Source organism: Hakea prostrata, chromosome 6 (genome assembly GCF_041222555.1).
Source record: "Hakea prostrata isolate BN-2017 chromosome 6, UWA_Hpros_2, whole genome shotgun sequence".
NCBI classification, from domain to species: domain Eukaryota; kingdom Viridiplantae; phylum Streptophyta; class Magnoliopsida; order Proteales; family Proteaceae; genus Hakea; species Hakea prostrata.
In genome coordinates, this window is record NC_142605.1 from 24243096 (window position 1) to 24347778 (window position 104683).

At 37.9% G+C, this 104683-nt stretch overlaps 4 protein-coding genes and 1 pseudogene across 6 annotated transcripts; 2 read left to right on the top strand and 3 right to left on the bottom strand.

The window, feature by feature from the left end:
* The first annotated feature begins 1249 nt into the window (after positions 1–1249).
* LOC149012777 (Peptidoglycan-binding LysM domain-containing protein) lies at positions 1250–6805 on the top strand. Its single transcript, XM_089159851.1, has 3 exons — positions 1250–1896; positions 2592–2734; positions 5029–6805. The coding sequence occupies exons 1-3, from the start codon at positions 1753–1755 to the stop codon at positions 5801–5803; spliced, it is 1062 nt and encodes a 353-aa protein (XP_089015977.1). The 5' UTR covers positions 1250–1752; the 3' UTR covers positions 5804–6805.
* Positions 6806–24994: 18189 nt separating this feature from the next.
* Positions 24995–56561, bottom strand: HUA2 (Tudor/PWWP/MBT domain-containing protein). 2 transcript variants are annotated; one of them, XM_089159566.1, is made up of 12 exons: positions 56100–56561; positions 55741–55817; positions 42254–44299; positions 41654–42167; positions 39358–39466; positions 34366–34478; positions 34019–34206; positions 32891–33638; positions 32304–32811; positions 28616–28708; positions 28395–28501; positions 24995–28178 (listed from the first exon to the last, which is right to left on the bottom strand). In XM_089159566.1, the coding sequence occupies exons 1-11, from the start codon at positions 56208–56210 to the stop codon at positions 28434–28436; spliced, it is 4575 nt and encodes a 1524-aa protein (XP_089015692.1). In that variant the 5' UTR covers positions 56211–56561; the 3' UTR covers positions 24995–28178; positions 28395–28433. The 2 variants fall into 2 exon arrangements, with proteins under 2 accessions (XP_089015692.1, XP_089015691.1); XM_089159565.1 differs by having other exon boundaries at positions 28395–28510.
* Positions 56562–64481: 7920 nt separating this feature from the next.
* On the top strand, positions 64482–66056 carry LOC149012779 (pentatricopeptide repeat-containing protein At2g22410, mitochondrial pseudogene; annotated as a pseudogene).
* Positions 66057–68025: 1969 nt separating this feature from the next.
* On the bottom strand, positions 68026–84856 carry STT3B (staurosporin and temperature sensitive 3-like b). The gene is made up of 6 exons (XM_089160248.1): positions 83613–84856; positions 77991–78527; positions 74639–75096; positions 73777–73899; positions 70156–70215; positions 68026–68532 (listed from the first exon to the last, which is right to left on the bottom strand). The coding sequence occupies exons 1-6, from the start codon at positions 84540–84542 to the stop codon at positions 68403–68405; spliced, it is 2238 nt and encodes a 745-aa protein (XP_089016374.1). The 5' UTR covers positions 84543–84856; the 3' UTR covers positions 68026–68402.
* Positions 84857–89911: 5055 nt separating this feature from the next.
* Positions 89912–98786, bottom strand: NCLPP7 (nuclear-encoded CLP protease P7). Of its 2 annotated transcripts, none has more exons than XM_089160249.1 (2): positions 97819–98786; positions 89912–90174 (listed from the first exon to the last, which is right to left on the bottom strand). In XM_089160249.1, the coding sequence occupies exon 1, from the start codon at positions 98603–98605 to the stop codon at positions 97868–97870; it is 738 nt and encodes a 245-aa protein (XP_089016375.1). In that variant the 5' UTR covers positions 98606–98786; the 3' UTR covers positions 89912–90174; positions 97819–97867. The 2 variants fall into 2 exon arrangements, with proteins under 2 accessions (XP_089016375.1, XP_089016376.1); XM_089160250.1 differs by lacking the exon at positions 89912–90174 and adding an exon at positions 90198–90812.
* Between the last annotated feature and the right edge of the window lie 5897 nt (positions 98787–104683).

Here is a 104683-nt window from a genome sequence, read left to right on the forward strand (position 1 = left end):
TATTTGTCTATCCTTCGCATTCACCTCATCGTTCTACCAGAAAAGGGGGCAGTTGCCATTTTAAGAAACATTCTAGGGTGTCTTTGCCAACTTGAAATACTTTTGAGGTGTATGTGATTTTTTTTTTTTTAATATTTTGGGGTGTTTATGAATTTCTCCTATTTTTATTAATACTAGCCTAAAACCAAGTTATAACGCAACACACTGGATACAAACAAATAATTGAAATTTCCCACTTGTCATGAATTAAATAAAAAAGCTCTAATACCATGTAAAGCAGTAAAGATGAAGAATTAAGTTGATGGGAAACAATAAAAAATTGTTATAAAGATATAATCTGAATAATTGAAAATCCCACTTGTCATGCCTTATTCTAGGCATAATCTATTAGATGAAGCAGAGGAAGAAATAAAAGAAAAAAAAATAAAGAAAAACATTATTATAGTAAAATTATAACAAGAAGCTCTAATACCACTTACAAATGAAGAATGAAATTAAAGGAAAAAAATAAATAAAATGTTATAAATATATAATAAATAACAAATACAAAGATAAAAAAACTACAATAGACACCCTAACCTTTTTCTTGGAGTTATGAAGGGATATATAACCTTATATTGAAAATGGAGAAAATTTATAACTCTTCATCATGCTTAAATCTTTATTTACTCTTTATTCTCAAGACGATAAAAATAAAAAAAATAAAAAAAAGAGAGTAAATTATTACTTCTCTTTCCCAAATATAAAAATCACAATTCTTAAAAGATTAAAATTAAAGCTATCCAAAAAATAAATCAATGATTTCCAGGCAGAATTCCAATTTTCATGGAAAAAATAAAAAAAAAAACCAAATTTCTATTTCTGTTTTGTTAAAATAAAGTCAAATTATGAAATATAATAATTTGTGAAATTGAAATCAATGTAAGAAGTAAAATATTTTTTAAAAACTATTAAACTATTAAATCTGAATTATTCATCATAAACGGTTCAGATTTAATGGTAAAATTTATTTATCTAGTGGTGCAGCTATATTTATGTCTTAAAATAAATATTTTATTAATTCTTCTGACGTTTGGTATTACCGTAGCCAATTTTGACTCTACCACGTGTCATTTTAAAGGATATTACTTTTAATTATTATTATTATTATTTATTAATTAAAGACAAACGGAGTTTTAACTTAATTAAGGACCAAATATATATATATATTTTTTATTAATTACCATTTCTGCATTTTTCTCTATTTCCATCTGAAAAAAAAGTAAGAACAGGAGAGCATCGTCAAAGCGAAATTCTAATAGAATAAGTCTCAGATCCTAATCAGTTAACGCTGCTTGTAGATTTGCAAGAGGAACCATTTCGCTCCATGTCTGACCTTTTTTTTCTGTGGGTTTTCCATTCTTTAACAAAAAAATTGTCTTAATGATTAGTCGTGCCAAGCGCTACAAATAACTGCGAATTCGGCTTTTCCTGCGACGTCCACCGCTGGGATTTTTCGTCAATTCTGTTAAGGCATTGCCTGATCTGTTGCAAAACGAAGGCAAATTTTGTGGGTATTTTGATTTTCTATGGTTTTACCCAGGATTACAGGTGAAGGCACGACGAGACTTCTTCTAAGCTGGAAAAATTTAGGGTTTTCTTGTGTTGAGGAAATTTATTAGTGATGTAGTTCGGTACAACTACGGGCACTGGTATGGTATGACCAGTTTGCGTTAGATCTCGAGGTTGGGAAAGCAGGGAGAAGGATCAGCAATGTCCGATAATATGCTTTTGTTCCCAGTGTCATCTTCTTCTCCGTTGACGTCTTCGGTCTCTGTAGATGGCGTTAATTATATTGAGCATCAGGTGTCTAAATACGATACTCTTGCAGGAGTGGCGATCAAGTATGGCGTCGAGGTAAAAAGACAAAAACTTGACTGGAAACCTAATTGATGATGCTTTTTGATTGCTAAATATCATTTGGTTTTCTGGTTTCTTATTCATATAGCTCATATGAGCTTTTTCCTAACAACTCTGTAATAAATAGAGGAAGCAAAAGCAATTGGTATATCGATCAAACTGGTCGACTTGTTTCTCGATTTTATGTCCTGCTCATTTGGTTTACCGTTGTTGTTGTTGTTTTTTTTTTTTTAATCCAAATAATGAAGAAAAAGCAATTATAAGAATTCATCAGGACTTATATGCGAGATGTTTATTAGAATACCAGTCACTGACAGCCCAAAGATGGATATATATTTTGGAACAAAATTTCTATAAAAATAATAGGATAATCTGAAAAGGTAGCACGAGGAAGAGTATAATCTTAGGCATCGGTTTAAGTTTTAATTCTTACTTAAGTTTTAATCCAGTTAAGTATATGTTACGAAGTGTTCATATAATGAAACTGGTTAATGAGTCCATGCATTGATTGCTAAGGCAGCACATCTCGTGTTTGTCATTATAAACACATTGGTTAAGGCTACTCGTTTGTACAATTTCATGCATCTTCTTTTGCATTTGTTTAAGTTAGAAGTTTAAATATGGATTCTATTAAGATGGTTTGATGGTATGATTCTCATTTCTTTCAATATAACTGGTTTGTGGCATGTTAGGTGGCGGACATCAAAAGAATGAATAACTTGGTTACAGATCTTCAAATGTTTGCTCTCAAGTCTATACAAATACCCTTACCTGGAAGGCATCCACCATCTTCAGGTCTAGTAAATGGTTCATCAAATGGTTCAGCTACCCCAGGGTATTACCATGCTCTTGTTTTCCTCCTATTATATGCGTCATGATTTGGCATTACTAATCATATCTATCATATCTTGAGGAATGTTGCCTAGAAATTTTGATTTTATGACGCTTTTCTGTGGACTTGATTATTTCCTGCTACGCCTCCATATGCTAATATGTATATACATTCGATGCCTTTCCTTCTGTGGAATGCAAACGTTTCTGACTTGCTAATGCATGAATTGTTACAAATAGTTTCAGGAGTAAAGTTTATCCCCTTCCTCCTTCCTGATCCCCTTCCCCAAATGTAGCTGTGCACCATAGTTATTTGCATTTTCTGTGACACTGGAATTTCCCAGCCATACTTTTAAGGAAAAGGGCCTCTTTTTGAATTTTCAAAGACCCGTTGTGACACCCATGTCGTGTTCCTTGCTTTCTTAGTGAGAAGCTTCAGTTTGACCATCTTGAATAAAATAATATAAAATTTCCCCCAAGAACTCTTAAGATACGCCAAAAATGTTTTTACACAAAAAAGAGCGAACCCAGTGCTGAAGGCTTCTGCAAAAGTAGACCCAGGGGGGCAGTTTTTCTTACGCAGCCTTACCCAAACAATGTTTGCTGAGAGGCTGTTTCCACATTATTGAAAATAAATATTATTGTGCATTTGCCATGAGACAGTTTCTAGATCTTAGCTGTGACGACATCACCTCAATGTCTAAGCATCCAATCAAGCTCCTGAATCACCCCCCCCCGGCCGGGGATGGGGGTAGTTGGTGTTCCTATCTTTCCACCAGATTGTCGTGGTTCTGCATTGAGGCAGAATCCAGAATAACAAAAAGCCTGTAACAAACATTAATCACCAAGGTCCCACTGAAGAAATTTGAGTAATTTGACAAAAAGGCATAAATAGATACAATTTTGATGTATAAGCCAGTTTCTAACAAATGAGCAGAAGCACCTATGGGTCTGTATTTGACAGTAAATTATATGAAATTTTGGAAATTGGGAAAAAGAAAACGACAGTAAGCAGGAATTGCTTGGGTCTGTTGATAATTTCCAGTGCAAAAAATAATATTTCAAGAGATAAAAGAAAAAGATGCAGTGGGTTGGTTGTTACCAACCAAAAAAAATGTAAGTTCGTGAATTGACTTATATAGTGAAGATGAAACTGGAAACTAAGATCAGAATCAAGGGGGAATGTTTAACAGAAGTGTAACATCCAACTTATAACTACTAGAAAACGCTCATATGCATGAGAGAAACAAGCTGAAACTTGACAAGAAAACAAGGTGTCTGCCTGTTGTGGAATAAGAAGAGGTACAAAGTAAGAAGAACAAATGGAAGGCAAATAGAATAATGATAAGGGAAAGGTCACACCTGAGAAGAATATCAGAATAAGCCAGGACTTGAATACCAATCCGTTGTGCACAAATAATTATCTCTCGAACCCCTAAGAAGACTTGGAGTTGTTGTCCAATTAGGTTTTTTTTCCCCAGTTTTCTTTTCCTGTTATTTATTATTATTAATTTTTTTTTTGTTGGGGGGGGGGGGGTGTTGCTGTGGGGAGGGGTAAGCTTTTATTGGGACAAACTTGAGTTGTTCTTGTGTATATATAAACTTTCTAAATTCTTAATTCAACCCACAAAAAAGTTCCTCTTCACACTATGACCGTTGACTTAATAGGATCAAAGTACAACTCTAGCTAGCTAATTTTTTTGTTGGGATGCTTTTTTTTGGGGGGCGAGGGTGGGAATGGATATGAACTTGATGGATACAAGGTATGCCTAGAATAGAAGATAATTTTGAAGTACAACTGCCATCTGAAAGAGAGTTTCTCCTCTATTCCATTGGAATAGTAGTCACACTAGCGAGTCCGGTTTCAATTAGTCATCAGATCATGGTTGGGTCTATTGCTAATCAACCACTTGTTTCCTCTGCTGCTTCATGGTTGACCTTCTTGTTGCACCTCCATCTGAAAGAGAAAGTTTCTCCTCTAGTCCACTGGAATAGTAGTAACACTAGTGAATTAGGTTTCAATTTGTCGTCAGATCATGGTAGGGTCTATGCTTATCAGCCACTTGTTTCCTTTTCTGCTTCATGGCTTACCTTCTTGTTCTCTAAATTGCTTTTCTTCAGTTCTTGGTTTGTCTTATAAACTGAAGATGTCTTCACAACCCTTGGTTTACCTTCTCGTTCTCTAAAGAACAAGCTTTTTTAAATGTTATTGTTTCCTTATATCTTTGCTGCTGGAATTTAACTCTGAATTGGATTATTATGAAGGCTTCATAGTGGCTTATTGTTCACCATTTGCAGACAGAAAAATGCTCGACAAGCTCCAACTAGGCGGCATTCTGATGTGTTGGAACTTATCCAGTCGCTAAGCTTGAAACCTTCTCAACAGGAGGTCTCTCCAGCTATGAGCACATTACAGGGCTATTATGGACTTAAACATTCAAGTAATAATGGCATAGCAGAAACAGAGATGACAAGTTACAGAACAGACAGAGCTGCCTACTCGGAAGATGAACTGCCAATATCATCTCCATTTTCTAATCCATTTCCAGGACTCCATCGGCACTCAAGGAGCTTAGCTAACTGTTTCATGCCCGAGGATGGAATGTTGGATGTGCCTGCTCTTGAAGCTGGGGATAAGTATGTCCGCAGGCGGCAAAAAGCTGAAAATAGCTCTTCTTCTAGCACCCCAGAAAAATTATTGAAGGAGGATACTACTGGCGGCAGTGACTACTCGACATCATCTGGAAGGCGTCTTGCATTGAGGCCAAAATCTGTAAGCCGAACATCACTTGTAGCTGATGCTGAATCAGGTTGGTTGAGCCCAGTTCCTGTCAGTCTGGGTGACTCTTTCATAGCTGATGGGTTTTCTGGAGTACGAAAATCATCAAGCACACCCAGCTTCCAGAACCAGGACAAGGACACAAATAATAACTCCTCATCCATTTGGTCAACTTCGAAGTGGAATTTGAAGTCAGAATTACAGGCTTTCTCAGCAGCTGCCATGGCTAGACCAATATTTGATGGTTTGCCAAAACCACTTACTGGTAGAAGAAACAAAGCTGCTCTTGATTAGCAGTACGCCCACGTTGCATAGTCATGAAATCTGATTCATTGTTTACTCATTGAATGATACAGCCAAAACCCTGAGCCTGGCCTTGCATCAGGCAATGAAGAGCATAAAGCAGTATACATATAGCTCCAGAATTGGATACGAGCAAGGTAAGATATCTTGAGGGATGCAGGAGATGAAGAGGAGGTTTCCAGTGATTAAACCATTGTTTGGTGAAAAGCTCAAATCTAGATGGATTTTTGTCCATGAAGACTGTTGTATTATAAGCTAAAACTTGCCAGCGCGCTGATCAACGCACGAGACCGCGCGAGACCAGCTAGAACTAACAAGTCTAGAGATTGGGAATTTCATTGGGCATGATGTATCATACTAAATTTCCAGCTCTCTCTCATTTCATTGTATTGCATTATTTATTCATTTTGTACACAAAATTTTATATTCAACTTGTCGCTCTATTTTCTTGTTTGGACTCTGTTTTTCATAAAAGAGGCAACACTGCCAGTGAATTGACCTTGCAAACAAGGTATTGAACAGTAACTTTCTATACCAAGTAGTTCATCTTGTAAAATCTACTTTGATCTCTCTAGTTTAGGAACGCAAACACTGATGTGGTCGGTGAGATCCCATCATCAATCCCTCGCGTTGCAATGCAAACTTGGTGCAGTTTATCCCTTTGGAGGCGTGCTCGTCTCCAGAAATGATTCGATATATATAATCTTTTGGTTTTAAGAAAATGCAACATAATCTCTAGATTTGTTTGGAACTTCTATTAGCTAATACGGTCAAAAGTAATACGTCCCATTAATTTTGCCATACCTTAATCCAGGAAATTTCCTACCTCAGTGCTGTGTTTTAGCGAAAAATTTACCTTTGTATGAAAACAAATTGTTAAATTCTTTTATTTACTTGCTCCCTATTTTAAAGTTCAGGTTTGATTCCTCCCACCTTTAAGGTACATCACTAATTTGAATGGTAAGGTTTGTCGATTTTGCAGCATGCAGATCATATGGATAATCATCAACTCTTTCTGATCTAAAATAATAATATTTTCAGGCATCGAAGCAGGTAAGATTGGACAGTTCTTGGACAAAAAACTGAAACCGAACAAATATCAAACCCAAAAGCGTAGAAGTTAAATAGCCAACCCAACATCCAAACCGACCGAAATCAAATCTCACCTTACTTGCTACCATTAAGTAGTGCAAATCTGGTCATTTGACACCTAAACTCCTCACCACTTGTTCTAAATTTCCCCCAGAAACCTCGCCCTTGACGCCCAATCACCAGTAAGATTCTAACGAGGCTTCTTTTCTCAGAAAACCTTAATATCCTCTAGGTATTTTATCCAATTATTTTCCTTTCCCCCAATCAATTTTATGGATAATTTTAAGCATGGATTAAGTCTATAACATGTGAACTTTCATGATTGAAATGTTTCACGTACATTCACACTTACTCATTTCTGAGTTATATAACACTGGTAGTCTTCGTCCATCAATTTTCAACTTAGCTGGACTGATTTTTTTCTCTTTACAATTGTACTGAAACAAGAACTCAGCTTGTAAATATTATTTTAGACTATCTCTTTAACCTTTTCTTACATCTACTACTTGCTGTTTTGAACTAGCAGAATGCTTACATGATTGCTCGTGGAAAAAAAAACAAAAAAGGGAAAAGATGGGTGGGTGGGGGAGAAGAAAAGAAAATACTGCAACCACAGAGAATCCTGTACAACCTGTGCCAAGATGCAGTCCCAGGCAGAGGACCACAGCCCCTATGAGAAAGCTGAAATTCGACCCAATTAATGCTTTCTGTGAAGTCTTATTGGCTCACATGACAATTCAGGACCGACATGACTGGTTAGTGTTCTGTAGCCCTTCCATGATTCATTGGGTTTGGCAGAGGATTGCTCTAGCAGCTATGTAGATTTTGGAGGAATAGGTGAAAAAGCCCTGAAAAGGCTGGCAAGGGAAGAGAGAAAACAGATGCTATGATTACAGAATTGTATTACGGATTATTAGAAGGCTTTCAAAGGCAATCAACACGGTAACTTGAGCCATTTCTGAGTAAATATACCTTCCAACAAGGTCTGTCTCGGCCAACCAGGTTTATATTGAACAACCATCTTATTCCTCAATGCACCCAGATCCAGAGATAAAAGAGAAGTACCTGGAATATGGCGACTGCATGCCCATGTGGTAATTCTAAATAGCAAAGCACGTATTGATTTGGAACTGTGAACAGTAAAAAGTAGATTTTCAGTGTATGACCAGATAGTAATAAAGCACAGATTTCTTGAAGCCTAAGAACGCAATAGGACTTTCAAGGAAAAGCTTCATAACCAGATCAAACAATCCCATATCCACCAAAGAGTTTTTGAAACAAGTCCTAGAAGATCACTAGAATGAAGAGTCACAGCAGCAGAGTTGTTACCTCCTATTATGGCCAATTGCTCAACAAGGCCCGACAAGAATCAATTACCATGAAGAATAAGAATTAGTAATGTATTTTCAACTCCCAACCAGCAAATAGCAGTCTTTGTGCATTGGGATGCTTTTTGGTAACAGTTACGCAAACAATCCAAACACAATATTTCAAAATGTCAAAAGGACCACACAATAAGACACTATATAAAGAAATACAGCTGACTCAAAGAACTAAAGAACTTCAGCTCAGCGACCAACTCAACAGATGTCAACATAATATTTTTAAAGCTGGACCAGAAATGAACTAAACATGAAATCTTCAATCAACAGAACTAAGCAGCAAACAAAAGCACAACATAATGAAGAACCACAATACTAATCAAAACTGCATCATTGCTAGTCAAAATTTATCTTTGTTTTTAATAGGCTTCCAACCTCATGTTGGAGCCTCCCCTCCCAATGATATGGATAAAGACTCTTAGGAGTACTAAAGCTACCGATCTCATGTCTCAAATTTCTCAAAAAAACTTACTACATCAAAGGAAATATAGGTAAGTGCACTACATATCCATGTCTACAGTAAATATACTTTACACCACTATGTTACATACCGGTAATGCTAACAAGAAGTACCAACGATTAAATGCAAACGACCTAACAATTTCTGGTGACAGAATGCTGAACTAGAGAGGAGAAAGCTTCCAGCGCATGAGAGCCCCTCCAACGGAAAGCTATGAACTAAGCTCAGTACTCAAGAACTCAATCCTTTATGATAATCAAGAATGGCATATTTTATAGGAAATATCCAAAATCAAACCACTCTCTCTATGATTCCTTAATATTTAATAATTTTTAATAAGGCAAATAAAACTCAATAAAGCATTGCAATGCCAATCCCAACTATGGCCAACAATGCGTTTGACTAGTAAACTGCACAACAATGACTTATTCCATGATGTAGCTTTTGTTTCAAAAGATTGTTTCCATTAGTAATTTCAAAAGTTTGAGGACATGGCTGCAGTGGAAGAAGGTAGTTCAGGTTGGTTAAACCCAACACGAGGGAGGTTAACATTAATACTCACAGATGTGGAATTTCAGGCAATTAAGAAGCATCGTATACTCTTAGTTTAGATGATGGATGATATTGAGAGCCTGAGATGGATCTGTGGCAAAACTAGAAAGGAAGAGGTTAAGGATGATTGAACTTGGGAGTAACACTGGTACATCATAAGCTGCAAGAAAATCATTGATTATTTTCAACAGAGGTGTTTGTTTGGCCCAGTATGGAAGAGTGGTTTGACTAAAATTTCAAATATGAGCAGCTAAAAGAACCAGAGACAGACAATCTAAAATACAGGTGGGAGTACTTAGAAATAGATAGGCATAGATAAGGCCTTGTTTCACATATGAACTCAAATAAAGCTGATAGGAACATGTGAGAAAACTAAAATGTCCAGAACCTATGAAGAAGAGGACTAAGGAATGGACGTAGACATGGACAAGAGAGAAAAACTCAAGATACATTCAGTGCGCCTATACTCTGGTAACAAATAATCTCCAATCTCTCTCGCTCATTATAACCAAGAAAAATACCAAGTATTCCAGATGCAAACAAATCCCAGAAAACAGCAACAACAATAAGCAATTCATGCAAAGTTAAAAAGATATGCTCATAGTGAAGTCCCTATGGTTACCCAAGGGACTTTTGGTAAATAAAGGAGAAAAAGACAAATGGGGTACCAAGCCTATTCGCCAACAAATCTGAGACTAACAAAATCAGGACATGTAGAAGAGAAGAAGATAAGTAGAGAGACCGAGCAGGAAGGCTTGTACTATAGATCATAGTTAATCTCCAGCCAGCCGGCAACTTTATTTATATCTACTGAGATTACGAAATAGAACAAATAAATTAAATATTCTTAGGCGCCATCTAATCCTAAACACATTAGGTATCTGAAACATCATAAACAATACCAATTATCATAGATTCATAGGTAAACCACCTAATAACAGTAACAAACACATTCAACAAACAAAGACACTAATGCGTAAAGATCCTTATGCCTCTATGAAACTTACTTATCCTGGCGCCTAGGTGATCCAAGTGTTGGAGGACATCTGGACATCAATGCCTAAAATCCCATTCAGTCATCCAGAAAGGGATGCCTTCAGGCTTGCTTCTCCTCGGCCTAGGCTTCCAGATTGGTTCATGACATGGAAAGAGAACTCACGAGATCTGATATCTTGCTTTTCCCATTTAGCGAGACAAGATGATGTGCAAGCCAAGAGGATGTGCTTAGCGCATAGGGTCTCGAGTTGCAACTTTGATAATTGGATTATCATTTGAACTTTGAAAGTTGAAAGTTGAACTACGTGTGTAATGTATTAAACTTGTTTGAATTTTGATGTTTTCAATAGGCCATTTTAAGGTTTCACTTTAACATAGTAGTTTCCAATTTGGGGTTGGAAGTGGAACTCATTATTGCCCTATTCGTTCCATAAATCTGAGGTCACCAGCTTGTTCACAAATGCTGAAATAGGCTAAGTAACAAATTCAGCCCCAATAGACCCTTAATATCACTTGATTGACCTGAGTTGGGGAAAAAGAATTCCATCAACTTGGAAAGCCAATTTACATTTTTGAGTTGGCGACATGGGCCTCGAGATCAAGAGCTTGAATCAAATTCATGCCTATCCAACCAAGAAAGTGATATTACAACAACAACAAACCTTGTCGCAACTAAATGGGGTCAACTACATGGATTCTTGTTTTCCATCAGCTGTTGTTTGAGGCCATGCTAGATACAAGGCCTAAGCTATGTATATTCCTTCTCACCACTTCTCTTAAGGTTATCTTCAGTCTGCCCCCTCTGCCCCTAGCTCTTCTAATTCATTCAATCTGGATTATATCACTTCTCAGAAAATCAAGGTTCAAGAACTCGGCTTTCAAGCTGTAGCTAATCAGGATATGCTTGAAATTGGTCGAAATCTGGTTGAAACAGTGGATAATTCACCAGCTATCTCAAGTTGGCGGCTTCAAGGCCCAAAAATGGTTTTTCTTTTATCTGGTTCTTGTATACAGCCTATCCTATACATTCCACACATGGACACAACAAACCCACCTACACATGCAAACTCAAAATGGTACTAGTGGTTCCAACAGTAGCTTGAGAGTGTTATTGTTAATAAACATGGGCTAGAAACTGAGGACATTTATGCATAACATCAGTTAAGTGAATGATTTTGTTTACTTAAGACATTACTTTAAAAAAAAAAGCATATACCCCTTATGAATTCAATAAAAAAAATAAAAAGATAAAATTTCTAAAAGTAAAAAAAAAATGAACCCCCCACTTCAAGAACAAAAGCGAAAATTATGGCAGTGGGTATAATTTACAACTTTCTAATGCTACAGATTTCTCAAATCTAAAAATCCAATGAATCTTAATATGCCAAAACATTGCTAAAAACCAAAAGTGAGGTAAACTATTCATCTGGTTTAATTTGTAAAATCATATTTTAATTCACAGCAACTTGGATGCCTTGCACTCTTATTGGTGGACTCTTGTTCTCTGTGTTCTATTTGGCTCTTCTTCTTGTTTGTCATTGTTAAGCTTTCTAGGTCTGGAACTGTCACAGATGCACTTAGTACTTTTCCTGTTATTTGACAGAAAACAATATATATGCACTAAATTTAATGAAGAAAACAACAACTAAAAATACAATCAGTAATAACATGCATATTGACAGACGGTGTATCAGTTTTCTCTAAACCAACTTTCTATGACATGGCACATGGCAATGTCTTGTTGTCATTTTAACCATTGAACAGATGGAAATTTACCACCAGGCTACATGTTAAATTGGTGGTTCAACTCAATCATGTAGTTGAGAAATACAAGGGGTTTTCCTTGTTTTGCAATAGTAGGTTCTTCAAACATATGTGACTCTCTTAATTGATCAAAAGAGCACTGTTTTGATGTGGCAATGTCAGAATGAGCTGCAAGTCAATGTCCAATCCATGAGATTGAACTGACACCACAATATTTATGCAAGATAGACAGTATGGTATAAATAACATCGATGTAGGAAATAATCCCATGCCAAAGGTGCCAAGAAACAGAAACAGCAACCATTGGATAATAAATCACATCCAGTATTCATATTCCAAACCTGCACGTTAGGCTGTCATATGCATGTACAAAACCCAATCCCACAAGTTCAGTTTGTAAATACTGAGAACGGAGCAATACAAACTGATACATGTGGAATTACATCATAGAGGTTCGAATTTCAGGTTTCAGGAACCATATTAAGAATTTGTTAACATTTCACTTGCTATCTAAGCTTAGGTTTCTATTTTTGGGTACTTGGTTGACAGGGATTCATTGCACTGCAACTCGCTTCAATTATGGTGAGGCAAGCTACTCCCTTATGCTGCCATTTGGAACATGTCAGTCTGTCCTTCAATCTTCGTAGGTCTAGAATCATGGCCAGGCTTAATCCATCATCATGAAATATGTGTTCATTTCTTTGAAAAGGAAATAAAACCTCTCAATTCCTCCACCCCATCAGCTGGACTACAATTTACTTTCCCAAATCAGTGGGAGGTCTCAGTTTGCATAAAATTAAAGAAGTAAATACAGCAGGCGCTTCAAAATTGACGTAGAAGTTTGTAGTCATGAAGGATAATATTCAAGTTAAATGCATACAACCTTCTTTTCTTTTCTTTTCTGGGGGTCACAAGCAAACTCCTAGGATTCTCTTCTCTTGTTTTACCTCTCTAAGGAAAAGTCATATTGTCGTCTCACGGGGCCTTCATTTTGTTCCCATCAAACCACTTGTCCCCCCCCCCCTTTTTGTTTGTAGTTATTTCTTTGAGAATGAAATAAAACCTCTCAAATCCTCCACCACATCAGCTGCACTACTGTTTACTTTCCCAAATCAGTCGGAGGTTTTAGTTTGCATAAAATTAAAGAAGTCCATACAGCAGGCACTTTAAAACTGATGGAGAAGTTTGAAGTCAAGAAGGATAATATTCAGGTTAAATGGATACACCCTTCTTTTCTTTTGTGGGGGGCTACAAAAATTCCTAGGACCCTCTCCTCTTGTTTGACCTCTCTAAGGATAAGTCATATTGTTGTCTCACAGGACCTTCATTTTGTTCCTCCTTAAACCACTCTTCCCCCCCCCCCACCCCTCCCTGCCAGAAAAAAAAAAAACCCCACACTTTGTTGTTTGTAGTTATTTCCTTTGCCCCCAAGAGGGGCTATTCTGTCATTTTCTTCTCCCTCCTGATGATAATGAAATTATATTCACCTTAATTTAAAAAAAATAAAAAATAAAAAAAGCTTCTTCACAAAGTAGTTGATGAGGATCTGACAGTATACCAACATCCCCTACCACGAGTCAGAAAGCTGTATACATACACAGAGACCAGTAAAATCCAAAAAAAATAAAAAATAAAACAGATGAATTTAATGTGACAAGAAAAGAACCGAAAACAACTAAGCCTCACCCCAAGTGGGTCATTCAAGGTCATAATTACAAGCCTTAAGGCATGCACATCTTTCTTCACCACTTATCCTAAGGTCATTTTTGGTCTGCCCTGAATCCTTTAGTTCTTTCAATCTGAATCAAGTTACTCCTCCACCTTGGAAAATCCAGGTGCCTCTATTAACCATTAGCTCTAATACAATCAGTCCTAGACATTATTTCCTAGTTTTGCCACTCAACCATCTCAATATCCCCATTTCGACTACACTCATTATGTCTGCAACTTCTTCTTAACTGCCCACTCTACACCATATATTATAGGTGGTCATATCACCGTTCTATAAAAGTTTACTTGGAAGGTTTAAACAAATATGCCAATCTCACGACACAATGGACAGCTTTCTCCACTTGCATGCATCATATTTTAGTTGTTTGTGAAACATCATCATCCTTGTCACCGTCTTTATTTATGATTGAGCCATGATACATAAAACAATCACTTTTCATAATCTAGCTCCAGTTTTGACCACCTATCCATCCTAGTGTAACCAAAATTATACATCATACAGTCCTTTCCACTTACCTTAAAGCCTTCGATTGAACTTTCAAAACTACACCTTGTAGACTCCATCTTCTTTCTATTTACCTTGAAAACTTTTGATTTCAAGATCGACCTTCATAACTCTAACTTAGAGTAGATCCCTGCTTTTATCTCATCCATCAAAACAATAACATCAATAGAAAAGCATAGACCAACAGACCTCATCATAAATGTCTTTGGTTAAATCATCCATGATAAGCAAACAAATAATGGCTTAAAAACAGTCCTTGATGTGATCTAATGTATTAGGGAATTCAATGCCTTGCCACCTCACCTATAGCTTTATACTTGTCACTGGACATATCCTTAATTATGTACATTCATACTTTAAACTCATTTCTATTCTCTATTACTTGCTAGATTAACTCTCTAGAGATTCATAAATAAGCAAATGCCACCATAAAACTGATCCTTGATGTGAACTAATGTAACAGGGAATCCATTGCCTTCCCATCTCACCTATAGTTTCTATACTTGTCACTGGACCATCATAGATATCTTTAATTATGCCAGCCTTTATACTTGAAACATTTATATTCTCTCTCACTTCTAAACAAATACCCCAGGGACTCATAAATAAGCAAAATATCCACACCCTGTTTTAATCCAACAAAAATAGTTAAACCTAGAGTTTGTAGCAACAAATGAAATTTTCAACTTTCAAATGCTGGAATTTTTCTCAAACCTAAAAATCCATATACCTTAACATGGTAAAAGTATTGCTAAAAAGTAAAACCCAAAAAATGTGGTAAAAAATTCATTTCCTATGCTATAAAAAAATTTAATTCAGAACAATTTTTGACAACATTCACACACGTCAATAAAGGTTTACCTGAACATAACTCAGATGTAATTTCATTTAAGCTTTCTTGTTGGAAACCTGGTTTTATGCTTTACCTGCTACATAAAATTTCATACAAATAAAATCATTTGACCTATCATACCTCTCAGTTCTCAGGGAAAAGAAACATTTCTCTTAGTGCCTTTTTGAGGAGCAAAAGGTAATTCATGAAGAGTTTTACCAGTTGGAAAAGTAGGGCCTGGAGCGGCAATAGATGATTGGATGCTGTAGGTGCTAACAATGAATGCAGCTGCCACTAATGAGTGCTGCCCCACCGAAAAGCTTTTAATGTTAGAATCATCAACTCTCCTATAAAACATGTCGAATGATTTTCTGAACGGGACAGGAGAGAGCTTGATGTAGGGGTAATCTAAAGCACTAATGGTCCTACAAGGGCTGGTTAGGCATACTAAGTAGGGGCAAAGTCCTAAGGGAGAACACGGAACATAGAGAGGGAGGGGGAGGGGCAGCAGCATATACCTGACAAACATGCATAGCAGACATGATAAACAAAGTAGTCATCAAGACAACCCAAGCTAATATGCAAGAAGTAGACAAAATTGAAATTGGAAAATATGGCGCCCCGGGGAGGGGGGGCGTCATGACATCACAAAACTTTAACTGAATGCAAATTTATTCAGAATTCTGAAAATTCTACATGCTATGTTAATTCCTTAAGGTTGCAGCCCACTTATGGAGAACAATAAAGTATTGAATGAAAGAAAATTCTTCAAACAGAAATTAAAACCATATCAGGGAAAGGGGAAAAAAAGTCTTGAACTCAGTGGGGATGGAGATGACAGTCAATACAGAGAAGAGGAAAAACTGAATCATTAAAGAATATATAGAAGGAAACAAAGCCAAGAAAAGTATTCATTAAAGACGTTAGCTTCCCAGTTTCTGTAAGACAGTAACAACAGGAAACAAGAAGAAAAGGAACAGAAAAAAAATTACAACAGGAAACCAGAAGAAAAGGAACAGAAAAAAAATTATCAGCTAACTGCAAGGCAGCAGGAGAAAGAAATAACCAGTAGAAAAAAGAGGAGAGGAATAAAAAGAGCATGAGAGAATAAGAGAATAACTCTTACCTACACCGCTGAAATAGAGAAAGAGGAAAAGAAAACCCACCGTCAGCTGGGAACCTGTTTCATGCAAGAGAGGAGATGAAGAGAGGGGGCCTTTTCACACCAAGAGGGAGAGAACGAATCCACAAAATCTTTCTTCTTCTTCTTCTTCTCCTCCTCCTTGTCCTCTATCTCTTTTTCTCTTAACTCATATTAATTCGCCTTTAATCATGTGATACAAGCCCTTTCATAAGAAGAGCCAAAAGACAAAGAACATTCCTACTAAAATACTAAGAACTAAGGCTTAATCAATAAATTCAAAATGTACACTTAGGTGAAAACTATCCATGGTCTGATTATGATCCATGGACTAAATTAAAAACCCAATTAAAATCAAATAAACCCAGTAGGCTACACTAAATAAAGCCCTCCAGACATGCACTCCATCAATCCATGCAAGAACTACACATGAACTCCATTGATCCGTGCAGAAATACATTGACCCAGTAAGCAAAATAAGCTAGGAAAAGATTGTAATAGGGGTTGTACTCATCAAAGGATATGCTCCAGCTGAACCAAAGGACCCCCCATCGAATGGATAACCTCTAAACTTGTTGTTCATCTGTATCAGAACTATAATAGGCTGATCCACGGTCTGAGATCCTGATCTCATGGGTCTCAGTCCCTCAAAAAACTGAGATCATGCGAGATCTCGGATGACATATGGTAAATCTTACCAGCTCAACTAGAGCCAACTCAGTGGGTTTCAGGACTCAGCTTGGGCCGAAATTTGGTATTTCTTAGGCCTTCTAAACACAGTGTCAGCCTTAGATTTGAGAGAAAACATGTATATGTGAGTACCAACATCACCCAACCTTTGAAACCGATATGTTGAATGAGTGAACACGTAGACTTATAAACATGAAATACACAACTATTACAAAACATATAATACAAATACTTACAAAAGATAAGCGTTTTTCATGGTATTTTAATTTTAGTTTCTTAAAAATATATTTTTTTAATTCAGAAAATAAAAAATAATAATAATAATATAACAGAAAAATAATATTGTTTCCATGAAAGTGTAGATCAAGCTGACATGTTTAACATATATTTAATCCACATCCAAACAACTGGTGTAGAACATAGTTTTTTTTTTTTTTTTTTGGGGGGGGGGGGGGGGGGGAAGTTTGGGAAGCAGACTCACCTTGCTTCAAGATTTGCTTCAAAGTCAGTAAATCTTTGCTATAGATGAGCTAAAATCCCCATTGATGGAGCCTAGGTTGAGATCCAACCAAGTTTCAGACGAAAATCCGGCAAAATAACCAAAAGTAAGAAGTAATGTCGAGACAGATCAAGATCAAGATATCTCAATTCATCTCGACCGAAATAAGCCATATTTAAAGGGTGAGCTGAACCAAGATGCTGAACTTTTGAGCTTCACAGGCTATCTCGTCTCAAAGTCTCAAAAAAAGAGATCTCAGCAAGATCCCAAACCATGGGCTGATCTCTACACCAGCACCTATGATTTACACGAACGAAACTATCATGAAAATGAAGCAATATCCTCACCAGAGCTCCCATTGGTTGGAACTTAAGTGTGCTTCCCTTGAATTGCAATTTCAATATCATTTTATAGCCGGAGGAATAGGAGTATACTCACTATGGAAATGCTGTAAAGGAGAGTTTTTGGTCAACACATCTTCACTAACACTCCGCCATGAAGAGATAGGAATTATTAATATGAAAGATGAACATATAAAACACCAATCAAACCATGGTATGCTGTGTAGGGGGGTTAATTTTGATGGCGAAATAACCTACACGAATAGACTCCTCAAAGGTCAAGCTTTCCACGAGCAAGGTTGTCAAGGTGACAATGCGACCAAAGCGGTTGGGGCACCCTTAAGTGCCTAGGTGGCAATAAGGATGCCAAAGCAGTTAGGGCACATTTTTTTTTAAAAACTATCTTATGTCGCACAAATAATATACCAAAAACTAATATAGTTTTACTATAGGCTAAACAAATTTTAAGAATCATAAGTTCATTTCATCAGAATATAAATATACAGTTGCAATTAACAACATAATGTAGTAACATTATACCATATGATTATGAACTATAAAATTTACAATTATGAAACTAAAAGATGGGGGAAAATATGTTTGGTTGTAAGTGGAAAAAATATGGCATGATGTGGCCTACAGTATTTACAATTGTTAGCTTGTTGTTCAACTTAAACACCTGAAAATTTTCACCCGATTGTTTTAAGTGAATGAATAGTTCTCAAATCCATATCAGAATTTAATTTGTCCACTTCTTTTACCACTTTTAACTAAACCAATAAATTAATAGATCACATTATTCTGAATAATTCTCCATCTAATGATTCACAAATACGAAATGAATAACTATCAGACTTGAGGTCAGCATCTCCCCAATATTTAGGGGGGACCATGGACAACCTAATACTGGTGTCCTCCAGAAGACAAAGAGGAGAGAAGAGGGGGAAAAGTACTCTTGTATAATTGAGAAGACAAAGCCACAAAAGGCACAAACAACCACTGTACAAAATTCAATTGAAACAGAACTTCGAAACAAAACTTTGGGTAACTGGAAGAAAATAAAACGAAACTTTGGGTAACCAAAAAAAAATAAAAATTCCCAAATTTCATGGAAACCGGGGAATTTTTCCTGCAAGTTCCATAGTTTCCCCAAATTTTCGATCTATTTTGTTTCTTTCATGTTTTCCCAAATACCACGACAAACACCTCCTCCATCAGAACTTCCCTATCCAAAGTGTGTATTCCCTCAGACTGGTTATCTTAGGCATGTTGATGACCAGACTTATGAAGTTGCAGTTGTCGATTACATTGACAACCATAGGCACAAAAAGTCATGCGATGTCTATGTTTGTTGGTTGGAGGAGAGGACGTCAAAGGCACAATACTACTCAGCTAACAGGATGGATCCATTGAGGCACTCGTCTTGGCACTGAGTTGCATTTTCCTTTAATTGTCAATTACTTTGTATTTCATGTTTTGAACTTAGAAGTTATATATTGAATGTTATGTACTCAAGTAATTAAGTTTATAGTGTACTCTCGGACAACTCTACATTGATGTTATTTTCATTGAATGACATATCTAAATTGATTTTTTAGCAAAATGCATGTGCCAATGTGTTCTTTATACTCTATTTAGCTTAGATGTAGAGTCCCACCCTAAAATACTCCATAAAACCTATCAAAACTTTATGTCGAAACTTGCATGAAAAAGTCCCAAGTTTCCTCAAAATTTCTCAGTTTCCCACTAAGGTTTCCCATCTTCACCTGGTTGAAACTTGAGTGTTCCTCGAATTTTTTCTATGCAAACAACCATCATCAAGCATGCACAAATTAACAAGCACTTAACCACATCCAATCACCTTCCGTATTATACCAACAGAAGCCTTGTCCCAACTAAACGGGGTCATACATGGATCCTTGCCTTCCCAAATAGCTCTATTTGAGGACATACCAAATACAAGGACTAGACCACTTCTCCTATGGTTATCTTAGGTCTGCCTCTAGTTCTTCTAATTCCGTCGATCTGGATTAAATATTCTCCATTTTAGGGGCATTAAAGACCACCGTTGAACGTGGTCATGCCACTTCAATCAACGTAGCTTCTCATTTATTGGAGCTTCTCCCAAACCAGTCCAGCTCTAATATAATAATTCCTTACCTCATTCTTCTTAGTTTTGCCACTTATCCATCCTAGCATCCTCATTTCTACTACACTGATTTTATCTATATGATGCTTCTTAACAGCCCAACACCCTGCGCCACACATTATAGTTGGTCATATAATGGTCCTATAGAATTTTTCCTTGAGCTCTGAAGGAATATGTCGATCACACAAGACCCCAAAACCACATTCCCTATTACTCGATCTTAAAAAAAATTCATGAGTGGGAGAGAAAGTTACTTTACAATAAAATCCTTAGACTACTAGTAGATAGGAGGTAAGTAGTGAAAATAAGGAATATGCAAACTAGAAGATACATTGATGGAAGGAGAATAACCAGTGGATACTTTTCAAAAACCATATAAGAGAGAAACATTAACAACTTGAAATTTGTCCTTGCCAAGTGTAGGAAAAACTATTAAAAGAAAGACCACAAGATCTTGTTATGGGATCAATACCGCCAAAATCGATTATCCATGGACTAGACAGTAGATAGAGACAACTGATGCACAAAGATGAAAAAACAAAAAAAAAAATATAAGTAGGGAAATTTTCAAAAAGATGGAATAGAAGAAGTGGCATGTGCTGGTGTAGTAAAAGCAATAGAAGCTTGAATCATATGCCTATATTCATGTAATTCCTCCAAAGAAAGACTAAATTCAAAAGTCAAAGTTGTAGCAATTAACCTTGGTTTGGTATGGCTTCTCGAAATGCTCATATGATTAATAAAAAAAAAAAACGACGAATAGCCCACAGATCTCCATCAGTAACAGGTTTACGGTTGGAACCTACTTGTAGGGCAAATCGTCGACCAACAAGGGTATGCGGCACAGCAGACCAATGCGTTTCTACAATGTGGCAATGCATAGGCTTGTGCTCGCTTGGGAAAAAGAGATCAGCTAAGAATGTGCACTCAGATGGGATCACACTTGATGTTAAGACCATCCGTGAAATCATCCACACAATTATGAATTATCCACATTTTTGCAGTTTGTAGCAATATCAATTGCAGTAATACACTGAAAATCAGAGTGATGATCTAATTACCATCATGGACCTTGAAGAGTAGCATAGTATTTTGAGAGAGTCACTCCAACCAGGTAGTTGTATCATGCATGAGCCATTTTGCCTTCATATCACATGCTAAGCATCATTCCCCACCCTGCCATATGGTGTAGCCTCATGCAAGTGAGGGTCAGTTCTTCTAGGATCTTAACAAAATCAACGTTTAGCTTGAGGATGAAATTAGGGCTTCAAGGTTTTTTTGCCAGAACTGATCCAAGTCTCAGTTTAGAGTCAAACTAAGTTATAAATGAGGTCTGATTTAAAAGAGATTAGGACCCCTGTTTGAATGTTTTAGGTACCCAGTAGCTGGTTTGTTCCCTCCTGGATGCTGGAATTAGGGTTAGGTATCAAGGGTCTTGAACTAGGGTCTGAATAGGTATGGGATTATGGTTGTAGAGGTCTCAGGTTAGGGTGTAAGTGGTCTACGTTGGATTACCAATTTAGGATTAGGGTTTTATAGTTTTAGAGTTAAGGTTCTAAGATAATAGGGTTAGGGTTTCACAGTCTTAGGATTAGGATTTTAAGATTGGGAATTTAGGGCAGCAAAGAATTAGCATTTTAGGATCAAAGGTTTGGGAGTTTAGGTCAGCAAAGAAATTTAGGATAGGGTTTGGGAATGTGGGTACTCAAGATTTGTAGAGAAAAAGAAGAGCTGAATGGGGGTAGGGTTGCAAAACAGCAACTAAAGAATTTTGGTAGTCTACGGTTTATGGAGAAAAAGAAAAAGAGCTGAATGGGGGTAAGCCCGGTAGGGTTTGCAAAAACAGCAACTGAAGTATAGAAGGTGAATGGAATTAAGTGCTGACTTGTAGTTTGACTGTAAGCAAGTCTATAATGGCAGAGAAGACGATAGAGTAGTGAAGGCAGGTTCCAAGAACCACTGAAGGAGTATCCTTCAAATAAAAGCCCTAGGTAACTTACTCGATCACAAGGAGGTCCCTTACCACTGATGAGAAGCTCTACTAACACCTTGCTCTTAGGCAGCAACACCCTCTTTATTAATTGTGTTCTGAATTTCTCCACTCTGTTACATGTGGGGTCTTCTATTTATAGCCTTAAAATGATTATCCTAGTTGCACTAATATACTAATCCAAATTCAAATACGATTATAACTAAACTTCAAAAGACTCACTTGTCATATCCTAGACTGATATAGTCTTAAAACTAAAATAAAACATGAGAAAAAGACTATTCTGCCCTTATAACTAAAGTTGCACAGAATTTTTTTACATAATTAGAAGAACTTACACTAAAATAAAAACCTATTTTCCTACTTGACCTAAACGCAAAACTTATGGGCCCATAGAGTAGGCTCACGACCACATAAACTTGTTGAACATAGGCCCAACAACACCCATATCTATCAACCTTAAGTTGATTTCAAAGGGAAATTAGCCAACTTGGCGCCGGACCTGCATCACCATAGGATTGGCTTGTGGCTGTCCATATTGAAAGCAGTGTCCAACAGTAAGTAATCACCAGATATAAAGTTGCATAGAGTGTAGCAGAAACAGCACTACCATACGTCATTAGAGACCTGACTGAAGAACCACTGATGATTCTGAAGAGATGTGAAGAAAATGTCCTATGAGATAATGACCAGCAACAGTTAAATAACAAACCTGAACCACACAAAATAAATGGTTCCATCATCTTTAATAGCAATAGCAAGCGAAAGAGTCTTTTCTTGTCTGTACCTTAATTCCAGATGTAGCAGATGACACATACACATTTATATGCCATGATGTGAGATACGATCAGCAAAACCAATGAGACCAACATAAATTTCCTGTTGAAATCAACCAGCAAGGGAAACCACAAGAGAATGCCAATCAATGTAGGATAAATTGATCATGGATGGGAGAACCTTTATAATTCCTTCAAAAAAAAATTCTTCTATACATGTTGTCAAAATTGGGATCAATCCTCAGTAGGAAATAGGAAGATTGTCCTCAAAAACCAGCAGCTCCTGATAAGGAGAATATTAGAATTGATTAGTGTCAGGGTTGAACTAAGAAAAAGGGATGGGAAAATTTCTCACTCCCTAACACTTATCTGCTACTAGATCTCACTCCACTAATTTGTTCCCCTAATTATTCAGTCTTATGTAGCCCTAGATTAAATAGGATCAACTAGCGGCCAATCTTCCAGGATCTTAGAAAAGGTTAAGGTTTTAATGTTTTAGGGTAGCTTCTTGAGGTACACAAGAACATATGTAATAGCAGTTCAATGGGGATGACGTTGGAGAGAAGTTAGGTAGCATAGTAGTGAGATACGGTGATGATCGCTGAAGTTCGAGACGGTTCTAACAACTAGACTCGTGTATATCTAAGTTTGAACTTTGGGACTATGAAACTCCATTAAAGGGGAAGGGGGTGGAGTTAAAACCTTAGATTTTGGGTAGAATACTCTTGATTGGAAGAAGGGGATGAGGGATGATGTATGCAGGCTGTGGGGTGCATTTCCCATGGATTCTAATGGCTAGTTTGGGCTAGAGAAAGATTTTAATAAAGAAAAAGGGTAATTGGGGATCAGGACTTAGAGGACTAAAAGATGACGAACTCACTGTGATAGAAGAAAACCCTCAGAATGCTTGAATTAATCCTTAACTTGCAGAATTTTCAACAATCTCAAAGTTTCTCCAATGGAGACACTTTCTTTTTTTCTTTTCTTTGGGGGGGGGGGGGGTAACTCAGAACAAAAATGCTCAAAATGAAGTTTCACTAATCAAATTGTAAGCTTACTGAGCAATTACATCAGTATGCATAGCCACATTGGTTGACATAAGATAGTATACGTCATGAACTGTTCACATGACATATATAGTCAGTAGGACTAAAACAGAAACAAGGACACAATCAGGACTAGAGTTACTATTCATGGTTACTGTTCACGTCAATAGTAACTTCAGCTTTCCTATAGGAATTACAACTTCAAATAAGACTTAAATAGAATAGGTATTAGGCTAACTAAAATATATTAAACCCTTAAACCTAGACCCATGATTTTAGTTTCTAGTAAGGGGGTCCCCTAACCTGATACACCTAATAGTACTGGTGTAGGGAGGAACCGTATACCTAACGCTGTTTTTAGACAGCCAAACTGCATCACACTCCCTCCCTAGATTAAAATACTCAAATTACTCTCCCACGATTCACATTTATTTAATTATGCTATGTATTTTTTTAATTCTTGTTACTAAAACGGGGACCCCTATCTTTTTCTTCCCCTCCATGCGCATCTTGACCCGACTGCTGCATTAATCGCGCCGCCTCAATAAGGATATTCATGACCTTATTTTCTTCAACCACCAGACCTCCTCCACCCCCTTCAGAATGCACTCCCCCCCCCCCCTTTTCATAAAAAAAACTTTTGAAGTGCTTTTCTCTTTTTAGTTTCGAAGGGCCTCATGGGCATTTGGATTGTAAAACAAAAAGAGAGATGAGAGTCTAGATGGTTTGGCCGGCCAGGATTCAATGTAGTTCCGAATTTGGATCGAAGGTCAGGGCTGCAAAGGGACTATGGGGCCAAAGTTGATGAATCTTGTATGCTGGTTCCGGTACAGGAAAAAGAAAAAGAAAAATTATGCGAGAGTAAGAGAAGGGGAATGGTGTCGCTGGTTGCCAGAGACAGGGATTTTTTTTTAGGGGGGAAGGGGGTGGGGGGGCAGAGGGGGAACATGTATAATGCCATGGATGTGCTGGAATGGCCGTGCAGGTAAAATCATCAACCTGAGGATCTCGGCTTGTCTTCACCAAGAACCTTCTCACTAACACCTTGAAGACACCTAATTAAAGCTGTAATACTATACATGGTTGTCAAGGTGAGGCAAGGCGATAGAGGGCAATGCAAACCAAAGCGACACCAAGCAAGGTGACAAGGCGTCACCTTGACCCAAAGATGGGCCCAGGTGGAAGCTTTGACAACCATTATTACTATAATAACAAAGAAAAACAAAGAGACTCAGAGAATATGCAGCAAAGCTGGAGAAAATTTCAACATAATCAAGAGTCTTGTCCAATTGATTGGGTGCCGTGGGCTATTCCTATATATACCATATGGATCCTAGTAAATTTTGGACTTTAAACTAGGGCAGACTATATTTTCACAGTTGGACTTGACTTGGGTCTCATAAATTAACCAGTCATGGGATTCCCAACAATAGGCTGCATTTATTACCCCCAACTTGAAATAAAAGACTGATTTAAACAAATAAAAGGACTAAACTGTCCCTGCTCAAAAGTTGGGCAGAATTACAAAAGTGCCCTTTCCCTTAGCTAACCGAACTTTATTTGGCTTTGGGGGGAAAAACTGTGAACTACTAATATACAACTACAGTACCGTTGGGAAGCAAAACTAGGGGTTTCTTTGGACCTTGGGCTTTCACTTGTTTAGTTCTTGGGACCTACATCATCCAATCTAAAACTCAACAAATACTTTGACAAGATTCCTTTAGGCTCCTCTGAGACATGTAATCCATGCATTCAGGATATCTAAGCTGACTTTAGCAACACTAGAAAGTCAGTGAACTTCATTTCTCTCCCCCAATATGGCTTGTCTAAGCATTGCGAAACAAACTACCACCTCTTCCAACATCTGCAACATTCATCAGCCAAGAATTTTATGGAGAAAACAAACAAGCAGAGGCACATATCAAATGGCTGTCAAGCTTGTCACGATCAAAATAAAGATGTTTCTGACTGGGAATCCTCCACATCAAACACAAAATTAAATGTGAACCACAGTTTCATGCATCTATTCAAGACACAACTCTTGTCAATCCCGCTGATGGAACTAATCAAATTGAGGCCAGATACAAATCTTCTGGTTTTCTTAAATAGTTAAATTGCTTCAGGTAGGTTTAAAGCAAAAGAATTGAAAATTCAATTGCTTCAGGTAGCTTTAAAGCACAAGAACTGAAATCCACCAGGTGCTACATTGAATTAGAAAAGCCTTTGGTTGTTTTCACTAGATTGGACGAAGCAGTATCTTTTGAATAAACAAGACAGAACTTCAGGATAGACCATAAAGGTCTAAAGGTCTCAACACGTAAAAGAGACAGCCGGCCTCTATTTGTGCTTCCAAAACAAAAAAAGGTGTACTGGGTGCACGAATCACCCGACATTACAGGGTATGGGGAAGGTTAGGGTATCTTACCAATGGTGGAATGGTTGTTCCCAGTCTCGAACCCACAACTCGGTTGTAACATAGCAACGTTACAACCTCTGCAACTGCACTTGACATAGAATTTCATGATGGCAGTGTCACTCTTATTACCATAATATGATACCTCTGAGTCATATGGAATTTTTATTGGTGCCAAGATCATTCAGAAAGTATCTCAACAGTGCAACTTTTACCACTGTTGCAACCATGGCTTTACATTCGACTCTGTTAAATATAAACCATTGTTAACTTTCACTCTCTTCTATTATTTGAGGCTATACTTCCCTTTCCCATCCCACAGCCTCACCGTCCAACAACAATGATAACAACAACCCCACAAAAAAAATGTTACCATTGAGCCAATATTCGTTGACCTAACAAAACAACAGATTGAATTCTCAGTTCTACTCTATCATACATTTATACTAGTTGACTAATATTCAATGCTGGTCTACACATTTTTAAGAAGTCCCCATCCTTGTGACCTGCCAACCTGCACAAAAAAGATAAACCTACAGGAGCACAGATCATGCAATAAACCAAGATGGACAAGAGTTGCATACATTTCAAGGACTCACAGACAAGGCTAAAGATTTAAATTTAGGTTTGGGAAGGTCTACAAACACAACTCACAACATACACACAGAAAATCAAATTAAAAAGGAACCACAAATGATGAACATTCAAAATATAAGTGTAGACAATTCATTTTAGAGGTTCAAGGAAACTCAATACAATATACATGATAGACAGTACCTCTCTCTGCTGGCCCATGACTTAGAATGTTGTGCTTTGGTCCAAAGTCACCACAAAACTCCAAAAATCTATCCTTAGTGCTTCCTTGATGTTCATTGATGAAACACCACTACTTTTGAAGCTACTATTTAAGGCACAAGTGGGAAAACTGAGAGACCAGTGGAAAAGAAATAGGAAGACGATAGTAGCCTAAGAGAGAAGGGAAAGAGAAGAGAAAGAAGTTTGGCTTCACACCAACTTTGGTTTGTCCCAGGTGTAGCAGGGAACCACTTGTGCTGCAGGAAATGGTGAAAAAGAATAAGAAGAAGAAGAAGAATGAAAAAAAAGAAGAGGAAGGACAGAGTATGGGAAATAACCTTTTAACAACTGCTTTTCTAGCCATAACCTTTTCAACAGCAGTAGTAAACAAAAAATTTGGCACTAAATTAAAAAATATATAAAAAAATGAAAAAGCCAACAACACATTACATATAAGTAAATAGAATTATGCATCTAAACAAGTCAAAAGATGCACGTCTAGCCACTGTGAGGTGAAATGTCGCAGTGTACATTGATTTCTCCTCTTCTACATCATTAATCCTCCTCCGATGTCCTCATCAATATCAGTTATTAACAACTTGCTGGCACTGGGTATTTATAACATAAGAGGTGGCAATGAGCAAACACATTTCATTGTTCATGTTGAGAGGAATAGGCGCATCATGAATTCTTCGAATGCATGGCCCTTTAAGAGTGTGGGCATGCTTCCTATATTAGTTTGTTCTCCAATCACATGATAGGGACCCAAAAACGTCATACATATCTTAAACTCTTAAATATTTGAACAATGAGCACTTATGTAGTTGAAAGTTGAAACAAACAGCCATGAGAAAAATGACCCTTTTAGGAAGACAAACACCACAAAGAAACCATCAGTCACCAAAATTTGTTTATCTTTAAAAAAATTCTTTATGTTGTATGAACAGTATAATTACAGACGAACTGGTTTTGCTCAATTGAGTCAAAAACAAGAGCCTACACAGTTACACTTAGCAGCAACTGTCTAAAGCATGAAGTTGTCAGGGACAAAGTTACAATATACAGTCTTGCCAAGAATTTAGCCAGATCTCAACACCATTCTGCAGTGGTGCCTCACTGTTGGGAAGTTGAAGAAGGCATCTGGGAGCATATATCTTCCTCTGAAGCAGCACAAAGTGCAAATCTCCTTTCCAGTGCAGGACTCCAGGTTCTCTGAACATATTCACACAACAAAGGACATTAATTCATTACATTGAAGAAAACCAAGACAAACAATAAACTTCATTTGTGCACATGGGCAAAAAAATCTTCCTTGACAGATGCAAGGCTTTTTCTCATGACTATTTACTTTGTTAAGGAAAAAAGAAAGAAAAGAAAAATCTAATCTTCAAGCAACTCATTAGCTACTAGTTAAGGAAAACTACTTACTCAGGTTCCAAATAATTAGGTGAGAATGTGAGACGACCCTTAACCCGGCCTCCAACAATTTACTGCAGCGATATCTGGTCTACCCGGCATCTGAGCAACACTGTTACCTGGACGGACTACAAACACCAAATTGTTCATAGCTCATACTAGGTTTTCAAGCACTAGAAACAATTTTCTGGACATAGCGATGCATCCTTTCCCCACTCAAAAGTCAAGATCACCTGGTATTGGAGGTCCTGATGGCATAGGATTGTGAACAGGATGCTGGAAACCCATATTATTTGTAGGCACTTCAACATGTGGACGAAAATAGCCTGTCATGATATGCTTCAACATAAGTATTTTGGGTTACTGACATAACATATAAACTTGGATAACAGAAAATAATATCGTAAACCTTGTGATGATCCAAGACCTACATGGCTACATCCACAAGTCCCAACTACTCAACTAGTACTACCAAGTACCGATAGTAGTACTTCATTATATATTTTCAGTGTTTTAATTGAACGATTAAGTTAATCAACCCTTTATACCACCTCATGCATGGGAGAGTGATGAGGTCCCGATGTTGTTTATGAAAAGATAATTAGACTATCTAATTTATTAGTCAAGTTTGGTTAGTTAAGCTGATTCCAAGTCTTTTAAAGTCTGGTTTTGTATTTATAGTCCTACTTTTAAGTCTTAGTCAAGTCCTATTTGTCCAAGGACTTCTCTATTGCTTAGCCCATATAAAAGATTACAATCAGTTCGGCTTAGGTTATTTTGCTTGAGCAAAATCTTGTGTGATCCCTATTGCATGAAGAAGCCAACAGTGTTTAAAGTCCAGTTTCCCTGGCTCAAAGTCCAAGAGTAAGCTCATGGTGCTAGGCGTTTGGAACCCTAGAGATGTTCCTCTTACTAATTGAGGAATCAGTATACGACAAGACCTGCCATTTCGAGACTGCTGCTTGGAAAGCATGCCACCTTAGCAAGGAGATCCTGACCTCATCCCCCTTTTTATGTTTATTTTGAATCTACCCTCTTCAAGTCACCTCACCCTTGATACACATCTCAGATATGCCCAGCCATTGAAGCTCCTAAAACTCCTCAAGCCTATAACCCTAAAACTTAGTAAGTAGTTTATCTCTTTCCCACCACCAAAATTAGCTGAACATTGGTACAAGTCTTCCACTCCATCCCCCTACAACTTGATCCTAGTTGCAGCCCATAACTTTCATCTATCACAAAGTTACATCAAGCCATAGAGACATAAGAGTTCCCCTGAACGCTAAATGCAGAACCTATATTCTTATCTTCTGTTTAGACCCAAACTTGAGCTGAAACTTCAACTCATTACGGCATATGCTTGAACCAGATTACCCCTCATTCCCACCTTTAACCCTAACATGTTAGCAAACCCTAGTTCTCAATATCGAGTTGGTTTTGTTCTAATTTTCCTGGCAGCATTGGCCCTTAGCTGAACCAAATGAAAGGCTACATCACATCGTCCACCCAGTACCTACATATAAAATAATCTAGCATGCCAGCAAAGATAAAACCATTTCAGAAATCTCAGGTTCCCTGTTCTAAGTCAGACCATGACACACCAACAGAGCAGTTGAGCTGTCAACCGGTTAAAGCAGAATCCACATCATACTTAATGTTCACGGGAGATTGTAAAGGCATGAAATTATTCTAACAGGCACCGCTTGCTTTTGGCTAGAAAAATAATCATGTGTAAAATATAAACGTTATATCCATCAATACCACAACAAAGAATTAATCAATTGTTAACTATAATAGAAGATCTATGGATTCTTCTATATGAAGACTTACCAAAGAGCATAACAGATCCTCTATTAATCATAAAAATCTCCCGCTCTATGGAATCAGACCATGAACACCTTATCCAGGTGGTCTTAGGTCTTAGCTCATGTTTAGAAATTAAGCAGTCTATCAAAATCCACTCATCTCTTCTTTCTCCACATTAGAAAGGGTATTCAAAATTCTGATTAGCAAAAATGTTTGGTGATAAGCATGGATATTCAGAAAATCAATCATTGATCCAGTGAGTTGTACGACTCCAAAAAAAGAGTTCAGAGATGTAAATACATTGACCCCAAGTCCAGAGATAGCCTAATAAAGTAAATCACCTAAAGGGCTTATTTAATGGAAGTGAGCCTTGGGTTGGGTTATGAAGGCGTTGGCCTGAAAAGAAAGACCCAATTACATTCTATCAAATGCCAAGGCAGGGGGAGATCCGCGAGAACGCCGAGACTCACGAGAATCTCACTATGACAAGCGAGACGAGATGAGAGGCGAGATCTGCGAGATGGGAGATCTCACCACATCTCGCCGAGATCTCGCCATATCTCGCCAAGATCTCGCCATATCTCGCCGAGATCTCGCCATATCTCGCCGAGATCTCGCTGCAACCATAAAAAATTGCCAAAAACTTGATTTTTTGTCGGAATTTGTTGGGGATTCAACTCTAAACATCTTAAGACATCTACAACATCAAATATCATCATCAAGCCTATTTCAACTAGACTACAACAAAGGTAAGATTTTCCCCAAATTGAATTTCTCAAATAGAATATTCTACAATGGGTGTGTGAGTTTAGTGTAAAATATGTTGATCCACAAGCTTTGATCTAACTCATGGAAACCAATTAATGTGACAGTAAACCATATGTGACATACTATAGTGATGAGTTGACTTGGGAGTTATATGTGGCCACCGTCGAATCGTGATGCGATCGAGTGATATTCTTGCTTGTCTTGTAATCTTATTACCACAACCTTGTGATTGTGATTGTGAACTATGGATTATGATTTATGACACAAAAGTCTAAAACTTCTATGGTTGTAAAATTTGAAGCCATTAAGTTCTTTGATAGTTTGATGTGTAATGTATTAATACTTTATAGTTGATAACATGAATTACGATATCTCTACATTCGGTTCACAAGGGTTGACAGAAGACGAGTTAGGGTATTTCCACAATCTAAGGCCACCAAGTGTCAAAAGGCCTTAAATAGACTAAATACCAAATTTCAGCCCAACGGGCCCAAAACCCACCGAGATGGGCACCGAGATTACGCCAAAATTTTGGTAGATCTCGACCGAGATCTCGCCATCTCGGTCGAGATCTCTCTATTTTGGAGTGGCGAGATCTTGCTCGAGAGCGAGATCTCCCACCATGCTCATAGGCTAGTCACATGCCAAGTTGCCAACTTACATTGAACAACAAACAAAGAAATCACTTTACCAAAGCCAAAACAACTAAAATAGAGGAGAGGCTTCAATGGAGTAAGATTCACTTATGAGAAAAGTGGAAGTCATCATGTGGATCTCCCTTCTGTTATGCATCAATGACTGCACTGGGGACCTGACCCTTACTAACCTTGGAAGAGTAAACATTAACATATCCATTCCACTTCATTGATTATAAAAACTTATAGACTATGAGATCTGACGGAATTTATACATCAACTATTTGTCAAGAAGAGTCCAAACCAAAATGCAGTCTCTGTTGGTACCAATTTTAACATCAAAACTTTAATATGAGAAGGGGCATGTGATGACACTTCCTCAGACCATCAACAACCAGAAAAACAACATACACAATATAGAAATGGCTTCAACAACGCAACTAAATTGATGGACCCAAAGCCACTGTGTGATCTAGGTGTTGTGACTGATAAAATGTAGCTGCTTTATCAAATAAAGCTAAAGTTTATTCATTTCTTCCATCAATAACACGAACACCAAGTGAAATCCAAGAAAATAGCAACACAAACAAATAATACTTTCCTCTGCAGAGAAAGCTAATATTTGTTCATTTCTTCCATTATTTGTCACCTTTTCTTTAATAAAAAATCACAATTGCACATTTCCAAAAAACCTACAGAATGCCACACATACCTTCTTGAGCAAAGGGTGGCCCGGAATTTGGAGCTCTCCCTCCACCCATCCACACGCCATGATGATTATCAGGATTGAATTCATTTGAAGGCATTCTCCGCTGCTCATCAGGAACATATTGCCTTTGTCCATTGGGAAGGGATTGTACAGAGTAAGGATGGGAGTATCCAGGCTGTATGCGTTGATGAATTGGCTTTGTATAATGTATATGGTTGGACGAGATTTGTGCAGGGGGGGCCACGGTCGGAGCAGGATGGTAAGGCCTCTGGGCAAAAGGTCCATTGGGTGGTTGAAACTGCTGTGTTGGTTGAGTTTGGGGGTTTAGTTGCATATCATTATGCCCAAATTCAAATGGTCTAGAGGAATTAAATCCAGATGGTTCGCGTGCATTACAAACTCCTGTCGGCACGATACAAGGTAACTGCTGAGGAAACATTTCATTCCGTTTCGCAGCATTACCATGGCTAGGATGAGAAGCACTTCCTGCAATTTGTAGTAGCTGGCTTCCCTGCATTGAAAACTGGAAGTTAAAATACAGTTCATCAATAATAAGGAAGGAACATGAAACACTAATCAAAGAAACTTACGCTTTGGGTCCTGCAATAATCTTGAGGTACAGATTGCTGATATACCAGTTGTGATGAAGGCGGTGGTAGTGATGGTTGAGGTGGTGGTTGAGGGGGAACCGACTGTGGTGGCATGGATTGTTGGGATAGCATCGATGGTTGGGCTGGCAATAAATGTGGCTGTGGCAGTGGCGGTGGCGGTGGTTGTAATGATAGTGGAGGACCCGGAGGCAACTGCGATGGAGGAGGTGGCTGCGATGGCGGAGGTGGCTGCCATGGAGGTGGTGGCTGCGACGGCAGTGGGGGTGGTGGTGGAGGTGGCGATGGAGATGAAAGTGGGGGAGGAGGAGGAGGAAGAGGAGGAGGTGAAGGAGGTAAGGGTGGAGGTGGAGGCGGAGATTCTAAGGGCAATGGTGGTGAACCCAGAGGCAAAGGGGGCAACTCGGGAATTTTATGAGAAACTGATTCTGAAGCCCTATCAGAACTGTTTTGCTGTGAGCCCAATTCAAACGAATCATTCCCATTAAAGAGTCGCCCATCCTTGGGAGATCCTGTAACATCTTCCATTTCAAGCTCACCATCCACATCCTCTAAAATATGGTGACGCTTGTCACTAGGAGTAACTGCATTGGTTTCTGGATCTTCAATGGAATGCGTCACTTCTACAGGTGATTTCTCACCAGCATCCTCACATAAATTGTTAGGAATGTCATCTTCATCCTCGAAGACACTTGAAGGTAAAAAGCCAGGCAACTGAAATGTTGCATTGCTGACAAAAAAACAAATGCATGACAAGAAAACAAAGAAAAGAACATCAGACAGGCAGAGTACAACCCTCACTTTCGTGCAGCAAGGGCTAGTAAAAATTGGAAGACAGAACCATATATTCAGAAGTGAATACAGAAATAAAATTCTGATTGAAGAATATGGAAGAAGCATCACAAAAGCTCACTCCCACAACATGGAGATTAATACACTTAAATCATTAAAAAATAAAGGAAAAAACACAAAAGAAGGCTTAATAGGGGACAAAAATAGCAAGGAATTCAGATACAAAGACGGGTCATGGAGATTATAAGTTATAACATTCAAACTATTAACAGCACCCAATACAGAAGGGGGGAGCAAATACAATAAGTAGACAAATACCTCCCATACTCATCAACAAGCATCCCTTCCATTTCTCTGATCGGATCATCAATAGCACGCTCAGATCGAGACGGACGTCTCAGAAAAAATCCACCAGTCATATCATCATTTGAGACTCCGATATCATCCATGTACCGCCGAAGAATTGATTCAGGTAGAATTTTCCGCTCGAGCCATAACCGCAGAACCTGGGGGAAAGAAAAGGAGAGTTTGTTAGGTACCTAGTTTCCAGTTTAGGTGATCCTTCAAGCACATAGATTTACTAAAAAGTTTTTAAATCAGCACAAGAACCACCACCCACCCCTCAAAAATAATTCTTTTCAATATTAAAGTAATGTCATGATTACCTTAAGACATTGACGACGATTTTCACGAGCAGCTGATCCAGCTGGAGCAGCAGCCCCTAAAAGACGAGGCAGGGCTGCTTGTACTGTTGGAATGTATGATGCTGAAGCAATTCCTGAATAAATAGCGAAACAAGCAGCGAGCCACTTACATACATAATAACTCATGTATCACAATAACATCAAGTGACTGACAAATATATACTGTCTGGTGTATCAATTGTATAAAACCTTAAGCTAGAAAATATAAAGGATAATGTAATATAGACCAGTTCCAAGTGATAACCAATCCACAATAAGATTGTAAACTTAATGTACAACAACAGTAAATATTTCAATTAGCTTTAAAATTAGAAGGAATTTCAGAATAATAAAATAAAGGAGAACCAAGTCTCTCATCAACAAACTGTCAGTATATTTCTCACCATAATCTCTCATAAAGCAAGGTAAAAGCTATGTCCCACCACCTCCCTCTCCCCCCCCAAAAAAAAAAATCTGATTAACTCGATTATGCAGTAGAAATAGGCCAAAGCACAGTTCACATACCTTAAGTTGACTTTGTGAGAATGACACTAGAAGAGCTAGACAAGACCATGGGTATATTTTCATAAGGGTCAATTTTGTTTGTCAGGAAGTTAGGAATTTATTTGTTTCTATTTTTATTGCCTCTTAGCTGCTGTTAAATTTGTTTCTATTTTTTAGTGATAACAATCAGTTTTATTCCCAGTAATATATATTCTATTTTAGGATTAGTATGTTCTATTTTTCCTTGTAACTTCTAGAGCAACTACCACACTCCCCTCCCCTCGCTCCTCCCCCCACACACACACCCCCCCCCCCCGAAAAAGAAGACAAGGGTTCAGCATTGATCAATGAAGGCAAGAATCCATGTAGCCAACCCCATTTAGTTGGGGCAAGGCTTGATGATGATGATGATGAATTGATCTGAAGCTTCACTTTGAGTATGTTATTCTCTTGCCCAATTTGAATGATAAGGAAAGGTCAAACACCTACGGTCTAGTGAATCTTGTTTTTGACTGTTAAATCCTAGGACTGAAGAAGCCTCGCTGAGAAGGCTCATTCCACTTATCCTTGCTTCATCTTCTCATGTTTATAGCATAGCTGATGAGGCACTAGGCGATCTAAAGTGCTTGAGCTACTGCTTAAGTGCTTCAGCATAGCCTAAGCAGTGCTTAAGCAGAATCAATCGCATTCAAATTTAATTTTTCTAAATTCTAATATCAGTTAATATTTATTAGTAGTACTCAGATAGCTAACAATTGCAACATAATGCCATATAAAACAAATTTATGACCATAAACCATAAAAGGGGGAAAAACAGGCTGCTAAAATCCTAAATCACAGATTTCCAATCTACAACATGACGGACGACATGTAAACCAGAATTCTGAATATAAAGAGGGAAAAAAGACAGTTAAAGACTTAAACCACAGATCTACAATTCACAAGATGATGACGTATAAAACAGAATTGATGAATGAAAAGTCTGTTATATGATGACGTATAAAACAGAAGGGAAAGGCTGTTAAAGACTTGAACCAAAATCTGGGAACAAAACCTTCTTTATTCAATTCAATCCATTTGACTCAAATTGACTCATTTAGGTTTAACAAATAAAAAGGTATGATCCCATGTTCAGAGTGTAAAAATTTCACATAAGTTTATGAATGAAAAGTTGGTAAATAGAATACATAGAAATAAAAGGTTAAAAAAACAAATTCTATAAATTAAGAAATCAACTTCCCCAAAATAAAAAACAAAAAAAATATACTGCATTGGTTTAAGTGTTGCTCAGGATGCCAAAGCAACGCTTTACTGACAAAAATGACACATTTTGGCTTAACAGGTGTATGATCACTTTTGCCCTTAAAAAACCGCCTAAGCAGCGCTAGGCACCGTCTAGGCAACACTTTGGCAACTATGGTTTGAATTCTGCTATTACTGCCCTTTGTTGAACTGCTGCTGCTGCTCCTCCACTTGAATCAGATCAATGACTAGAATTTAGTGAATCGAATCCTCCTTTCTCCTTTCCATCTCACAAACCACACTAGGTCTACTAGCCCTTACTCCATCTCATGTCCCCCCTCTATTCGGTTAATCATTCATCCATCCACTTCATTCCACCATTCAATGAGAAGTTTCTATTTTTCGTCCACCCTAAAAAGTGGATCTGATGTGAACACAAGGAACCCCTCCCCACCCCCCACTCCGGGAAAATAATTGGATTCCAAAATCCAGATCCAAATGGCCAATCCAAGTTGGTCGAATGCCACCAAGGGTATTTTGGTCATTTTCAGCCCCTTTTAAAGGCTCAATATGGATCTGAATAGATTCCCCTCAATCCAAGGGTCATGGATCTACTTTTGTTTCCAAGTCCTTTAAAAGTTAGTTGTGGATAAGATAAATTTATTTATCCAAAGGGGGGTTTTATCTTATATAGTTTGTTTTTATTTGGAAGTGCTAACGAGTCCCAAGTCAAGTGTCTTTACAAGATTCCAATCCGAGGGTTTTATTCTTGTAGTAATTTGATTCCTTTTTGAATGTGGTACTCTAGAGTTGGAAACCTTATCTCCCAGTCAGTGTCTTTTATTTTCAGGCTATAAATAGCATGTTCTAGCAATGTAAAATTCAGTTTGATGACTAATAATTTGATTGAGTTGCGGACTGGGGTCTCCTTGTTGGGTCGGCCTTGGTTGAGTGCTTCAACCCAGCAGAGCACAAGTAATCATCAAAGCCATCACAGCATCCAAATTCAGCAGTCAAGTAAGTTCAGCACCATCCCCCCACCCTTCCCTGCCTCCCCTCCCTTGTCTGCAGCCCTAGATTCCCCAAACCCTATGACCACCCTAAGCCCTGCCCCTAAGCCCCACAACTCCCGTACCCCCTTCTCTAGTAATAGTAATCACAGCCTCCCCTTCCCCCCCCTCTTCCCAGCGATACAGCAACCTGTCCAATAGGAAATCCCAATTCCCAGCTCCATTCACCCCCAACTGGACCACAAAAAGCCCTAGGTTCAAGCCCTAACATTATTCTTTACAAATCAGTCCTATTTACCTTAGTTAGGAAAACCTATCACTTCCTCCTTGAGATTCTGCAAATAATTTAAAATTCAAGAAATCTGATTTTATCAAGTTCTATCAATAAAATCGCATTCTGGTTGACAGGATAGCAACAGAAAGTCAGCTCTGTTCAGCAGAAGCAGCAAGGAGTAGCCTTCTACCACCCTAGCCGAAACCCTAATTTGGCCTTTGAATTCAAAATTCAAATATGGAATTCTGATTACAATGGGATTCAGATATGGAATTCAGTTTCAGCAGGCTCTAAATTACCTTAGAAACCCTAAAAACTTCCCCTTTTGCTGGATTTCCCGGGCAAACCCTAAGTCTAGGGAAACTACCAAATTCCCCCTAGCCCTAAACCTGGTTAACATCAAGACCCAACCATCAAAATCAAGCAATAACAAAAACTTGCAGCAATGCATCACTTGATTAAGTTTCGAGCCAATCAGTAGGCTGGTTTGCTCTACAGTGCTGAAGTTTAATAAGTTTCTATTCTGGAGACCAAGGCCATATCCCTCAATCCAACCACCAGAATTGAGTTAATCTTGCAGCAATGCTCTCTCTACTACTATCTTGTCTATATCCATTCAAGCCAAGGCTAATCTTTTGATGGCTGGGTTTGTTTCGGACCTTAAGTTACTAATTTCTATCTTTATTTCTAATTTACTGATTTGTGGGTTAAATAGGCTTAGCATGCTCACCCACACTTCACATTACTCAAATTTGTATACAAGGTAGCCCCCAGGAAAATTACACAAGAGACTTGTACACTAAAAAGAGGTGGTCTAACAAAATCCCTAACTAATAATGTGACATCAATTGCTAGTGGAACTAAAATAATGAAGGAAACTGACACAAAGAGGCCTCTAAAGGTCTCTATGGCAACCTTCCAACAAGTCATTTCTGGTGCTATTCTGGGTTGTGGGGCAAGAAATGGATAGATCTATTGTCTTCCTGGTTCATTTTGTGTTTTTTTTCCCTTTTTTCCCCCTTTCTCGAGAACAGACCAGATAATAGAAATGGTTCTGCTACAGTTATGAGAAAGAGCAAAAGGAAGCTCTGGGAAGGAAAAAAGGGGTGGGGAGACCAAAAACTGAAAGCAATAATGTACACAATACAGACTCAATATTCACGAATCACCACCATCACCACAAAATAGAAGAAATTATTCTCTTTACATGCAATGGTTGTGTATTACCTTTTTTTTTCCTGGTACAAAAAAACAAATTTCTTTTCCAGTTTTACCATATAGCATTTGTTGATACAGACACCCCAACACTAAGACACAGAAATCTGTTTCTGACTCAGGAACAGTGTAAAAGAAACATTGCCATACAAAACCCAACTAAGCAGGTGAAATAAATCTTGTTTTCCTAGCTTCTACACATTAAAGTGGCTAATTACAAAGAAAATTCATGGGATGAAAGGCCCAACACCAACATAAGCAACCCAAGGCTTATTCCAAAAATAAAGCCCTTCATGCAAGTCATATGCATCGTATCTCTCTCCCTCCCCACAACAGGTACACATCAATCAATGTATAAGCACAGCAACAAAGAGAATTATGAGAAGGATCAAAACAAAGAGAAGTAAAAGCAACATTAGCATTATATAGCTTAGGAGATACCTTCCACATGAATTAAAAATATAATAACATTAGGAGAATGCATCCATTAAAAAGGAGAGAAGTAACTAAAATCTTTACCTAGGGGGTGAAGATGATTATTTAGAAGTTGGAAGTAATCAGAGTACATTACAAACAAAAATCCATTGCTCACTATGTTATCCACAAGAATGGTGTTACAATATAGACACAACCAACATATCATGCCCTTGACATAATACCAAAAATAGACGGCATTAGAAAACTGTATCACATTGTTAACTCCACATATATAATTATCCCAGACCCTACCTTTCTGACTATGAGAACATTGTGTGATGGAGTCCACAAGAAAGAACAGGTCCACTTTGCGATGGCAACTTGGCTCACTCTCCAACTTTTGGATGAGCAGTTCCACAACCTGCATTCAGCAAAGGATTTAAAATTTAACTCACCACACAAGCATGCCACACCTACTCAGAACAGCTTCAGCTTATTGATCTTCCTAATCATGGTGGGAGATCTTGCAAGATATCTCACTTTTTCAAAGAAGCGAGAGGAGATGGAGATCGAGAGCAGAGAGTTGGGATATCTCACTCGAGATCTCGCTAGAACTCTAAATTTTCACCCTTTTTTTGCGGATTTTGGCTGGATTTTCACTTGCAACTACTGTTAGCACATCTACAACGTCAAAGGAAGATCAATCATTCTCTGCTTGTCTTATGAACTTATGATTTTATTACTTATATAGAACTTCTAATGGTTGTATAATTTGATTATTTTATTCTTGAATATTGAGATTGTGATACTCATATGGATAGAATTTTGATGCCATTTAGGTTATGTGATGCATTTGATAAACTTGTTTTTCATTTATATGCCTTAAAGGTTCTATATTACATGTTGTATAATCTTGCATTCCCTAGTCCTACAATATTTCGGTTTCACACTATAGGTAAACTTAGAAATCATACTTAGGGTTGTTTTTTGACAAATCCAAGATCACCCATGCGTTCAAAGGCCTTAAATAGGCTAAATACCAAGCTTCAGCCCGATTGGGACCCTAAACCCCACCGAGATGGGCCACTTAGTTGATGCCAAAAATTTGCATATCTCGACCGAGATCTCGATTTTTCGAGGTGGTGAGATCTTCCACCATGTTCCTAATGATGACAAAAAGAGCAAAGATTGCATTCAAAATCTTTCATATTACAATCTTAGCAACTGGTGTTGCAGTTTGAAATAAGAGGTAACTTTTGTTGGGTGGGATAATTCACAAGCATGTAGAAAAATTGTAAGTACAGAGAACATACTTTTCAGGTGGAGAATGCTAATTTTTCTAAGGTTGGATCTTGTTGGGTGGGATAAGTGAAAAGTTAGGACTAGAGTCACTATAGAACAGGATCATGGAAGAATGATTCCACAACTAGGAGAAGCAGTCCGGAAAGACTGAAATTTCCTGTAGGAAATGGAGAATAAGACTTCATGGAACACACTCGTAGAAGAATAATTCCACAATTGAACAAGGTTACATAGCCTGGCCATTCAGAGGAGTGTTGCGATTAAAATGTTTCTGTTGACGAACTGATTTCCCCTTGTGACCCAAAAGTCTCTTAACTATACTTGAAGGGTTGCTTACTGTGGTTTTCTTTTGCTGCCAATTCTTCCCTCGTACTCCCTATTCTCTCGACAAATTTGGGTAGCTGCACCCCAGAAAGCCTACTGCTTCACTCTTGTAATTAGGTTTGATCTCAGAAACAAAGTTTCTAACAACTGCTTTTTACCAAGAGAACTCAATAAGAGAATCAGATGGCAAAGGATGATGTGATTGTCAACGCAAGGAACCCCCCACCCCCAAAAACAAAAGAAGAAGAAGAAAGAAGGAACGAAAAGGATAGTCTACTGTCTACCACTACTATGGCAGTGCATTAATAATAAGAATGAAAAAATGAAAAACGGAATATAGAAGATACCAGAGCACAGCAGTACAAAACCAAGCTGCTCAGAAGGTGAATAGATATTGGACACTTGGGCTAGATACTGGATCTGTTATTTGAAGAATTTAAAGGGATGAAGTTCACTAACTTCAAAGGACATAAAAATGATAGGCAGCAAGGCATCATTGCACCAAAAGAATCATATTATACAGGCTGCTTGGCTTTTTTTCGCTGTACGTAATCATGCATAAAATGTGAGATATACATGTTTACATAACATAGAGTGGAGACAAAACAAAAGCTGAATCTCTAAAATATATATTATGTGCAGCTGTAGAGCATAACGAAGGAAGAATCAAGTCAAAGAACCATCAAAGCAGCCATCTTACATCTTCAATGACCCATCAGCTGGAACAGGTGAGGGAAGATTTACCCAGCAAAATACTTTTTCCAACACAGAAACATAAATGTATTTAAAAATAGCTTCCTGGTATGAAGCCAATTCTCAGAAAATATATGTTATATCAGATGCTTTAACCTGATACAATTGTGAGTGTGATGATAATCGGGTACAAATTGTTAACCATTTTATCGGACAATAAGTCTACATAAAAGTTGAAACAAGCATTGAATAACATAAAAGACAAGAAAATATAGTCAGTACTACCAACCTCATTGGCGATTCCATACTTTGCACAATCAATTGCTAGACGGGTTGCACGGCCAATACTTTCCTTTGTCCTTGACAATGTCTCTATCATTCCTTCAAAAGCATCTCGTGCAACAACTGCCTCAGTACCACCACTTAATGACCCTCCAGGTGCCCTTTGTCCTGAATTGACTCTTCCTTCTTCAGGATCTTCATGCTCTAGTTGATTATGCAAAGCAACTTGACGAGAATGAGGAGATGGAGACGCCAGGGATGAGTGCCCATAGACTCCCTTTACATCATGCTGCATAGAATGGCTAGTGCCAGACAAGAAGGGCTGAACTGCAGAAGCAGGACTTGGGCTTCTTTCCTGAATCACTGTACTGGTGGAAACAAATGTTGGGATAGAATGATCATGAGAAAGAGATTGTGAATGGGCAAGTTTTCTTTTTGCTTGCGCAACTGCAATAAGATGCTTCATTGACATGGAGTCTGTCAACGAAGCGGTAGCTCTATCGTCACCAACGGCACTGGATCTGGAAAGGAGAAAGCACATAAAATAAACATGAGAAGTTCCAAATTGCCAAAAGTAAATCAAGGCAATAGCAAAGGTGATGCATACCGTTCGCCTAACTGAGAATCATTGAGGGTAGAGAACTCCACAGCAGCAGAATCATTCATCTGTGAACTAGTCTTTACATTCATCTTCACTTTTTCTGCAGTCAAGGCTGGCTTGCTCTTCTGGATTGTTCCTTGATTGGAAGAATGGCTTAAGCCATCAGAACTCAGACCAGAACCTTTTGCAGTCCCAGCCTGAGACTTTTTAGAAGTGGAACTGGATGCTTTAGTCTGAAGCTTGATGACTTTGTGCTCCACTTGCTTCACAGCAGTAGCCAATCCATCCTTCGGAGAAAGTAAGGTTGGCTTACCCTCCTTGGTGGATGATTTCTGTGCTTCCGAATTACCAGGGCTATGAGAAGCCTGTGCTGCCATTGGCTTTCTCAGTTTTTTCTCTCCGTTTTGCTTTAATTTGGGTGTCAAAGGTTTATGAGGAAGTTTGGCAGAGGATATTCCATCCTTTGAAGGGCTCTCAACTGGTCCAGCAGAACCTACATGATCATCCATGCCATCTCTAATATTCGGCTGAGCATCATTGAGATTCTCATGATGTGCATTCTGAGAAGAAGCTGACAACTTTGAGGGTAAATCCTTAGACAAGCTGGCTGGTCCCACATGAACAGGAGTTTTAAGACTTTCTTGTTCATCATGATCATCCAACCGACAAACCCCTCTCCGTCTTGACTGGAATTTAACAGGAGACTCATCAGAATCTGTGCTCAAAACATTATTCTTATGGATGTCAGAACTCCTCTGTGTTTTACCCCCAGAAGCCTCTGTGGCACAATTAGACATTGCCTCCAATGTCCAGCGACGGCGCTTCATCAGTGGCAAAACTGCTTCATTTTTACTCTCCATAGGTTTATTACTTTTGTTGTCAACACCACCTGGACTAAGAGAATCATCCCTTGAATTTTTAGTGACAGATTTCTGGGTGGTATCCTCACCAATGCATATTCGCTTTGGCTTTTTGGCAGGACGTGAGTCTTCATTTGCTGCCAACTTATTCACTTTATGCCCAGGTTGGGTCTTCTTCTTAGAAAATGATTGCTCATCCTTGCCCCCCTCCTTGGTATTGTCTATACCATCCTTGCCAACATCACATTGTTCAAGTGAATCAGCTCTCCTTTTCTTTTTAGCTTTTACCATGTTTTTTACCTTTTTTTCATTGTTGACACCCAAATCTGATCCCAATTCATGTTCATGTGAAATCCTAATGGTATCACATGGAGCAATTTCATTTTGTCCTCGATCTTGTAGATGTGCTCCAGAGTCAAGATGACCAACAGAGCCTTCTGAATCAAAGCCATCATGTTTCAATGACAGCCTTGAAGTTTTCTTTTTTACTACTTCAACTGCAGCCTCCTGCTCCCTTTTCAATACTGTAACTGTCTTTTTTGCCTTCTGTCCTCCACCAGAGTGCTTCTGAGAGACAGACAAAGCTAAAGCTGGGGTACCATCAGTTTCACCATCAATTGGACCACAAGGAGAACTTCCTTCAGCATCAGGGTGAACATCCTCACCGTCTCTATCCTTATCACCAGAGATTTCCTGGAGTGGAGAAGGAACATTCTGTTTAGATACATGGGTTGCCTCTTTCTTAGGCAAATTTGTGCCATTATTGGATGATTTGTTCCTCTTCTTAATGGATAAAACTGGAGATGGATTCTGCTCTGTATTTTGTGAGGCACTAGGCATTGTATCCACCTCATCAGTCTCACACTGCCTATTGGAACAGCGTTCCAACCCATACCCAGCATCACCTGATGCCTCATTACTTGGACTTTCCTTCTGTTCAAGTGTCTCTATCTGACCCTGACCATTCACTTCTGCATCTACACCATCCACTGAAAGTGAGGAGCCAAGAGCTGTCTTATCAATATCATCTTTACAAGCACCCAACTTCTCCTGTTGTAATTCCTCAAAAGCCTCACAGATCTCCTTCACTGCACGAGCAAAATCTCTGACAGTCTTACCTTGACACTTAGCAGATAATTTATTCCTTGCTTCACTTGTAAATACCTGAATATCAGTAGGGGCAACAAAAGCACTGCAGAGAAAAAAGAAAGGTACCAATAATGAAGCCAGAAGTAGTAACCATTCTTCCAAGAAGATGAGAAAGAATTGCAAAGACAACAGATAAACCAGATGCACTGGAAGCATGGAACAAAAAATCAATGAAAATCAGGTCCCATTCGTTTTTGCCTGGATATGCGTCAAGAATTTGTGAAAATATGGGACACCAATAAAATGAAGCAGTTTTTGTCCAGCAAAACTACTTTCTATGCATATGGAAATCAGCTCAATTCCTTCATAGTAATAACAAATTTAATCACCATATATAACATATATCAGAATATTTAAGAATACAAAATTCATCTTTTTGCTTTCTAGATTCAATATTTTGAATAGATGCATTAAATGTTAAATACAGATGCATCATATCTTGTAAATCAGTTCTCTTTTGTCAATTGATCTGCTATCTTCAAATCTCCTAAACACCATATGAAACACAAACATAAATTCTCCAGGAATCCACAAGATCTCGTACCACGAAGGGAAGGGTAATTAACAATTGGGGGGAGCAAACTAAATGATGACAAAAGTCCTAGATGGCACATCCAGAACAAGAAATAAGTTCCTGCAATGCTCTCAGTCGATAAGCAACAATCTATGATTTCATCCATAGCACCAAATCTTGCTCTCGAGGGCAATCTCGCCCTTGAGAAAAAGCAAGATCTCACTCAAGATCTGGTACTTTCTCCGGCCAATTCGAATGAACTTGAGGGCCCATCTCAGGGGGGTTCAAGGGTCAGGTTGGGGCTCAAAGTTCGTATTTAGCCTATTTTAAGCCTTTTGAACACACTGGTGCTCTTAGATTTGTGAGAAAACAACCCTACATATGAGTTCTACCTCAACCCTAAGTTTGAAACCGACATGCTGCAGGAATGAACATGCAAGGGTATAAAACATGAAATGTAGAACCATTAGGACATATAAATGAAAAGCAAGTGATAAGACACATCAAATAACTTAAATAGCAAGAGAATTCCATCCATATAAGTACAATAGAACATCACAATCTCGACTCCCGAGAATACAATAATACAACCACCATATATTAATCATAAGTTCAAACCAGAAGTGTTGGGCTCATGCTTCACATTCTGTTGCCAACGACCTTCCCCCAACACACACAAGGGTCCTGCCCCTAGGCCTGTAGAAGCTTTATTTCACTTTGGGCCTCAGATTTCCTTTGCAATTCAGGCTTGGGCCCATGAATAGTTGTTGTGGCTTAGGAAAGCTATTGGCAAGAGGAGACAAAAATCCCCACAAAAAAATGAACTTGGGAAGTTGTCAGTGAGTCAAGAGGGTCACGCTCGAAATGGGGAACTTAAACAGGCTAGGTGGACCGAGATCTCAGTCAAACCAAGTTATTGCATTTCAAGGGTCTTGCCAAAGATCTCGTCTCAAGATCTCAAAAAACCATGATCTTGAGCAGATCTATTAGATCTCATTCCATAATTTCATCACTAAAAGGAAACCTAATAGTTTTACCCAACATACCCAGATTCCAGTCAAATGCCAGGTGTTATAGGTCGTATCCATTAACCTGCAACAAGGGCTTTGTACGGACTCACAATGCTTATGTAAGAAGGGGGGGTCGGAATCTAGTGATAATTATGTCCACTAAAAGAACTTATGATAACTGGAAAGAAAAAGACATGGCCAACACAGAGGAATTCAAAACCAAAGTTTTGAGGGCATTAGAATAATAAGAAGAAAACAAGCACAAGGGCTCAAGAACCAGAGTTCAACCCCAAAAAAGAAAAAGATGAAGGAAAATTACATCTGAATGAATAAGAACAATACAAAGAATAGGAAAGAAGAAAAATTACCTAAGTTCTGTTTTGTTGGCTCAAGCCAATTTCTCACCCTCAAGGACCAATTCCTTTTGGCCTTTATTTTTATTTTTTTTAAACCTTCCTCTTGTCTAGAGTCAAATGTAATCTTAATCACATAAGTGATTCTAGGTGCCTCTGCTTTAGAAGAAGTAAATTCCACATCACTATAGTTGCTTCTGTTTGAATCCAAGTAGAAACTTAGGAGTCAAACAACTAATGTCAGCCACTAAATTCACATCTGTCCTATATTCTTATCCTATGTGAATGAGTATGCAATCCCCCCTCCCCATAAACCTACCACCTGCTCACTGACACAATTGGCGAGAGCTATTGATAGAACAGCTACCATACCATCGGAAGAGGGCTCCCAAAACAAAAGAAATTGTACTTTATTTTCACATCCAGAATTGACCCATTAGACCTTGACATACACTACATATGTCAGTGTGTACAATTTACATTTGTTATGAACAAGCGGCTATATGGAACACTTCCTTTAATATCACTCAAACTCATTCAGAATTGTATTCAAGCTTTTGGATCACCTAGTTCTTTAACCACTACAACTGGAAGTTTGTTACAAAGTTGTCCTTCCCTCTAATGTGAAAAGTGAAAAAAAATAAAAATAAGGCCAGTTTTGGTATGATTAGAATTTTAATTAATGCTTGATTTCATGAAATATAAATAATAATTTTTAGTCGATAAATTAAAATTGTTTTGGTTGCATCAACCTGAAATACTTCACATATAACTAGAAATCATTCATACGATAATATAAGGTGGTAAAGAAATACACTTTCACCCATTTTCTTCTGCTTCTACCAAATAATCAAGGAACATAATATATTACCAGACATATCTGCCCCAACCCCCAGGGTTTGCAGGTTCAGGAGAACCACTTAAAAGCATCTCTTGGCCACAAGCTGTCAGCCTGTACACAGCAGTCCCAGCCCTTGCCACACGAGAACAGAAGCACAAGGGATGAGGATTGGGCCTGTGGAAAAAAGCAGAGGGGCTACACATGTTGCAGCCTGAAGGGGCATTGGTCCTTCAATATTCAAAAAAAAAAAAAAAAAAAAAAAAAAAAAAAAAAGGACGCGAACAGAAGGAGCATCTGAAAACAAGATGGAGAATCCGTAGATCAGGTTGAGTAAAAGACGTCAAAGTAACAAGTAATACTCTACAATGGATATCAGTTCCTAGTTCTGCATCATACTAAGACAATGATAATTGATAGAATACTAACACTGATTGTAGGCTATATCAATGGCTATATCATCTAAGTATAAATACTTCCTAGAATTTACGGATTGGTCTTTAAGTGAATCACAGGTATCGCACAACTTAAATAATTAGCTTGTCACTAATTCAATCATTATGATACACTTAAGGGAAAACCAAAGCTGCCCAGTTATGTCGTCCCCCACGTAAAAGCAGAAGAGCCTAATCTACCATCAAACAACCAATCTATGCTGATGTCGCCAAACATGGCAATCAATTCCAGTATTTCAACAATTAAAACATTTTCAAGGGAAATCAAGTTCCGCCAGGTCATGTGGTTGGCGCATCTAAACAAGGACCATTGCAGGGCACAATTTGCCCTAAAATCTGAGCTTTTATACCTAATATTCCTATGAATCTCTTATCTGTTAGTAAACTTTCCCGTGATTTCAATTGCATTATTATTTTTAATCAAGCTTTTTGTGAGTTTCAAGACAACAGGACAGGGAGAACGATTGGTTTAGGACATTAACAGGATGGCCTTTATTACCTGGAATCATCTGCCTTAGCTTCCACTGTTGTTAATTCTGTTACAGAATTGAGTGCATTACAATGGCATAGGCATTTAGGTCACCTTTCTTTATCAATACTTAGAATTGTGGTTCCCTCTTGCAAGAATGTTACATTTCTTGAATTAGAAGCTTGTGAGTTAGGTAAACACCATAAAACGCCTTTTCTTTTGTCTGATTCTATTAGTCTAGAAACATTTGGTTTATTGCATTCAGACCTATCGAGTCCTTGTAAGGTTTCAAACCAATTCAATTATGAGTACTTCGTGACTTTTGTCGATAAACATACTCGAATGACATGGGTATACTCATTAAAATTCAGAACTGAGTTTATGACAATTTTTCAACAATTTTTTACTGAAATTCAAACACAATTTGGCAAAACAATTAAAGTGTTTCGGTCAAACAATGCCCTAGAGTATACAAAAAATGAGATTTCGGTATTTTGTGCTTCAAAAGGGACCGTCCATCAAACAAGCTGCTCTAATATCCACAACAAAATGGAGTCGCAAAAAGAAAAAATAGACATCTCCTAAAGGTCACATGGTCACTTTTGTTGTACATGAACGTTCTTAAAAAGGTTTTGGTGTGATGTTGTTTTAACTGCATGTACCCTGATTAATCACATGCCCTCATCAGTTCTTCAAAATAAAATTTCCTTTCAAGTTGTTTATCTGGATCATCCCTTGTTAATCTCTCTCCAAGGATTTTTGGGTGTATTTGTTTCAGTCATGTTTTTCATCCATCTGATAAATTGAGTCCTCGAGCCGTTAAATGTATATTTTCGGGCTACTCTAAAACCCAAAAAGGTTATAAGTGTTTTGACCCCATTAACCATCGCCATCATGTTACTGCAGATGTCAATTTTTTTGAAAATAACCCATACTATGCTTCTAAACCTGATTCTGAAAATTTTGATCCTCCTCTTCCTATAATACCTATACATGATGATCCACCTATAGAAGCACCTCCAGTTCCCCTATGAACTTATCAAAGAAGGAAGAAAATGGCAAATGATCCCAGGTAGGACCCTGCATGATTCTACACCAATTCATGTTGCTAAAAACTCTGAGGACCTACCGATTGCTCTACGGAAACCTAAAAGATTTTGCACTCAGAAAAATACTGCCAATGTAGCCTGCCCAATAACCAACTTTTTGACTACTTCCCATTTACCTTCGGCCTATCAAGTTATTGAAAAATCTCTTACTGATCACCCCATACCTTACTTCTCTGACCGAAGCCCTACATGATCCCGCCTAATAGGTTGGAATGGACACTGAGATGAATGTGATGCATTCTCATAACACTTGGACATTAGTGGACTTACCTCCCAGAAAAGAATTGTGGGGTATCGATGGGTATATGTGGTTAAATACCATGCGGATGGGACAGCTGAGTGGTTAAGAGTGTGTCTTGTGGCCAAAGGATATACCCAAACATATGGACTAGATTATTTTAGACCTTCTCTCTAGTGGCTAGATTAAATTCAGTATGGATTCTTCCTTCCCTAGTTGCCAATCTAAATTGGCCCTTGTACCAGTTAGATGTCAAAACTGCATTCCTCCATGGTGATCTTACAAAAGAAGTGTACATGGAGCAACCCCCTAAGTATGTTGCTCAAGGGGGAAATTCTACTACGGTATGTAAACTTCATCGCTCCATTTACAATTTAAAACAGTCATCGAGAGAGTGGTATGATAAGTTTGCTTTTATGGTTTCAAAAGGTGGTTTCCAGACATGCTACTTAGATCATTTAGTGATAGTAAAGAAGGAAGGCGATAAAAATGTGGTTTTGGTTTTCTATATAGACAACATCATTGTATCTGGAAATGATGAGGAAGGCATTAATAAAGTCAACAAATATTTACAGCAACAATTTCAGATTACTTATTTGGGCCACCTAACCTACTTTCTAAGAATTGAGGTGGTGAAAAGCCAAAAGGAATAAGCCTCTCCCAAAGGAAATATGTCCTTGACTTACTGGTCGAAATTGGCAAACTTGAATGTAAACCAGTTAAAACCCCAATGGATGGAAAATTTAGCCTTGATGATGACAATGAGGAAGACTATGAAGACCCCCACAGATATCAATAACTTATAGGAAAGTTGATTTATTTAACAGTCACACGACCAGACATTTCATATGTAGTTAAGAGTAGTGAGTAGGTATATGCAAACACCTAAGAAGAAGCATTGCAGAGCCGTATACAAGATTTTGAGTTAATAAAGGGTGCTCCAGGAAAAGGGTTGATTTACAAACCTAATACTAGTGTTGTAGTACAGGCATATCCAGATGTTGACTGAGCAAGTTCAGAAAATGATCAGAAATCTACCACATGCTATTGTACTTTCCTTAGGAAAAATCCTATTACTTGGTAGAGCAAGAAACAAACAATTGTGGATATATCTAGTGCAAAAGCTAAATACAAAGCAATAGCCCATACAGTGTTAGAACTACTATAGATTAATGGACTTATGTAGGAACTTGGGTTTCGAATGAAAGAGCCTATGTAAGTTTCTATGACAACCAACCAGCAACTTATATGGCAAGTAATCCCATCTTTAAGAAGCGTACGAAGCACATTGAGGTGGAACTCCACTTTGTTCGAGATGAGGTATTAAAAGGCACCATTCTTACTCCTCTGGTTCGATCAGATGATCAATTGGCAGACCTACTCACTAAAGTTGTACATAGACCCTCTTTTTCAAGTTTGGATGTGTTAAACTCGGTCTTGATAATGTATATACACTGACTTAAGGGGGGTTCGAATTAGCTTGGGCAGCAAGTTACTTAGTGCACAAGTCAGAGCTAGAGTGTGAAGATCATGATTTATTTGTTATGTTATTTTTTGTTGTAATCCTCATCAATATTTACTTTCCAAAATAGTATAGGGCTATAACTTACATTATAAATAAAGCATTATAGGGGAAGGAGAGAATACACACAATTTCTCTCTTCTTCATCCTCTCTTTTCTCTCTCTCGTCTCTGGTAGAATTTCAAATTCTAGCTGTTTAAGGCGCTGAAGGATCTAAGAGAACTCATCTTTAGTGGCCGAATTACCCAAATTAGAGTTTGAAGGTGCTTCAGCAATGCTTGCAGCTTCAAACCGACACTGATTATTAAGATTATCTGCCCAATCTGGTCTACCATGCTTTGCCCAACATGTTTCTTCAGTATGATTATGTATATCGCAATGACTACATATTGTTGAAGCTTTTTCAGAACATATTGAACTTCTTCCTCTACCTCGTCCCAAGACCGAGGCTCTCAAGCTCCTCTACCTTGAGATGGAAGCCCTCGCCCACAGCCAGCCACCATGGCTGAGTTCCCTTTAGGTGGGGCAACAATATTTCCTGCAAGAGTCATGCGCAGTAATCAAAGGAAGCTTTCAGATAGAGATGGTACCTTTTCGCTTGTCAGTATTGGGTTTCGAATAGGCTGATAATCAGAGTTTAAGACCAGCGAGAAATTTTGACAATTGTATTTCGGCCCTTTGTTCTCGTAGTTTTTTAGCATTTGTAGTAAAGGGTAGATAAACAGCCAATTCTTCCAAAATCCATTTATATGCACTATAGTAATCAACCATAGATTGATCCCTTGTGTAATATTAAACCACTTTTCATAGATATGGTAGATAAAAGAGATACTTTTCTTAACATAATGTGTAAACTTCACCCCTACATTGTAATGTTATAATCTAGGCCTGTTAACACCCCACCAGTCCCTCCCCTCAAACAAAAAAAACAAAAAAAGAAAAAAGAATCCTCATTTTTCAGTCTCAACCAGATCTGTTGGTAACTAAACCATATTCAAACTGAAATCCTATATGATCGGCCACAAGATTCTAGCAACCTGGGAGGTGCTCATTAGATCAAACAGAGCACAAGCTCGGCCCTGGCTACATCCGAAACTGAAAGAATATACCTCAGTTTACATCAGCTATAAAGGCCACATAAATGGGAGAGTAATTGGTACAGACCAAGGATGATTTATTGAGACAAAAGTGAAAATGAGCAGACAAAGAGCTGATATTTGGGAATTGGAGAAAGAGAAGTTATATCCAGCAGTAAGTTTCCAACTTTTCAGGAAACTGAAACTAATATTTTTATGGCCTCACAAAAAGAACTTCTTAAAATCAAATTTGGGGATCTACATGGAAAAGATATGGTTTACAATATGAAAGTTATGTAGGATCTGGTTGCAGCCAGCTGTGTGAAGATCAAGTTGGCAAGCAAATACCAATTGCACGGAGAGTAAGTAACCCCATCTGGAACGACCCTTATTAGGTTGCCCGCAAGCTCACCCAGACAACAGTTCCACAACTGAGGAATAGCCGTGGCTTTTATTTTAAATCTAGTATTCTCATCCCATGGGCCACAGTGGGGAATAATAAACCAGTTGGGGAAAGAAAAAAGCAGGAGAATCGAATAATTAGAAGAAAAAAGACTCTCTGAAAGATGAGAAGAGAAAGAAAGAAAAAAAAGGAGGAGACGATAACGACAGCTAAGGAGGGGGCTTGCTGTTACTGCCTGAACAGAGAGGGAATGCTACAGAAAGAGGGAAGCTTGCTCAAACACTCTACACGCAACTCTAAAACTCAACTCAAGTCATTGATTCTTTCCATCTCCAATGATGGGGATGACATCATATTATAAAAGAGAAACAAAAGACTCCTACAAATAAAGACCAATTCTATAACTAGGAAATTAATTCTAATAAGAAAGATTAGAAGATTTGGAAACCAAATGCACTACACAGCTAACTTCTAAAGCAAACAAAAAGACATTATTTCCCAAAAACCATAATATATTCTAGGAGATCCAAAAACTCAAACTGGCCCTGGTTCATTTTCATTTCGATGTCCAACTGGGTTCGGGTCTGTCCAAGGTAATGTATCCACATTATTCATCCAGCTCTTTTTTTTTTTTTTTTGGTTAAGTGGTCCAATACTTAAGGATTCAACAATACCTTGCATAGGGGTTCTATTTTATAGGGTTGTCTAATGAGTAGCTTTTTTTCCAAGATTCTTCATTTGTTAGTTAAGTAGATTGCTAATAGGACCTCATTTTATTTATTTGTTAGTGAGCAGATTGCTATTACAATTTTATTTTATTTCTAGAGGACTCTGCATGTAATCAGTTAATACTTAAATAAAGAACAAGGCTGATACAGTCCATGATTGAATTGGGGGAAAAATATGAGCTTTCTTAAAGCCCTTACTGGCCATGAAAAGTCATGTGGGAGACTGACAGTCAATATGAGGTTTCTTTAAGCCATTACTGGCTGTGAGGAACAGGTATGGTGAAAACTCATTTGTGAGAGACTGAGAAACCTCCCTATACCCCGTCTTCCTACTATCCATTTTATTCTACCTTCCATTTTTTTTCATTTCCAATTAATCTAAGTGTTTGATGTTTGATGATGTTGTAAATCTAAGTGCTTGATCCCCTGCAAGTCTGGAGTACATTCAACTATATCTTCTGCTACTCAGATCTCCATCAAGTGGTGAAACTTCCACAATATTAATCCAAATTGGTTACCCATGAGGTCCTGCCCGGTTTACATCATTTGTGACTCAGTTGTACACTTCTTGGAGCCAGAGCTAAAGAAGGGCAGTGGACAAGATCGACACTTAATGCATTCGATTTCCAATTGGAAATTTATCATGCAAATCGTGCAAACTTGAATAGGCATCACTACAAAATCTCATGGACAAGATTTTTTTAAAAGCTAAGCAGGAGTTGACGTGGATTTTCTATGATCTCATTTGGTTTGATCTAGAAATTTCGTTATCCAGCTATAAGTTTCAGTATTTTAGGAAGCTGAAATTTTCCTCTTTACCTCCCACATATGGAGGAGTTAGAGCTCCCTAAATCAGCCATGTGGACCCAATATGGAGGAGAAATGGCTTACAACACAGAAGTTACATAGGATCTGTTTCCGGAAATTATCACTTACTGAGATACTCATAAAAGAAAGGCAGTTTAGAGGGGCCCACATCCAGCTGTGTGTAGATCAAATTGAAGACCAATTCCTAATTCCTTGAAGGGAAATATGAAAATACTTCCAGTTTTCTTGGTCCTAATATTTTAAGAAACATTTATATCATGTGTGGGACTTAATTTAGACAAGCTTCTATTTTATATGGTTGCTTTGATGATATGGCTGAGAGAGACTGGTACAGTGAAAGGCCACTGGTGAGACCCAACCCAATTCCCCTTCTTCCACCTTCTAGTTTCCTTCATTCTCCAATCAATGTGTGCCTGATCTACTGCAAGTCTACATCAGAAGGCCGTGGGTGAGGGACCCATCCTATTCCTCTTTGTCTTCTGTCAGCCTTCTTCTACCTTCTATTATCTTATATTTTCCAATCAATCTGTGTGCTTGATCTATAGCCTTATCTTCAGTTGAAATCTTCCACCTACTGGTGTAAGCACTGCAACATTATTATGAATAAATGCCTGGGATTACGTTATTGGTGAGCCCAGCCTCACATTCAGAAGCCCCATGTATAAAAGTTGACTTCCAAATGTTGGTCCTGAAATAGTTCAGTTTTTTTTCTTTTCCCTTTTAGTGGAAAAAAATTCAGTTCAGACACATTCGACATGTAGGACTATTCAGGGAAATGAAAAATCTGTCAAAGTAACAAGTGGTGCATTTATAACTCTTTTTTTTGTTAAATTTATATGTCAACGGTATAGGTATCAGAATTTGTCAGTTTGAGTTTGTTTAGGATACAAGAAGACACGTTTCAGAGGGCTTAGGACATCTGTTTTCATATCCATAAATAATTAATTTTGTTAAAGTAAGATCATCTGTTTCTACATGCAACGTGGTGCAAATTATGTTTATTGACTTAACATCTCGATCATTTCCTGCAGTGTATCTTCATGGGCCGACAACGTCGCCCCAAAATTAACTGCTAAAAAGGTTAGTTTTGCCTCTATGTGTCTTGCTTTTCCGCTATTCTTGATATTCTAATGTTGTCAAGTTCCTGAAACCTGTTTTGAAAAATTTTCAATACTTTAAAATACAGATATCTTCATGTCAAGGGATCCTATTTACATTTTACAGAAATTTTTCAATTCATAGGTACATCTCCTATCAAAGAATACTATTTAGAAGACCTATTTCTGTCCAGGAACCCACCAACTAAGAACAAGAACAATCCAACACTCAATTTTGCATGAAATGATGAGGAACCCATGTAGGAACAACTGCCTAATCTTCCCTTGGAATCCATTCTAAAAACTTCAACATTCTTCACAAATTTAAGAAGCAAATGGCCTGCCAGAACACGGGGGATTCAGCTCACTATGAGGTCCATAGTGCCGAAGAATGATATGTTCTTCTACGCAAAAGCCTAACCTTATTCAAACAGGCTACATTAATTGTCTGATTGTAACTAACATTCCTCACAATAATCAATCTAACTCGTAATAATAAAAAGCATGACCAAGTAATTAATGTTTCCTATAAGAATCAATTTGAATTATTAATAACAGAAAACTCAAAGCCATGACCAAATTTAAAATAATTGCGCCAAGTGCACAAGGCTCCCGCCAGTGTGAGGTCTGGGGAGGATCCTAATGCAAGCAGCCTTCACCCATTTTCAGAGGAAGGTTGCTACCAGATTCTAACCCACAACCAATTAATCAAAATGAAGCAACCATGCCGTTGCACAATGTCCAAGTCATACAACAGCAATTTGATTGCTAAATATCATGGAACATTTAATATATTTGCAGCATAAAAAACAAGCACATAAAAAGAGTAAACCCAGATACTTACATTTCTTCAGTTCCAAAAAACTGGACAAAGTATTTCCTAGGATCAGGTGTTCGTTCCCAATCCTCAGGGCGGCTAATCTGCAAAACCAGCATACCAGTAAAACCGAAATATTAGAAGAAAATAATAAGTATAGTTCAACCATGCAATGCAAACATAGCCAAACAAAAAACTCAAAACTTTTCAGTATATTCAATCTACAAAATAAATCGTAATTACTTAACGGATCCAAAAAGCAACTTCCCTAAAGATAATTACTTGCATTTCCCAATTCAACCCGCTGAGAAACCCTAATGTTCTCATGTAAAACTGTCAACTGTGAAATTTATCATTCGGTAACAATAGTGAATGAAACAACAGACCTTGGCCGGCCAGGCAGGAAAGCCTTTAACCTTGGCAAGAACGAGATCACCTAAGCTTAACTGACTCTTAGCCTTGGCTTTGTTCGCTCCACGCTTACGCCCGGGAGCCATGGCGGCCGAGGCAACCCTAAACCCAACTTTGTCGTCTTTAAGCTCTGATCAACCAAACCGGAAAGCCCTAATAAACCAATAGAATCAACCAATCCTTCGCATCCGATGAGACTCTTAACATCAGAAAGCAGTAGTAGTCCGGACAAGATTGTGCAACAAAAGTTGCAGCGAAGTGCCGATTAAGGTCACAGGAGATGAAGATGAAGGGTATGGCATTTGAAAAGTGCGGATTGGAAGCGAGGGCGATGTGTGTGTCTGCAACGAGGCCAACCAAGAGCAGAGAAAAGAGAAACGAAGCAGTTTGCTCGGGGAGAGAGAGAGAGAGAGAGAGAGAGAGAGAGAGAGGGAGAGGGAGAGCTAGCGAGAGGAGAGAGACAATATTACTTGTGTAAAATAAGTATTATTCAATCTCCTTCTTCTAACCCACGGAGGTGGGTTAGTGTCCCGCAATGTAACCCTGGGTTGGGTGAGATCGGGTCGGGTCTATATAACTCATTCATATTTTTTAATATTCTAAATTTAAATTTACATCAATTGTAGAAATAAATTATAATTACATTGAAAGTTCTAAAAATACTATTTGTTTGATTTTCCCTTTTTTGTTGTTGAATATTTCTTTGATAATCTCCAATCCGATCTTAGCCACATGACCAATTATATTGTTTGATTTTCGACAAATGTGTTTAATAAAACCAAAAGAAAAGACAAAAATTATTGGGATGTCCTCATTAATTGCTTGTTTTTCAAGTGCATAAATGGGGTCAACGAGCCAAACTACCAAATAATAAATTGAACACTGACAGTGTCAAGATATCCGCCTCGAAGATCTGCTTTAAGTCCAAGGGGATCCAAATAGAACATCAAAGAGCTACGCCAAACTAGAGATATCTTCGACTTTCAATCGACAGGAGCATTCACGTCTCTATAGAGTGACTATATTGAGTTTTGTATGAATCTTGACTCTAGGGCAATGACCCATTTTCTAAGCTTGCTAGAGTTGTTCTGCAAGTGTTAGATAATCTACCACAGTGTTTTGATGAGTTTGGTGAAGCTTCCTGAAACTCTTGGAGGTTTTACAAACATGTGTGAGTATGTTTGTCTTCTAAGTCAACTTCTTTACGTATAAAAAATGAATGACATTGTAACTTTACATAGATATCGAGTAGGTAACAAAATTTGTCATAATACCCAAGTCAACTTTGCTGATGATTGCTTTTGACCGTCATTCAATCTTGATTTCACGGCAACATTAACATTGAGCGTCTCAACTTCAAAGAATCGTCAAATTTGGTCTATTGCACTTTCTCTTATTGTTTTAACCTTCAGCACTAATATTCTTCATGAAATTTCTTTTTTTCTTTTTGAATGAATGATTGTGCATGAATTTTCAAGTGATCCAGATGATTGCTATTTATCTTTGTTTAAACCCTAAGTTTAAGTTCAACGTCAGATTGGCTTGTAAACAACACATGGACGCTCTGCATTTGTTGGTAGCTCAGATCAAACTTTTTGACTACAAATATTTGTGACAGACTAGCAACTAAGAGAGAGGGCACTTTAAAGAGGGAAAAAGAAAAACATATTTTTTCTTCCTCAAGCTTAGATTTTTGTCGTCAGAGTTGGAGCAAAAATATCTATAGGAGGAAACAATAGCAAAACCCTAATAAAAATAAACAAATTTGAGAACACAAGAGGGGGGCAAAATAATAATAATAATAATAAAAGAACAAACATAAAATCCAAAAACAAAGAACAAATTGATTCCAATTTATAGAAACATTTAAAGAAATTCATAGAACCAATTGTGACGTCCTAAAGAAAATAAAACCAAAATTGTGCAGAAGCACGAATCAATGGATAGAGAATATTAAAATAAGATATAACAACCTTGAAAACGCATGGAACAAAATACTCAATAATTAAAAGTTGATTAAAACCACAACCATGACCCCCCAAAAAAAATTTGTTTAGACCATTGTCAAAGAAGAAGATCAAACATAATTACTCATGCAACTCATAAGTTTGCATCTTTTGAATGAAAACATTCCAGCCTGAAGTAGGATAAAATGAAACCCTAATGTGAAACCACAAGAAAAGTTGAGACAAACCAAATCTATCATATTCTCTGTTTCCATCCTTTTTTCTTTTTCTTTTTTTCCCCCTCCAACTCAACTTATTTGGATTCACTATATATTTTGAAATTTAATATTTTAGTAGATGATCTAAGTTTATTTTTAGAGGTAAAGATGACATTAGTTTCTGGCCAAACACACATTCTAACATCATCTATGTGTGTGGGTTAGATATTCTTTTACAAAAGACATATTATTTGTAAGGAAAAGTTATGTTGACCACAACGTGGCGAATTTCATCATATACTCATTATTTTACTCCCTTTAATGTTGAGTCAACAATATCTGCACCATTAATCGTGATATCATTTCTTATTAGTCGAACTCCTTAATGTGATGTCCAATTTTAAGTCTTCCACCTCAAGCTCTTTTAATTCTAGATTGTTTTTAAACAAATTATCAGTACATACCATCATGCACTCAATATGTCCTCCGAGTTTCTTGACAAACTCTAAATGGTGTAACTTCAAAATTCTTCTACAAAATGGTTTGGAAAAAGAAAATCTAAAAAAAGTATAATATAATTTAAAAAAAACCAAGCATTTCACAACACTCATAGGTTTTAACCTGACTCCCCATGCCCTTACTTCTTGTTGTTCACATAAAATAATCGTTTGAAACTTTGAAATTAAAATTTATATTTTCTTGCTCAATGGTTAGATAGGAGCGTAGGATATCTATGGTCATCACCAACCATGTTACGAAGAAATGCATATAAATGTTTTTGAGTTTATTTTGCTACTCAATCAAATATTATTAAAAAAAAAAAAAAAAGACCAAGGTTCTTCTCATATATTGTACTATTTATACTTTACTAGTAATATTATATATGGAAATGCACATAGTAGGGTGTGTTTGAGTTTGTACTTGTAATATATTCAATCTTTCTTTTATTTGTAATTTTTTTAGATTGTTTCCAAATAAGTTAATGACTGTATAAGGTTAGCTTGAGGGGGGATACTAACATCAAAGGTTGATCCGGGATTTAACATTGGGAGAGTCAAGTACTAATATTTACACATGAAAAAGGGTCAAAGGGTAAATTTTAAAAAGTCGAGGAGTGGGAACTTTCAAAAGATTGGGGATGGGGGGCGGATGCTGATATTACACACATAAAAAGAGGATAAAAGGAAAATCTTCAAAAATTGAGAAGGAGCAGGGAGAAATTCCAAAAATCCAGGGAGGGCCATAGCTCCATAGCCTTGCAGTAGCTCTACCCCTATATAAAATGGATTGGGCTACCTTGGATAAAGAATAATGTCCAAAATAGTGCTCGTTATATATACTAAAATGTGTATTTCCTCAAGAGCCTCAAATAGTATTAGTTATAAGAAGAAATAAAGACTAACAAATGTTTAGGGATTTACATAATAGACATATGTGTTGTGTACTTTGTACCAAGACATGGCAAGGTTTATTGATATGATTACACTTCTCAAGAGCATAGATGTTTGTTTAGAATATACCCACAGTTAGTAAGAAAAAAAATTTTATTGAGCCTTTTAAGAGATGAGTTATACTCAAACTCTCGGAGGGGGCTTGCTAACATGTAAAATCACGTCTATATTGTGATCAATCTAGTGAACAAGAGGCAAATTGTGTTTTATTTGTTCTCTTAGTTAATGAAAATCTAAAGTATTATAAAAAATAATTATATGTCTTCCTTTAAAAATACAAATTGAGTTTTTTTATTTGTAAAACCAAATATAATTATAAAAAAATAAAAATAAAAACTCTTATGATTTAGCATGAAATTTTTTTGAAAGACCTATGATCAACATAATTTCATGATTTGAAAATAAAAATTAATGTATAATTTTTATGTTCAAAATATACTCACTAAATTAGTTTTCTTCAATGTCTCAGTTGTTTTTGCATCACAAAGTTTATCATTAATTTTTTATTCTATTATTATCATTAGTTACATTTAGAATGAGAATGTGAGGGAAAGAAACGAAAAAAAGGAATAGAAAGACAATATGTCAATATTAGATATAATTTGTAATTATAATAATATTTTATGCCAATAATGCATGCAAAATTACATGCCTATATTTTTTTTGTTAGGAAAAAGAACTTTATTGATTCAAATGAAAACCACGAGGAATCTCACACATTAGGGAATCAAAGAGCAAGATCCAAGATAAGAAGGGGGGTGGGGAATGTTGATACACAAACCAATGATTCAGTGCATCTTATATCAAAATTCTCCATCTCAGTGAGCACCAGTTTTCTCTTACATGGAAGTAGGGTAGGGAGAGAGGGCAACATGGAAGGTGGGGATGGGCTCCTGTTTGGGAATGGCAGTGTGGGGGACATGAATAGAAATGGAAGAAAACAACATTTCTTGATACCTTTCATTGGCTAGTGGGGCAGTGATAATTTATTGAGATCTTGGCAGAATGAAAGTCGAGGCCATGCTAATATGTGGTATGTGGTTGTGTGACTTGCAGGGCATCACGAGGGGATGGATGGGATGAGTTTCGACACATCCTGCATTCGGCTCTGTCTATGCCAAAAGTACTTTTCTTATCAATTGGGGTCTTCCTCACCAACGCTTGAGCTGGTAAGTTTCATGATGCTAGTCGAAGAGAGATATCGATCTTCCAATTCTCAAGGAATTTGGAGTTGGTAAATGTAAGCAAGCATAAAGAATCTCAGAATGATCTTCATATCTCGCTGCTTTGATGAAGAGGAGTTAGAGGCTATATTATCTGGAGTGAGTCCTTTAAAGAACACATGTTTGTACAATCGAGCAACATCATGCAAAGTACGTACCCTGTCTTTTGATTGGTGTTGCTAGTTTGGACAAGTAAGATGGATCAGCAGTGTCCCTGAACGCCATCGTTGATATCACATGAGAGAATTGAGGGTTCTCATGCAATGTGGGTAGTTCATTCCTCGATGCCCTATACGGAAACAATATGGGCAGATTGTGGCTGATCTGTATTCATAGGCGTAATGTATAAAAATTGTGGGGTTTTGTGCGGCATCAAGCTTAATGGATGTGTGAACTGTGAAGGTCCATACAGAGATCAATGGCTATACGGGCTGCTGAAGAGTAATTGGTAAGGGTCCCTGAAGGGCATTCAATTCCAAGCACATATCCTACATATGAAAACACTGATTGCAAAATATCATAATCAAAGGATAGCCAATTCATATTGAGAATGTGCACCCACATCATGCCATAATGAAAATATATAGCAACTGCTGGAAAATGTCGGATCTCATGGTTGCATGAATATAATATGTTGTCCTCTATACTTAATTACATGACTATCGCTCATAGTTAAAATATAGTTAAAATATTTTATCATTAGTGTTTTAACAACACTTAGCTTGCATTTCGCATAGACAAAATAGTTACTATTTTCCAAGAAAATTTTTTATTAGAAACTATGAGTTTTGGAAAGACTGAGTAAGGATAATTTTTTTTTGCTAATAAATAGAATAAGATTAATAAAATAAATTATTTTAATGAATTATTATTAATATATACATTGATGAATTCTCCATATAAATTGTAGATTTTTATTTGGGGAGTTGAGGTTCATCCGGGCCAGCTTACACGCACATCCTTAGGAGAGACACCTCGACGAGAGTCAAACCCACAACCTCTTCATTAAGAGACATGGGTCTTACTGCTATAGCAACTCTGCATTGGGTATAATTGTAAATATTAATTATTTATATTTTGAATTCATTGGAGATTTTGCTCTTTTTTTATTTATTTTCCAATATATATGAAACTCACTCTAAGAGCATGTAATGACTTATAATATTTTCATTTTTACTTAAATGGTGGTGATGCTACATGAAAATTTTCTATTCTTAAATTTTGTAGGTTGTGCATACAAATTAGTCACTAGGGCTTGATATTTATTAGTGATAGTTTTGTACACATCTTTTATTGTTTTTCAAACGCAATCTTCATATCATACATATATAAATATATACATATCTTTTTTTTTTTTTTTTTTTTTTTCATTGCTTTTAATTCTATTTTTTTTTTTGGTAAATAATTATTTTCTCTTTCTTTAGAAAAGTCTAATATATAGAGTAGTAGATTTTTAAATCTAAACAGTTATTGGTCTATCAACAACAGTTAATCAGCTGGTCTATCAACAACAGTTAATCAGCTGTAGGATGTTTATGTGTGCTAAACATTTGGGGATTTAGAGGATGCTTTTAAAATATTGACTTAGTTATAAAAAATTAAAAAAATCTAAAATTAAAAAATATTTTGTGTAATACCTTGACCTAAATTCTTATTCCTTTGATGTGATGTAGGGTCTGAACCCAAGGACTTAATGATATTGAACAAACAATTCCCTACTAACAACATACCAACCGAGTAAATCAAGCAAGTGTCCTTCATATAAAATAAAGCTCTATAAGTCTATAGAGCAATGTGAAAAAATAACAAAGTCAATCGAGCTAGTGATAATGGGGCTATGCTCCAAAAGATGGTAGGGGTCAAAACCTTGCTGGTAGCACAATTGACTTCAAACCCAGATTTGAAGAAGTCAATTGGATGAACATTAAGGTCCAAACAATGAGCAAGAATCAAATTTTATCACTGTCAAACAGCGGCAGCCGATTGGCCAGTCAATTGCCAATCAACCGGCTAGTTCCTAGACAATTGACAGAATGATTATTGATTTGAAACTTATGCACGGAAAGTAACCCAAATTGACCCAAGTGCCCTTAGAGGTTGCCCTAAAGCCCTACTTAAATCCCCTAATCTATTTTAGAGGCATTTAGAGGCTTGAATAAGGGAGAAAGGGAGGCTATAGGCAGAAAAGTTGGAATCTAACCGTTAAAACTCCAAGAACTGCTAGAAACTCAAAACTCCAAATCAGGTGTAGCTCTCAGCTCTCTACCTCCGCATATAACTTACATTAAGTTTGTTGAAGTATAGAGGTAGAAACTATTAGACTCGGGATTAAAATGGGGGATGATCATGGGGCTTATGAAAGTAGGGGCTTGTAGGTCAATTTCCTAACTAAGGAGGACATGAGGAGCCCCAAATTGCTATAATAACAACAAGAAAGAATCAAAGACCAAGTTTAGAGTCATAGAAAAATTTTGCATGTTTATGTTTTTATACTTGATCAATGGGCTACTCAAGCTTAAGAACTATCAAAATGATGGATTTAAAATCAAGGTGAAGTCTAAAACTCAAGCCTATCTGGTCACCAAGTCAATCGACTGTTTGCTGTTGAAAAGCCAATTTGAGTTATAGAATAGTAGGGATTGAAAAGCCAATTTGAGTTATAGAATAGTAGGGAATCCCTGGAGCATATGTACAACTATTTGATTACCACTTTTAAAAGATGATGCAATAAATTGGGAGGATACCTCCAAGAGTGGCACTTTAATAAACGAGTGCTACACTGCGACAAGGCGAAGAGAATTTGATGCTAGACTCTAGGTCGCTTTTGTAATATTGGTTAGGGATTTTTTTTTTTGAGTAAAAATTGTTTAATAAAATTTAAGGGGAAATTGGGCATTGTTGTATTATTTATTAGATCAATCAATAATACACTTAATATTATTTTCCAATAATATTAAAAAAATTTATAATTATTATAATTACAGTTAAAATGATAGATATATTAATCATATTTATTTATGAGTTGAGATGGACAGGATTTTAACAATTAAGTTATCCCCTTGGACTGGAGCGAAGCCCTCATCATATAAAATTGACTGACAAAAAAACCAATTCTCTTGAGCTTTTGATTGATATTAGAACTATCTTGTGATTTCATTAGTTCACCAATACGCGTAAGAAGTTAGTATGCATGAATGTTGAATTCCTTGATCGATGAACAGATCAATAGCCAGCAAACTAATTCTGAAGAGCCCATGTCTTCCTCAACTGGAATCTTGCAGAAGCATGGTCGAACTAAAGCAAATTCATGCTCAGATTTACAGAAATGGGCTATGGGAAGACCATATAACATCAACTAAATTCTTAGAAACGGTTGTCCTTTTGGATTCAAGCAATCTCCACTATTTTCGCCTTATGTTGAATCAAATGAAGATACCCAACACGTTCACTTGGAACGCCATGATTAGAGCTTATGCGAGAACAAGAAACCCAAGTCTATGTATTTCTTTGTACAAAGAAATGTCAGAGAGAGGTGCCAAACCCAATGGTCTCACCCTGTCATTTGTTTCCAAGACGTGTGCAGATGTGGGAAATGTAGAGTTTCTCTTGGGTCTTCATGGCCAGGTTATGGTGCTTGGATTCTGTTCAGATGATTTTGTTCTTAACTCTCTTATAAATGGTTATGCTGTTTCTGGGTGGGTTGATTATGCAAGGAAGGTGTTTGATGAGTTGCCACATCGGAATTTAATTACTTGGACAATTGTAATCAATTGTTATGTTCGTGGTGGTCGGGCAAAAGAAGCTATAGAACTCTTTTTTCAAATGGAGAAAGAGAGACTAGAGCTTGATGAAGTCATAGTCGTTGCAGCATTTACCGCTTCTGCTCAATTGGGGGATCTAAATCTTTGTAAGAGGTTAGAACGTATGGTTCAAAATTTAGGATTGGAGTTTAATTCTTTTATGATCAATGCATTGATAGATATGTATTCTAAGTGTGGGAGCATAACTGATGCACGTAGACATTTTGATAACATGGTACAAAAGGATGTTGTGTCTTGGAATTCTATGGTTTTTGGATATGGAAGGTCAGGGAACATGGAGGAAGCAAGGAGGCTATTTGATCTGATGCCCGAAAAGAATAAGATATCCTGGAGTGCCTTGCTTAATGGGTATGTGAAAAATGGTGGTTTTAGGGAGGCATTGATGGTGTTTCGTGAGATGCAGGCTAAAGGTGTAAGCCCAAATGATGCTTCCATCACAGGTGCTATTGCTGCCTGTGCCCATCTAGGGGCTTTAGATCTAGGGAGAGAAATTCACTCTAGTTTGGATGATCAGAAGGTCCGATCTGATGTTGTACTTGGCACTGCACTTGTGGATATGTATGCTAAATGTGGGTGTTTAGATATTTCATCCGAACTGTTTGATACGATCTCAAAGAAAAATGTCATCTCTTATAATGTGATGATGTCAGGACTTGCAATTCATGGGAAAGCTTTAGGTTGTGTTGAACTTTTCTCCAAGATGGTGAATGCTGGGATAAAACCAGATAGTGTTACATTTCTTGGCATTTTATCTGGTTGTGCTCATGCTGGCTGGTTGGAGGAAGGAAAGAAGTACTTCAATTTAATGACCCAAATCTATGGGATTGCTCCTCGATCAGAACACATGTCATGTATGGTAGACTTAATGGGGAAAACTGGGCACTTAGAAGAAGCCCATGATTTTGTTAGGAGTTCCCCAATGAAGGCAGATGTTTCTGTTTGGGGAGCTTTACTAGGTGCCTGCAAAACCCATGGCAATGTTGAACTTGGGGAACTGGTTGCAAAAGAAATTCTTGAGTTAGACCCTTGTCATGGGGGTGCTTATACGCTGCTATCACATTTGTATGCTGGTGCTAAAAAATGGGAAGATTTTATGGAAGTCAGAAAGAAAATGAAGGAGACAGGGGTTGCAAGTCGTCCCGGATGGAGTTCAATCGAACTTGAGGGGAAGGTTCATGAGTTCTATGTTGCGGACATTTTGCATCCTGAAATTAAGGAAATTTTGTCAATACTGGGTTTGATGCACGTACCAGATGCTGAATTGGAATCGTAGTGTCTGAACTCGAGTATAAAAATGGGTTTGCAACCTTTAAAGGAGTGAATTGAAGCTTGAACGGAATTGATATAGACTACTAATGTGGTTGAGCGGTGGAGGAACAACTAAAGACAGGAGATGATTTTGGGTACCATTTAGGTAAAAGAATCTCTGAGTTAATGATGTAGGGTACTCACTATTTCTGTGTTTCTTTCTTTCTCATATGAAATGGTTTGGCTGCCCTCCCACTTAGGTTGCCTGTTTATTGTACCTAATAGTTGGGCGTTTATGCCACTTGCTCGGAGAACACACTCATGACTGTATATTAAGATTGAGAAAAAAGCAGAAAGGGAATACAAAAGGTCCTTGGGAACTGGACTTGAAAACTAGGCCTGTAGCTTCCCATGATAAGATATCTGAAATTCAAACAGAAATGATTGATGTCAATTATGTGATAATGTGTAAAACTATTGATGATAGGAAATGGGTCTGCAAAATAGTATAATCGGAAGTGGGGGGTTGGAGAGGGGGAAGAAGAAGAAAGCAGTAAGTTTTGTAACTCATAGTTGAATCTGTTCTTTGAGATTCATCGTGGTATGGATAGGTGGAACCATCAGGATATGATTACAGGAGACATATTTCAGAGGAATAACAAGAAGGGAAGACACTTGGCTTAGGTTTGACTGAATGTTACATTCTAGATAGTAAGAAGCTAGACAATGACAACTCCTGGGGAAATATCTGTATGGTGTAAATGCTTGAATCAGTATTTTAAATTTTCTCTGACCATATGGTTTCTATTTCAAGGCTTTTCCAGTTATGGCTTTGATAAATTTCTGCTGCCAGTTTACTTGCTTCACGGGAAAGTTAATTATGCCCAGCTTTTTTTGGTAGAAAATGATGCCAAGTCTACCTACAGAGGAGTTTTAAGAGACCTACTCCAATTCCAATGGTAGAAAAAACATATGATTTTTGCAATTCTCTGTACAGCCATCTTTCTTCTATTAGTCCACTGAACCGCAGCTGGTTCCTTAACCCTATTCCTCCCATCATTTATCTTTTTGAGTTTTGAAGTCTTAAGGGTTTGAAAGCAATTTTGTTTGATCTTCACTGCCTCTTTCTCACTGGATGTTATGCATTTTCTTCTGTCTTCGCTGAAACATTGCATACCCAGCATAGATTTATGACCCACGTGAAGAGTAACAGAACCAGTACTGCCACTCTCAGTTGATTTCCAGCTCCCTGACCCAGCAAATGTATAACAAGAGGAAACATTTTTACCTTACAGAACGATCCTTTGGGGAGATGTCACCGTCACCCTCCATAAACAAGGTAATAGTGACTTTAATATCTTAATTTAAATGAACCAGAAGGGATACTGCAGGTTGATCAATGCCAAGAATACCAAAAGAGTTCTCTCCTTGTGCAGTTTCTCCATGATTCTTCAGAAGGATGGATCATGATATGTTGCTTTGTAACGAAAACTGATACAGATTATATATGAACTACATCTTTTTATTCTGAATTAACATCCTAAACCAAATGTTGAAGCGAAGATAACCTGACTAATGTTAATAAAAAGATTGCATGGTTGTTCGTCACATGTGATCCAAACATTTTAGATGACTAATTTGGTAATGAAGCATTACGTTTGATGCTACAAGATTTCCGAAATCTTGCTCTAACAAGAAAATTTCTGAATATCCTTAAACATGATAAACATCTTATCCAAGTGAGCTTTACTACAACAAATTTAGGCAGTCTTCCGGGAATATTTATTCTTGCGTGGTAAACATATTGTCCAAGAGCTATGAAGCCATTAGAGAGGAAAGCTGAGAAGATTCAGAGCTGTGGAGGGAATGGCAATTAAAACTTAGTTGTGGTTGGCCTGATGCAGGCAAATCACTCTATTAGGAAGCAGAGGACTGAGGTCGTCTCCAATCAAGAGGAAAGCTGAGGGGAGACTTAGGGATCAAGATGGACCAAGATCCGTTGGCTTGGTAAAGAATACTGATAGAGATTACATATGATCTACATCCTTTTCATCTTATTCACCTCCACAGATGGCTAATGCTATTACCCAAATTGCATTATTGTTAGTCACATTATGTGATTCCATGGCACAAACCATTTTGGAGGAAATATATGCTAATCACCATTGCTACTGATACTACAAGAAATCTGAAATCTGGCTCTCTAAAAAAATTTCCAAATATCCTTAAACATGATAAATTTCTTACTCTGCTCAAGTGAGTTATACTACTCTAAATTTTGTTAGCACATCTCAAAATTAAAGCTCATTCATTCAAACTATTGCTCTTGTGCCGCCAGATACGTATCTGATAAATATCAACGAGATATATCTCACCACCTATTATTAGGTGGTTTGACTTTGTAAATCCGAACAATCCAGTTGGATGTAGTGAATGCCTCCTCCAAGTACTGAAGCTTGACATCCTTGTTTCCAATTTCAACTCCTCTTGCACGGTCATACCTGCAAAATCCATCAGCAAAGGTGAATTCATGAATCTGCTACAGTAATATCTCTGCTCCAATGAGTCATGGGTATTCAATCTGAATACGGGTGAAAGCTCAATAAGAATACATTAAATGTCAAAATATTTTCTAGAGGCCTAATAGCTAATACTAGGATTAAAAAACAATCAGTAGATGTTTATCCTCTGCAACCCACTGGGGAGCCCAGTATTATGTTGTTGAAACACAGAAGAAGAAGCAGGCCACTGATTCTGTCTTGTCTTCACTCTTTTTTGGTCAGAAACTCATCCAAAGCCACACTCAAATGATAATAGTTGGGTTTGGTGGCACAAAATTCTATTGTTAACTCAGAGAATTCCCAATTTATTCAAGGCAATGAGTGAAGTTTACATGGTAGATCCAAGGGTGCGGTGACAGCAAGCTATCTGTAGATTGGCCTGGGATCTCAAGGTGGCTCAATGTTTTTGCGGCATCTGATTTTTATTTTGATTCTTCAGGGATTTCTGAACACCTCTTTGTTAAGACTTTCTCCATATTTACTTGTTTGGGCATAAGCCATTGAAATTTTACACACACACACACCCCTTCTCCCAAGGAGGAGCAGATCTTGACTGAGCACCTGAGATCGAATGTGATCATGCTCCACACTCAGACCAGCTAAAATAATAGACCTGGATCTCATCTCCAAGTTTCTTGAAGCTAACAACATTGGTGAAGAGGTGGGCTGAAAAGTCCCATAGAAGTCAAGTGCGTAGCAATGTGACAGGAATAGCTTTTTCTGAGTGGCGTTACGAATGACAGATAAAAAAAGAAAAATTGTAACTTCATGAGTTAAGGAAGATTCCAGAATAAGGGCCTTTCAAACGAGTCCAGCAGATTCAGCTGTGGATCTTGGGGTTAATTACTTTGATAAAATAAATGAGTCCAAGATAAAATGTTTTTAAACAGGGTACATAGCTTCAGCCATGGGCCTAAAACCATAGATGATTACTTGTATCTTCATAGGTATAGAAGAAGAGAGAAGGGGGGAGGGATATCAAACGGTTGAATACAAAAAGATGGGATACGGTTCTGCGTGTACAAGAGGAAAAGCAGGTGGGACCATGGGATGAGATTCCTCCAACTCTTCCTGTTGCTATCATGCGATGTCTTCTCACTCTGTTGAAGGGGAAATTTAGCAGAAGGTGAAATAATCTCGAATCCATTCTGCACCACTGTGCAAATATTCACACATGGGTGGAAGATTTGACCAGTAGAGAGAATGGGAAAGGGAATGGGTAGATCTGGGTAACACAACTTGCTGCTAGCCCAGCTAGCTCACTGATCCAAATCACACTAGCAGGAATGATGAGCTTGCCAAATATATAATACCACAACCAAAGGACAATAGCATAGCTCTTCACAAATTAATCTTCAATTTTCTCAACTTCTATAACCTGAAATTTTCCGTATCATTCTATCCTTTATCATCTTATGCTTTTACAACTTGTATATTCCCCATTTATAAGGGAAGCTACTTTATTTTATTTGTTTTTCCCCAATCATTCAATTTTCTAGGACTTCCGTAAGGTGGGGAACAATAAAATTCATAAATAGAGGAAATTGAAATGACAGAACTTACCCAGGAGGTTTTCCATACTCTGTCATCATCTCTCCAAATCGATAGTAGCAAAGTTTGTACCTAATCACCACCAAGGATTTATTGCATTAGAAGAAACATGTTCATTGATGGTTCAAGAAAAAAGGCAGGATAATTTAACTGTGCAAACAATAACCTAAGTTATTAAAAAGGAAATACTAGATATATTTGAGAGAGAGAGAGAGAGAGAGAGAGAGAGAGAGAGAGAGTCTGCAACTACTAATGATTGATCATTCTGGCATTAATCTAACAGGATGAAATTACTATATTCCCTTTATTTTCCTCATGTTCCAGCAAATATTTAATGTTAAAAGGAAAATTTTCAATCATTAACATAAAAGGGTGCACCCAGTGCACGAGCAAGGCTCCCACTATTGCAGGGTCTAGGGAAGGCCATATCTGCATATGTATGCTGCCTTACCCCAACTTCAATCAAGAAGTTATTTTCCTTGCTTGAACCTGCAACTGTCCACTATAATAGGACAAGCTTACGACTCCGATCAGTGTAATATACAATAATTTATTTAATTATTATTATTACCACTGAATCTACTACTGTTGTGGGATAACAGGCTGAAGACTCCCAAGAGTTCACATCGAATAGTTATTTTATTTGATAGGTTACCATTATATCATTATTCAAATGGAAAAACTGACCTTTGGGTATCTAAGAGAGCTGACTTGGATAGACCAAATTTCAGATTTATGATGCAAATTCAGATTTGTCCCCATAAAATGGCACACTACCCATGCGTCTCTGCACCCTCGTTCCTTGCACCAAAGACAATTTTCTAATTTTTTTTCTTCTAATCATCTGCTTAGCCACGTGGCCAACTAACTCCGTCAGGTCTCAATTACATGTGAGCAGGGACGTTGGGGCCTGCCATGAGGCTACAATAGGTTCCCAACCGTTACTGTTTACATGAACTGCCAAGGAAGAGAAAATCTCCATGCATGTAATCATATGTACCTCATTATTCTTTTTTAAATGATTTTAGGTCATCCCAAGCAAATACAACATAATAGACGTTAACCATTTTCATTGAACTGTTAGAAAAGGTCATTTTTACCTGACGGAAATAATATAATAGCAGTTTCCTCAAAAGCAAATTTTGAGTCACATTATTGAGGTTCAATTGCAAAATGACCAAAGACTGAATTTACCTTTTCATTTGCTACTTTCAACCTTTCTTTTTAAGTCTAAATTTAAAATTTAGTACCCCCTCTTATGAAATTTGTTTACCAAATACTAGGTTTTAAGATGTATCTGTTTGTTCACTGATTACGAGTTGAAATGTAATTGATCCCTGAATCTGAATACAAGTAAGATTGAATCAATTATAAGTTATTCTACAAAAAGATATGAGGGAGTGTTTCCATGTGCAGCTGCATTAGTAATGGCAGGTGATTATATATCATTTTGGGGGCTTGCCATATGATAACTCAGATTTTCCAGTTTGGGGTGGTCAATGTGTATGTACTGACCTGATTGAATGATAAATTTAACCCTAACAAATTAGTATGGTTGGATCTCAACTTTGTACTTGTTTAATAGTAGATCAGGTCTAGACAGGATTGCAACGCCTGACTATTCTTAGCTCCCAAAGAATTTCTGTATCTTACAACCTATAAATAATCCATTCACAAAGCACACACTAAATCTAGTATATGCACATAATGGATGATTATTTTGAATTAGAAAAAAGCAGTGAATCTGTTATGCTACCACTAGATACATAGTTATCTTCACCTAGTCATATAGATGGTCCCCCCCCCCCCCCCCTTTTTTTTCTTTCTTTTCCTGTTATTACTATGAGCATTGATGTAAATAATGAACCTAGTAATCGAACGTTTCTATTAATTAGGACTTTGGAGTTGCACTGTAAAAGGAGACACAGGAACTTTCCTGAATTTGACTACTAATTTATTGCAACAAACTAACTCAAAAGCCTATACTGACAATTAGAAAGCTAATACATCTATCCCAATGCTATACGATATTCTCATTGATTTATAAACAAATAACTTTCCAGAAACCTTAGGTCTGCTCAATGGAACCATAGTGCTCAAACATCAAGCTTTACTTCAGGCACAGTAGGTGAGTTGGTCAGGCATTATTTCCCAGCTGCAACTGGGAGTCACAGCAGAAGAACCTCTACATGGGGGGACAGTGAATGCAAAGGTAGAGGAAGAGAGAACAAAGGGTAGGAATAAAGGAAGGTGTGGCACCTAGCTGTGTCCTCGCTATGAGTGATTTATATTTCATCCATATGCGGGAGAGAACTAGTAAGGGATATGTAGGAAGGGAATTAAAATGCAGGGGAAAGAAATAGTGAGATGGGATATGCAGTTGTGCTATAGGAGTGGGATGTCCAGGGAGCACAAACAAGTACAGGGGCTTGTGCCAGTTGTTGTGGTGATGTACGGGGAACAGAAACAAGCAAGTGGGAAGGTATGTGCCAGAGGGGATGGGGCTACGCAGGGGTAAGACCACATAGATGGATTTTGTTGAAGGGGTGGGGATGTGCAGGGAAGAGAAACGGAAAGGTAGTTGTGCTGAGGGGAAAGAAACCCTGAACACAGGCTGCACTGGAGGTGTGGGGATGTGTATGTGTTGATGTACCAATAAACGGGTCCAATGGTATTTGGTCCAACCCAAAAGAAAACCAGTCCAACAAGGGTTGGAGTTAGTTAATTGGTATTTTATTTTCAGCTTTTTAATTGCTTGATTTCCCTACATAGGAGTGAGACTTTGGCTTGAACTTTGTTTTTGACTTTCATATTTCAGCTAGGGTCAGTGTGTTATTTCATCCAAGTAACCCCAAGCTGTGATTAGAATGAATTGAGAGATGAGTGTTTGTAAAGAATCAGATTGTGAGATTTCTTCCCCTACCTCTACTTTCCCCCTCCTTAATATTCTTCTAGATCTCTTTCTATCAGAGCCCACCCTAGCAGCTTATTTCTAAGGTCTGCATCAGTAGGAGGTGGGGGCAACGCAAGAGAGAAGTATAGAGAAACAAACGGTGGTGAATTGCACGAATTTTATGAGAGAGAAACAAATGAGTTTTTTCCCTTCAAAAAGGCAATGAATAGTTAGTTGTTGGTGCATACAACATATATTCATCCAGTTGGTATATAGGCACATAGAGCTTTTTTCATTTATTTTCTTGGATGGCTGAACATCAAGAAAAAACTTATTTCTTCTATTTTCTTTCCATTTCTATCCAGCCAAATGCAGCTTTGGAGAATGGTCAGAAAAGTTGAAGACAAGGGAAGGAAGCTAAAATGACGACATTTTGCATGTATGTATTTGACAGTCTCTAATGAATAAACTCAATGAGGGATTCTAAACAAGTTTTAAGGATTCTTTTAAATGAAACAGCCAAGGGGGCAGGATATCAGGCATTGAATCACAATGAGTCGTAGGATCCATTGTCTGAATCAGAGGGATTTAACATAAGGGAGCAAACAACATTTCACCACCTGACCAAACCCCCCACGCCCCCCCCCCCAAAACCCCCTCAAAAACTAAAAACTAAAAATTAAAAAAATAATAATAATAATAATAATAATTAAATAAAAACTTCAATGATAAAAGCTTACATGAGACAGTTGAGCATCTTCGGTGCTGCACCTTTGTCGACACGGTACTCACCGTTAACAAGGTAATCTGGTTCCTTAATGACAGGAAAAACTCCACCCCCAATCCGCACCATCCACAAGAATCTGAAGCAACAAAAGAGAGGCATCAAAGACGGCATAACAGACTCATGAACCAGCAGGGGGGGGAGTAGCAGCCACAATTCCTCCACCAATTAGACACAATAATTGACATTCCTAAAAGATGAAGGTGAAATAAAGAAGTTATAGCACAGCTAAAACAATGTTCGATACTAATTCCTGAGGCAATGGGATAAGGCTTCATGTCGTTGGTGGTGTTTTACCAATTCCTGGGACAAGGAATGGCAAACCCTAATTCTATGAGCTGTAGGGCAGAAAATAAACAGATCCTTGACAAATGAACAATGAAAAAGAGGATGCATGTAAACCATAATAGCAAGAAAAATGTTAACCATAATTGCAAGAAGCAATAACTAAACAGCAGCAACAATTTAGGTAAGAAACAAACATGAAATAGTAAACCAATTACAATGAGTGATAACTAAATAAGACAGTCAGATATACTAAATAAAACAATCTTGCTCACTATTAATATGACTTCATGCTTACTGAAAAACATCAAGTCACGTCAATTAGATCTCACAGTTGACATGATGCCTTGATAACTAGAAGTAGCTAGTAATAAAACAACAATACAGAAGCACCTGAATTACTAATGACAAAAGAAAAGTTGAAGCTGCCATTAGAAAATCATATCAGTTAACAACTAGTATACATCAATGGCTGACTCTAAGTCTTTAGCTAGAAGCAATATTCCAATTGTCAAAATAATTTGAATGCTTACTTGTTGATATCATCTGAAGAGTAGCCAGAAACACCTCCAAAAACAACCAATACATAATCCACGTCTAGGGATCTCATTATCTCATAGGCTTCATCTTCATAAGATGACATTGCCCGTCCTACTGTAGCAATGTGTGTGTTATTCCATGTGTTGTTGTCAACAATGACTGTTCTGTTTCCCATGGCGGTGATCTGATACCCATAATCCCACCAGGACATCACTTTGGCATCCTGAGGAGTATTCTGGCGGAGCCAAAAATATGCCTCACGGTAATCATCAAAAATAACCCTTCCACCATGGGCACCCCTTGCAGCCAATACAATTGATGGAGAAGAGTATGCCTCTGATGTGACCCAGGTACAATGGATTGCATATCTGCTGAGCAAATAAAATGCTCCTAGAAGTAAAGCAATAGCACCATTTCTTTGATAAGGCAATGATTGATCAAGTGAAGCCGCCTGTTCATTCAAGAAATGTTATACGCAGTCCAATCCAACAACATTCAGCAGAACCATAGAAATTACAGAATTAAAGATTCATTTATAATATCTGCAATTCAGGATGATTGGACAAGATGCCAGACAAAATCAAAAACAAGAAATCCATCTGAAATTAATTACAACGCCAGCACAAATTTCAAACAGATGGTGAGATGCATGCAACCTTGAAGTTGTGGGTTCGAATACAGCTTGCCATAATGCCATCTATAGGACATATTATGGTAAAATTTCTCTGCAAGGATGTATATTTCTAAGGTTAATGGTAACAAAAGGAAACCATTGGAAATAAGAATAACTTAACTATGAATACAAGCAACTAAGCCATTTTAATATAATATATTAATTATTTCATTTTATGTTGCATCCTCTAATCAAGGACCTTTATTTCCAACAGAACCAGAGATGGCCAATGGAAAGCTTCCGCTTGTCACTCTTCCTTAACATTGATGCTGAAGCATTGGCTGCATCCTTGGTAAGAAGATATAGGGCATTGTAGAAAAAGGCTCATCAATGGGAGCTTCAGCACACCTTTCACATGTGTATAATTACTGATAATGATCATCTACTGAAAAGGAAAGATCTTCTAACTAGCATGTTGTTTTATTTGTCTCTTCAACCCCTTTCTTCCCCCCCCCAACACACACAAGAAAAGAAACTCTTCTCTTACTTTGTTAATGAATAATGAGTACTTTATTTTTCAACCTAAAAAAAATTTCATAGCAATTAAGACATCTTAGGAGCATCCTACTTAATTCAGGGCAGTGCCAGGCTAGCAGTTAGGGTTATATCTCTCCACTTCTTGCCAAAGAAAAAAGAAACATGGCTTAACAGAAATGGAAGAAATACTGATGTTAGAAAGGCTGGGGAAAATCTCACCCATTGATTAGTGTATTCAAATAAAATAAAGGGTTGGACGATGATTATAACACATGGGAGCATAAGAAAAGAGCAGGCACAGAAGTCAACGATTAGACCAATTGGGGTTTTAACTTAGAAATGAGACTGAAAAAAAGAGCATCAAGAATAGATGTCAATGAGAGAACTCAATCAGGGTTATAGGATCACAAAAGGAAGGAAAACTCCAATGTTTGACACAGTTGCCAATGCCTCGAAAGCCTAGTTTACATGGGTTCTCACCTAGTGAAGCCTAAGTAATACTGTCATGATGTGTTTAGCATGCAAACTTGCCCAGTGATCCCAGCCACTCAATTGTTGACTATACGGGAATCTTATCCCACAAACACTAACCTTGTCCTAATGATTCTTCTCAAGCTTTTAAAATTTTTGATGATTGAAATGGTGTAATAAATGTATATAAAGCACACACTAGATGAACAAAAAAAACCTTGTGAAAGAGCATTTAACGTTCTTCATCACAAATAGAAAAAAATGGCATAAGGTAAAACATAGATCAGAATAGATAAAATGCCACAACAGTATACTAAGAGTATATAGGGCTGGGTGGTTGTGCAGGAAACATAACTACTTAGGGCGCTCCCACTCACTCACTTAGGTAGCCTCACAAAAATGAGTGTCACTTAGGCCTCCTTTCCAATGGACCACATGCTGACTTCAGTGGGATTAGAGAAAAAAGAAGTTTCAAGATACTTAAGGGGACAAATTCATGAAAATAAGCATAAGAATACCAAAACTCAAACAAGCATCAGAAGGTTGCTAATGCAAGGGAAAAGCACAAAACCAGGACAGATTTTTGTAAATGCTCACCAATTGACAAGGGTTAATGAGCTAGATTAGTGGAAGAATCAAGGAAATAAAAAATTCTAAAATGCCTATCTGCAGTTGTCTACTTTCTTTTAGATGGTACAACGTTTTGGATTAGACCCTTGCATAGTACCTTGTATCAAGACGTTTTGGACTGATATCATGTGTACTCTACTCAGTATGACACTCCACAGGAATGATTCAGAAGAAAAAAATTCAATGCATCAGAATGCCTCAAACTGTAACAGTCTAGATGTCAATCAATGCAACCCAATACATTTTAGACAACTGATACAATAGAACTCTTCTTTGAACAACTGACATGAAGAATTTCAGAAAAGAAAAATTAAGACAGCAGAAGAGGCTTTGTAACTCATATTTACTTAGACCTGAGCTTGGAAAATCAACCTTCATTTAAAAATGACTCCAACAAAAGTATCAGATCTTAGTTCTTGGGATCAAACTCTGAGAAATCTCAGGTTAACTTGAGGTTAGTTTCCAAATCCATAGGTTTTTTCCGGGATGGGGTGGCAGATAATGCATTTTACTATTCATAGGGTTAAGAATAAAATCTTAAGCCAAAAATGACCCATATGCAAGGATCAAATGTGTAAGTTTGTGAGGATTCATACAATAATTTTTGCATTCCCTCAAATCCAAGAATTATTTTAGACAGGAATTCTCATTTTGCTGTGATATATGCATTATTATTCTGCAGTTAAATTTTATTTTGACGAAGAGGATAAGATCTATGACCCATTGAAGCTTCAGCTTATTTTGTGATTTCTTTTGGTGTTTCAGTTTTCCTATTTTTGAGGAATGAAAATATCCAAGGTGGAAAATCACAAGAAAAACTGTTAAAATTTTCATTAAAACTATGTAGAGGTTGAGATGTATACTAGAAGAACGGGGAGGGGGCAGGAGAAGTAATGATAAGACTCTTAAACCGCATGAATTTTATGCAAGAACATTAGAATTAAGTAGACAGATAACAGGGAAAGAAACAATGGTACAGAAGTTCTAACACTAGACCGCTTTCAGTAGAACAAATTGAGAATATGTAGACTGCATAAATAAATAAAGCAAAGCGAGAAAACATAACACCAAGCAATAGGTATGCATTTCAGCACCTTCGAAGAAGCTTTTGCAGTTGTGGATCCTTTGCCAGAAGCACCATGCAGAACCTTACTCTTTGACCGTATCAAAGAAGTAAGATTCTTTATTGTGGCAGATACTGCAATAGCACTAATAAGACATACTGCAGGTGTGGCAACAAGAATCAACCGAACCATTACACCAGCAAAATACATGCTTGTAAGGCCATACATAACTATGAATATTGTGGCATCGGACAAGCGTTTGAAACAGAAGTACAGGCCCGCAGGAAATAGGATAAGAAGTATGTGGAAGTCAAACATGAAAGATGACCATGCCGTTGGCTGATGCTCAGAGACAGATGCAATAATTGGAATGTGGTCCTTTGCATATGTTGGATCAAGCAGAGAGTAAAAACGCCCAGTCCATGGAGAGATATACCCAGATGCCATGCCAACTCCAAGAGCAAGAGCACCCACTCCTACTGCACAAGTGACAGTAATTCTTAAGAAGGCCTCGAACAATTGCTTATTGCTTAGCAGGTGCTTGACCCAATCTAAGAAATAAAAAACCTGCACCAAAAAAAAAATCATTAATTTAGATTTCATGCCAATATTAAATGCTAAACTCAGCCATCAAAAGATAATAATCAAGATGCTTATTATATTTTTTCAGGGAAAAAAAAAGAAGATGCATGTAACTCATGAAGCCTTTGCATGGAGTTTAGTGCCCACGTTGCTTGAACTCATAAGCAAGGCTGGTTGACGAGGTGTCGTATGTTAAATAGAAAAAAACTCAACATTTGCAACCCATCTGTCAATTATCTATCAATCATCCATCATTTTTCTCTATAACCAAAGACTGTCACCAATTATGTCTACCAAATTAGCATATTGGTCAAAACATTTTGAGGAACAGAGAAGAGTTTAAAGGAAGCTAAATCCCACACCCATGTTTGGGGGGGTTGGGGGGGGACAACAACAACAAAACCCCCCCCCCGGCCCCCCCCCCCCCCCCCCCCCCCCCCCCCCCCCCCCCCCCCCCCCCCCCCCCCCCCCCCCCCCCCCCCCCCCCCCCCCCCCCCCCCCCCCCCCCCCCCCCCCCCCCCCCCCCCCCCCCCCCCCCCCCCCCCCCCCCCCCCCCCCCCCCCCCCCCCCCCCCCCCCCCCCCCCCCCCCCCCCCCCCCCCCCCCCCCCCCCCCCCCCCCCCCCCCCCCCCCCCCCCCCCCCCCCCCCCCCCCTCAGCAAACTCCCAACTGAATGGATGGCATTAGGAATGGCTTGGCTGAACAAGTAAAAGCTACTTTGGAAGCCCAGAAGAAGGATATTCAAGCCAAAGAAGCCATCCAGGGGTGCATTATCCAAGCCCAAAAGAGGTTACCAGGTTGAGCAACCATCAAAATATATTCTGGGGGGTCTAGTTGTAATTTTAAGATGCATTTACTTGGGGCCCATTCGAGGAGGATAGGTTCAGTAGCATCCTAAGTAAGTAGTCTGTATGTCCAACTTGGAATCCATGCAATACTCAGTCTAACATGGGCAGTGAAGAGTCCTTTTAAGATCCTATTTGTCCAAGAACTACTCTTAAGTCTACACTACGGTACACATCAAGCCAACTCTCCCCCTTCCATGCTGGTGTCAGATCTGACTTCTGAGGTTTCCTCCCAGGCATGATCCTATTTTCTAATTACTCTCTCTCGTATTATTCTGACTACCCCTTGTTTGGTTAAAGTTTCAGTTTACTTGAGTTGATAATATCTTCCCCATTCTAGTTCTGATTCTTCTCATATTGATATTTAAGATTCTTGTGCAAATTATATTGAATCCTAAGGTTGCTATCCATTTTCTAAACCTTGAACTATAAAATGGATTTTCTTACCCTGTTTATCACTTTTATACAGCAGACCCATCGTACCATTTTTATCCTTGTTAAAATGCTATTTGGTGGTTCAGATGCCAGGTGCAATCATTCAACTGGGGTGTGCCTGCCCTCAGTAAAAATATTAAAAGTTACATATATGCAATCGAGGATAACCTTATTCTACTCTAACCTACCAGAGATCTTGGATGATCTAAGGTCCTATGGTGAGCTTCATCCATCTCTCCACCCCCCTATCACAGGAAGGTTCATAGCAATTAGTGATGCTACTTCTACACCTTGTACTAAGTATCCTATATCTGACTATGTCTCCATCGCACATGTGGAAAGCAAATAAAATGTAGAAAACCTGATCAAAGATGTTTGATGCAGATCCAGCATCAAATTGGCCCATTCTTTGACATCAACCGATGGTTGATAGATTAAGGTGTTGGGCCTTTGTTTAATACTTCTGTATGGTCATGGGCATATTCTATCAGCCCAAAAGTTCAGTGCCAAGGCAAAGCAAGAAAATAGTTTAGTTAATTGCTCCAATTAGTGTAAATTTTGCCTAACTTAATTTATAAGGGAAAAATAATTTTTTCTTATATTTTTATTTCAGTTTTAAGTGTTTAAGTCAACTAGTTTCTATCTTGAGTCAGTTTCTAATTTCAAGTTAAGAGTCCAGCTTGTAGTCCTAGTCAGATTAGGACTCCAGCATATTATGTACCTACTCAATGGGGAGAGATCAGATTGAATAGTGAATAAGAAAAGCTTCTCTTTGAGTAATTCCTCTTCTGCTTGTTAGTAAGACATGCTTCTATCATTTGGGAATTAAAGATCCAAGGAAGAAAAGGGTTCTAAATGCAACATCGACCCTAGACACCTGGGATTGGTTGAAGATCAGAGTTCAACCTTCATTCTTCATCTAAATATTCCAGGCTCAAGGCTCCATTCAGGTATTACTAGCAGCCTACATCAATCCCATTCTTTTAATCACTTCTTTTTTTGAATTTTCATGAATTATCGGAGTTCCCAAGACATCAAAAAATTCAAGATCAAATCCACACCGATCCAACTATTAGATTTGCCCCACTTTAAGTACATTATCCCCCAAACCTATTGACCTTAGATCCCAATTTGCCCCCATTTTTACCATCCAATATCAAGATATAGGTCTTTTCTTGAACTTTAGTATTCCTTAAACACCCTAAAACAGGAAATCTTACATCTTCCAATCAAGGAAAAAATTTCGATCGATATGAACATTTTCGAGCTTGGAAAAGGTCGAAATTTCGACCAAAATTGGATACTTTTTTCCTAATTCTTGAAAACTCAATTTCGAGTCTCAAATGCACTCAAATTGATTTGGATTTTTGCATACTAGCTATTTCAAGCATAATAAACACTATAAAACTACTAGTTTACTAAAAAAACTACTGAAAAATGTAACATCCAACATTCCAAGTATATAGTACATGAATTAGAGAAGAAGCGGGAATGTTATTACTTACAAGTCTATTATATTCAAACCTCAAGGTCTCCCTCTTCCGTCTGCACCCCATACAGATGATAATATAACTCCCATGATGTTTGTCCCCGCCCATATAGTTTTGGACATAGTCAAGAACTGCATCTCTGTATGTGGCCTCATCCACATGCATAAGATTTCCTAACGGTGGGAAGTTGTGAATCTCCAAAGGAACTGGTGGTGGTGGGCCTTGTGGCTGTGTAATAGTGTGGAAGATCTGCTCAACAAATGAAAGAGCACCTCTCCCCTGCCTCTGACTTACTCTATACTAAAATGAAATCTTGAGTTCTAATTTTTGTCCCTCCACACCTCTCCCATTTATTAAATATTTTTTAATTATTTAAATATATATATTAAATACAGTAAAATTACATAATTAACAGAAAAAAAAATTAATTCAACACCATCACAACAATATGGTGTCTCAACTCTCACATACATTCATTTGAAGCTTATATATGTACTATACATATACATTTTTAGCAATATACATAATTTAGTAAATAATTTTTAATAACAGAAAAATAAAAAAATAGTAGGAAGAATCAAAAAATAATTTTGACACTACAAATTCATAGATCAACACTCTAAAGTAAACATATATAAATTTGGAAGCAAACTAACATGATTTAAGGCACAAATGAAACAAAAATAAAAAAATGAGGAAGTTGGTTACTCACCTTGCAAGATTTGAGAAAATGCACAAATGGAGGAGCAAATCAAGTGTTTGATGGAAATGGAATACTAGAAATTAGGTGTAGAAGGGGATGAAAACAAGAGAAATCAACAAAAAATTCAAACAAAGCTCGAAATGGCTTTGGCGATATGGCTCGGTAGGTCGAAATTCCGTCGGTATGTCGAAACGGGTTGAAACAAGGTAGTTTATAACTTACGCAGGTAACATTTCGGGCCGATTTGGTATCGGGCCGAAATATCGACTCGGATTGACCAAATTTCGGTCGCCTATACGACTGATACATTTCGTTTCGATTTGGAATTTTGCATCGATTTGGAATTTTGTAGGCATTTCGGTCGAAATTCGACCATTTCGATCAAAAATTTTTCCATCCTTCCAATTAAACCATTCAAACCAACCAAACTTCGAAGGTCATATCTTTATATTATTACCAACATTTCATCCAAGTCCTGCACAATTATTACAACTTTTCATCCCATACCCCAAGAACTTGCCACACAACACCATTTTAAATCTCTCCAAGATCAACACCCCCATCCTAGATACTATTTCATTGTCACTAACCACATCCATCCTTATAGCAAAATCAACCAATCACAGCCCATATGAGAAAAAACCCCCACATCACATGACCAAAATTTTAAGAATTCCTTTCTTGGTCCCATACGAGTTGGTTCTCTTAAAAGATCTTGGAAGAAGTGGTACTCATTCAAATGGGGCTGCATCAGTGTGGAAATTACAATTCCTAAATTAGATATTGTAAATGCACTCATAAGATCAGGATGACATATTGAATTTGCATACATCTTTGAAACTGTACTTCATTAGTTTAACATGTCAACACAATGGAGGGAAACATTGAAGTGTTTCTTGAGTCCACCAAATTGGCATTTCGTAGAAGAAAAATGTCTGTGCAGACATGCCTAGAAAGGAGAACACTAAAATTTCCACAAAAGTTTGAAGGACCACACAACTTTGTCGATTTGACTACAGATGCTCTCCTCAGCAATTAACAGATACACTACATGTGAGTGGATTATAATTGAAAATGAGGTCCTTAAGATACCCATCTTTCAATTCCCGTGACTAGCAAATTAAAACAGATATGGTATTAGAGTTTTTGAAAAAAATGGAATTTCAATCATAACAAAGCCACAAAAATAGGGGGGCAAGAATGATAATGGCCACATCCCACATAATAAAATATGTAAAGTATATCATGATGATTCAAATGTCCAAATAAATTATGGTGAAGCAAAATAACATGTAGTACCCGATCACACCAGACTCCATAACATATAGGCTTGATCGCAGAAGAAATTCATTTCCCCATTTATAGCTTAACAGGAGATCCCAATCATATCATTTATCCACATAAAGCTTTGTTTAAATGTAAATTCACTGTCAACTGTTTGTATTGTAACAGCAAAACTGGTGGTGCGAATTCAACTACATTACATACCACATAAAGAAGTTTAAAGAGAACATATTCCAAAACAAATGATGGGGATGCAATTGGCTAAATGGCATAACTGTGTCAGAAAATGAATACGTATTGGACAAAAGGGATACCTGCATTAAGAAAAAAACTCCCATTGCCGCCATATGCTCCCCAGACTGCACATGCTGAAACCCAACAAACCGAATCTGCATTGCAAGCAGCATTCCGAGCACGTACATGCAATTATATGCGACATACAACCTCATCGAGTACCTCCCAGTAATGAGAAGAACCAACACGTAAAGAGGGATTAAATTGATGATGAATACATAACCACCCCATGCAGAAACCATATAAAAGTACCCAAAAGCGGAAGCCAAAGCCCAAGCAAGAGACCCAGTATTTACCGCCTTAACAAACAGATAAAATGTGAGCAGCAATGCAAAGATTGCAACTCCTTCGTTATCATACGAACCAGCCACGGATCTCGAGATGTAACCTGGGCAAATGGCAATCAGTGCAGCTGCGACAATCCCAGCCCCAGAATCCCAAATCTCCTTTCCAAAGCAATAAGCTACTATAGTTGTGTTCGAAGCAAAGAACGGGGCAGTTAAAACACAAACCTCACGAATATGTACTGCAAACCTCAAGAACCTTAAAACCCAGTAAATAAATGCAGCTGTAACCATCAGACCGGGATAAAGCGTCCCTCCTATGATCCGACCTAAAGGGTACCAACTCTCGGAATCAAACCAGTTCCAGAACTCATAGAATCCTTTCTCAGTAAGGAAAACCGTGGTACGGTAATTGAAGTAAGGATCAAACTCATGGATCATACTCTCATAACGAAGAACACTGAACAACCTAGTGATGAAAGCCAAGATATAGATGAGACCGAGAACAGTGACGCGAATCAGGAGCTCCTGTTGCTTCGTCTTCAGTTTGAAGGATTTCAGAGAAAAGTTGGAAAGATAGGATTTGAGGCCGGCTTGAGCAGTCCCCATCGAGGTTTGAGTCGATCCGGATTTCACACCATTCAAAGATTCCGTTTTTCCGCCCATTGTGAGAAGCTTTAGATTTAGAGATGCAAAAGCTCAGGAAATTGATCAAAGATACAGGAATTCCATGGACAAGTGACTGAATCTGCACAGAAGTGAACAAATCTCGTATCTTAGATTGAGTTTTTCCGAGGATTCTATGGAATCATAGATCGGAAATGAAGAAGAATATCAGACATTGGCTTGTTTTAGTTGGGAAAAGTTGAATCTTCGAAGGGGATCACAGTTCTGTTTGATGCAATCCTGAAAGCAGAGAAGACTCTCTACCTCCACAAGGGTTTTAGGGAGGAAAACAAATGAGTATAGTCTTCTTCTCTGCCAAGAGAATGATGAAGGAATATCTGATGGGGTCCCCAATCCAAGGGAGTATAGAAGGAATCGTGATTTTTAGAGACAAATTGGAATCTCGATTTATAAAACTCGTATAGGATAGGTAACACTGAATCATTCCCTGAATCGATCAACTCGGTCTGATCGTCCTCAAAATCTCGGAATGGTCGGGATTGGTTGTTGACAAATAATAGCATTTTAACCATTTTTGTTCCTAGGTTATGCTTGTTCTATTTCAGAAATAATATTTTATTACTTGTCATTATAAATTGAGTTTTTTACCCGTGAGTCACTTTAGTGGACCACAACCTAATTTTGGGTCTCCTTGATCGCAATATATTACGTGTGGGTCCTAAGCAATCTAACACAGTTAAGTATATTATAATTTCAAACGTAAAAATACCAAAATGCCCTTTAGGTTAATTTATACATTGTATTATTATATATGATTTTAAAAAGAGATAATTTGTCATTAAGCATTAATTATATGGTTAAAAAATAAGAAAAAAATTATAATGACATAATATATTAAATAACATGAGAGGTATTTTGGTCTCTTGACTTTTAAAATTTGAATATACTTAATGGCAACTAAGGTATTAGTTTGGTTAGTACCCACACGTAATATATTATATTAAGGGACTCCACATTAGTTTGTGGTCCGCTAAAGAGACCTAAACGTAAAAAAAACTCTTATAAATTTGATTGGTGATTAAATAATAAAATTTCAACTAAAAAAATATAATAATAAAATTTTTATTTCAATTTGAAATTTCTATTTTTTGGGGTAAAACATCATTTATCAAAGGGAATGGCACAAGGCCTGACAGAACATGCCTCTTGAAGCCAAGTAGTGGATAACGGTCAAACGGTCTCACCCTCAATAGACCGGACTTCCTGAACTAGAGAATTTGTTACAGAGTTGGCCTCTCTAGAAATAAACTCAAAAACAACTAACATATCAATGGCCAATGGGGATTGCTTCATAATATCCTCTAGAACCACCCCAGAGGCATTGGTAGACCTACTATTTAGGTGATTTACAATAACATTACAATCCATTTGAAAATTAGAAGAACCCTGTTTTTATATGCATTTTCTTTTCACACTGAAAATTACAAGGGACCTGTTTTGTATATGCCTTATTTTTTTACTTCCTTTCATCAATGAAAAAAACAAAATATTTCTTCTTAAATTTTGATAAATTTTCAAAATGCAACGAATGCATAAAATTTTCTAACTGGAGGAAGAAAAGGTGAAGAGATGGCAGATATGGTGGTCCAATGTCAAGTACCTCCACCTCTGTTTTTATCCATTTTACTTGCTGATAATGTTTCTTTAAATCCATTTTCGGTATTATAAGAATAAATAAATAAAAAAAGTAAAACCTTTTCTTTTTCTCTGTACAAAGGGGCTTTATTAAGTTGGGGGAGGAGATATTAATATTGCCACAGCGAGAGTCAAACCCACAACCTCCTCACTAATAAGTGTTGGTCTCAACCACTAGAACAGCTCTGCGTTAGCAGTAAAACCTTTATTGTATCATAATTTTTTTTAATATTGTCTACCTAATTATCCATTAATAATAGCAGCCCATCAAACTATAGCGGAAATCATGTATTTTCGAAAGCAACCCGAGATCCTTAAGAGGAGCCGCTGACCTTCCTAGATTTTATTATGGCCCCTTTCCTCAACACTTCATTGCCTTAGTGGAAAAAAAAATTACAGTTGCAATTTCATTATAACTTTTAACTGACATGTATGGCTTGACAAAATGTATTGACCAATATGATATGATATATACTCAATCGGAGACGGTACATTATCTAACTAGATCGATAGTCAATATTGATATTTTGAACTTTGTTGAGAGAGAAAATGTCAAGTATGTGTTTGTTAACAATCTTTTTTGAGAATGACATTCTTCACAAGAATTGTTTTCAAATGTACTCATCAAAGAACCCTGGTCTGAGCATATTTTCAACCATTTGGTAAAATCGGTATTGAGCATGTTTAAGTATGACTATGGAACAAATGGGTATTTGGTAAGTTTTGTTCTTAAAAATGATTTTTATGATGAAAAACATCACTAACACAAAAAGTTTTTTGGCGGTGTTTACATAATGAAATTAAAACCAAAAATAAAAAATAAAAAATAAAAAAAAATCATACAACTACCCACTAATCATTTTATTTCCACATGAAAGTGTTATACAACATATATTTGTCCAACCTAAGACCGTCTCACAACTCATTAGATATAGTTCTTCGGACCTTGCTTTAGTTCTGCGCATTAAGGCAAGCGAATCATTCTAGTCGGTTAGATCGAGATTTTGATTTCGATCTCAATCATTGAAATTAAACAGTCGAAACTTTGATCCAACAGACCCAAATCTCGCTTGATCGTCATACATATACAAGCAATTTCCTCACCAATAAAGATTTTCTTAAGCTTTCAAATTCGAGATTGTAAAATTTAACAAATTCGAGTTGTAAAACCAGCATCAGGTTGGAAGCTTCATACAAAGACATAGTTTCCAAGTCTCTGAGACAATTCTTATATAATTAAGTGGTGGATGCAGACTAAGCAAAATAAGATGGTCAGCTTTTTGATGATCAAAATAATCCCTTATGAATCATAATGCAGGCGCCAGCACCGCTGGAGTTGCCAACCCAATCCTAACCAAGAGGAGTTGGGTTTAAGTTTTGGTTCCACTCGTTTTTAACCTATATAATATTTAATAACACAAACATTTAAGAGATAAAAAGAGACCAAAGAGTGGGGTGTCAATCGGTACAGTTTCGATAATTTGATACAGTACCAACTTTGAATACCGAAAACTAAAACTGTACTAAATTTAAACAGTATGGTACAGTTTCGGTATTTGCAAAAACGATTTGGTACGATTTCGGTATTAAATCTGTATGAGAAAACGTTTAAACACAATATATAGTGCGGTACACTTTTGGTACAAACAAACCCATGCTACTTTTGTTATTAGTTCATTAAGATCCTAATGAAATTGCGACGAAAACAATTGATAGAATTTGATATTAAAAGAGACAAAAACAAGTAAATCTAAGAAGAGGAGTGAAGGACAAAACAAAAAATTGAAATAGGGAATTATAGATAGGGTAAATGTGAAATGTTTTCATTATAAAATTACATTTATATCCATTAATTTGTTACGGTACAAATTCAATACGATTTTGATACATACCAACTGTATGAGTACCTAAAACCGAAACCGTACCGAAGGAATTCGATTTTGGTATGTACTATACTGAATTTTAAACGATATGGTACAGTGCAATTTTAGTCGGCACGATTTGATACGGTTAAATGGTTTCGGTACCCAATTGACACCCTTACCGCAGAGAATGAACCGGGAAGATCAGTTTGAAGTCATGTGAAAGAAATTTTGTTGAGCGCCCCTTTTGTACCTAATTTTGAAACCTGCTTTTTTGTTTATGAGAACAATGAAACAAGCCAAAGCTATTTCGCCAAAAACATTTTTACACAAAAAAATTAAACTGCTTAATTTCTTAAAACGATAGAAAAAACCCATTTTACCAAATGTTTTTTTGCCCTTTTTCTGTGTTTTGAGAACGATAGTGCTAAAAATGTTTAATTTGCCTGTTACCAAACAAGCCCTAAGAATAACCCGAATTATTCATATCACATTAACCACCAAAGTCCTTATATCATCCATGGGGTGCTTAACGACCATTGGAGCTGATCTGGACTCAGCTAGCCATTGTATAAGAGGGTAACGTTGTTATAACCGTGTTCAGGTCAAAAGATTGCAGCAATGAAACAGAGGAAAAGGTAAGCCCTAGCAAGGAAGCTTACTGCGTGCATTTCATAGCAGAAATATATGATAAGATCATAGAAGCAGTTTCTACGCATTCTCCTGCCAATCTCCCTTGGTCTGATAGTCAAAACCCAACTGGCTAGAAAGACATGCCTTGACTGTTCACACATCATGAATCAACTGGTTGAAGCACAAATCAACTGCCACACAAAAGGGACATTTGGACTCACTCCTAAGCACTGCCAAGATGAACCCCCTAACAGATGAGGACTCAGCTACTCTCCAAGTCCCTCCAACCTCAAACAGGCATCGAGATTCAAGGAAGTGATTGCCCTACCCTCACCCATCAGATGAACATTCGCACCATCAGATGCCAACTGCTTGGGTTTAAACAGGTGCCACACAAGGTCTGTTAGATGCATTATCGCAAGGATATCAATTAATGATTGCTGGAGAACTGAGAAACAGAGATGCCAGTGATGTATGTAATTGCAGGGATGGGATATAGAAATGGATTCCAGAGACCAAACAAGATACACTACTGCCTTCAGTAAATGATATACAGAACATTGCATAATAGACAAACAGGTGCCAACAAAGAGATACATTGTCCAATAACAAAATTGAATAATAAAAAGATGTAGAAGACTACTGAAAAAACAGCACTGGTTACCCATATTTAATTGGGTCAGCAGGTGAATGCTACACATCCATCAAGTTGAAAAGATTGGCAGACTTTAGACAGAAGAAGCCAGAGGAAAATATTAAAAGAAAAACTAATTGAAAAGGTAGTACAGGCCAGTTAAGTCGAGAATCACATGGTTTAGTTATGCTATCCAAAAGCAAATCTCTAACTGGTTTAATGATCAGGGTAAAACTTGTCTAGTTTACCTAAACTGAGGCAGTTTGATCTCCTGAAATTCAAGCAAATAGCTTAGACGGAAAACATGGACATGAATAAGTTTAATATGTCTTGTCACACCGGATTATGAGATTTCCTTGCCTTTTTGCTTATCAAGGGAAAACATCCAACAGGAAAGACAAAGTATTAAAAGACGAGCTACAAATCTAAAAACTCCAGAAATTACATTCGAAAAGCACTATATCGTCAATTTGTGTGAAAATTGCAGAAATTACCTATCATATACCCTTCAACATTGAACTGCCCACCAGAGTCAAGAGGATAAATAGCAGTTCAGCCTTTCACAAGGCAGATTTCCTAAATAGTTAGTTTTCCATACTCAATTTCAATAATTTATGCTCATACAGTCATCAAAACTTGCTTAGTCTCATCATTCTTTGATATGGGATTGGAGCAATTCCTTTATTATCCAAGAAAGTTACAAGTACCTCCCTCAAAAGTAATTATACAGTGTCTCATGCTCATTTTTGAAGGTGGCATCATAAATCATTGGCATTAAGTTCAAGATGGCTGTGCTGCACCAGAAAGTCACACATATCCGGTGGCAAGAGTAGATGATCCATGGCATCTATCAAATGACATTAGATGAAAGACCATTAACTAATGAGAAGCCAGCCTCAATATTGAGAAAAAACAGAGAAGAGTTAAAGTAATAGGCACTGGCAGAAGCACAAGCACAAGCACAAGCAAAAAACATGTTTTAGCAGCGAAAAAAGGAAAGACAAAACAAGGAAATTGTCCAAAATAAAAACATGACAGGGTAAATGAGGAAAACATGGACAATACTAGAGTAAAAAGAACATCCAGATATCGATTCTTTTACAACTGACATACATCCCCAATCCCTTACAATCCTAAGAACCAACAGTATTTCAGAAGGACTTGAGGTTCAGAATACTTCCAGCAAGGTTGAGTTTTTCTTTTGGATGATGAAAAGAAATTAGATGTCAACTATTAGTACATGCATAATCTGAGTGTGGTATATCCCTAGTAGAAGTTCCTCAAATGGCGGAAAGTAAGCCACTCCCATTCCTGCTGCTTGTCTTGTAACTTCAAAACATTAGTTAAGACCCTGTCATAGGGAGGTTCACTAAATTTGGGCATGCCCTAAAGATATCACATCCTCGAACTCTTCACAAGTGCTTTGGCTTCTAAATTACAACTGAAAGTTCCATCGGAAATATAACTGATGTGGCTGAGTCTGTTCTGTATACATCCATCATAACCTTCTGAGTGGCCTTCTCCATCTTTTTTATATTTCATAATAAAATCTTTAAACATTCTTCACTCAAATAAATAAATATAAAATATTCAGTGATGCAAGGACAAGTGGTCAAAACTGAATTTCAAAGCAGCAATAAATGGCTCAACCACTGTCTTCTAGTCATGCTTCTAAATCTCAGAAGAAACTGCAGGTTTCTACAGAGATAAGAAAGCTTTGACAAGACCCTTAATGATAGTAAACATGGGTCCACTTGAGTCGGTGCCAGGTTTTGATGGGTTTCGACTATGTTCAACCAAGTTTCAGTGGCCCGATCTACAATACTTCATGGAATTAAATTATTTTTAAGATAGTTAAATTATGTAATTAATTTAATTTTAAAAATATGATTTCCCACAACAGATTTTGGAAAGAAAAAAAAGGGGGTATGACCTCAAATAGGGCCTACTGGAGAGCAAGGATCTTGCATCGCTTTACCTCTTCCTCGCTAACACCCAAAAAATTGAAGGTATCATTCTCCCTCCCTTACTTCCCCTCCTCCCATCGCCCCACCCCAAAAAAAAAAAAAAAAAAAAAAAAAAAAGAAGAAGAAGAAGAAGAAGAAGAAGAAGAAGACAGAGAAAAAAGCCATGTCTTCTCCAGCAGCTTTCTCCCTATCTTTTTTGCCTGTATCATAGCAGCTGATGACTTGGAGGACACCAGCAGTAATTTCTGCCATTTACAAAGCAAATAGAATGTAATGGAAGCCAATGTAATCAGATTAGCTGATCCAGGTTACCAAGAGGGGAATTGCATGAGTATCTAGATGATGCAGTGCAACTCACAAGTCAGGACCATGCTTCCCTTCAGCCTTCTCTACTGTGGGGAAACAGGGACAATTTTCTCGCCATTTATACTCTTTGGTGAGATTTTGTTTGTGATAGCAATAAAAAATTTGTAGTGATTTCAAATTTGAATCCCTGGAATTTTCTATTGCAGAACTCTATCTCATTAACTTCAGCTCCTTATCATTTGTCCTGGAAATGCTTTTACATACAATATGCACCATCTCCGTTCTACTTACCTTATAACTTATTAATTTGAATGTTGATTTTCATAATTCCAGCTTGGCATTAATTACAGCTTCAGTCTCACCCATCAAAACAATACCATTAGCAAAAAACATGCACCATGGAACCTTATTTGGATACCTCTAATCAACCCATTCAGGATAAGCGCAATCAGACAACGGCCTAATTCTGAACCTAAATTTAACACAACTGTTAAGTGGGAATTTAATAACTGGATCCCCAAGGTCTTACACTAGTCACCAAGGAACCTCATTTTGGATACCTCAAGTCAACTCATCCAGGATAAACGCAATCAGACAAGGGCTTAATTCTGAACCTCAAAGCAACTCAATTGCGAGTGGGAATTCACTACCTGAATCTCCAAGGTCTTCCACTAGTCACCACACCATCATACATCTTTTTAACTACATCCACAAATTTACTTGAAGCATTTCTCCTCCCTAGTGCATGGCACATTAAATCTCCAGGAACTAGGTTATAAGTTTTTTTGTAGTCAATAAAGACCATACGCAGATCCTTCTTGCTCTCTATAATTCTACCACGAGTCCTATACGTAGGCAGATAGCATCCGATGTAGATCTTGCAGGCAAAAACCAAATTAGTCCTCCAAATGGTTGTATTTTCTTAGGTGTCTCTCAATAGTCCTCTCTCAGAATTTTATAATATACCTCATTAGTTTTATGCCCCTATGACCATTGAAACTAGAGACATCATCTTTTTTTCTTACAAACTGAGACCACAATGCTTCTCCATTCATCTGGTTTTCTCTCAACACACAGACCCTTATTAAACAGCTTAGTTAACCAAGCGCTTGATTTACTTTAGAAATCTTAATTTTATGTTGGGAAAGGCTGGGTATGCTAGTGGTATACCATATGCTAGCAGCCTGTGTCTGTCTCCCCCTTCTTCCCCTTGAAGGGTAAAGGAGTCATTTCAAAGGACGGAAGATAGGGTGCTATTCCGAATACCCCTAGCATATCCATCCTTCAACCTTTAATGTATATACCTCCAATAGGTAACTTGATGTGCAGTGCCTTCTCCTGGTTCACCATGTGATGTAACCAGGGTTGGCAGGTCCAAGGAGGCTCAACATTTGGGCCCAAAACAGCCCCCTGGACATGCTGCAGCCGGGACTGGCCATAAGGGGTATTCTGGTCATTTTGACCCCTCCTTGGAGTCTCATGAGTCAAGTCAGATTTCTTGTGCTGTCAGGGATCAAGATCTATTTTTCTGTTTTTTGGATGAATGAATAATTAAATTAACCGAAAAAAGAACAACAAACAACCTTCCAACAGGAGGCTGGAAAGAGGAATTTAGGCCCCAAGATACAACAATAAGCTTGTTCCTTGGGGTGTCAATAACGGGGGGATGGGGAAAAAAAGAAACTCTAGCAGAAACATCAAAATAGATGGCCTTCCAAATCATGTCAATAGAGCGGGATTTGGAGGTCCATCTTATGAGATTGCGTTCCCACCAAAGATGATGAACAGTAGCACCGAAGACAAGCTTACGATCCGGTCACATATGGAGGAATCTGAAAAACTTCTCAAAACCCAAGACAATCTCTAGCAAACCCAAAAGAGAGACGCGAGTGGGGCTAAATAGAAGCAAGGGCTTTTCTCCAAAGGGAGTTGGAGGAAGGGCAAAGGAAGAATAGGTGATCAAGGTCCTCATGGTTACACCAACAAAGGGTACAGTTTGGGTTTACAGGGATGTGACGGTTAATGAGGAAAGCTTGGGTGAGAAGGGCAAGCATGAGGACTCTCCAAAGGGTAAGGGAGTGGCGGGCGATGAGACCATTAAACCATAACAACAAGGGCCAAGGGGGGGGGGAAGGGGTATGGAGGAGGTCCCAAGCCGAGGACGAGGTGAAGGCTCTAGTGGGGGTAGGGAGTCAAACAGTAATATCATGAAGGGAATTTGAGAGAGCATGGAGAGAATTCCAAATTTGTGAGACAGGGGGTGGGGGGAAGGGGACCAAGAGCCATCAGAAGTGAAAGAGGAAAGAGGGATGGATTTGGGAATGCGGGCATTGCACATAGTGCGGGGGCCAAGGAGGGTGAAAAGAATGCCCATCGAATTCCACAGGTCTAGCCAAAAGGAAATTATTTTTCTGTTTTTAGTTGACTATGTCATAGCTAAGTTATTGAAGAGTGTTCTAGTTGGAAATTATTTTCCTTCAAGATAAATGTTATTTTATTTGTTAATTTTTGTAATATTAAGAGACCCCACTTTTTAGTTGGCAGTCAGTTAAGGAGTTGTTTATTAGTTGTGAATTGTTAAGCAATTCAAATCCAAATTGGATTCCCGATTAGAGTCCAAGTTTGTCAGTCAATTAGTTTGAGTCCAAGTGCTTTTCCTTCTCTGTAATTGGTTGTAAGAAAACCACCCTCTCATTTAAAGATTAGACTTGATTAATTAAACTGAGCATTGAAGGAATTGGAGTTGTGGGTTCCAAGGAGGATCCCCAAAGCTAAGTCTGATATTCTGCAATTTGTCTTCAAGTTTCTTCAACCTCAATAGCTTACAGGTTCCACAACAGCATCAAGTGTACCACAGTCCACTCATTCCCAAGTAAGTGAAACCCAGCCCCTTCCCTCCCCTACATCCTACACAACCTACCCCCACTCCTCTCTCCGTTGTGCAGCAAGCCCCCACCCCTCCCCCTCTTCTAACCCTTGTGGCAGCCTCTCCCAGCCCTCCCCCCTCCTTCCCTTCTTTCTTGCCCCTTTCTTGATCTTAGGGAAGCTTGGGAAAGAAAATAAAAATGAGAAGAAAGAAAAGAAAAGAAAAGAAGAGAGATCAAGAAATAGAGATGTTTAAAGATTTTCCAGATTGTCCTTTTCCACTCCCCTCCAATCCTACCTAGGGTGTGTTAGGACATCCCAAAAACCATTCCACCACCATCCATCATCTTACTTTAGAATCTGTTAACACCCTTACCTTTCCAAAACTATCTGATGTAAACGATTCTGACCCTTGGCTGAAACCCTAAGTGGGGCCACAAAATGGCTCAAAGCCTCCCTAGACTGGCCGAACCCTCTAGAAGGCGTATTTTGGCCATTTTCAGCCCTAATTAGTTGCTGGAATTTGTATTCCAGTTTAATTGCAGAGTCCAGTTTAGTTGGGAAGCTTGTTTTGAGTTGGTTAGTTGAGTTAGAAGTTGAGTCCTTAGTTCCTTAAAACTTTAGCACATGTGACAACTAGAGTTCTAATTAAATAAGAATTTAGCATTTACTTATTAGAGTTTTTAAGTTATTTAAACTTTTATTTCAGCATGTGTCCATTAGGAACCCTTAAATGTTTTGATTTTGTTTCAATGGTTGAGATTATGTGGTGGGATCCTAACCTGTAAAGGAATCCCACTTAGTGTTAGAGTCTTTTAGTAGGCTATAAATAAGAGCCCACTCTTTCTTTGTAGGTTAAGTCTGACTATTGAATAAAAAGTTATTGAGTTGAAGACCGGGGGTTCCTGTTGAGGGGGCCTCGGCGGATTTTAGTAAAATTCTTCTTCAATATTCAGCACATTCAGAATTTCCAGCAAGTGTTCTTCAAGCATCCAAGTAAGCAAAAGAAACCCAGCACCTTCCCCTTTCTTCCCCACCTAAGCAAGGCTCCCCCACCACTTCCCCTTCACCCCCAGTCCCTCCCCTGTCCCTGTGCAACCCTATTTCCCCTCCTCCCTTGCTGCTGTGACCTGGCAGGAACATGCCAAGCCCCCATGACCCCTGCACCTTAACCCCACCCCCTACAATACTCCCTAGGCCCTCCCCCATCTCCCTACCCTGTGAAACCCCAAACCCCCCCCCCCCCCCCCCAAAAAAAAAACCCATAGCACTCCCTCTCTCTCTTCTACCCTATGGCATTAGCAGCATCCCCCCCCCCTTCTTAGATCCCTAATCCCCACCCCCCTTGCCTCCTAGGTGGATCGCATATCACCCCTCACCCATCCCTATCCTTAATTTCCATCTGAAACCTAAAATCCTAACACCTCCAAAATTTCTGCACTTCTTCATTATATTTCAGCAATTCATCTTCAACCTCTAGACCTAAACCCTAACCACACTCTAACACCACTTAGGATTAGCACCTCCTACACCTATTCTACTTCATCTTCAGAGTCCTAACCCTAGTTGACAGCCCTAAGAGTCCTAATTCAAGTGGGAAACCTAAACCAAAACCATTTAGGACTAAGTCTGAAATTATAAAACAGCAACAGCAGCCCAATTCTCCATTTAGGACTAAGTCTGAAATTATAAAACAGCAACAGCAGCCCAATTCTCCAACTAATCGAACCCTAATACCCTAGTTTCCAAACCCTACTGTTAAACTTCAGATCTGGAATCAGCATTACAGCAAGGTTTCAAGTTCTAAAACCCTCTCCCTTTTACCCTAAGCCTGGCTCAACCTTCCTAGACCCTATCAAACCCTTGAGAACCCTAAAACCCACCCTACACATCCTATAATATAAGTTTTCTTTGCTGGAAAATTCTGGGGCAGCCCTTAATTTTTCGGAAAATCCACAAAATCCCTAACCCTAAAATTGGATTTGCAACAGTATGCCATCTTAGTTGCGTGAAAAAACTAATCTCCGTAATTGTTCCCATCCTATTTGGCTAAGACCCGAAGTTTCCCAAAACCCTTTCCCACTAAGTTTTGTTAAAACCCTAGCTTTCTTAACAGTCCCATAACCAAGAAACAATTTTCCCCATCCCATCCAGATTTCATTAACATAAAATTTCCCCATTTTCTTCACCAAAACCATCCCACCTTGGATATAGATAAAACCCTAACCCCAGGGATAGCTCAATTGATAGCTGATCCACTTTGAAGTCCTGAAGACTAACCCAAAACCTGGGTTACATCACCGTGACTCAGATTGATTTCATTAACTAGGCTGTAGAAATGAGCATTCCATCTCTCCTTGACTTCCTCGTCCCTTATTGGTACTCTACCATCATCACTTTCAACGCATCTAATATAGTAACATAGTTGAAATCTCTATTCACCCTTTTCCTCATTCTACTTATCTTATAGCTTTTTCCCGTTCTTTGGATTTAGATTGTCACAAAATATTTCTTTACCTTTGCATTTCCCACAATTTTCTTAATTTCATTTCTAGCAGATTTACACCTTGTTAGATCATCTATAACCTCAGTCATTTGGCATGCCTTAAATGTTGAAACTAGCTTTCTTCATGATGGTGATTGGACCTCATCCTCCCACCTAAGTCAATAACTTTGAAAACACAAGCAAAAAATAAATATATAAAAGCTTTCTATCTGCAAGATAGAGTGATGATTCTTTTGAATCCTGTTCAGCAATATCCTCTTGTAGTTTATTGTATTCTCCAACATCAACCTTCTTACTACATGATATTCTTTCATATATAAAAGTTACTTCTTGACCTTCTAGGCTGAATTCATTTGATCAAGAAACATGCAGTTGTAGCCTAGGTTGAAGCTCAATCTAACCTTAGTTTGTGGAGCATAATCCTAATTTTGGTCAGCAAAAGTTTGTGTAATTTCTCCCCTTATTAGCCTATCAATGTCTGCACTAAGACTTCCCAATCCATCCATCATAACAGCCGATGTATTGTCCTACTAAAATCAATATAGAACAAGATAAAAAATAAAAAATAAAAAGAACATTTTCTATGATTATAAACACATTGAAGTAGCCTTAAATAAAACACAGTTCCACAAACTCTACTGGCTTTTGTCATCCATGGATGATTCAACCAATTTTCTACAAAGCTGTAACGTTAACAATCAACAGCACCACCCGCCATACCCCACCCCCTCCCCAGCCCCACAAAAATTAAAAAAAGAAAAAACCTTTCTTCCGAAAGCATTTACTTTCGACACCAAATCTAATCAAAATTAGTTAGCCAAACGACAACAGCACTAGCAGACCGTACCTGAAGCCAAAAATAATTAACCATAAAAAATCGAATCCCCTGCAAAGTCCTAGCTTGAGCCCTCCTCTTTCCCTTTGTTCCCACCGGACGCTGTGCTTGTAACTGCATCTGTCACCAAAGCCATTGGCCTACTCTCAATAACCTCATCAATCAGACCGAATTCTTTCGCCTCGTCCGGCGACATAAACATATCCCTCTCCATGGACTGCTCAATTTTCTCAAGATCCTTCCCAGTGTGCTTCACATACAACATATTCAACCTCTCTCTCAGTTTGAGAATCTCCTTAGCCTGAATCGCTATATCACTAGCTTGACCACTTACCCCACCCGAGGGCTGGTGGACCATAACCCTAGCATTGGGTAACGCTCGTCTCTCACCCTTTGCCCCAGCCGTCAAAAGCAGAGAACCCATCGAAGCTGCTTGCCCAACACATAGAGTACTCACTGGAGATCGAATGTACTGCATCGTATCGTAAATCGCAAGGCCCGCAGTGACAACTCCTCCGGGAGAATTGATGTACATGTTGATGGGTTTCGATGGATTCTCGGATTCAAGAAAGAGAAGCTGAGCAACCACGACAGACGCTGTATCGTCGGCTATAGGACCGTTGATGCAGATGATTCGTTCTTTAAGGAGACGAGAGAAGATGTCGTAAGCCCGCTCGCCCCTTGAGGTGTGCTCAATTACCATGGGAATCAGCCCATACGACCGCTTCGCCATGAACTGAGAAGAAAGCTGAGTAATGGCAGATAGATATGGTTTTCTGGTAGAAATTCGACTCCACATGGCTAACGAGTGTTCCTTCAAAGGGGGAAATTTTTTTGCTAGGGTTAATCAAAATCAGGACTTTAGAGGAACTCAAGGGCAAGTCAGTTCCTCACTTGTATCTGTTGCAGAACTTTTGGGGGTGAGGAACAGTTAACCATGAAACTAGTTAGGGCTAATTTCACGTTGCTTGTGAGTCTTGTGACTTGTGACTTCAAAACGATGAGTCAGAACCGTATTTGGTCGCGTGGCCCCGGCACTAGCGTGGAATGAAGGACCCGTTTGGTAAACTACTGGACAACCGTTCTCAATGTTTCTTACTTCGAAAAACAGAAAAATCGGCTGACAAACATTTCATAAAAGAGATTTTTTCCAATTTTTTGTTTTTGGTAGGAAGAGCTTTTTTCAGTTTTTTAAGAAAATGGTTTATGTATTAACGCGTGGCTCAGGCAAGATATCAATATTTCATAAATCAAAAAACCAAGGATTCAAAATAGGCCAATGAGTTCAGCACATTAGGGACACAACCTTATTAGCAAGAGAGTCAGCTATTGCATTACGCTCCCTTTTAACATGAATAAAAGAGACATTTTGAAGCCGAGAAGCAAGAATCACCACATCCCATACTAAAATTTTGAATGTCCACTGGAATCAACTCCAGTTTGGTCACAAACTTGATCACTTCCGCAAAATCAAATTCCATCAGGACATTACAAAAACCCTCCTCTAAGGCAAGTAAAACTCCTTCTCTCAATGCCCAAATCTCACACATCAGTGCAGAATTGAAATGGGTTGGGATCGCAACCCATTTAATGGGCTTGCCCAATGAATCCCTACACACAATGCCCAACCCACTGTCTCCTTCATTAAACACTACATCCACGTTAATCTTTACGAAACCCAACAGAGGACCAATCCAATGCTCTAAGGAGCTAGAAGTTTCTTCCACCAGATCAGACTCCTCAACTCGTTTCAGACCTTCGAAGCATCTGGAGAACTCCTTTGCCGTAGCCACAACCTTCTAAGCTACTTGCTCCGGAGTCCACTGCAAATCTTTAAAGATAAAATCATTTTAGGCTTTCCAGATTCTCTAGCACACATAAGCGATGAGGCTCGATAGTTCCTTGAACACCAGCTTATCAATTGGTAAGATCTGCCTACATTCGTTGATCGCTGCACACACCATGGGATTAGCAGGAGGGGAGAATGATAGAGGGGAGGCAACCACACTATACGAGCAAAATCGCAATCCAACAAGATGTGATCTGTCGATTCTAGAGCTCCGCATCTGCTGCATCTAGGGTCAATTTGCATGTTCCTCTTGGATAGTTCTACCGCCGAATGTAAAGCCCCTGCACACTCCCTTCATAGCATATTTCTAATTTTTGGAGTTGAATGGCAATTCCATATGTTCTTCCAGACCACCGAATCAACCTTTACCCTGTTGGATCCACCTGATGAAGGTGATTGATTTCCTCTTTCCCTTTCTCTAATATTTAGGAGATGGTGGTATGTTGATTTCACAAACAAATCCCACTTCTTGTTGGGCCCCAAATTCTTTTGTCTTCCCTAGGGACCAGGCTAATCCTCATCTTCAGAATTGCCCCCACATCCACTTGATCAAATACCTCTTTAATCAAATCCTCCTTCCAGACTCTAGAATCCACATCGATTAGATCAAAGACCCAAATGATTCCCCTATGATATCTATTATAGCTTCTAATTTTGAAATCCAGACTCAAGAGAACCCACTAGTCATCCCATTCTCGAATAGAGGTTCCATCCCCCATAACCCATACTAAGCCAATCTTTAGAATTTTCTGCCCTCTAGAATACTTCTCCAAACCCACACTAAGCCAGTTTTTACAGTTTACTCATTGTAAAACTCTAAACACCTCACTTTAGTGCAAAAAAGTTAAAGGTTGCTTCAAAATTAAAAGTTATCCTCTAGTTGTTTGATTATGTTAAGTCATTCAAATTTAGAATTGGGATGACCATAATGCCCTTAGGGGGAGTGTAATAATCAAATTATCCTCCAATACCTACATCTCCCCCAACGGCATTACAACCACAAATTATGTGGGGCCCATAAGTAAAAAATAATAAAACATTAAAAAAACCAAACCCCAACACCCTAATCTTATGGGACCCCTGTAATTCATGGTCAACAGCCGTCAGGGGAGATCATCAAGACTCAGGTGGTTGAACCTTCTCTTCCCTAGCCGGAAACCTCCCCCTGGCAACGACCACCGCCCCCACCTTCCCCCCTCTCCCTGCTGGAAATAAGCCCTCATCGGAACCTTGATTTTAGCATCATCATCATATAAGTTTCTCCTTGCAAATGTTCTTAGCTACTTCCTTGATCTTCTCAATATATCCTTCAATTGGAGGTGACAATGGTGCCATAAACCAATTTGCAAGAAATGGGTTAGATCACAAACTAGTGAAGCTTCTCTAAGAATTTCTTGAAGAGTTTTCAATTGCCTCTTTCTTCAGTCTTAGCAGTGTTGATTTAGGTTAATTTTAGGGCACCCACCACCGGATCATGAATCGTGATTGCAACATTGGTAAAATCAGATTAATATCAACAGGAAAAAAAATCAACTATGGAATGTAATGGAAAATTTCTTTTCAAGAATGGAATCACTAGTAGGTAGTCAGATCACACTCCAATGAGATTATGGGGAAAACCATGGTGATGTCTCCAGTCTCTTCAGTTGCAGTTCCAGTCTTAGTATCATCCACAATAGACGATTATCGTTCAAATTCTGGGGAAAATTTCTAGAATTGGTTTCCCCATAAGTTTGTTCTTTTTCACTCTAAGCTCATCTCAGCTCCTTGTCCTACTTTCCCAAATCCGAGGCAAAATGTTGTTCTGAGGTTTATGATTTCTTTTGTGAGTTCATTGATCTTGTACCCAAAAGATTCAAGAAAGAGAATTAGGAATGTTGCTCCAAAATCTTTTGTTTCTGGTTCCTCTAGGGAACCTATCAAACCTAGTATCTACAAACAAAGAAACATGTGAGAGTGGGCCGCCTCCAATGATGAAGTTAGATTTAGGAGAACAAAACTTCTGAGAGGAGTAAATGCCCGAAGACATGAAGCTCTTGGGCACTCGCCTAAGTGACTGCTTTTATAGTTGAGGAAGGCCATGGAGGCAACTGATATTAGCCATAGGATGGCCAAAAACAACTCCCAACAAACCTCATCGAAGGGACCAAACAGATGCTTTTTTGGGGACACGTTCAACAAGGTTGTATGGACCTCTACAAAAGCTGACACCAGAAGTGGCATGTCTTGTCTAGATCTCTCAATAAGTTGGTGGGAAGCAATACCTAGAGGGATTTTGGGATGTTGGTGTATTTCTTGATAAGAGTAGATCATTTAATGCATAGGTACGAAGCATTAAATGCTAAATTTAATGCTTTGGCATGCATACAACTTTATAAGGAGTGTCTCATATCTAATAACACTCCATGCCGGCAACTGATGGCCCAGAAGTCCACTGAGCAACTTTTCCAGTAAGTGCCTGTTGATAAGTGGGTGGTGGATAGCCAGATTCCGAGAAATGCCATAAACTTTGCATGATTAACAAATCTCCACAATAAGTAATTGAACAAATAAACCGAACTTGATCGACTCCGGTTCATACGGCTTGTACGGGTCCAAGGTTTCGCCCATTGGCAAACAGGAAGATGAGGTGGTCTGTCCCATTACTTTCTCTCCCCCATATCGCAATCTCATTTCCTATGGGTTAGTTGGGTTGCTTTTTGTTTGTCCGTCTCTTCGAGTCGATTCTATTGTGCTGGTGGCAAAGATCGACGACTTGAAAGAATTGCTTATGCGATTCTTGGATCATCCCAAACTTCCTTAAACCCAATAATTATTGCTCACTTATAATTTCTCACGATTCATGATCTAGTGGTGAGTGGTTAGGGTTTAAGGCGTGATGGGGACAATGGTGGGTGATTTCTGGCAAGGGGAGGGGTGAAGGTGGGGGGAGTGGTTGCCAATAGGGGGAGAGGTTGTAGTTTCTAGTAGTGGTGGCCGGTTTCTGGTGAGGTGTAAGAATAAGATGGATGAAGAGAGAGGGTAATTCGGTCATTAAACTAACCCTAAGGGCATTATGGTCATTTCCATTCCAAATTTAAATGACTTAAATAGAATCCAATAACTGTGAGTAACTTATAATTTTGAAATGGGTAACGTGTAATTGTTTGCACTAAAGTGGATTGTCTGGAGTTTTACCCCCACAAAAGTGAATTTAACCCCCCCTACTAAAGTGGGTAGCCTGTTAATAAAACTCTTGATAAAACCCTTTGAAGTGATTTTTGAAATATAAACTAACATCCATGAAAGTTTTTGTTCCAAGAAACACTTTTGATGCAACAACTATTTAGTATTACGTCTGTTTCTCCAAGCAATAGTTGGGTGCGAGCTAGGTTTAAGCGAAAGAGTTTACAAGGTTACTTATAGAACTTGACATTCTAAACATAAAAACTCTGCTAGAGCCCTATTGATAGTGTTTATGCTTCCAAAAACAAAACAAGTTTTAACAACCGCTTAGAAAATTCTACTTCAAAAAAACAATTAATATTGTTCATGGTGTTTTTCAAATGCGAAGCACATGGTGGGTTAATGGGGTTATCAAAAAGGTCTAAAGTTTATTTTATTTTTTGGTCCCCCTAGAATGGGACAGTTTTATATATATTGTGGCCTCGGTAACTTTTTTAATTTTTTACTTGAAATATATGACTATTTTTCTAAATTTTCTACTAAAATAACTACCAAAGTTGTTGAATTCTTAAATTTCAAACTTAGACTTCACAAGTAAAACAATAAATATGTCAATAGGTAGTTTAAAATTTTTTTATTCAATCTATATTCTTCCCCTTTTAGAATTATTTACCTAATCAAATAACAATACGACTATCATTCAAATCCCACTTAATCTGTTTGAAAGTCGATAAGATATTATCTGAATTCATCCTAAAAATATGATGCAGAGTACCATAATCAATCCATCAATGTTAGAAATAGTATCGCAAAATTATTTGATTGATTTATTCAATACATATTCTTCGTCCAACATCTTTTTTTATTGGGAGAGAAACAAAAAACTAGTAAGTTGATATACATCACAGTCAGCAGTTGTTAGTAGATCAAGATCCATATACTCAAGTTCAACGATAGAGGCATTCGTAAATCATAAGCTTGGGGAACAAGCAATTGGATTAAGTTCTTAAACATCAATTGTAGATCCATTTAATATTCGATTCCCATGTAACATGTGCAGCCATTTTTGTTTAAAATTGTTGGATCTATCAACCGAAATAGGAAAATCTACATATACCTCCCAGTCCATCCATTTTCACTCATAGAACTTTTAAATTACATGTATTATCCCATTTTTCAACTAATGAACATTTTCATCAATTCAAAAAAATTTACATGTATTAAGTATTAACCCTATTTCAAAATAATTAACATATAAGCTTTTGCATTTTTTTTTTTTTTGGGGAGTTTGAAACCTAGGCTCTTAAAACTATAAAGATTACTTTGTTAATTTTAAAAGCCTTGATGAGTGTTGGGTCAATATCGATGGATTACAATTTTAGCTTAAGAGGCATTACAAAACTAAAAATTATTAACTCTCTGCTAAGAAAATTGCCCTTACCCACAACTCTACTTGTATAGAAATATTTGGCACTGGGTTAGTGAGAATTGGGGTAGATAGAGGGTTTGGATCCTCTCTAGAGAGGATATCACCCATAGAGTGCCTAGTGAGCCCTCAAAGAACGTCATGTATCTATTTTCAATATATATACTGTGATAAAACATCTCTCTCTTTTACTCAACCTAAAACCCACACTACTGTAAAACCCGACTAATATCCGTAAACTCTATTTAGTCTTCTTCACCCTCATTCTCATCTCCGTAGGTTTTGTCTTTATCTTCTCCATTCGACCCAAACACTCTTTGAAAGGTAAATTTTGGATTTTAATCTTCATTTTTTTAAAAGTTTTTGTCCTTTTTTGTTTCAATTTCTTCTTCTTCGTATTTTTTTGTCAGTTGATTTTTTTTAAACTCTAATGAAAG

What these genes read in the sequence shown, in the direction of transcription:
- HUA2 (XM_089159565.1), bottom strand. Translation starts at nt 56,210, where the DNA reads ATGGCTCCCGGGCGTAAGCGTGGAGCGAACAAAGCCAAGGCTAAGAGT. An exon ending in TTCCTGCCTGGCCGGCCAAG is followed by an intron (nt 55,818 to 56,099) that starts GTCTGTTGTTTC and finishes CTGGTTTTGCAG; the next exon opens with ATTAGCCGCCCTGAGGATTG. An exon ending in CTTGTTGATGAGTATGGGAG is followed by an intron (nt 33,639 to 34,018) that starts GTATTTGTCTAC and finishes TTTTTTTGTCAG; the next exon opens with CAATGCAACATTTCAGTTGC.
- LOC149012777 (XM_089159851.1), top strand. Translation starts at nt 1,753, where the DNA reads ATGTCCGATAATATGCTTTTGTTCCCAGTGTCATCTTCTTCTCCGTTG. An exon ending in CGATCAAGTATGGCGTCGAG is followed by an intron (nt 1,897 to 2,591) that starts GTAAAAAGACAA and finishes GTGGCATGTTAG; the next exon opens with GTGGCGGACATCAAAAGAAT. An exon ending in AATGGTTCAGCTACCCCAGG is followed by an intron (nt 2,735 to 5,028) that starts GTATTACCATGC and finishes CACCATTTGCAG; the next exon opens with ACAGAAAAATGCTCGACAAG.
- STT3B (XM_089160248.1), bottom strand. Translation starts at nt 84,542, where the DNA reads ATGGGCGGAAAAACGGAATCTTTGAATGGTGTGAAATCCGGATCGACT. An exon ending in TCTTCAGATGATATCAACAA is followed by an intron (nt 73,900 to 74,638) that starts GTAAGCATTCAA and finishes TTGTTGCTTCAG; the next exon opens with ATTCTTGTGGATGGTGCGGA. An exon ending in AAGATGCTCAACTGTCTCAT is followed by an intron (nt 70,216 to 73,776) that starts GTAAGCTTTTAT and finishes GGTGGTGATTAG; the next exon opens with GTACAAACTTTGCTACTATC.
- NCLPP7 (XM_089160249.1), bottom strand. Translation starts at nt 98,605, where the DNA reads ATGTGGAGTCGAATTTCTACCAGAAAACCATATCTATCTGCCATTACT.